The sequence below is a fragment of the Xenopus tropicalis genome, chromosome 1, assembly GCF_000004195.4.
Source record: "Xenopus tropicalis strain Nigerian chromosome 1, UCB_Xtro_10.0, whole genome shotgun sequence".
In the NCBI taxonomy this organism is placed as follows: domain Eukaryota; kingdom Metazoa; phylum Chordata; class Amphibia; order Anura; family Pipidae; genus Xenopus; species Xenopus tropicalis.
In genome coordinates, this window is record NC_030677.2 from 138,205,157 (window position 1) to 138,349,335 (window position 144,179).

Consider the following 144,179-nt stretch of genomic DNA (forward strand, 5'->3'; position numbering starts at 1 on the left):
GTCACAGGAGAGAACCTCCTTTCTCCCTCTGCTAAAATGACCTGTGCAGTACTCTGGCAAGGTCCTACCGCTGCTGTGACAAATAAAACTTAAAATATATTATCATATATCCACTATTTTGATCCAGAGGAAGGCAAAAAACCCAACCTGAAGCTAGTGCCAATTATGCCTCAAGAGGGAAAAAATTCCTTCCTGACCCCCTGGGCGATCGGAAACATTCCCTGGATCAAGAAATCGTTGTTAACATGAATTAAACACAAAGCTGACTCTCAAGTTTATATCATATAAAGATACAGAAAGCACAATATAAAATGCATTCAGGTAAAATTCCACATTCAGTTATTAATAGATAATATGAAAACCAAAAGAAGAGAAACTCCTGACATTTCTCAAAATATGCAAAAAGAGGGAGGGTGGGTGGGATGTTTCTACCTGCTCAGAAGATAAGGAAGTGAGTGCTTTTCTGACATCACATCCCTCTCTTTCTCCGCCCCTCCCCAGGCCAGCCTTCTCCTACCTTAACTCTTTCCTTCTTCCCTAATCACAGTTGCACCTGGTTCTGCCAATCTCTAAACATAAACCAGTGTAATCTGGCTGCTGGTTATTCGGATCCCTTGTCATGCAGCCCCTACGCTTATATCTCCAGGGCTTTCCTTTCTGATGGAAGGGGAAGTGAGTTCTTATGAATTCTTATGGGAGAGGGGAGCAGGAGAAGGGAGAGAGCTGCACAGACTCTAGCCCCGGGAATTAAGGATTTCTCTGAGAGAGGAAGTCTGATACTGAAGTACATGTGTACACAAAAAAGGCAATCTGAATCTGTGTATGCAGACTGTGTATGCTGACTGAAACTATGTGTTTTCTAGATTCTTGGAGAGGGAATAGCAATAGACCCAACAGAAGTAAGATAAAGAAACATGAAAATGTGCCAATATATAGTCTTATCTATTTACTGATCATGCTTACTGTTGATCTAATTAGCTCTCTACAGTATTAGTCCTAGAAATAGAATTACCTGGGTCTAAGGTTTGTAAAATACTTAGATTGTAAGCTCTATGGGGCAGGGACCTCCTTCCTACTGTGTCTCATACCACATGGCACTTATTCTCTGTGCATTTATATATATTTATTGTATTTATTTATTATAACACTTGTCCTTCCTGTGTGTAATTTTGTATATTGTAAGATTGTACATTGCTGCATACCCTTGTGACGCTTTATGAATAAAGTTGTACATACATACATACAAAAGACTAGCATAAAAAGAAAGTAGCTCTTGACTAGTTAGAACAATGAAGAAGAGAGGCCATTTAAGTTCTGCATTACAAACAGAAAATAAATTCTCTGGTTATGTCACCTATTGACCTAGTGGTGAACCACAAAGCCACAAAGAGAAATATGGCCGTCAGTTACCTTCACAAAAAAAAATCTATAAGAACAAAGAAACAGAAGGCTGAAGACTAGTTAATCTATGACCGAGCTACCTGATCCACTCAAATGCTTCAGGTGCTTTGTAAAAAGTATTTTTGAATGTGTGACACTAGCTATGATATACTGACATCCTTAGAACAATTCCAAATCTTCTTTGAACCAGACAGATCTTAAGAAATAAGATCTAAAACTATTACAGAGCTTATGAATATCATTAACAGGCTAAGCAACCGTTTGAAGTGACTCAGGGAAAGCCCATTAAAAGAAGCAGTGGTAAAACATATATAAAGATTTTAGGAAATACATTTGCTATCGTATTCATATCCCTATGTCCCCAGTCATATATTTTTTTCCATATGCCAAACAGTTTTTTTTCTACGCATATATGAAATACATAAATACATACCTACTGCCATGATAACAAGAATACACTGTTATGGTCAGAGCAATCACAATTAAAAATGTTTGCACCTGCCCATGAATATTAGTTGAGCAACAAAAGTTTGGGTGTTTGCTTAGTTTCACATGTCATTAGTTAATAGTTATGGCTTTCAACTGGTTGCTTAGTATGGTCAAGCTGGTGTTAAATTGGAGGTGCGTTCAGTCTGTTACCCTGTAGACCAGTGCTGCCCAACTTCTGCGGTGCCGAGGGCCGGAATTTCTCTCACATACTTGGTGGAGAGCCGCTAATGGAAGCCAGTTTTGGCCACTCCCCCATTTTAAACCACACCCACTTCAAACCACACCCATTTTATCACAATGGTCGCTGCAGGGATATCAACCATCATTCATATGTTAAAGAATTGTATTATGTCATATTAAGACCCACACCCTTAAATCCATATACCTCCTCCTCCCCTGTGGATAGCACAGCAACCCCCAGCATATAATTACACACCTTAGGGACCATTTAATGGCTATTTCCAACTGCTAACAAACTCCCAGAACAAACCCCTGCCAGGTTCACCTCCCACAGGCAGCATAGGGTAGGCAGAGTATGGCACACACAGGCAGCATAGGGTAGGCAGAGTATGGCACACACAGGCAGCATAGGGCAGGGAGAGTATGGCACACAAAGGCAGCATAGGGTAGGCAGAGTATGGCACACACAGGCAGCATAGGGTAGGCAGAGTATGGCACACACAGGCAGCATAGGGCAGGGAGAGTATGGCACACACAGGCAGCATAGGGTAGGCAGAGTATGGCACAAACAGGCAGCACTCTGCCTGTCCTATGCTGCCTGTGGGTGCCATACCCTCCCTGCCCTATGCTGCCTGTGTGTGCCATACTCTGCCTGCCCTATGCTGCCTGTGGGTGCCATACCCTCCCTGCAAAAATGCTGCCTATGTCCGATACTCTGCCTGCCCTATGCTGCCTATACACAGGCAGCATAGTCCAGGCAGTACATACAATGTCTGAGGTGTGAAGAGGTGAACAATGGGGGTGATTACAGCCTGAGCCTGAGGTGTGAACACTGCAGGGGGTGAACAATGCAGAGATTAAAAGGTGTGAACAACACAGGGGATTACATGTTTAAACAATACAGAGGGATTACAGCCTGAATCTGAGGTGATAACCATGCAGGGGGGGCAGTTAATCTCAGTACTGATACCATTTAAAGCTAACACAAAGTTAAGCCATCAAAGCAGCCAGACAGGTGGGGGGCCACACAGAGGGGGGTCGAGGGCCGCATGCGGCCCGTGGGCCGCCAGTTGGACAGCACTGCTGTAGACCATTTAAATAGGTCATGCCTGATTTGTCCATACATTAGAATTATTGTGCGTTACATGATGCAATCCACCAATGAGCAATCGGATTTCCCAGTACTTGTGGCACAGATTTGTGATTTTCTGATTGTGGAAATAGAAAGCAGTAACACACAGAATTTCCAACTTCTTTTATAACCATATTACATGATTTGCTTTGATAAATGTCCAACATAGCATGTGCCCAGAGCCCACCAGGCAGTGTGGCCCATAATCAGTCCTTTGGCAATGACCTTTGAATTAAGCATCTCCCAGCTAGAAAGAATCTACATTATCTTTTTCATTTTTTTTTTTTAATCTTTTTTATTGTTTTCTATTTTTGTTTTCACTTTTGCTTTCTACTGGAAAACACATATAAGTGGTACAAAAATGTTGTCATCTTTGCAGAAACATTTTTCATGTGGTGTGCCCTGTAGAGGTGAGATGTGAGCTTCTGCTTGCTCATTTACCAGCACTGAGAGCAAATTAATGAAGCCTGTGGGTTTCTTTCTTACCTGCCCCTGGTGTTGAAGATACAGATATTAGCAGGCATTCTATTCTGCAGCACCCTAGAACTTTTCTTAAATAAAAGGGGGTATCCTATACCTTGAATAGGATTGCATTGCAATCAGTTCTTGCAGTGGTGCAGGCATCTCACAGTACAAACTAAAAACAGGAATGGACCTGATTGAGCTGCATTATTCTCCCTGAGCTCACTGCTTCTGCAGAAAAACAAAGAGACAACAAATCTTTTGGCAGAGTACTCTTTATGTGACTGTGTATGGCTGCATTTACATAGACCTTTCCGATAAAGCTCACTTAGTTTTTACCTAAACAAAGTGAGTGAACAAAGAAGGAAAGAGTGAAGAGTGGGCCTGTGGTTTAAGGTTTTCTTTTGGTACCCCATTCCAACACTAAATATTACAAGTTAGTTATACCTAGAGTCTATGTCTATCAGTTGCTTTTTTATGAAACACAACATGTTTAGCTGCAACAGCAAGATCAAAATGGATTAAAGCAGTCCTGATTACTGTTACTTACAATATTTAACTAAGGGGCCAACATACTAAGCAATGGTTGGCTAATATGGTGAGAAAATAACTGAGTACTCCTTACGCAAGGTGGGTCATGAAAAGTCTCAAGTAAAGGTGGCCATGCATGGGCTGATCTGCTTATGTACCATGTACTGGCCAAATTCTGTAAACCTGCCCCAGTCCAGAACTCACTGATATCCATAGTTCATGGCTATTGGTTGGGATCAGCAGGCCACCATACACACACATACCAATAATCCTAAGAAACCCTGTTTGTACAATACTATTAGTACATCGTAAGGTATCATTATCACACTCTTTGGTGCAAAACACACCATGAACATTTGCTTCTCTTAAAAGACTGAGTAAAATGTTCCAGAAAGGAAATAAAAATAATATAGCCTCATTTTGTCCATCTGTTTGAAGCTGTAAACCTGGAGCAAACTTGGCATTGCACATGAAACAAACAAAAAGTTTTGGCATTTCACTACAAAGAGGGAGGAAAATATCAAAGTGTGTGGCTGGGGGGGGGGAACTCACCTGCAGTACTGATGTGGCTGATTTACTGTAGCATGAAATAAATTCTGTGTTAGAAAGCGAGCTACAAGTAAGGGGGAAAGCCAGTAACCTGACACCTGTAGAACAGGTAGTGTCTAACAGCTGTGTAATAAGTCATTGTCTTCCCATCTGAAATGTCCTGATCTTGACATGAAAGGATCCCTGTGTCTTTTTAACAAGTTCTTATTGTGCCTGAGTATACATGAGAGCTTTAAAACCTGCAGTCAAAGGGACTAATTGAGTATATTAATAGCCTGTCAGTTTATCAGTGCACATATTTTGGGGAAGAACTGTGGCACGGCATGGATAGGCACAATCGTATTATTTTGTGCAAAAGAGCAGGTCACTGTGACATGACTCTTACAGAAGCCTTTCCTGCCCTTGTTTGAGTAGAATATGTGACAACTTGGCAGGCTCAGGTAATCTTTTACTTGAATGGCACAGTTATTACAATTAAAAGTCAACACATTCACCAATGTCAGAGCATGCTGTGGCAGTTATAAATGGGATAAGTAATTGTAAAGTTTAAAAAGATTGTGCCTGCAGAAAAGGTATATTAGTGTTAAATAGTGATGAATGACATTTTTTCGTCAGGCATGGATTGGCGCCAAACTAAAAAGTTGTGCATGTCTAAAAAAGTTGCGCATGTCAAAAAATAACCCGTGTCAAAAATAGTTGCGGGGTCAACAAAGTTGCACAATAGCCACATTTCGCAACTTTTTCACTGTTTCACAATTTTTTTCACAGTTTTGCAAATTTTTCAGCAAAGCAAAACGGGACAGATTCGCTAATCACTAGTGTTAAAGCTTGTACCTAAGGGCCATGACAGACAGGGAGATTAGTCACCTGCAACAAATCTCCCTTGTCGCAGGCGACTAATCTCCCCGAAATGCCATAAGAATGTAAATCGCCGGTGGAATCACATACGCCGTGCCAAAATCGCCGAAGTTTCCTCTCAAGGCAACTTTGGTGATCGTGGCGCCGCGTATACCATCCCACCGGTGATTTACATTCTCGCCGGTGGGATGGCATATCAGGGAGATTAGTTGCCCGCCACAAGGGAAATTTGTCGCGGCTGACTAATCTCGCTGTGTGCCACTGATAATATCAGTGACACACTGATCAAGATAATATGGGAAATATGGGAAATTTAGCACCACAAGCACTTTTTCTAGCAGTTAGTTGCACGATAAACCCCATTTATTAAAGTTAATTGCCTTATTTACACCTTTGTATAATTGGACTCGGAGCCACTCAAACCTTCATGCCTTCTGTTCCGAATCGAGTGCTGCTGCACCTATTTAGGCTGGGAAACCCTGGAGCTATGGCCACCCCCAGACCATGTTTCACTTGCACCTAAAGAATCAGGCACAGATGTCACTCACAGCCCAAACATCGGAAACGACAGCAGCTGGACTTCCGGGCAATTGTGTCTGATTTGCAACGAAATGCTTATGCAGTTGTGTTATTCTGGAAATTTAGGGAAAAATGCAAGGATTAAAAGCAGATCCCCCTTGTGCTTACCAGTGCTGCATTGTGTGCATTATACCACACTTTTTAACCCAGGGGAGAAAACGGACTAAAGTCTGACACCCCCCTCCCAAGTGTCTAGTATACTCGTGCAACTATCACAGGGCACTGATTGCAAAACTCTGCACAGAATTGAGCCATTAAAAATGACCCAAATACTGGCAACTGCAGATGTTTAGCTATTTGTGTAATGTGCACTGCGGTCTGGGCACAAACCACTGGTGTAAGGGAGTTCTATTCCTTAGGTGGGCAGGAATTCTGTATGTTGCTCCTTTAGGCACTCTTATTTGTGTTCTAGTTGTGTTGTACCCAGTTACCATTATAGATTCTGGATGCTCAGAAACACTCAACATCATCATCAACTTGCATCTAATTTTCCAAAAGGCCATGTTTTTTGCACTCATACTAACAAATCAAGAGCAAGTTGCACCTCACACAATTTCTTTACGCAAGCACAATTTTGTTAGAATGCTGGAAAAGCTTTGATAAAAACATGGTGATTTGACCTAATATTTTGTACTATCTTTGTAAATAAGTCCTTATAAGATTTCTCATCCTATCCCTCTTAGACTGCTGCAACGGCTGCTTGCCCACTTTTCCCTACTTCACTCTTTGGCCTTTACAAATAATCTTTTAACTACTGCACATACAGTTTTTATACACTAAGAAGGCGAAGTACAGGTGTAGTTGTGTGCAAACATTCTGCTTACTTGAACTTCATAGAATAGAGTAACCCGGCGATAGTTTATCTGATATGGCAATTGTAAGCATTCTTTTCACTGGATTTCTTTTTCGAGGAATAAGAGGCTTGGAAAATCCTAGTAGTACCTTTCTATGGAGTCAGCACAAATATGTCAACAAATAGAGCTAGCATCTGTGTATTGGTGACAGCTGGCAGATGGTCTTGTGTAGCTAAGAAGTTTATGGGTGGCCTGCAGGAAGAAAAGGGAATCAGTTTTCAAGATATATGGCGTTTTATGTAGCCTTTTACCTGATTCTATTGTGCCTTGCAAAATGAATTCTACAGATGCAAAGGGGTGTTCAGAAAATAAATGTATATAGAGTGTTCTGCACACTTTTTTCCTTGGCTAGTAACTGTTAAAACACAGAAATCAGCAAAAGAAAGACTTGTGGAGCACATGGCATTTTTTCTCTACAACATTTCCAGATACAATTCCTAACACATCACTGTAATCAGCAAGAAATTCCCTTGTGGCGACCTCTGGTGAACTGTAATTTTACTCTAGTATAAGTAGGCCATAGTCAACTGTTCCATTCAATATTACTGTGCTGCTTCAACTGCACCTCTAATTAAGGTGCAGATTTATTAGGGCACACAGGGAGAATAATCACCCACAATTGCAGAGATTTAACTGTGGGCGGCTAACCTCCACATTTGCCACCACCTTCTGTACCTTAAGTGTCGTCACCAAATGCCAACTGCTTATACCTTCCCACTGGGGATTCACTTTATTGATGGTGGGACAGCATTTTGAGGAAATTATTCACCTGTGGTGGCTGAGAGCTAACCATGGGCAACTAATCTCACTGTGTGCCATTGTATTAGGTGCAACTCTGCGTTAGGGAAACCAATGAGATATTTTTGTACTGTACACTGTAACTGTACAAGCTAAATTCTGATTGGTTGAAAAAACACAAAGGGCAAAACACTCCAACTTTTTTGCCATTGCATCTAACATATATTTTGTTGTTATATATGAACCATATCTCCCCAGCATCCCATTTGTTTCAGTCTACAGGAGCAGGTGCTACAGGTTGGCAATCCTGATATTAGTTTACAGTGTATTCTATGTATTAACATCAGCCTCAGACACTTTGAAGATTCTTTTAAAGGGACAAATGTTTTCAACTTCAGTGAATGAAAATAAAATGATCTAAAGACTGAGCCCTAAGACATATACACTTTATAGTATTGGTCAGAAGCTGTCAAAGGATGGCAACTTTGATGTAGGAGAGATTAAACCTTAAACCAAGGAGAAATGTCACCTGATGTGCTGCATGACATACGAGTAGAGGGGTAGATACAATTGAATCCAAAACCCTCACTCATCGCAGATCAAACGGTAGTGTGACTGTGTATACGTTTGATCAAGATGCCCTTGAAAAAAATAAAACATTCTTGTTATTCTAATATAGTTTTCCTTTGCAGAACCCTGGTGCGAAAATACAAACACCCCCGTTCTACCTCTCTTATCTCTTGTTTGATCTGTGTTATTGCACTTGCATGGTGTATTTAACTTCACTATCCTTGATTCGGTATAAAAAAGAACTCTTCTTTAAAGATTAGGGATTGCTCACAAGAGAGTGAAATCATATTTTACTTTGCACTTAAGAGGGCTTACGTACATGAGGGTGCCGCTGAATAAGAGCAACTTTAATTTAGTGGTTATAAGAATTTAGAAATAGGGTCCCTCTATAAATACCATTAATCATTAGCGCCATATTAATATACAATCATTTACGTCTTCTTGCATGCAGGGGGTGGGTGAAACTTGTGCTAAACTCACTAATATACTCTGCTGCCTACACATTTCACCACTTGTAATCCTATAACCTCATTACTTTGACAACATTCACTTGTTCAGCTTGCAAGAGTAGCAGAAGGGAGTTGCAGCCCCTGTCACAATGGGGTCAGCCAATGACTGTTTCCTGAAGGACCCTTGCAAAGAATGATGGTTATAGCCAGTTTTTTTATGGCTTACCCCACAACAAGAAGAATTTTCAAATGACCCATCACCTTGAGTCCATACTGTTCAGCCTTAACCTAGTGTTGACCTTGTAAAGCTATACTGAAGGAAGCACAGCAATTTGTCACTGAAGCCAATGCAGGGGGAGGTGGGGAGGCGAGACATTGACCACCTAGGCACATTGACCACATTGGCTTCTCTGCAAAGAAAACCTTTATTATGGCTCCCTGTAGAGCGAAGGATACGTTACAATAAACATTCTGCTAATGTTCAATACTCTTTACTACTCTGCACCTCACATCTCTCTCTCACTGCCATAACCACCCTTAGACATTCCTTCTCTGCATAGTTGCATTACAATTGTATTAATTGTTGGCATACGTGCTCCTTAAAAATTCCACCCCTGAATTCCTCCATAACTAACTTTCCCTCACCTCTTCAAAAATAAACTCAAATGGCTGGCTACATATGGCAGATAAATCACAGGCAGATGCAGGGGCATACCAACAGACAAGCTCCTTCTATGTCACTTGGGAATAGCTCATAGTTATTGCCTGTCCAAGTCACCCTCTAATAACAGTATTGCTGAGCAGCCTATAGATAATCTGTGGGGTGAGATATGGATATTGCCAACTCAGTATTAACTTAAGATGGCCTTACACATTAAGATCTGCTTGCTTGGCGAGGTCGCCAAGTGAGCGGATCTTCTTCCGATATCCCCACCTACGGGTGGTGATATTGGGGGAATTTAGGCTAATTTGGTTGTTTGGCCCTGGGGCCAAATGATCGAATTAAAAAGACAGTAAAAAAGTTGGTTCGGGGACTGCATCAACGAGTCGATGCGGTCCCCGATCTAAATTTTTTAACCTGCCGGATCGATATCTGGCCGATTTTAGGCCAGATGTCGGTCAGGCAGGCCCATCGTTTGTGCCCCTACACGGGCCGGATAAGCTGCCAAATTGGTCTAAGGGACCGATATCGGCGGCTAGAATCGGCCGTGCATGGTCCCCTTTAGAAACACTGTTACTCAGTTACTGCAGCCACAGGGCTTTGTTCTTCATGTTGCAGCCACTTGGGAAAATCCAGGGCATTTTGGAAATGTTGTGAACTAGGCCTTTAGTAACTCCCTAATGTGGCCCCCAAGGTTAAGCACTGGTACATATAAATAATGCAGATATATTTCCCTTGCTTTGCTCCATTTTTGACCCAAGCAGTATATGCATTAGTGCCCATTATGGCTCATTAACTCATGCAAAGAACTAGTCTACAGAGACAGACTCTAGATGGAACTACATCTCCCAGCATTCCCATTTGAGCTTTACAGGATGTTATAGCATGCACTAGCTGGATGCTGGCATGTTTGCAGCCTTACTGTACTGCTAAGAAAATAAAAATAGCAGCTAAAAATAGATGGTTTCTGAGCACAGTCTTTTTGAGTTAAACAATGGGTTGGAAACATATGCCTGAGTTCTGTTTGTGACAGATTTAGTCTAGTTTTTAATTTCTTTGTGCAAGACTTCTATAAAAGGAGACAGTCATTGTGTTTAATACATTCTGGTTTCCAGGGTCACAATAGAATGATTAGCAATAGTAGTAGTTTTTTTCTTCTTTGAATTCAAACCGTGCCGCCGTGGGCTGCGACTATGGCGAGTTATTCCAATCCAAAGCCTACAGATAAAATTAGAATGCTTTTGATGTCGTTTATAGTGAAGATGCATAAGAATACCCACTTCAAGTCGCCTCCTTTCTTAAAATAGAAGCAACGCCCTGATGTAGAAGCTGCTTCCAATTTTATAGGAGGTTTAAAAGAACCAGTTTTGTGATTTAGGAATGTCCCTAGACCACATCACAAAAGGAAAGACACACATGCTTATTAATTATACACCCTTTGTAACTATGCTGAACTGGAGTCAGTGTTACGCCTAGTTTCTGCACTACCAGGACAGGAGCCAGGCTTGTTAGCTGGAATTAGGTGCAGATTTAACACTGAATGTCTGTTATAACCCATAATGCACTGGGCTGACAACATGCACATCCCATGCAGAGTCGGGGCTTTCCCTGACCTCATTTGCCCTGGGTCTTCAGATAAAAGTGGGTTCTGGAAGTTTTTGCACTGTATTACATTACTGCTGGATTCTTTTGAAATATTTTTTGTTTAAGTACATCTGCCAGAATAAGTCTATAAAAAGGGACTGGATTCTTCACCCCAGGCTTTTTATATCTCATCATGAACGCTGCTGTTGTGAACTGTATGACAATAAAATGCTAATGCAGGACTTAAAACAATAACAAAACCAGTAAAAAGATCATCAAAACAATTTTATTGGCATTAAGGATTTTTAATTAAAGGTATTTTTTAAGAAGTTTAAATTGCTTTCCAAGGTTTAACCCAGGAGAACTCACTAGCACTGGTGCAATATTGCTGTTATAAGTTTCTGCAGAGATGCTAGATTTAAAGTATTTGTAAATATATATTAACACAATGCAAAATACAATATAAAGCTGCTGGGCACACTGGCAGAGATATTTCATGCAGTGAGTTTCGAAATGGACCATGTGATTGGTACTGCATGTGTGGGCTTTCTGCAAAATGGGGGGGAGTATGGGTCCTGCACCCCCCAGTCCTACCCTGAGTTGTACCCTACAAACACTGACTGATAAGCAGTTTCAGTATATGTTATGACAAATAAAATACTGCATCAGAAGTCACCAATTAGATCACAGTGTGATCACAGTACCACTGTATATTTACTGTAATTCTGCATGTTACTTTGAAAAATAAGTGTTTATTGACATAATAATAGCAGAATAGTGTTTCAACTGAGCTGTCTGTAAGGGGGCACAAAAAGGGGCAATTAAGGGGCTCTTAATTATTTTGTTCTTACTCTGAATACAGTTTCTCTGTAGTGTGGGACTGGTCTGCAGATTTTCTGGATGAATTCTAGTAGTTTATGCTTGTACAGTGTGGTAAGGACAATTATTAAACCTTCATTTAGTGCTTTATATTAAGCAGTTAGCAAGGTGATCATATGGATGCTTTTAACCAAGTTTACTATTAACTTATACAGACTGAACTCTTCTGCTCCCTTGAACCTTGTAGAAAGAAAGAAAAAAAACATTTTAGTAATGCTCTCTCTCCTAAGGAAGATATCGCCCCCTGCTGGAATTTCTTGTTTTGCCTTTTCTTAGCTAATTCCCCTTCTGAAAATATGAAGGAGTTATTCTTATGAATTTCTGTTAATTTTTGTTTATGTCTAGAGGTGTTAGAGTACAAATGATATTGCTGTTTTAATGCCATAGTATTAACTGTATTTATAAATCTATATTAATGCTATTTATAAAGCTATAAACAGTTTTCATAACAACACTTCTCATGCACTCAGACACATAGCCAGTAGATTATGCAAGGTCTAAAGTTGTGTAAAGTAACTCTAGGGCCCCTACAAGCCCAGCGACCAGTGATTAAGTCAGAGAGAGTCTTTTTCACTATTATTGCAAAAAGTGCACCCAAGGGTACCTGCACCTGCTGCACCAGATACAAACAGTGCTCAAAACCAACCAATAATATATATATATAAAATAATATTTTCATCAAATATTGTTTTTACTTGATAATACTTCAGCCAGCCTATTCAATGCAAAGATGCACAATGCATATTAGGTATTAAAATTATAACATTCTACAAAGGCTAAACCTTTACCACGTCTATATATTAATACTTTACCTGACCTATCTCATGTTTCTCCTGCTCCTCTAAGCTCTGAAGGTCAAGGCCCTCCGTATCCTTGACCTTCAGAGCTTAGTGGAACAGAAGAAACATGAGATAAGTCAGGCAAAGTATTAATATATAGACATGGTAAAGTTTAGCCTTTGTAGCATTAGCAATGTACATTTTTTTTGTACAGCATGAGCAGTACCCATACACATACATTATGTACAGTAGGCTGTTAGTTATCAGCAATGTGTAAATGAATCGAATGAGGCCTACTACTCTGTAGTTAAAGGGCCATAGGTTGGCCTTGGTCTACTCATTTTTCCGTGATGTGTTTATAACACATGTCGATATTCACAGTGGTGTTGGTTTTTACATAATAGAGTCTTCAAATACGGACATTTCTGTTTCATTCCAAATCACCTTTTTGCTGAATTCTGTTCTGTCTTCCCTATTTACTTCATTAGATATACAGTGACTAATCTTCACTGAGAGCTTGACATGCAAAAATATTAACCAGTCACCATTCATGAAATATTATTATCTCTTTTTTTTGGCACATAAATTTTCCGGATAATAAAAAGGGTTTATATCCCTCCACTGTATGAAGCAAACCTAATTCAGCTTAAGCATGCATAATTCAGCAATTGATTATGCATTCTGACCCACAATGTGTATGCAATACCTTTTAACAGATCCAGTTTAGGGTTAAACTAGCACATTTTTTTTAAAGGTACAACATGTATTTTAGAGTACATTTATATACTGACCTAATGAACTACATAGATGTGGAACAAACAGATGAGGCTGAACTGCAAAGAGAAATCATTATACTTGGAATGTAGATTAGTAGGTCAGGAATATAGTAAAGCAATGTCAGCTGATTCATAGATATGTCACTATAGCATTTAATAAGAGCTGGGGAAGATGCTACCTGTTGAATTATGATCATAGTGTATAGTTTATAACTATGTCGAACTAAATTATTGATCTATGCCAGTTTAAAGCATAAAATAAGCAAAGTGTTGCTTGCCAATCCTTGCACACACCTATGCCATAGCATAACTCTTGCTTTGTTCAATGTATAGTAACACTGTATATGTATTAACTGAATTTACAAAGTTAAGGTACAAAAACTGACATATGTATGATAATATTAAAGTACAGGTTGCCATATGTAGAATAGTATAATACTGCATTTTTTAGGACTGTCACTCTTTTTTTACAAGGATAAACATTTCATTTAGGGTAGCAGACACCCTTAACATTATCAAGCAGTGCAACAAGTATCAAGAAAGTTGCAAGCCTCATTGCCAAACTGACAGGATATCTATAAAAATAATCAGGGGCCCCATAAGCCATCTTGCCCCTCCCTGCTTCAGCCACCACCTATGGCCTTGTATCAAGCTGCTAGGAGGTATTGTATGGTCCCACAGCTACTAAACTTGTTACTGAATCTAATCCTGAAGGAGCCATGCTCCGTTTACCTCCTGCAGGAGATTAAAAATTATACATACTGATAGAGCTGAACCTGGTATAGTAAACCCATATTACCCAATCAGCAAGAGCTTCATTGCTATAGGTTACTAGGCCTTGGTAAACACATCTCTCTAAAGGTAAACACATCTCTCTAAAGGCAATGGTACATGAGAAATCTGTGCTCCCTGCAGGCAAAAAAATCCTGAATATACATCTGGGAGAATCGTTGCATGTAAAACAGTTTACATGTGCTGATCCTAATCAATTGTGACAAACTGTCTTCTTTTGCAATGTCTGATTTACGTTGGAGACAAGTAATGGTTCCAGGACAGTCAGTGAAGTATTTCCTGTTTATGCAATTTCGAACCTATCTTATCCAGCATGCTACCTGCTTTGTGACAATATACAGTATGTGTAACCTACCCAAAAAGAAGGTATTTCCTCTTCCTTCTCTCAAAGCTAATACATTAGAATTCTGAGAGAAGGTGTAAAATTTATGTGGTGATTATTAAATAATAAGGCTTATTTACAAAGGAGGGGGGGGAAGTTGCAAATTGTCAAAAATAAGCCATGTTTTTTGCTCACAATGCCCCATGTCCCCTCTTCTTTACGCCCAGCACTGTGCAGCACAGCTGTTTGCATCTCTGATATGGAATGCAAAAATTTGTGTGTGATGGAGCATGGTGCTCTGGTGGGCCTGAGTTGCATGGTAGGAGCAACACATGGGTGCCCCTCACACTTTCCTTCACACATAAGGAAGGAGCAGCCAGAGCCCTATTGTCTGCTCAAAGTGGGTAGCTTGTAAGGGGCAGACAAAGTATCGTGATCATTTGACTGCACTTATGAAGGCCTGAGCTCTTCAATACTTATGAATTCCCTTTAGTAAATGAGCCCTAGTAATACTTAATAAAGATTATTACATATGCTTTCAAATAAAAAAATATACCTCTTGATCAAAAACCAGTGCATTGTGGGAAAAAATCATGCAATTGTGCCCCAAAATTGCACTTTGCTCACTGCACCTGGGTAAGTAAATATGTTCTATTATCTGGATAGCCCCTTAGTATACTTGTCATATACACTGGACAAAGGGGATTTCCAACCTCCCACGAGGCATGCCTACACCTGGTGGGTATCATCTTCCCTCATACTGCACAGATCCAGCCCCCTGTGTAGAGCTGCTGCCTAATGACAGTTAGTGAAGTACAAACTCCTACTTTTGATTAACAGCCATAACCTGTTAACATAAATCTCCATCTAAATCAGAATAATACGCAATGTTGGCTTCAGCTATATGTGCTTCTCCGCTAATTTTTACAGCTACTTGGCTTATTTGCATATTTCCGCACACATGATTTAACCGTGGCAAGAGCTCCAATAACACATCTCAGGGAATTATGCAACTCCATACAAAACAAAGAAACTGTTTGCCCTGTGGTGTGTAAGAACTCCACCCTCTCTTTAATTCATTGCACATTTCTTCCTTAGAAAAAAACCTTGTCTATTTTGTTTCTAGACATTTACGTAACTAAAAATACGTTTATCAATGGGGCTTTAGCAGGTAAAGGATCGCAAGGATCAAGCTGGCAGTTTAACCCCTTGCCAGTAATTGTACTGTGATAATGTATGTATTTTTTATTCATTCTGAATCAAAACATGGAAGCAATGATAGCTTTATACTATGCTTTATACTATTAAGCCCCATCTGAACAAATTAAATGAAGTTAAAATGGAAAAGAAACCTGCTATTCAGTTTCCATTACAGGACAGTTATTTGTGAGCACAAAGGGGGTAATTTGCAATGACCCTGTATGCAAGTGCCAGAGCACTAAGGGGCACAAGGGTCACTTGTGCCCAGGTTTTTTTTACGTTCTACGCCTTGTGCCAGATTAACTAATCTGATGTGAGATGTAGAGCACATCACCAACAATGCCTCATGCCCTCCACAAGGGCCTCTTTGCAGCCTGTGCCCACTAGTGCTCCCTAACTTGCACAACTGAATGACAGATTTTTGTGCTTCATTCAGGAGTACAATGAGCAGAATGCAAATGTGCAAAAAACAGGGAGGTTTGGCCTCTTTTTAACTTTGCATCATGTTGTGCACTTTGTTATTGCATATTCGCATTTATAAATATGGGATATATTGAGTTGCTTTCTTTTTCAGGTGGGACTCACCACAGACATGAGTGGGACATTAGAAGTGAAATTTCCCTGGTGCCGTTTATGGGAAATGCCTGTGCTGACATATTACTAAGAAGCAATGTGGTAGCTCCCTACATAGAAAAGCTTAACCTGCGCTTATTTGATAAAATGTGTTAAACTGTCACATTATAGGAAGATATAATGGCAAAGCCATAAGGCAGGAGAACACAGGGTAGGAGGTAACTGCACAGTCACAAGGCTAAGGTTTAACGGCAGGTTTAAAAGGCACAAGGTTTGGAACAGTCACACGTCAGGATGACATGACAGAGTCACAGGGCAGTAGGGTATTTCAGAGTCACAGGGTGGGAGTGTATTGGAGTGAGCAGGCAAAAGGTATGACAAAGTCACAGGGCAGTAGGAGATTGCTGAGTCACAGTGTGGGAGAATATGACAATCACATTGCAGAAGGGTTGTTGTTTTATGCTCTTGCACTATTTCTTTGCCTTGCCTTTTCTCCCTCGCATTCCTTCTACCCTGCATTATATCTGCACAAGGAGTGTGCTTTTGCATATTAAGCAAGCACTGTGTGATTTCTGTGCTGTTACATCATGTGTTTGAGACTATCAGGCTGGTTTTATAATGTGAGCACAGTGCTTCAAAGTCCAAGTATGGAAAGATCTGGAAGTGCTTCCTGCCCGTTTATGTGCTCACAGCAGACACAGATTGCATTCAAACCTCTGTCTAGTCTGGTCTGCAACTGCAGTCTCGACAATGCCTTATGTGTTTCCATGTATTTATTTAGTTGGTGATTTTTTTAAAGAAATCATCTTACCAACCAAGAAAGAATATTTTCAGGCTATAAATCCAGTATGTGTATTATTTATAGCTTTTAAATGTTTTACATGCAGTTATTACAAATGAGGTAGCTTATGTACATACAAAGTTGAATGTACAATGCATTAGGGCTCATTTATTAACTAACAAAATGTTGTGCATGCACAATGGTACAAGATTGTTTAGATGCAATAATTTAATATGTGGCATTCTGTGATTTAAGGTGACCATACATAGCTAATAATATCTTAGCCCCTACAGGCTATGGCAGCTTATTGGCTGTGTATGGATCCCTCCCTATTACCTTTCTAACAGATATACAAAAATCAGGGTAGGACTAGGGCTGCTACCCCTGGGGCCCCTGCCTGCTCACCCACCACAAGCCCCTTACCCCACCCATGTGTTCAAACTATACTTACTTTTGCTGCAACATTGGAGGGAGGGAACGACATGGGAGTGCAGGTGTGGGTCTGCGGAGCCCACCAGGTTTTTCTCCCGTGTGTCCTGCTAGCCCAGTCCAACCCTGAAAAGGAGCCCATCATTTCTTTGTACTGTACTTAGGGTGCATTTCCATAAAGTTGGTGTAGAAATCATAGAAACAGAATTTTCACATTTCTGTTTACATTCAAAACAAAAGTTTATAAAGTTTTTTTGTGGGATGTAGAACCTTGTGTGGAAACCAGCAAAGTCAGTAAATGCATGGGTTTTATAACGTGTTCCCATTTTAGGGGTCATTTCACATAAGCCTTTTTTTCAGCCGGTGAATATACGCCAGTGGACGTAACACCTCATGTGACATGTCCCTAATGTCTTGTTTACCACTTTGCAAAGTCCGTTGTGATTAAAATCACACTGTAAATCCGGTGCTTCAGTGCACCAGAGCTTTTACATATGGAATTCACATATTTTATGTAAATTACATGAGGATAGTCTATCAAAACAGCCCCTGCATGGTTGGACACTATGGTCCAAGTCAGCCAAACAGCCCAACCAAATCTGTTGGGTCATGACGCTTGTGTGTGGGGCAATGCTGCACTCTGCACATGCACCCAGATTAAAAAAATTGGCACAAGGGGTAGATCATAGAGCTGGTGTGGCCCCAAGTCACGCAGTAAGGATAGGGCTCATTTGCACTACATGGCTTTTAGCACTCCCATATTTGCACATCTAAATGACATACAAGTTAGGCGGCAGATAACGGACAGGATGGAGGACACCTACATGCCTCCCGCAGCTCCACAGGCAGAACTGCATACAAGGGGGAAACATAAGCCTTACCACTACACTGCTACTTTCAGGGTATTGTGCAAATGTCCAAAAACGGAGGAACTTTTTCTCTCCCGAGTAGTCAGAGCTGAAGCCTCACAACCAACCCTGGTATTTGCCTCTCTTCCGGTTCAGACACAGGCAAAGGGGGAATTTCTGGTGTAGAATGTGCAGTTGCATCATCCTACGCTAAAAAAAGCTGAATTTCCACTTACAAAAATTTTAAATTCTGCTCTGGATTATTTGAAAATAAACTGAACTGTCTCTGCTGTCTTACAGGCCCAGAACTGGCTGAACTCTTTTGTACTACTTGAGGAAAACAAATAAGAAGTCTGGAGAGTTTTACAAGAAACACAGTGTTATTTTATTGGGGTTTATTTGTTCTGTGCTTTGCACTCAGATATGCTGGTAAATAAGCTCAAGGCATTAGGTGACAGCAGAGGGGCATGAAGTGCATTTTGAATAACAGAAGTAGGCACTGTGTTTTTATAAATATTATGGCAGATACATAAACAAATCCAACTGTGGTAAAGGTCAGGAGAGGGAAGGAACTAAGGGAAAGTGCAAGGCTGAGCCCTTCTTTCTAAGCAGGATGTAGCTCATTGGCTAATTTGTGGCACACATTTGTAAATCAGAAACTTGAGCTTTAGAGAATGTATTGGATTAGAATTTTAAAGAAAATATTGTGTGTGTAAATTGACAAACAAATGCTCTTTTCATTCTGTTACAGATTTACAGAAATTTGTTAGGTACCCCTCAGTGATTCTAGTTGCTTACCTGCTATACAGGGCTGGTGCTCCTCTTCTTTAATAAATCCACCAGCCCGAGTTCATGTTTGATCAGTGTCACCATCTTTTTCCAGTGTCCCAGACATCCCTGTGGTGCTTTGGGAAAGTTTATCTGTTGTACAGAACCTCTGACAATTTCTATACTGCACATACACCTAGCTTCAATAAATGCAGGGGATGCCTGTAACACTATAATAAATTGTGGCGTGGTCCTTCTTAAATATTACCCCAGGCTGGTGCATTTTTTGAAGAAGAGGAGTGCCAGTTTGGGGTAGCAAGTAAGTGACTCAAATCTCTGGGTTTGCTAACAACTTGGTAAACCCCCAGTGATGTTACCTTTCCTTTACTTGCTGCAAATTAGATTCTACATTGGTTTCTGCAAATTTCCCGGGCCCATGTTTTATCAGTAATTCATTCTCTTTAAATGCTTACATTTCTTCCACAACTGATTATTGATTATCACATATGGTGGGCCTAGATATTAATCTCAGGTCTAATTTTATTCAGTCTGGCATCTACTAACCTGGTTGCATTTATACTTTCATACAAAGTAAAATAGGAGCATATTAGAGCATATTTATCAAAGTAAAATCTTAGAGCTCTGTATTCGCTTACATTGTATTTGTAAAAGCATATTTATCAAAGGGTAACATAGAGCAAACTGTATATGCGACTTTATCAATACAGGTGTGCCCCCAAAAATCCTATATATGCCATTATTGACACCACTTGCCATAAGTGATTCCATTAACATACACATGCAGTAAGGAAAACAAGCACCACCAATGACGCTGGAATTCTGTTAATATCAATGAGTAGTGTTCTGTATTGATCCTGGCTCAGATCTAAGGAAACTATAACTAAGCACAGCAAGTTGAAACAGAACAAATACTGCTTTATGAACCCTTTAAAGCACTGGAATCATCACATTGCTCTCACAGGCCAAGGAGTTTTAAATCAACATGATAATATGTTAACTAATTATTTGAAAAGCATGTTGATTAGTGGATGGATTACTGGACCCATGGACCATGCCTAGTAAACATTTACAGCTTAAAGCTTTAGATATCAAAGTTCCTACTAACAGTATAGCCGAGTAGTCTAAATCACCCCTAGGCATTACTCTCTATCCCAACACATAGGTCTCTAAAAGAACCAAAACATACAGTAAAATTCAAACTAGAAGGGTTGCAGTGGAGGTAGCATCTATTGTCCAGAAAGCTTGGGATCGGATAAGGGGTCTTTCTGTAATTTGGATCACTAGACCTTAAGTCTGCTAAAAATCATTTAAAAACTATATTAAACCAATATGATTGTTTAACCTCGAATATGGATTCATGTAGCTTAGTTACCATCAAGTACAAGCTACTGTTTTATTTCTACAGAGAAAAAGGAAACCACTTTTAAAGAATTAGAATTATTTGCTTACAATAGAGTCTATAGGATAAGGCCTTCCTGTAATTCAGAACTTTCTGGATAATGGGTTTCTGGATAACAGATCCTATACCTGTACTCTGTTGGCAGCTGCTTGCGTACAGTAAATATTATTGGATGCTGTGAATGAGATCAGAAACCCCTTGTTATGCATCACATTAATGCCAGCTATGATGCACATTGTGTGACCTGGGTGGCATTTTGGGGACAGTATTTCAGAGACACCTACCTCCACCCTTTTAAGTGTCATATAGTATGTCTAACAGCATTTTTTTACCTCTGGGCAGTAAACACAATAAATGTTATGGTTAAACTTTTACCTGTTTTATTTCTATTTTTTATTCTTCTCCTTCCCTGTTTTTACCATTGTGTTTACCTTAGAAATCCAAGATTTTGAAACAGTGTTTGGTCTGAACTCTGAATCCATTTAACTGTTGATTCCTGAGAAAAACATTAACAAGCAGGGGTGGTGTTGGATGTGATTGGGACCAATGGGAAACAAATAATAGGTGACAGGTTAAAGGCATAATGCAAATATCCGATAGTAGGCTGCATTATAGAACATAAATAATAAAGAAAGCTAAGCTGAGTCACTTAATTACAGTGCAAAGTATCAAGTTTCATAGATAGAAAAACTGTAATAGAATAATAGTAATATTGCAGTTGTTTGCATCATTCCCAACTTCTGTCATGTGATCCATATGGAGTACAAACCATAAGGAAACCATTTAGGAGTTTTAATCCTACATTTTCCAAGGTAAATCTTATATGAAAGTAAAATGTTGGCATTCTGTATGCATCAAATAAAGCAAGTAGAGGTATGGGCACACTAAGGACGGCTTTAACATTGTTTGCTACCTTAAAGGAGAATGCAAGTCAAAATTTAAAAAGCATACTGCCCTATAGTCCTCCTATTGTTTAGTAAAAACGCCACACTTTTGGCTCACCTAATCAAATATTTACTCAGTCACACTTACTTCACATTTTCTAGAACAGGCAGCCATCTCTAAAAAGGTATTCTCCCTTCCTTTCCCTCCTTGCTTCATACTGCACATGTGTTTCATTCCCTCCCCTCTGCCAGATCCGCTTCTGATTGGCTGGTGGGCATGTGTAGCTCAGAACAGGAGACAGGATCAAGTTACACACATGCTCAGAGAATAGGAAGGCTGTCGCTGGCACCTACAGGAAGGGGAGAGAGATTTCAGTGATGTCACTGTAGTCTTCACATTGCTGTAGGCTGCCAGCACCATATCTCAGAGAAGCAAGCAGGGATCTGGGAATTTAGATATGCAGTAAGTATACAGCTATAGGGTCCATTATCTGAAAACCCATTATCCAGAAATTGATTTCCTTTTTCTCTGTAATAATAAAACAGTACCTTGTACTTTTTGTACTTGATCCAAACTAAGATATAATTAATCCTTATTGGAGGTAAAACAATCTTATTGGGTTTAATTAATATTTAAATTATTCTTTAGTAGACTTTAGGCATGAAGAACCAATATTAAGGAAAGATTTCATATCCGGAAAACCCCAGATTCTGGATAACAGGTCCCATACCTGTATATGAACATACAATTCCCCCCCCACTAATGGAGTCTGATAATCGCACCACACCCTTAAAACTACTCAGTAAGCCTGCTGCCACCATTACAGAAGGGGGCGTCGCTAGGGGAATGTAAGCTAAAAAGGTACAGCATATACAAGAGGGGGTGTGCGCCACTTTTCCACTGTGAGAAATGTGCCAGGCTCAAAAAGACACTTGCACAATATCCTTATGGCAGCATTATACCAGAAAACCCAGAGCATCAGTGGTGTAACAACAGAGAAAGCAGATCCCTGGGGGCAGGGACAGGTGGGCCCGGACCTTGGGGTCTGCTTCCTCTATTTTTGCATAAAAATCCCCACTTCCCACTTGCTCTCAGGTAGGGTGCGAGCAGGATATATATGTGTGTGGGCAGAGGGAAGTGGGGGCTGGGTAGGGTTACTCTGCGATGGGCCCCCCTGAAGATTTGTTGGGGGGGGTCGGCACCATTGGACAGCGTTCCCTATTGTAGTAAATGGGAAGAAATATACTATTTGGGATAACAACACTGCATGTCCTGTAGTCCTAAGATTGCAGTCCTGTCATTTATCCCACAGCCAGGGTCGGACTGGGGGGAGCAGGGCCCACCGGGGCTCCCGCATGGATCCATGACAGCAGGTAGAACAGGGGGCTCAAACTCAATTTACCTGGGGGCCGCAGGAGGCAAAGTCAGGATGAGGCTGGGCCGCATAAGGGATTTCACAAAAAATTGGCTTTCAAGGGATAATGCAAGGCACGGCGGGCGGGAGCTGCTGATTGCGGAAATGACGTTATACCATCATAACAGTTATTATGGGAAGACGTTCTGTGTGCACAATTAGCTGCTAAGGAGCTAATTGTGCACACAGAACGTCTTCCTATAATAACTGTTATGGTGGCATAATGTCATTTCCGCAATCAGCAGCTCCCGCCCGCCGTGCCTTGCATTATCCCTTGAATCGCAATAAAAATCGCGACCCATTCATTGCTTTTGAGAAGGCGTTGGTGCGGGCCACAAAATACTGTACCGAGGGCCGCAAATGGCCCGCGGGCCGCGAGTTTGAGACCCCTGAGGTAGAATGACTGAATGGTCACAATGCAGCTTTTTGTCCCAGAATTCCTGGAATCGTGAACGTACACAAACTAATGTCAGTTTTGCTAAATTACTGGCAAATCGTGGCTCACAAAGTTCCACCCTGTATTTGTGTTGGAATGGCTCCACTTCTATTGTGCAGCCTGATAAGGATATTGCCAGGTGCTTTTCATTAGAACAGACTGTATGGATGTCACACGGCGCTCCTCGCAAGGTTCTAGTATCTATTGTGAATAGCGTCAATGCACGCTCAGTTTTTCTTAGGAGCCTTCTAAGAAAAATGACGGATACCTTGTATGGCACATCAGCCTGCACATTAATAGAAATATTCAAGTTAATTTACTCACTGCCTAACGTGCACAGGAAACTATATTAGTCTTCAGTGGGTGGGTGTGGGTACAATTTACATAAGTGGAAGAATGTCATTATTCGACTGTTCAAATGGATTCAGGAAGAAGATAAGAGTATTTTTTTTTTCCACTTTTGATTCAAGCGCTACTGCAAGATAAAATTAGCTATTTCCAGTGATGCACTTTACAAAATTAATGTTTATCTCAATTCTTATGAATGACACAAAACATATTTTTACCCCACAAGATATATACACTCTGACATCAGAAGCATTTATTTGAATATATGTTGTATATATAGTTTATGGTGACATATAACATTTTTATTATTAACCTACTTACTTTTGGATATTTGATCTTTTCCATGTTACAGTACTAAAACTCCCAGTGTGCTTCAGTGCTTTGGATTTGCCACCCAAGGGAAAGATACTTTACAGTGTAAAGCTGGCCATTCAGGTTAAGATTTTTCTCTACCTAGTGACCAATATCAGTGCGATCCAACAAATCTGTCAAATTATCGTAAGGTTAGTGGGCACCGAACAATCGTTGATCTAGTTATTTTTCCCTGACATCGGTCAGAAAATCGTTCAGGCAGGTCTGACAATTTTCGGCGTTAACAATGAAATTGCTTGAAATAGTCATTTTCATTGATGGATAAACTGTACGTTTAAATCACAGCGAGATTAAAATATGCATATGGATCCATGAAAGACATATAGCAATTGTTGGTATATGAGGATACTTTTGGACCAGCACACCAGCTGTGGGATTGGAAGCCAGCCACAAATACCATGGTTCATGGGAATTAAGGCATCAATGGCCCAATGGGCAAATGGTACACTAAGGGGCTGATTTACTAACCCACGAATTCGAATCCGAATTGGAAAAATTCCGATTGGAAAACGAACATTTTGCGACTTTTTCGTATTTTTTGCGATTTTTTCGGCGCCTTTACGACTTTTCGGAAATTATCGCGACTTTTTCGTTACCAATACGATTTGCGCGAAAAAAACGCGAGTTTTTCGTAGCCATTCCGAAAGTTGCGATTTTTTCGTAGCGTTAAAACTTGCGCGAAAAGTTGCGCTTTTTTCGTAGCGTTAAAACTTAAAAGGCGCGACGTTTTGCGCAAGTTTTAACACTATGAAAAAAATGCAACTTTTTGCGCAAGTTTTAACGCTACGAAAAAATCGCAACTTTCGGAATGGCTACGAAAAACTCGAGTTTTTCCGCAAAAATCATATTGGTAACGAAAAAGTCGCGATAATTTTCCGAAAAAATCGCAAAATACAGATCATTACGAAAAAAACGCAATCGGACGCATTCGGCCCGTTCGTGAGTAAGTAAATGGGCCCCTAAGGATGTTTTCTGATTCAGCTTTTTTAGGGCTAAAAATCACAGAAAAAAAAGTTGCGACTTTTTCAATATTTATTACGCAACAAAACAACTTAAAATTAGAATCCAACAGGTCACCAGCTAAAACTGGGCCTTATTTACTACTGAGTGCAAAGTGCTATGTCTTTGTAATTTTTAAACCAATGTACTTTTTAGGATTCCAGAGTAATTGTCACGCTTTGCTTGTGCTTCTTTAAATTTGCACTCCTCTTGGTCCCAGCAATGTAAGCAAGTATAGGCAAAAGTGTGATATGTATATTGTTTTGGTGTGGCAGATTGGTTGGTGACCTCATCACTTAACTAATAACAATAAGCTCTTTAAAGTTATTTGATCCTATGCTTTTTTATTTCAAATATCTGCCCTAATTGTAAAAAAAAATGTAACTTTACATTTTCAGTGTCTAGTCTTTTGGGGATCCCAGCAGGGCCCACCGGGTTTTTACCCTCCCTGTCTCGCCGGGTTTTTTGACCTGGGGGTGTAGTTCTCCTTTAAAAGTTCTTTATAATTGGCTTCCAATAATTATCAATATTTATTTAAGTACAGTGGATTTAATTTGACATTTGCTTTGTGATATTGTAGTAAATGGAAGACTTCATAGAGTGAACACTGAAAATGCTGAAATTCATACAGGTATAGAATTTATTATCTGGAATGTTTTCCTGATAAATGATCTTTCTGAAATTTGGATCTCAATACCTTAAGTCTACTAAAAAATAATTTAAACATGAAATAAACCCAACAGAATTGTTTTGCCTCCAATAAGGATTCATTATATCTTAGTTGGGATCAAGTATAAGTATTATTTTTACAGAGAAAAAGGAAATAATTTTTTAAAGATGGACCCATAATTTGAATTTTTCTGGATACAAAGTTTCCAGATAATGGATCCCATACCTGTACCTGTCTGGCCACATTGACAAAAATATGTTGGCTGTAATTGTTGCCACTTTGCCTGAGAACCTGACAGTACAATGGGGATATAATGTCCCCTTTTCTTCTAAAAGCTTTTTGTAAATGTTTTTCTTTAAATGCAGTTTTTAGACTTTTCCTTTTAAGCCTGCCGCTCTTATGATAATGATACACAAAGTACTTATCGCATTTGTTGTGAAATTTCAGTGTGTCGTTTTCTTTTCCACTGCTAATCTCTACAACATACATGTTGGACCAATCATTTTGGAAATTACAGATATGCCTTAAAGGTGAAGTAGACAAAAAAAACCCAAAACAAATACAATTAAAAAGCATGGAAATTCTGTGACTATAATAAGAAGATATTATTATGGGAAACAGTCAATCTAAAATCCCAGCAGCAGAGTGGCTTATTTCCAGAACGTGATTAGAAAGTCAGTAATTTGTATTTCCATTGTTTGACTGGAACATTTTTCCGCTTTAGTTGTAACAAGTTTCCAGCTGAGATATTAAATATTTATAGACCAAAATACATTTAGCCACATGAAGAGAGCACGCTTTTAGATTCACTGGCTGTACTCTTATATTACTAATTAAATGCTTTAAAAACAAGCATTAAGGGTAATGTTTAATGTGTATTATAGTATCTGAGAGATTATGTTTAAAACTTGAAAATGGAAGAGGGAAAAGAAATACTGCCCAACAGTAGGCAAGGTACAACTGAAACAAATCTCAAGTATTTATTGGATTACATCATTTCTTTGCTATAATAAAGTAAATCTTTAATGCAAGGTCAACAATCAGATCACATGGTAGCTTGATGCATTTCATAGTCATGGGACATGTGATCTGATCTTTGACCCCCCCTGAATAAGTGCGGTCTGCCTCCCATTGGTCGATGAAGAGCAGTCAGTGAGGTTGCCAGCACCTGTAAATAGCTAACCTGGTCATGTCTGTTTATGGTCTTGATTTTCCTTGGTAATAAGGTCTCTCCCAGATACTGTAGATCTCCTGTGCCAGCAGGTGAGAGCAACACTAGAGCCATCAGAAAGAGTATAATGCCATGTAACCCAGAATAAGGGTTTATTTGTGCACCCTTTTAGTGTCTGCTTTATGTTTACTTTAACATTGCAACATTGTATTTAGATATGCTTGTCATCCTACAACAGCAAATTAGAATGTTTATTAAAAGGGAACACCACCCAAACACAACTAAAGCTTTTTGAAAAGTAAACATAATTTCAAGCAACTTTACATTATACATCAATTAAAAATATGCAGTCTTTTCATGATTTTAATGTAATAATATGGCTTGGAACAGTTACCTAAGCCTAACCCCCCTGTTTTCCTGCTGATCTGGCTGACTACTTTGAGAATGTAACAGTAGTCAACTTTGTGCCCTCAGCCTGCATCCTCCAAATCCCAGAATCACCTGCACATGTGATGTTAATAAGGACAGTTATATTACAGTGCAATGCATTGTGGGTTATGTAGTTCCTGCATGCTGTTTGTAAGCTGTAGAAAATTAGTTGCAATTTGTAACATCAGTGTTTTTAGTCCCTTCTCCCCTGCCAGGGTTTCAAATGATGCAGAAAGAGAACTGTTTTGCAGCTGGATTTCAGAATATAAAAATGGTATTTATTCATACTTTTTTAAGAAACAGATTACAGTGATAGGTATATTACGGATTTCTGTGTTGTGATGGGCTCTTTAACAAATTTTGGGTTGGAAGCATGCATATATGTTTATTGACATTGCAAAACATTTGTTTAGTATACATTTTACTTTTTTTTAATGTTTTCTATTGGATATGGATACAGTTTCCAGCTAAGCATCCTATTTACCAATTAATTATAAATAATTATATACATTATTGAAAATGCAAGGATTGAATGAATTGTTAGTGAATGTACTTTGTATGCTTCTGCTTTACTGCATGAAGTCTCCACGTGCTGGTCACAGGTACAATGAGGAAAACATTTATCACACCCTTGTGTCAGTTTATCTGATTCTGAATGTCACCCTATTTTTTCTGCACATCTGTGCTTTATCATCTCATGGGTTTATCATCTCATGGGTTTACTTGGTAACTCTGATGAAGAGCATTCAGCTGAACAAGATCTGATAGAAGCTTTTTTCTTCTAGGAAGCTTGAAGCAGCTTGTTTTTCCTGTCAATATAGACATATAGATGCAGTTAATGTGTTGAACATGCCAGGAAATAGCAGTTTGAGGAAAATTACTGTGACTATGCCATATTGACTATAAATTACTTGGGATACTATCCATGCAAATTTCCTGTTAACTGAAGTTTATGCGTTCAACAAAACACAGACTAAAATAAATAAACAATACTGGTTAATTGCCATGTATGGGCTAAATTCCCAGTCCTGTTACACCTACTGGTGTCCCTTATATTACTTTTTCATCATTTTATTTATGAGCACTTTCTGTCCTTTAAGGTTATGTTATATAAAGTAGTTACTGAACCAGTTTTGTAATAGAATTAGATAATGAATTCTTTCTCTAGTATTCCATTGCATGCACCTGTGCAGGAAGTGTGAAGTTGATTCCAGTATGATCCAATCATTGTGTATATGTATGGCCACATGGATGACTAGACATCATCATTCATTTGGTCCCTTTGCCCAATAATAGAAGCATATGTTTATAGAGGAGGAGTGCAGCTCCCATTCATGTTCAGCTGAATATTCTGTAACCCCTATTTGGCTATAAAATAGACAAAACCCAGGCTAGTGTGGTTTAGAGCATGGGGGACATGCAACTCTCTTAAACAGGATGGGCATTCGCTACATGGAAGAGACCATGCGAAGCAAGGGTGTAGTGCAACTACAACTCACTGTAGCTGTGTGCAGTGCAATGTAGCAAAGATGGACGCCAGAAGGTTCTTACAGTTGAACTATAGCACAAGTTTACTCTCAGAGACAATTGAATACGCAGGGTTATACTCACACAGATGGTACAGATGTTAAATGATAGTACACTCTGAGGAAAGCAAAGAGAGGATGCACACCGGTTTATGCCACCTCTTTTGGGAGTCTGGGCAGGGTAAATGCACCTGGTCAGCTTGGCACCCCTTTGGAAGCAGTCAGGATAGATACCTCAGTCCTCAGGTTGATAACCCCTAGCTTGAGAGTCCTACAGCTGAGTTGAGATACTGCCTGTTTCCTACTGTATGTCTTAACCATGGCCCTATGCTGAGGCAACATTGCCTGTATGGAAGGGTACTTCCAGCTACTTTCCTTGATGGAGCCGAAAAGCTGCTCTTGCTTCCTTCCCTCTCTATCTCACTCTCCTAGAGAGTGCTCTTACAAGAGTAATTATCTAACTGGTCCTCGTTCACAGGGTCCCTGTCCCCGACTTCACCAGAGTAGGTATTAATCTCTGGGGCAATAAGGCTTTATTGGGGCCTAAGTTCTGATCCAAGGCTCAGTGGACCTTCGCCTGAGACACAGAGGCAGCCAAAGAGGAAGCCACACCTCCTTGCTAAACAATATAATGGGTTGCAAGGGGTGTGAACTAGATACATGGGACTTTGCCAGTAACAGCAGAAATAAGGAAATGGTGGGATTTAAAGCCATAGGGGCAGATTAACCCTATGGGTCCCTACATTTCCATATAAGCCAAAAAGGTCTTTACTAGCGGGACCTGATGCAGATTTCTGTGGGCCTTACAGAGTAATGTTTTGCTGTTTCATTCAAAAATATCCACTGTCAAAGCTGTCACTTACTTACTCACTTATTGGCTGTAAAGGAGTGATCACTGGCTGTATTGGGGGGTGCATCTTCGCTCCGTTTGTCATGACCCTGATCTGCCATTACCATACCCCTATTCTGCCCCAGCCCTACCCACTGGCCATACTTGGAGAATTTTTGGGTGATGTTTCTATACAGTGAAGGGAGGATTCAGGTGCAAATCACTAACATAGAGGGGTTAAATTAGGGTGAAATGATGTCCGCAGCAATGCATGAAAAATTACTTTTCCAGAGACAAAGGTAAATATAAAAATGATTTAAAAATGAAAACTATTGCATTTGTGCAAACCATATGCATTTCTTGTAACAGTAGGTTTGCAATTGCAAATTTTTTAGTTTAGTTTGCGCAAGAGCACAGCATATGTAACGAAACATAATCAAAAAGTCATCATTCTTGCATTCAAAATAATGCCTTTTCAAACATGTCTTAAACATCTGCAATTCGCAAATAAAATCGCAATGCAATAAAAGTCTAATGAAAAATATTACATTGCGAAATGCGATTTCTTTCTTTTTATTTAAGTGCAACTGTTTTCGTTAGTGAATTTTATTAAATTACCCCTTATAGGTTTTAAGTACAATTCTGTTTATAACAAATGTGCTAGTGACTTGTAAACTCTTTTTTTTTAACTAGTATAGTTGAGACATATTGCCCCATTGCTAGGGAATTACTGATATTGGTTGCTATATTTTTTTTAGTTTATTTTTGTCTTTAAATATTAATTTAACTTTTCTGAATTTAGCAAGTCACTACATTTTTATTTACCAGAAACGATCAATGCAGGAAAAATCTGCAGAGGATTTATATAGTGGAAACTGACACAATAAAGAACATGCATTTACGCCATTTAGAAAGGTACTTGCAACTGTACATGCACTTTGTGCCCAGGGCCATGTGCAGGCCCAGACTGGCAATCTGTGGATTCCAGCAAATGCCAGAGGGGCTGCTGTAAGATGCCATAGACAGTCACTATTAGTGGGATGGTGGGGGCTGTTTGGGCCTCTGTGTACTTGAAATGCCAGGGCCTATTTTGAATCCCATTCCAGATCTGACCCTGTGTCCACCTTGCATGCACCCACTTTTACAGCAAAATTGTGGGTAAAAATGCTACATTGTGGGTAAAAAATATGGCAATTCGCATCCAAATTTTGTACATTGTATCATGTGCTATGTGCATGAATAAGGATTCTGTTCTTTTTAGCAAGATATGAGTATTATATAAGTATGGGACCTGTTATCCAGAATGTTTGGGACCTTGGGTTTAATGGGTAATCTGTAATTTGGATCTCCATACTTTAAGCCACTAAAAAATCATTTAAACATAAAGTAAACCCAATAGATTTGTTGTGCTTCTGACAAGGATTAATTATATCTTAGTTGGGATCAAGGGATTGTTTTGTTATTACAGAGAAAAAGAAAATATGCTTTAAAATATTTTATTAAAATGGAATCTATGGGAGATGGCCTTCCTGTAATTGAGAGCTTTCTGGATAACATGTTTCCTGGATAAAGGATCCTGTAAATAGTTTGCCAGTAACTGGTGATTGCTCTCATATGAACACAATCGGAGATTTTCTGCATGATGAGGCCAAGCTGAACAGGTTTGAGCTAGTTATGTAATGAGGTAAGAGGTCTCATTTATCATTAGCAGGCACAGCAGTATGTTCATAATCGTGTGCAAGTTTTTTTGGCAGTGTCCAAATATGGCAAGTCACCATATGCCATGGCAGGAATCTGTACAAATTGCTGTATGTCAGCAGTGTTAGCCCAAGGATTCAGTGATCTGGGCATTAGATCAGCCCTGTAGCAGTAGGAAGAAACCTGATGTAAGTAGGCCAGATCCCATACAAGAAAGAATTATTTCCATGAGAGATTCAAGACCTAGTACTTGTGCTACTAAAGTAGAAACCCTTTTGTTGTTGTTATTTGTCTGTGAAACCCCAGCTTGGAAAAGAATTGATAGGATCCCCTTTTTTAAAACTGAAAATGAAAGCAAATGGGGAAAGCACCTGCAAAATGAGAGATGTTTGTGTCTCTATCTGAAAGTACAGAGCAAAATCCCCCACAGTCTTTCATTATCTAGAACTTTCAGTTTCCAGCTTTCCTAATAGAACTCATGTTTACCTGCCGATTCCTTCTAAAAGCTTTGAGTACTTTCTGGAAGTGTGTTGCTGAGGGAGTGTCCTTAAGCTACAGCATATATCTCATGTTATTCTTAAAATTGTTTGGAGGTCAGCATTCTCAAGTCATCGTGTTTTCATTATCTAATTGAAAATGCCTTTCCAAACTTAAACACTTGCGATATATTCCACTGTGTGTCCTGTCATGTGAGGATCATACAGTACGGTATGTTTCTTCACTGCTTGGAGAGAAGCCAGAATAAAGTCCAGCACATGGCATTCCGGTGAGGTAACGGGAAAACTCTGAACAGTCTGACTGCATACCATGTTAAATATAATTTAAAAGAGCAATTTCACTGCTTGACTGTCATGCAGACACTCGGGCATTGCAAACAGGGTTATAATATTTTACCAAGATGAAACATGTCTGGATTAGGCTAAATGTTTTTCCCCTACAGTTATAACAAGTTATGATATAAAGTGAGTTGTATTGTACATATGCACCTGTGTAGATGATAAATAGGTTTTTTAAATGCAAATATTGGTGAGGTCAATCTCTACTTACTTCAGCACTGTGTCCTCCAATAAAAATGAATACTTGACTTACTAGTTGTACTTGGTCTGGCCATATGTGCCACTGACTGACCTTTCCCATATTAGTACAAGTATTAGAAATATCGAATAATCTGACAGATATTTGGATTAAGGCACCTTTTCATATAAGATAAATGCATGTTTCTATCTCAAAGGCAACTAGAAGTTGCTGCAAGCAATCCACCAGGATCCAACAAGAGTTGCTGTTAGTTTACAGTCTCAAGTAACTTTGCTATAGGAGATGTTGTTGAGAACTGGTTCTTTTGCTTAAGGCAAATGTCCCACTGGGCGATTAGTTGCCCACAATAAATCTCTGCTACTGTGGGTTGGTGACTTATCTCCCCGAAAAGCCTTTCCACCTGCAATAAAGGGAATCGCCAGTAGTAAGGCCTATGCATCACTTTGGGTTTTTGAATTTGTGCATTGCCTGCAGGACGTGATGCATAGGCCTTTATGCCAGTGATTTCCTTTATTGCAGGTGGAAAGGCTTTTTGGGGAGATTAGTCGCCCATGGTAGCAGAGATTCATCTGGGATATTAGCCTTAGAGAAGTAACATTTACTTGTTTCTTCATGCAGTTTGGAGCTTATCTGTGATAGAGAAGAGGTAGGTCTTGAAAATATTTAGCTACGAGAATATATTAGATGAAAATATTTATTTAAAAACAAAACATGAATAGCAGACTGGTGCAAGTACATACTGTGCCTGTTAAAATAACACTGCTTTATCTAGATAGAGCTTCTTTGGCCTAAAGGCAATGTAGAATAAACACACGACTTAAATAACATGCTGGAATCTGATTTGGATTTGCAAACAGCCTATTCAGTTTTTATTTAGTTATCAACCCTAAATTGACCAGTGGGACATTTTGAGACACAGACATTTACTGAACAAACTTTGGTCTGGGTCTCTTCCAATAATGCTGTTTGTTGGCCTACACTAATTGCAAACTGGCTACATAGTAACATAGTAACTTAGGTTGAAAAAAATACATGTCCATTGAGTTCAACCGTTGATGCTTAAATATAACCTGCCTAACCGCTAACTGATCCTGAGAAAGTAAAAAAAACCCATCTAAAGCCTCTCCAATTTGCCTTAGAGGGGGCAAAAATTCCTTCACTCCAAAATGGCAGTCAGACCAGTCTCTGGATTAAATTTGTACAATGGGTTTTTTAATTTAGCCAGTATTTTCTCAATTGCTAAAAAACCATCCAATCCGTTCTTGAAACTGTCTGGTTGCTTTTCAATGAATGTTTTCAGGGCCAGGTGGTTTTTGCACTTCATAACGATAGAGAGAACTTAAGATTTTTGTTGCCACAGCATTTTTAGCGCCATGGAAGGGTGACAAAATACTTAAAATCGCCCTCAAAGGTTGGGTCCTGTCAAGGGATAGGCACGTATTGCTGCAAAAGGCAGTACCCTGTCCTGCAATGCTTCAGAACATTTGTGACAAAACTGTATGCCATTACCTTTATGAACAAAAGTACAAACTACTAAACTGGACAAAAAAATTGTGCATTCTTTGACACTATACACACAAAGGTACTTTGCATCACAACATACTACTTACAATCTGAGCATAACCACCCAGCACATAATGCTATATGCACTATTTAGATGCAACTTGCCATGTTTTTTCACTAACAATGGAACTACTTCCACATCCATGCTGTGCCAGTACGTGGCACGTAATTCATCAGAGAAGGTGTAGCAGGTAGATTGGTAATAGCCATGAGTTGCTAGGAACATGTATAGGGGCAAATACAGTTGTCAACAAGGCTGTAGCAGTAGTGGCAGAAACCTGTGTGTAAGCAGGCCAGATCCCTTACAAGAGAGGACTGAGCCTTCACTTAGGTTAAATGGCAATTTTACTTCAGCAACGATTCCCTAGGGGTATTTAAGTTTATCTAGGAAAACTAAATAAATAGTATAAATGTAGTATACATATGCCAAGTTTGGATGGGCGGGGGCTGCACTGGCAGGATCCAGATGCAAGAATAACAACAGGTGTGGGTTCTATGTGTCTCTGTTGTCCTAGGCCAATGGATTGACCATGCGCCCAGGGATGCTTAGGGGCAGAAAATGAATAAGAAGGTTACCAAAAATTTCCAAATTACAGAAAGGCCATCTCCCATAGACTCCATTTAAGGAAATAATTGTAATGATAAAAAACAAGCTCCTTTTTCTCTATAATGATAAATATACCTTGTACTCGATCCTAACTAAGATATAATTAGTCCTTATTAGTGACAAAAACAATCCTGTTGGGTTTATTGAATGCTTAAATAATTTTTTAGCAGACTAAAGGTATGGATATCCAAGTTTCGGAAAGATCCCTCATCCGGAAAACCCCAGGTCCTGAGTATTCTGGATAACAGGTTCCATACCTGTAGTAGTATTATTTGTTATAAACATAGTTCCTGACACATTTACTGTGCTTTACATAGATTATGCATCAGCAAATGTCACTGATCTGTAAAAAGTTGGTTCCTTTATCGTAGATACTTCAGTCTGTGGTTCTTAAAGGGTTACATACAATCAGTGCAGTCCTTCTAGTTTGATTTTCTAGAAGTGTACCCAATTTTTTATATAATCTGATAGGGATGAATACAATTTGTATATGCTGCTATCCAACTGCATCATTTAAAACCCTGGCAGGGGAGGAGGGACTAAAACACTGATGTTACAAATTGTAACAACTACTCAACAGCTTACATACAGCATGCAGAAACTACATACATACACAATAGATTGCACTGTGATGTTCCTTTCCTTACTGACATCACATGTGCAGGTAATATAAAGGATGCCGGCTAAAGGCAGGCTGAGGACAGTCGATTACTCTTACATTTTATTTTGAGTCTCAAAGAAGTCAGCCAGATTAGCAGGAGAGCAGGGGGTTAGGCTTCGGTAACTGTTCCAAACCATATTATTACATTATAAAGCATGAAAAGGCTGCATATTTTTTATTTTATGTACAGTATATTGCAAAGTGGCTTGAAATTGTTTATTTTTAAAAAAGCTTAAGTTGTGTTTGGATGAAGTTCCCCTTTAATAATGAAATTAGCAAGCTCTCAGCTCAAATCTGCAAACAAGAACAAGGACTTGGCCCACAAAGTGTTTGCGACTTAGTATCTAGAACAGAATGCAACGGAATATGGAGCATTTGTGCTGAGTGCTCAGTATTCATGCATGGGTTCAGGTGGATTCAAAATACAAGTATCCATGTGCACAGATCATAATAACAACACCTTTTCAGAAGCCAAAAGTTTTACGCAGAGCTGTACACAAGCACAGTAAGCACTTGTTCTGTACAGGTTAGAATTTAGGTTTCAGTCACTAAGGCACATAGACGCAACAAACTAATCCCTGGCTACACTCTAGCAGATTTCCTGAGACTGGTGCCTATTATTGCCATCTGCTGCTTTCTGACTTTTTATAAAATACTGAGCAAGTGGCATGGTTTGTAAACTTCAAAGCTGGCTGTTATATGGAAGGGGTCATTGTATCCATCTGTAGTTCAGCAACGTAACACTCTTACCATGACCAAGTTAAACCGGACAGCACTTTACCTAATATGCCTGGGTGATATCAGGTTGATACAGTTCTAATTCAAAATAGGCTCTGGTATTTCAATTACACAGAGGCCCAAACAGCCCCCACCAGCCTACTAAATAGTGACTGTCTATGATATCGCCCTGCTGCCCCTCTGGCATTTGCCAGAATCCTCAGATTGGCAGATTGGATTATACGATAATTTTGGTCTTGGTCTTTTGGCCAAACAATCATATCACATGAACATATCACATATACAAATTCAGCCCATATGGGCAAGGACTACATCAATGAGTGAATGCTGTCCTCACCCCAACAGAATTTTTAAGCCTGCCCAATTTTTTGCCCAGATATCAGTCTTGCAGGCTTGTCAAGTGGCCCATGTATTTACACCACTCTGTATGCTGTATTTTATGTGTTATACTTCATTAATTCATTTTTGTCTTGAATTTCTCATTTCATAGACTAATTTTCTTGGTGGTGACATAGTGATCTGTAAGAACACCCTAAAACAGTAATATTGAAGTTAAGATCTACAATATTGGCATGTACAGCCTCATCTTGTCTTTAGGTGCTAATCCTGGTCTCCAAGGACTCAAACTGAGCTGAAAGGAAAATACAGAACCCAGCAGCACAGTCAAATGGTTATTTTGTAACCTTTAGTGCAGCCCTAAGCAAACAGCGTGTTTTGTTTTTCTTTAAACAGGCAACCAAGGGATGATGTTTATTAGGACTAATCAGCATTAAAGGGAAAGTTCATCTTAATTGTAATATTTGTATTCTTTACACAATTACATTCTAACAACATTTGCATACTGATTTTTTTTTTCCACAAATGCATCTACTTGTAAGCATTTTGAATTTAAAAAAGCAAATAATACAAATACAGGTATAGGACCCATTATCCAGAATGCTCGGGACCAGGGGTATTCCGGATAAGGGGTCTTTCCATAATTTGGATCTCCAAACCTTAAGTCTACTACAAAATTAATAAAACATTAATTAAACCCAATAGGATTTTTGGATCCAATAAGGATTATTTACATCTTAGTTGGGATCAATTACAAGGTTCTGTTTTATTTCTACACAAAAAAAGGAAATCAGTTTTAAAATTCTGAATTATTTGCTTATAATGGAGTCTATGGGAGACGGGCTTTCCGTAATTCGGAGCTTTCTGGATAATGGGTTTCCGGATAAGGGGTCCGATACCTGTACAGGAATATAATTACTCTGCATTTGTTGTGAACTAATGTGCTATAACACTACAACATTCACTTTTACCCACTAACTCTCTGTTGTATTTTTATTTGGTACAAATACTAACTGGAAAACACTATGTAAATAGTGTGAAATGTACCAAAGCAAGCAGGCTAAAACCTGATATATTAAATGGGAGTAAGGGTCTAAACTCTAGCACCCTCACATAACTCCAGTTCAGCCTGTTCATACTAAATTCATTTTGATTTGTTGATTGTTTTTCCTCTGAACAGGCTTAAACAGGGGCAGGTACCATGACTGCCGCTGGTGCACATTAATATTTGTATACACAACAGGTAGTTCTGTAGGTGAAGTTGCCATAACACAGATTTGTTGTTAAGTATCGACTGTTCTTCTTTCTAGTGATCGCTCTGCACATTTGCATTCTTCAGATATTTTGCATGTTTAAAATCTAGAATACTGTACTACTGTATTGGGTATTCTGTGTACACTATGGTGAAAGTACCAATGTACCAAACTGCCAAATAATGTGATGGAATGTAGGAGGCTTAAAGGAACAGTAACACCAAAAATGAAAGAGCTTTAAAGTAATAAAAATATAATGCACTGTTGCCCTGCACCGGTACAGCTGGTGTGTTTGCTACAGTAACACTACTATAATTTATATAATAAGCTGCTGTGTAGCCAAGGGGGCAGCCATTCATGCTGGAAAAAAGGAGAAAAGGCACAGGTTACATAGCACTGATAAGCTCTGTAGAATACAATAGTGTTTTATCTGTTATCTGCTATGTGCCTGTGCCTTTTCTCCTTTGAATGGCTGCCTCCATGGCTACATAGCAGCTTATTTATATAAATTATAGTAGACTTTCTGAAGTAAACACACAACTTTTACCAGTGCAGGGCAGCAGCACATTATATTTTAGTTACTTTTATACACTTTCATTTTTTGGTGTTACTGTTCCTTTAAAATACCCCTAATTCACCAAGACCCAAAATACTGGCTTGGCAGATGACAGAATAAACATTTTGCAAATGTGCAGAAGCAGGGCTGGTATAATGGCAGAGTAGAGGGCAAAGGCAATGGGTGTAGGTCCTAGATCCAGCCTTGGTATTAGAATGTCTACTTTAATATCTTGCATTTATTAAACTGAGACGTCTGGACCACTGGTGAACCATGTGGGAGGCAGATATAACTGGGTTAGACAAAGGGTTATGGTATGATGGCAGTTTGAGGGCTTTCATCCTTAATGACAAGGAGTTATATAGGAAATGCATCCACATCAAGTGATTTTATATGACCTGGATTAAATTAAAACAAGCATTATTTCGGCTGTATATAATTTACATATTAATGCAATTCTGACACCTGCCTCTCTAAAGTTGCCTCTATGTTGTGCCAGATGCCCCATAACAGTAATGGTTAGTAATAGAAACAATGCCTGCTATAGTATGCTCATGTTAATGCTAAGCAAGATCACTTACTATGAATTTTTCATAAGTGTCCCTAAAAATTGCACCTCATGGTCTCATTAAACAATTTCCTTATGGGTCCTTGCACACAATGTTTTGCCAGCATTTCTATGTGGGGGATTTTATTCTGTGTCCCACTACACGGCAACACAGGAGTTAAGTTATCTGAGTCTGACGACATTGGAACTGCCTTCTCAAGTGACAGCAGCCCCAGACTGCCACTGGTGACCCCATCCCATTAGGGGGAAGAATAATTAACTATAATCATGGTTAACACTACCTGTTGTTAAAATCAAAGAAAAACAATTTTAGTCAATACCTGTTTTCAAGGGATGTAAACCAATAAGTGAAAAATATATTGCAACATTATATTGCTACTATGCAGCATCAGTCCAAATAGATGTGATTGTGTACAAAAATAACAGATGTAATAATTTGGGTATTTAAAATGTGGAATTTACACTTTTCAGCAGGTTGATGCCTTTCCCAAGTTTCTATCAGTGTTTCATTATCAACCCAGGATGTATAATTTGTCTGCATTATTGAATTCAGGTGGAATTCACCTTAGTGCCAGCAAACAGTTGCAATAAGTACACAGAGGGTAAATACAAGGGCACCAGCTCATCTACAGGGCTCTACTAGGGTGACTGTTTTTAAATAGCAGGTTCTACCAAGGCTTCTAATTATAAGGAGCTCAGTTTAAGAAGCAAAAGTTAAGGGCAGTCAAAAACAATTTCATGAACAGCAGTAAAGCACTTTACTCAAGATATATTTTATTTTACATACTTTACTTTTCATGAAAGTACTTATCCATAGTTGATCTCCTACACAGAAAAACACTTAAAGCTATTTTCTTTTCACAACTGCCAGTCTACCATACCATGCCTTCACAATCAGACCCCTATAACACACGTTCTGCAGCAAGGATCACAGCATAGGTACAAAGTGATGTTTCTGTTTGGGAGGGGCAGTACCACAGATTGGGATGGGGAAATAGGGAAATGTACAGATGGAAAGATAGGAAAGATTAAAACCTGACAAATAAAAATTACAAATAACAGTTTCAGCAAATGTTTCTGAGTGCAGCAATTAATTTATTTTTATCGATCACCGTTAATCATAAAAGGACATATATATTACAGCTCTCAGGAATAAAAAGTGATCAGCATCATTTCCACCTGACATTACTGCGAATGTGGCAGCTGAATGATATACATAAACTGGTGAAAGTTTGGAACCCCAGCACCCCTTACCATGATCCCCTTTGAGTTAAATATATGGAAGGATTTTAATAGGAGCTTAATGTGTCTCTGTTATAGTGGGTATACATGTAACTGTGGTTCCAGGCTAACAAAGCATTACTTTCTAGTTTGTGCCATTAGCACCAGTGTACATCATTATGGCCCAAAATGCTGCATTACTTTAGTCTTTATCTTATGATTATGGTTTGACTCAGAACTCTAAATCCAGATTTTCTTCTTTGTGAAAAGAGACTGGCACGTTTATTTTCAGAAAATTATTCATAATTTTACCTACTGACAGTATAGAATGAAGCCATGCTTAGCTGGAATCTGTTCATAAACACAAGCTCATTCTTGGATTAGATCAGTGGACTGTTACTTTCTTAGGGTCAGGCTTCTTACACAAAGTGTAAGTACCTGTGCAACCTTTCTAAACAAGAGCACTAAAAGTGCCCTGGGAGACTTAGCCTCAGGCAAATCAATGGCCCTGCTTAGTTCCTGAGATTATACAACTGAGCACTAAAGTGATCGTTATAGCTAATTTTCCTCATCAACAACCTTCGAGATGCCAAATATAAAGGTCAAAGGTCCATATGGAGCTTTTAAACTGTACCATTGAATGGCCGTTAACCATTTCTATTGATAAGTACATGAATAATGAATCTGGTAAAGCACAATTACTCTTTCTATCATTACTAACTACACATTTTCAAAAAGGATATATTCAATGAGGAAAGTAATGCTAACAGAAAGAAAAAACTTGACAGCTTTTTTAAATTAGATCATATATTCATAATTATCAGCAACATTTGTTAAAAATGATTTTTCATAACGTCCTATTTAAACAATTTGTCATTATTGTGCTTTTTCGAAACAATCCTATTGGGGTTTTTAATGTGCTTCATATTATAGAAAAGACTAGGTCCCAAGCATTCCCAAAGATTCTGTATAAAACTTCCCATAGTTATATATACCGGAACTCATAAAATAGTAATATGCAAAAGAAAATAAATATGAAATCTATAGTATCAGAATAAATACTTAACTAATAGGTAATTTATATCTTAGTGACTAGTGATGGGCGAAATAATTCAGCAGGCATGGATTTGCAGCGAATTTCTGCGTTTCGCCGTTTGCAGATTATTTCGCAAAACAGGTGACAAAATGTGCCGCAGGACAAAAAATTGTCACCCGCGTCAAAAATTTTTAAATAAATTATTAGTGACCCATAATAATAATCTTACCATATCAGAATATATTACATCCATTCAAATTGAGTCAACTTTTTGTGATGTCTTGTGTGTCACTTACTGATTACTTGACTTTAACAGAAATGAGTATGAGAGTTAAAAATTCTCGATTCTTTCTTTGACTGACCAATGAAGAATAACCCAGCGTGTATATGTGACCTTGGCATGTCAGCACAGTGCCCCATACAAGCCAAAAGACAGAACTTTAGTACTTAAATGAAAAAGCTGTTTTATGACTTTATGTTTTTAGGTTACTCAAATCACACCATGAAGCTAGTTCAGCTGTCCTGGCCATGCACTTGTGAGGAACAGTAGGAGGCCCAACACTGATTGCAGAATTATCTGCTTCTGGACTCCTCCAGCAATATGGAGGCCCTACCACCTCTTACTTGCCATTGGTTCTTATGTACCTGCATATAAAAGTATTTTCCTGGTAACATTTAAAGCTTCTTCTGTGTTCAAAATACTAAAAGATGCATTTATACATGTGTTCCTAAAATAGAGCTAATTGCAATATTGTCTGGGCTATTGTGCTTCTGCTACATTTGGACTTTGCTCACAGATTTTGTCAGTGGTGTAACCATATAGGAAGCAGACCCCATGGATGCAGCGAGGCCTAGACCGTGGGGTCTGCTTGCTCAATAGCTGTTAAGAAATATTCCCTCCGTGTCCCCTCTCCTACCTGAGAGTGAGTGGTGGGTTGCCAAGGACATGATCTAGCAGGAGGGTGGACAAATGGGGAAGAGTGGTAGCGGTGGAAATGCGTGTCGGGCCCCTCTAAAAAATTTAGCTGCTGGGGGGTCTGGTGTAGCACTGAATTTTGCTTTATCTTACCTTTTCCATTGTTCTAATTCCTTGTTCCCATACACTTCCCTACTCCCGCGGCTAATTCTATTCCCCTTGGTAGGCTCACTTGCTCCCTACTTCCCTCCCTCCCAGTCCCTCCACTCACTCACTCACTCACATTCTATGTTGTCACACACATATATTATAATATATTTTGACCATGTGCACATTTGTTTAAATTTTGTCAGATGCATTAAAGGAAGTTAAAATTCCTAGTAAAAAAATGCCCTATGATACATAAATCATTAAGCACAATAAGTGTTTCCATTAACTCAAAATTATACAGTGAATAATTACAATGAAAAACAAATAATTAAAACCCTCCAGTTATTAGATATCCATAAAATTTTAATTTTAAAGTTTCTTTAAAGGCTACATCACTGGGGGGTGCCAAAATCGTAGGCACCCCCGAGTGACTTTAATCGCTTACCGGAAACCCCCAGCCGGTGCTCCTGTTAGGAGAAAACCGCACCGGCCATGGTGTATGCAGGCGAGCATTCCTCTTCCTCCTCCTTTCTTCAGAATCCAAGGGCCAACGCATGCACAGTTGAACAAAAAAGCCGGATTTTTGTTTAAGTCAGCTTTTCACTCTACTGCACATGAAGATTGAAGAAGGAACGTTTGCCTGCATATACCCTGGGCGGTGCGGTTTTCCCCTAACAGGAGCACCGGCCGGGGGTTTCAGGTAAGTGATTAAAGTCACTGGGGGGTGCCTAACATTTTTGCACCCCCCAGTTATGTAGCCTTTCCTTCTCCTTTAAAGACAGGCCTCTCCTTTACCTCTGTACTGACCCACTAACCTATTTCAAGACAAGGGGAATAACAGCTGCTACCCTGAGAGGATGAAATTTCCCTGGACCATATTACCAGGTGACCTTGTTATAGTGCAGATCTTTATAAATATGTATTGTTTTCACATATTTTTCATTTGTATTTAAGGAGACTGAGAGCAATGTAAGAAAAAATCTTTCTGTGCTTTTTGTATTTATTTCTTACAGATTTTGGCATTGCTATTTAATATGCCAGGTAATAACAAAAACTAAATAGGAAACCGTATCTAATTCATTACAAGTACCTCAGAGCCTGGTGTGCTTGAGATAAAAGTCTTATAAAATCATACTGATGAAATGAATGTGTTATTCAGGAAATTCATCTCGGCTCAACAAGAAGCAGTTTCCTGTAAATAGCCTCATTTTGATTCTAAAGCAGAAAGTCACACTAACTCCTGTTTTACTTTAATTGATGGCTGAATGAGGTTCCAAGTGTGAAAGGATGGAATGAATAAATATTTCACAGAATGCATTAGCATTTTCTGCCTAAATCTCCCCTTTTCTGAAACAGGTGCAGATCAATGTGGGTGATGTGCGGAGCTTCCCATGTGAGTCAGTGGCTGACCTACATGATACACCAGCATCTCTCTGCCAGAAACAGGTGATAGATTAATCATCCCCAGCACTTATGTGATCATGCCTTTCCCATCTGCTAGGCAGACTTATAATGCTGTTTGCAGTCCATGTGTCTGAGCTGGGATGAGACAGCTGAAGGAAAAGAAATAAACACTGTGGTGCCTTGAATTTGAAACAACTTGTTTTTTTCTAAATGAAGTTATTCTGTGTGAGGTGTATGATAAATTCAATTAGAAATATGCACTGCGAATCTATACAGATAATGATGAATTTAAAGGAAAACTATACCCCCGAACAATATATTGCATAAAATGGCTCATATTTAAAACCTTGCTTCATTTAACTAAACCATTTTCTTAAAAATATCCCTTTTTTATAGTATGTGCCTTTGGGTAATCCTAAACAGATATTTGACATTTAATTACTAAAGGCCGCCCAGTGACCCATACGATTCATGGTGCACACAAACATAGAAAAGACAAACATGCGTTAGGTCACATCAGCAGGTCAATGGACAAAATTCTGCCTTTTAATCCCACACTTCTTCCTGTTGCAGTTAAAGTTGCATTATTTCCTGTCAGGTGATCTCTGAGGGAGCACACAGACCATCAAAAAAAGATGTTTTATATATATATATATATATATATATATTTCAGATTGGTAAAATTCTTAAATAGGCCACTTAATATGATATAAACCAGTGCTGTCCAACTTCTGTGGGACTGAAGGCCAGAATTTTTCTGGCCTATGTGGTGGAGAACCAATAATGAAAGCCAGTTTTGCCGGCTCCCCTTTTTTAAACCACACCACACACTTCAAAATACCCCATGTTATCATAAGAGCTTTTAAGACCATACCCACATTAAAGGTGGTAGCACACCTCCCCCCCCCAAAAAAAATGAATAATTCTTGCTTACTGGAGGAAAATCTCCAGAAAATCTCCCTTCACTCATATATGGAAGTAGTTAATTATGTCATATTAAGACACACCCTTAATTTCATATGGCTCTTCCTCCCCTGTGGTTGGCACAGCAAACCCCAGCACATAATTAAACATCTTAAAGACCCCCTAACAATTATTTCCAAATGCTAACAAACTCCCAGAACAAACACCTGTCAGGTTCACATCCTACATGCAGCATAGGGCAGGCAGAGTATGGCACACAAAGGCAGCATAGGGCAAACAGAGTATGGCACACACAGGTAGCATAGGGCAGGCAGAATATGGCACACACAGGCAGTGTAGAGCAGGGCAGGCAGAGTATGGCACACACAGGAAGCATAGGGCAGGCAGAGTATGGCACACACAGGCAGAATAGGGCAGGCAGAGTATGGCACACACAGGCAGCATAGGGCAGGCAGAGTATGGTACACACAGGCAGCATAGGCCAGGCAGAGTATGGCACACACAGGCAGCATAGGGCAGGCAGAATATGGCACACAAAGGCAGTGAAGAGCAGGGCAGGCAGAGTAGGGAAAGACACAGGGAAACCTATCATGTCTATATACTGTAAGTAACTGATCATGATCACTCCAAGATTGACACTGTATATACTGCAGTACAAACTGTTAGTAAACAGTATGTATGAGGTGTGAACAATGTAGGTGCCTACAGTCTGGGGTCTTACAGGTGTTAACAATACAGGACCTTACATGTGTAAACAATGCAAGACCTTACAGATGTGAACAGCGCATGGCCGTTTAGGTGTTAACAATGCAGGGGCTTACAGTCCAAATCTGAGGTGTAAATAATGCAGGGGCCAGTTGATCTCAGTACTGATCCCATTTAAAGAGGACCTGTCACCCACACATAAATAGCTGTATAACAAAAGTCCTTTTCAAATTAAACATGTTCCAAATTCCTTAAACATGTTCCAAATTCCTTTTTTATTAATACATCCATACCCCTTATAAAGTCTTTTAAAAATCCCAAAATCATATATTGCATTTTCCACCTCTATGCCTTAAGCAAAGAGGCGGGCTGACAATTACTTTCGCTTTCCATTCAGCACTCACTTTCCCTCTCCTTCCTCACCATCTAATTGTGTAACCAGTGCATGGGCATGTATATCAGATCCCCCATTCTGGCATATAAACAAGATATTGGCATGATGCAAAGTTTGCCTTAATACCACTGCCCACAAAATGGCACCTGCCTGCTTGCTCTGATTGTATAATTCCAAGACTGAAGGAAATAAGATTTATATGATTTATATTTCCATTTGGAAAGTTTGTAAACAACAAAGGAACAATTAAATTGAATGTCAAGTAACTTTTATTCATAAAACATGTTATCATAAATAATTGTTCCCGCAGATGTTACAAGAGAACACAGCACAAGGTGCCACCCTGAGGCTTAGCACCATGGTCTTCCCTTCTTCAAAGGTCATCCTGGCCTATTGGTGTATCCAGTACAAACTGGTATATAAGGGGTTCATGTGGTTTATAAGGAGCTTATTAGCCCAGACCTTGCCTCTTTGGCCTTTACTAACAGAGTGCCCTTTGGGTGCTGACAACACTAAACCCCTAGCCAGTCAACTTCCTATAAGGCAGGTTTCCTTAGGTCCCTAATTTCTAGAATTGCCCTCAAAAATCAGCCAAAGACTCCCGGGGCTATTCTTCCCTGGTTTTATCTCTTTCATGAGGCAATCCCCTCTCTTTGATACAGGGATTCCCTGGATATACTAGTATTTAGTGACCAAAATGAATAGTTACAGCAAAGTACAGTAAACCCTTAACAGCATGTTTAACACAGTAATGTCCTCATTGCTAACCTTATAAACACACAATCCCTTAACTCATCTTACAGTAGGCCTCAGTCTACAGGGCACTCAGGGAAAAGCCATACTTTTTTGAGATCGGTACATAGCTGGGCCCCAGTACAAGCAAGACTTTTGTGTAAGTTGTCTTAGTCTCTATGGCACTTAGCTCTTAATATTTAATGTATCTGTACTTTGTAATTATTTATATTTATTATTGTATTGACCCCTGTTTGTTCTGTTGATTTACTGTTCTGCTATACAGCGCTGCATACATACGTAGTGCTATATTAATAAAAAAATATATACCCACATACATAAACTTTCGGACAACAGACAAGATCCATTGAGGTGAGAAGTCACTTTCAATTGATCCATCAATGTCTTGTGAGTACATTCTTTGGATGAGCAATATATTACATCTAACGGATGTGCCAGTGCTGGGTGCGCCAAGGACATAAAGTAGGATGTTCCAGTTGAGTCAGGTATACTTGTAGTCAATGTGTGCAAGGATGTAACATACAGCTATTAAATGAGCTCTGTATACCTTGCATCCACTCCATTTTGCTGTCTGGCCCTTTGCAGCTGTTTCCCATTTAGATAAACTTGTTGTTATTAGTGATGATATCCCTACTGCCGGTGTGGTGGACCTTAGACAATGAGCTTTTTGCATATATATTTAGGCAACTTTAGTATGATCTAGGTATAGATTGTCAGTTGAAAATAATAATAATTATTTGGTTGCTGACCCCTGTCTTAAGTTGCTTTGGCCTGCTAGCTATAGGGAGCAGCAAAGCAGCCTTATACTAGAAGAATAGTTATAGGAGAACTAAGGCTTAACTAAGAAATAGGCTAATGCAGAAATGTTGTACATTATGTTTTGGGCTTCTCTACCAGCCTCATTTTCTGCTTGATAATATGCATTGACCCTTAAGCTTTGCTAAGAGCACACTTAGCATGTTGCAGACACTTTCCAAGATTGGGAGCTCCCGTGACAACTGTATCAAGACCTGGATCATTTCTCCTATTGAGATGCTGAAACTTTAGGCAGGTGCAATAAATAAGTATAAGTTCATTATTTTCTTCAGTTTACATTTAAAAGAGTGGATTTTTTTCACTTGGGTCCTGAGGAATAGCATTGGATGGTGTTAAGATCTAGTGAGCAAGCAGCTCTGCTTAGCACATAATGTGCATTTGTTATTATGTCATTGTTAAATCACAGCAGGGCTATACAGGGTTGCCACCTGTTTGGTTTTAACCCAAACAGCTTGATTTTTCTTAGGGCTGTTTGGGTCACAACTTGGGGTGACCAGATCACTTAGAAATTCAGGGACATGTCTAAAAATCCAGCTAGCAGGGCTTAACAGATTGTAGTTTAATTTAAATGCAATCAGTGCTGCCCTGCAACATGTATTTATTAGACATGTCCTGAATTTACAAGTGACCTGATCAGACAATAATCTGGCAAATAAGCACTTCTGGTGTCATGGTCCCACCCCACCACAAAGCACAAACAAGCCCCAAATGTCATGACCCCACCCAATATATCACTGTTCTGCCCACAATATCATCATCCTGCCCTCTTTTTCAGTTTTTGCCAAGGTCAAAGTTGGGAACCCTAGGACTATGGAATAGTCCAACTAACAACAATAATTTATCAAATATCCCAACAATCCGCATATCTCAGCAGCACCAAAATATGATACTCTAACCTTTAAATAAATTGCTTGCTTAATATCACAGGTGGTTTAGGATTATGAGAGTTGTAGTTCAGCAATTGGTTGCAGGGTAGCTGCAGGTTTACTACTGCCATCTTATAATAAGTAAATATTAAACAAGTCTTGGGGACTTTTTAGTTCCTTGTTTGTTTCCATGAAAGTGCTGCCTTATTTAAGCAGATTCAATGGATTAGCATTTTTCTTGGAAAGAATAAAAGAGCTGGCAGGGCAGAGCACTTCTCGTGTCAGGGTGACCTTCCAGTGTGTGAGCTTGGAGTGCTGGACACGCATGATGTGCCGTTACTGACTGAGACACAGAATGTTTCCTGCTGCCACGCCTGGGGTTTTAGAAGGAGTCTAAATAGGAGTTAATGCATGAAGTAGATCAGCTCCTTATGCAAACTTAAAATACAGAATTCAGAGCTCATTGCCATTTGCATTCATACTTGCATGAAAATAATTTTCCAGGAAATATTTATTTCTGTTGGCTGGGGCTACAGAATATGTTATCACATCATGGTGATGCACAGCAGCACCTAGTAAATACATAGCTGCCTATGAACAGTGAAAATGTATGTATTGTATACTGCCTTGTGAAGTTGCACACACCACAATTGCAAGAGCTGAAACACATTTTCTTTCCAGTGGGAATTGCATTTGCACATTATTTATTAGAACAGGGTGAGCAAATGCACTGATGCTCAATACAAGCACATGGAGGCACAAAGAGCATGTCTGGGAGCAAGTCAGTAGTGTAACTCCCTACAGTTAAGTTTGCCAGGCCCCCACTGATCTGAATATGTGTTGGCATCCCACTGGATAATAGAACAGGGGGCAGTGTGCAAAATGGTGATTGCATTAAGGTGACAAGTGAGGGAATAATGTACACAGAGTCTATTTAAACTAGAAATGTACAAAATCCGTACATTTGTATTAGGTTATACTGAATCCTCTATAAAAAGTTTGGCTGAGTACCAAAAATATCTGAATCCTTATACAGGTATGGGACCTGTTATCCAGAGTGCTTGGGACCTATGGTTTTGCAGATAAGGGGTATTTCCGTAATTTGGACCTCCATAATATAGGTCTACTAATGATTAATAGGAATGCATTGGCTCCAAAAAGGATTAATGGAATCTTACATAGGAGCAAGTACAAGGTACTGTTTTATAATTACAGACAAAAATTAAATATGTTTTCATATTTGAAATTATTTGATTAAAATGGAGTCTATGGAAGATGGCTTTCCTGTAATTCAGTTATTTCTGCATAGGGGATCGCATACCTGTATACCTATTATAAGTTTGCATCATCTGTTTACAAAGAATTCTCACTCCCAGAACTAAAATTGACATGACTTAAAGGGTCTAAATTTGCATTGACTGCTCATTAAAGGAGAAGGAAAGTTATTATATGTGGGGGCTGCCAATTTGTTAGGCACCCCTCGTTATTATATATTTCCCTTTAAGCTTTTGTCCATATATGAGTTCTGCAAAACTGATGGGATTCAAAGGATGGGGTACCACAGTTTCACAAGAAAATCATCTTTAAAGCACAGTGGCAGAAGTGGGCAGAGAGCTCCAGGCCTGCTCTGGAAAAGATACATGCATGGGTAACATATACATTGTACTCTGCTGCCCTCTGCTGGTGATTGGGGATATGAAATCAGAACTGAACCTTCGTATTAAATAATTCAACAGTCGACATGCACAGCAGGTATTATAACTCTTTCCCTCTGAAACTCTGCCACAATCTTCTCTGTCCCTTGGGCATAAGGGCAGTGGCACACGTGGAGATTAGTCGCCCCATGACAAATTTTCCTTACCGCGGGCGACTGATCTCCCCCGCATCGCCATCCCACCGGCAAGAATGTAAATGCATCATGCATCAGTTTAATCAGAAAGCTCACAAAACGTGTCTTGTACCCATATTGATATAGTGCCTCTTCAATGTGCATAATACCTCTAGCATGTAGGATGCAAGCGTAAAGGAACTGGATATCAACTGTGCATAGATAGATGCAAATATCTAATTCCAACATAGTAGCTTTAATCCATTGTACCTCTCACACAATACTTTATCTCCTGTACCAAAGGTTACAAGTACTTGTATACATACAGTATATACTTAAAGGAACAGTAACACCAAAAAATTAAACAGTTTTAAAGGAAATTAAATATAATGTACTGTTGCCCTGCACTGGTTAAAGTTGTGTGTTTGCTACAGTAACTCTACTATAGTTTATATAAATAAGCTGCTATGTAGCCATGGGGGCAGCCATTCAAGCTGGAAAAGAGGAGAAAAGGCACATGTTACATAGCAGATAACAGATAAGCTCTGTAGAATACAATAGAGTTTTATCTGTTATCTGCTAAGTGCCTGTGCCTTTTCTCCTTTGAATAGCTGCCCCCATGGCTACACAGCTGCATTTGTTATATAAACCATAGTAGTGTTTCTGAGGCAAACACACCATTTGTACCAGTGCAGGGCAGCAGTACATTATATTGGAATTTCTTTTATACACTTGAATTTTTTGGTGTTACTGTTCCTTTAAAGGGGACCTGTCACCCAGATATAAAATGCTTTATAGTAAAAGTCCTTTTTTAAATTAAACATAAAACCCAAATTCCTTTTTTTATGAACACATTCATACTCATTATAAAGGCATTTCAAAATCCCAGCTGTCAATCATATATTGCCTGCCCTGACTTAGGCATAAAGGCGGGGCAGACAAATACTTTTACTTTACATTCAGCACTCACTTTCCACCTCCCTCCTCACCATCTAATTGTGTAGCCAGTGCATGGGACTGGGCATCACATGCGCATAAACAAGATTTTGGGGTGATACAAAGCTTGACTTAATAACAGTGCCCACAAAATGGCCCCTGCCTGCTTGCTGTGATTGTAAGTTCTAAGACTAAAGGAAACATGATTTAATAAATTTTAACAGTTCTCAATAAATTTTAAAAACTAATGTTTTTAACTAATGCTAGACTGTAGTTTTGTGTAGTTTTTTATAGGTAGCAGGTTGCATTAATGTCACATTTCTTCACACCATTAAAAAAAAATCTCTTTTTTGTTTTGGCTTGTGTAGTAGTGATGTGCAGGCCAGCCCAATACCTGCGGGTTAACCAGTGGGTCGGGCGGGTCCGGGCCGACCTCCGCACTGCATTTTTGGTTAGTGGGTGGGTTTGGGTTGAGCTCCTCTGCTAGCCCTCCCCGCCCGTGACCTTACACTACCCACTTCCGAGTTCCAGCTCTCTAATTTATAGGCACATGCCCACCCTGCCCCTTTTGTGACGTCAGTGGTGGGCGGGTCACAGGGTTCTGGCTGGGAGCGGGTGAGTTAGGGTTGGGTGCAGGTCAATAAAAACTCGACCTGCACATCACTATTGTGTAGATTTTAATATCAGTCCCTTATGTTCCCTAACCTCAACACCCTGCAGACACAAGTTATGGGTAGGATGGAATCAGCTTGATTCATTAACTCTGTACAATACATTAAAGGGATGCTGTCATGATTTTTATGGTGTACTTTTTATTTCTAAATTACACTGTTCACATAGCAAATAATTCAGTCTGCCATTTAAAATGTTACCATTGAACCAAATGTAACAAATGTATTTTTTTAATGCCATATTGCTGTGGATACCATTGTAGTTCTCTAGTTTGAAGACTGTATATCATAAAAGGCAGGTTAGGAAAAACTGTGGAACCTAGGTCAGGTAGGGGCCTAGTTAGTGTCAGGCTTTACTCTTTAATAGGTCACATTAGATTTGATAGACAGATAAGTCTAGCTAATGAGCAGCCTTTAGCTCCAATGAGGAGAGTTTGGCATGATTGATATCCCAGGTTTACTATTGCCCAGAAGAAAAGAACAAGTGTACAGACTTAAGGCTAGATAGTTCCACCTGGAGGAAGATTTCTGAAAGCTGGGGGTTACCAATTGTTCTTGTGCTGAAATTGTGTCGCAGGCCCCCTGCTCTGCTTAGGGATGGTTTTTCCAAGCTGGCATAAATGGCCTCTTTCACACCTCTTTCAAACGTTCTGTCCTCTCGGCCCAAAATAAGCATGTTACTGTCCTCAAAAGAGTGTCCTTTTTTCTTTGAGGTGTAGATAGACTGCTGAGTCTTGTCCTGAGGAGTTTGCCCTCCTGTGAGAGGTTGTTGTGTCTCCCCAATGTATAAGTCAGAGCACTCTTCACTACACTGGACAGAATAGATCACATTACTTTTCATGTGCTTGGGTGTAGGGTCTTTAGGGTGCACCAGCTTTTGTCTCAGGGTGTTGCTGGGTTTAAAAAACACAGGAATGCGATGTTTGTTGAAAATTCTCCCAAGTTTTTCTGATGTATATCATGACCTGGATGAATGAGAATCTTCATAGACAAATATATTTGTGTTTGAGAACCATTGTGTGTCAACCTAAAGTTACACAACACCTTAGTCTCATCCAGGAAATATTTTGTAAGGTGCTTGTTTTGTGGGTAAATCGGGTGGCCCTAATATACCATGTAACAGGGGTCATTATCTTTAAAACCTTAAAATAACAATGACAAACATATATGTAAACCAGTATCCAATGAAGGCTGCAAATAGCAACAGATTGACCTAGTCTACAATAAATGAATACATTTTTAAGGGTCCTCTACCTACCTTGCATTCTAGCCCCCAAGCCTAGCCCCAAGTCAGCCAAGTCAGTGAAGTAATTACCCCATGTCATAGTTTCTACAACTATAGAGGAAGCAGACCCCACGGTCTGGGCCCCCCTTCCCCTCCCCTGTGATCGTGGGGTCTGCTTTCTCTATAGTTACGGCACTACCCCACGTCTACTCATTATAAAATATACCATATTCACTGCTAAACCAGTAAAATCCCCACCCTTATTTCTGGGGATACCTGCTTACCCCTTCAGTAATATTTTCACCTTATGGTGTTAAATATGGCAATCTGGCAGTGCAAAAGTAAATACGTACCTTTAGTTAAGCACCATTTATTTAGTCACTTTTTTTTACTGTTTTCCTGTGTAAATCATTTTAGCATGCTAGATTGGCTCTTTAATGTTCTTTTCATCAACTAATAGCAATATTTTGCTAGCCATAACAACCTTATTTTGCTGCTTAGTAACTGAAGTAAGACTATTTGTACTGTCCACAACGTTTTTTCTTGAAGCAGGCAAACCACAAAGCTACTTTTAACTACTAGAAAGAAATTATGCCAAAATGTGCTTGTCCCTCACTGTTTCTTCATGTTCTTTCTGCTGAAAAGCCTTTAATCACATCATTCTCTTTTCTGAGCAGAGAAGCACAATATACAATGAGATCTTAGACTTTTCTTGAGAAAAACGTGGTGTCCTCAGAAATGATAGCTTTTGGCAATAAAATACATGCAGAGACAAAAGGGAATTGGTTGTAATATTCTATAATATTATACTTCAATCCCAGAGGAAAGAATGGGCAGAAGCCCAACTGCTTGCATTGCTGGTCCCTGTGTAGTGACTTTCCTGGGGTAAAGCCCTGAAACTATAATGATCTGGCTAATAAAAATGACCACCTGCAAGATATGATGACAATAGACCAAGTGAAAATAGACATACTAGAAAATCCAAAGGATTTTAAAATGATTAAGAGGATAACATGATTACATTTAATTTAAATGCAATTTGTTGATCCCAGCAACCTGCCTTTTTTTAAGTGTGATTTTTCAAATGACTGATCTGCAAGTAGTTTGTTTGTTCTCCCCTTGTCTGTGGGGGTTTCTTTTTGGTAAGTTCCACATAACAATATCATACAGGCAGGTATACTGTCACCCTGATTAAAAATATTGCCCATAGTGCATGAAAATGTGACAGGGACCTTAGATTGTAAGCTCCACTGGGTCAGGGATTAATGTGAATCATACTCTACTCTTTTCATATTATAGGATACATTTAGAAGTCCTATTGGGAATCATTACACCATTACACCCAAACTTATTCAGATCTACATGAAGATCCAACCTGTGAAGTCCCACTTACTTCGAATTACCCCAAATCTCACCTTAATTGAGCATTAAGCATTCATGGTTGCATTAGTTTCACATGAGGCAATCACTGAATAGGCATGCCTCAGAGATGTCAGGCCCACCATGGCAAGGACCAGCACACACCCACACCAGAGCTTTGGCAGGACTTTCCAGATCTGATGCCAGCACTCCCAAGTGCCATGAAAAAGCTCCAGTGGGTCCAATGTATCTTGACAGGTCATTGGTGAACCTTGGTGACTATGCCTGAGGCATGTACTCTTGTTAACCTTGTATCTTAATTTGAAATCTGTTATAATAATATATAATATAATATAATCTGTTTCTGACCCCTACCTGTATGATGACTTCTGTAGCCCATTCTCTGGACATTGGAATTTAAGCCTTGTTAACCCTTGTTGTACCATAGACTTTTCTTTTCCCTGTTTGCCTGTCTGTTACTTGATATGTGCCAGTCTATGCACAAACCTTGCCTTATTACCAGTGGTGCAATTCAGTGTGTACCTTGTTTTGCCTGCCAGTGACTACCTACTGCCTTGCTTTTTATATTTTGTTTTAATAAACCACCTATCCTTTCTGGTTCTTCCTCCTTGGTCCTCACTTTAAACCCCTAAAAAGGGCCAGGGACCAGTAGTAGTCCATAGTAGCCCCTTTGTTTCCTGACAGAAGCTAGGATTTTACTATTATTACTTGCACATTTATTATAATTGGCTATGCTTACAGTAAAGGCTAGTGATGAGGTTTTACACACAACACATTTTTTGCCTGATACCATACCCTTTAAGTAACGTGTTTGATTCTGGCAACCAGTGGATGACCCAACAGTAGTGATGAGCGAATTTTGTCACCCGTTTCGCAAAATAATCCGCCAATAGTGAACCGCTGAAATTCACCGCAAATCCATGCCTGGCGAATTATTTCATCACTACCCCACAGCTGTGTAAAAGAAGGAGTCTTGCATCTGTCTCTCAGGTGGTTTTATCTTTTGCTACAAGAAGGTCATTCTTACCCCCAACTGGCCATCAGGCTTAGCTGCCCCCGTCACTACTCCTAGTCCCCTGGACAGTATGAAACTGGGGAGGCAGACCCACTGGAAAACCAAGGGTTTACCATTTCAGCCATGTTTGGCACACTGTCCCCACCTCCCCAGCTAAATTACATTGCAGCAGTATGGTTACTTATAGCAACCAATCTGATCTTTTCTTTCATTTTTCAGCTCTCTCAATTTTCTGAATCTGTGATTTTCTAATTCACAGATCAGATTGGGGCAAACCATTAGGGAAATAGTCAATGCCTTGGCTGATCAGACATAGGCATTTTAGTGGTTTGCCTTGGATTACTCAGGTATAATCTAGCAGACAGGAGGCAGGCCAAAATGTATGACTTTCATTTTTTCATTTATTCAAGTATGGACACCTATAAAATTGTAAGAACCAAAGAGGTGTATCTTGGGGGGAGAAACGTACCCTTTTAATTGTGAGTTCTAATGCATCATCAACATTCTGGGGCGGACTTACCCTCCCTTCTATGAGTGGCTAACAAGGTCACAAACCCTTTAGTTGGTGGAGGTCTGATCTGTTAGTTGAAATGGACTGTTACTGTTAAGTGGAACCAATTATTTTCCATACAGGGAGACAGTGAGTTTATTTTAAAGGAACAGAGATGGAAATTATGTGAGAGTTGACATAGACGTGTTATTTTTAAGTTAACTATTTATAACTGTTCCTCAGTTTTAGCAGATTAAATGTCTGCAGAGGCCTGAGTGATTTACAGTATTCAGTATAAGCCTGGCCTGGCATTTCCTATTAACACTGCAGCACAAGAATGTATGACATAATTATATACGTATTAACTGTAAACTGAATAGGCATGTAACCTCTTTAAAATGGACATCTCTGTTAAAGTGACATTTCTCTTTTGACAACCTACTGGGCATTTGAATTCCAGAACAAGAGCATTTTGTGCAGATTTGAACATAAAAACTATTTTTGTCTCCCCGACGAGCAGCACTTTAAAGGAACACTATACTCCCCAACAATGTACAGGTATGGGACCTGTTATCCTGAATGCTCGGGACCTGGGGTTTTTCAGATAAGGGGTCTTTTCTGTAATTAGGATCCCCATAACTTAAGTCTGCTGAAAAATAATTTAAACATTAAATAAACCCAATGGGATTGTTTTGCCTCCAATTACAATTAATTATATCTTAGTTGGGATCAAGTACAAGCTACTGTTTTATTATTATAATGTGAATTATTTGCTTATAATGGAGTCTATAAGAAATGGCTTTTCCATAATTTGGAACTTTCTGGATGATGAGTTGACGGATAAGGATTCCATACCTGTAGGTCTCCATAAAAATGCTGATGAGCTGATGGGTAGGTGTATGCTCGATCACTTGACACATGTCACTATGCCACATTGCAACTAAGGTGAAAATACCACCATTCTTCTTCTTGAACATGGGAGTTCACTTACACATGAGAAAGAGTGGGGTAAATCCATGTACCTGAATGTTGTGCTGTGTAAAGGTCCATGAACACTGATTCACATTTTTGCACTGAAGCTACGTGGGAGAGCATTATTTTTGTTCTTATAAGGATGCATGTGCCAGATGTGTTTAGGTTCTCCATTTGTTTAAGATTGCAGCTGCCATTTTAGCTGGGTCTTCGTAGCTTCCTACTGCAGCTCTAGAGTCTGGTAGCTCAGATTACACATTCATAAGGGAGAAGGAAGTGAATTTTATGAATTCCTATGGGAGGGGGGAGCAGAACTGTGCAGACTCTGACCCTGGAATGAAGGATTTTTCTGAGAGAGGAAGTCTTATACCAAAGAACATGTTTACAAAAAAGGAGACAAGAAATCCTGTGTTTCTTTAGACAGAGTACTCAGTGCACCTTTTATGTGAGTGTTTGGCTGTGTTTACATAGACCTTTCTGATAAAGCTGACTTAGTCTTTACCTTTCCTTCTCCTTTAACCCCCTTGTAAAATAAAAGGCACTAAGTTAGCCCAGTAGCAGTAACTCATAGCAACCAATAAAATGTCTGCTTTTATATTGGAATACTTTAATGCTAGAAATAATCACCTCTTACACAAGTACCACGCAAAATGGGATTTATGGAACAACAGCAAGTATGCAGGGGAAAACCCAACTAGTAATTTTACTTGAAAAATGTTTCCACTGTTAGGCCCTGAATGTAGCTAAATAATTTAAAAGCTAATTGTCGGTATGCTTTTTTCATATGCCGTGATAACCTCTTTCTTCCTCTCCCTTTCACTTTCTTTCTCACCTTTTTTTTCCTTTTTTATTTCTTTTCTGTTATCTACCTGTTAGAGCTTTTTAGTTGTAGATAGTTATAAAACTGGTGAAACCACAACTATTGTCAATTTACTTGCCCTAGGAATGATCCAACAATGTTTCTCCATATGCTAGTGCTTTTGGCACTTATTGTATCTTTTTTTTTGTTTCCCTTATATTACATATGGTACAATGTAAGACTATTGTAACATTATTGATGTTAATTTCATTTTATTCACCAATAAAAACAAATGTAGTGCCTTATATTACATAACCACAAAAGACGACAAAGAATGAATTGCTGGCACATCAATAATAGGAAAGAATAGGGATTCTCTGCATTGAGTATCCCACAGTCACACATAGATACAAATTGCACTGATGAGCTAGTGCATCAGATCATGAAAGTGCAATTTCATCTTGACCAGTTACCAGATACGTCTGTGCGCTAAACCTGGCCATTGGTTGACCTGATTTTACATTTTGCCCGATCACCCTGACATGAGATGTCAAGTTTTGGTTAGCAGGTAACACAAAATCTAATAATTATATAGTAAATTATATAGCAAATTGTATGTATAAATGTATCAATTTATTGCCAGGTTAAGCCTCCAACCAGTTATTGTGCCTTCCTTCTCCACTCTCTCATTTGTAAGTCAAGAAAGGCATGTGTTGTATGAATTGGCTCAATTCCTGAACTGCTTCACCTTACTGTGAGTACCTTGCCCTAATCTGTGCTCATAGTTTGCACATCTGTATGTATAGCTTTGGCAGTCCAATAAAGGTAACATTACAGTATGCAGAACTTCAGCTGACAGTGGTTGGTAAGTTTGCAGGACATGCACACCTTCTTTAAACTACTCTATGGACTTCAGGGGAAGCATACCCTAGCTTTCGGCCAACACATCTCTCACAAGCGGACATTTGTTTGACAAGAATAGGGTTAGAAATAGGTTTGCTGACACAAACATCACTTCATCCTTTACTGCCTTCGAATCTATTTGTATAAACTGAAACAATAACAAAAAGAAGTCTAGTCATCAGAAAAATGCCAAGAGGGATTGTCTTGAAAAATACCTTCCAGACCTTTAGTCCAGCTCCTCCCAAATTTTGCGCCTGACTAGGAGGCATTTCTGTAAACTCATGTAGAGTATTGCTAAAAGCGGCTTACATTTTTGGTATCCAACTGAGAAAAAATGCAAATTAGAAACATCACGTTTATTGGTATGTCTCTTTTTACTTAAAAAAAATCTGTTGTAGTCATGCATGAGTTTAGCTAAAGTTAGAGATTATGTTATCCTATATATTCTGTGGTATCATTGTCCAATATAAACAAAGAAAATATATTCTGTGAAACACTGTAATATTTTCCAATCACAAATATATAAATGTATGAGGGTATATGTATATAATATACAGTGTGGTCATTTTCCTATGGGACCAAACTGTAAATTATATCATTATAAATGGTGCTTAGTGATGTCATCAGTTATAATCAGAGCTAATTGATGTAATTTCTGTCACATGACTAAAAATTGTATAATATAATAAATAAAGTACCCCCTTGTAAAATATAAGGATTTTAAAAGTCACCTTGGAATTTTATGACCTGTATAAAAGCACTTGGCCTTCGGCTTTGCTCTTTGTATGGTCATGGATAGTTATGAGCGAATCTGTCCCGTTTTGGTTTGCCAAAAAATTTGTGAAACTGTTGTTTTTTCATACATAATCTAGCAATCAACTACCACTTTGACTGTCATGTCACTGTGTGTGGATAGCTTTTTGATGTGCATGTGAATGTTCATGACATAGTGACATCATGGCCATCATGAAAACCATGAGGTTAAGCCATACTTTTAAGATGCTAAAATCCCAGACAAACATCATTGTATGGCTGTAGCACTTGCCTTTAAACATTTCAGAATCATCCAATATGTCGTACTATAACAGTAAGAAATAAATCAATACTACATTCAGTTGCAATGATATCTACAAATAACTTTAAAAACACAGAAAATGTTTAATACATGCATTTTGGAAATTTGGGGAGGGGGAATACCCCTCTGCTCTGGATCATAACAATGTAATTTTAGTAGAGCTGAAGCCCCTATTTTAGAAAATACATTAATATTTTTAAATACAAATATTTAAATATATATGCTGCTGGTTTGCAGTAAGACGACATTGTGATTTTTAAAAGTTTGAAGTAGGTTACATACAAGGAACTGACACTAAAGTAACTGATAGGTGCTGCAGAGGAACTCTTATAGTATGTAGGTTAATCAGGTATTAACCTACAACAGTGTCTTTGGAAGCAAATATAGAAAAGGTCATACTCTCTGTTTAATATTGGGGTCATTAGCATTTGAATGTACAGACAGTGAATTAGTCTTCAGCTTGAACTTGAATATCATATAAGCTTTCAGAAATTATATTTATTTATTTATTATATTATATCAAATACCTTGCATCATAAGGCAGGTTATTGCATATGTACCCTGGGCAAAGAGATGAAAGTTAAGTGATAGTAGCTGAAAATCTGACACATAAGATGCATATAGCCACTGTCTATACGAAGCAGCATATTGTACCAATGGTTTTGTGAAAACTAAAAGCCATAACTTGGTTCAGTCTTTAGTTGTACTTAAGCTTTCACTGAGATATGGCTGTGAACACATAGAATCAATAGTGAAAGGCACAAAAGGACCATTTGCTGATAAACACTTATTTAATCATGGCCTGCCCATGATTTTTGGGCAGTTTAGTGAAAAAATTTGCAAATGCGGAATTTCGCAGTGATTCCATGCCTGGCAAAAAATTTTGCTCATCACTTAATATAATTTAAAATTAAATAAACCCAAAGGGACTGTTTTGCTGCAAATATGGATTCATGGACATTCAAAATAAGCCCTGACATTTCAAGTCAAACAATCCCCCACAAGCCCAATAAATAGTGACTGTCTATCAATAAAGGCGGGCCAAGTCGGCCAGGCGCCATAGGCGACCCCCAGTGCTTCCCCACCCCACTGCGCGCATGCACATAAAGGGATGCCATAGAGGAGGGAGCGCAGATGCCGTGCAGGGATCCCGGACTAGGGATGGCAACAGAGGTACCTGCCTAGTGCCCCCTCACTGTTGTGCCCTGGGCAGGTGCCTCTTCTACCTACCCCTAGTTCCGGCCCTGCTGTCTATGGCATCTTACAGGAGCCCCTCTGGGATTTGCCAGATCCCACAGATTGGGCCCATTAGGATCAAGTACAAGGTACTGATTTATTATTACAGAGAGAAAGGAATTTAATTGTTGCCAAAGGGGTTGACTTGACACCATAGTGCCATCATGTTTTATGTTTAATGGGTGCATGAAATTTAGAATGTCTATTTGTGGTATCATATTGGTGTTCTCTAACAGCAACCCCATTCTCCTGTGGGAGTTGGGCCCAGATGTACTTACACCCCTACCCCCACACCAGAAGTTACCCCACTGGATTTTTTTTGCTAGAACTGTTTGAGCTCAACTCCATTATATGCAAGGAGTTTGTAAGTTTTCCCTGGGTTTCTTATAAACATACAGGCAGATTGTCTTGATGAATATGATCTAGTATTTGTGAATGTTTGTGAATAGGGTGTTTACATTGTATGCTCTACTAGGTCTGTAAAGACCTGTGTTAACACTATATAAATACAATAATAATAAATAAACACATTTCCCCTGATTATTTGCATGAAACCTTTACCATTATTGTAAACATTTTGCCACAGTATATTGTGTGCGGATATCATTCTCTCTCTTATAGAACAAACAAGGGAAGCGGGAGTGATCCTATTAAGATGACCTTTTACCAGGGAACCTACAGTGCCACTGTATCTGTCCATGTGCTGTCACTTTGAGTGCAACAGCATGCAGCAAAACATGTTTTGGAACAATACAGATGAGGCTAAACAACGTGTGATCACAGGGCTGAGGCGAGCAGCATGCAACCTTATTCTTTCTGCTGGCTGTTTGTTCTAAATAAAAGGTTTTTCCAGGAATGAAAAAACACAGAGGAAATCCCACTGCTATTTCCTCACAGGTCAATGCTCTTGTAAACACTCAGTAAGTCTCCTCCTCTGCTACACAAACTAGAAGTTAATGCTGAGCAAACAAACAATATGAACAGTGCATATATGTTTATATACAATTTACATTCTTATTACCCAGAAATTCAGGGAAGCGATTCAATTTAAAAATGTATAGTCAATATTTGTTTCCTTTATTTTTATACTACTGTAGGAGAAGTCATCAAAATTTCTCTCATTTTGATCAGCATTAATTTAAGGGTTAACCAAACCTTATACTACACCAATAATGTATTGCAAATATGTATTGCCAACCTCCCCACCCTGCTGTGTTTTAGGCAGCTGCCTCTGTCTCCTACCCCAATTTCTGGCCCTGAATGGCTGTGAGTTAATAGCAAGGAGATGTCAGCTAGCAGCAATGATTGAAGAAGTGGCTCTATAAATGGGCTCCACCTTTTAGCAAGTGATCAGCCACTGTAATTTGTGTGACTCTGTAGGCAGGGGTTAGCTAGCCACCATTTTAGATGGGTAAGTAAACAGAAAGGTCTCCATTCACTCTTCCTAAGAGAAAGAGGGGTTGTTTAGCTGCTTTAGTTTTTTCTAGATGTCACACATGTGGCCTTACAGGGTACACTAGTTCTGGTTCTTTAAGCAGGGGTTTGTAGGTGAAGTAGGTTAGCGTGAATAGGTTTGATAAGGGGGGCTCTTGCCCTTTTAGTTTGCCAGAAGGACCTGAAATAGCATGTGAGAGCATGTCAGTGTGGTGGGTGACTATTAATGTGGCTCGATTACTGCAACATATGCTCTGATGGGCCCTGATAAAATTGGTGTTATAACAGATGAACTAGCAGAACTTTGGCTAGTGGATATTGTTGATTAGTTACGGCAGGGCACACTGACAGGGGCCATGGACTAAAGCGAGTTTGTTTAACTAGGTGCATGTCTCATGATGACCATCGATGTAACGCTTGTAGGGTAATGCTCCCCTCATAGACCTTTATTGGGAGTAATAGTAATAGGGAAATATCATATATCTTTTTATGCAAATTGTAGCACTAATTTTGTGGGCTTTCTTGCTACATGCAAGTGTGCAGGGAAGACCTATTAGGAAATGTATAGGAAAATAGATAAGCATAGCTAAAGGTGACACCCAATTGGCCGTAGGCAAGCATCTTATTGATTATCATGACAAGAGCTTGAGTGTCAGGTTTCAAGTCATAGATGGAGTAAACCCTGGAGTGAGGGAAAGTGATCTCAACATCTCCCTCCTTAGAAAGGGAGCTTTCTGGATTTTTAACCTGGGAACAGTTGCTCACAGTGGTTTGAATAGAGAATGCGATTTAAATAGTTTTATTGTTTTTAAAAACTTTATGAATAATATATCTGATATTGAATATGAAATATTATGTAAAAACAGCTTTTGGTTCGTTTGATGCATATGTGGAAGTACCCTCTGTAACAGAGTTATTTTTTTATAAACAAAATAATTATTTGATTTATTAATTTGACTAATTCATTTTTACAGGTAGATTGGTCTTTCTCCCCTTTTTATATTATTTATATAGATTGCTGTAGCTCCTAGGTATAATGTAGCATCATTTCTTTTCTTTCTTGGGGATAGACATGTAGGGTCCCATAGGGTTAACATGCCCTATGGCTTTAAACCCTACCACTTCCTAGTTTATGCTGTTACTGAGCAAAGACCCATGTATCCAGTTTATAGTTTTGCATATGTGACTTATTGGTTTACAGGTTGACTCCACCCTTTGCACTCCAGTATAGTGTTTAGCAAAGGAGTGGGTCTTCCACTTTGGCTGCCTCTGGTGTCTCAGGTGGAAGGTTCACTGAGCCTGGGATCAACAGGGCCCCAGTAAAGCCAAAGCCTACCCTAGAGTACCCATCTATACTCTAGAGAAGTCGGGGACAGGGACCCCGTGAATAAGGACCAGTTATACAGTTACACACTGTAGAGCACTTTCTAGGAAAGTGAGGTAGTTAGGAAAGGAAACAAGATCAGTTTCTGGCTCCAACCAGGAGGTTAGCTGGAAGTATCCTTCCATACAGGCACTGTTGCCTTAGCATAGGGCCACGGTTAAGACACAGTATACAGGCTAGCACCTAAACCCTGATCCATAGTCGGCTGTAGGGATCCTTAAAGCTAAAGGTACAGACACATAGTAACTAGTTCATTGTTCTACCATTATTTGTGTTAATATACACAATGGTATGGTATATCTTATATGTGTATGTATATTGTGGGAATCGACTCAAATTGTGCGAAACAATGCACATGCACCAAACACCGGACCAGACAGCCACAGGCAAATCCTAACACTTTGTTATTCTCCACATATACTGGGTCTCATAGAGCATTCTGGGAGATTGTAAATGATCATTTTTGGTTGTTGAAAGGGTAAGTCTAAAATGTCAAAAATGATTGCAAATAAGAAAAGCTTTGTTTTCCTGCATGCATGTGCAAAGGAACCAGTTTAACCCATGCACTGTTTATAGTATAACCAACACATGCAGAGCCAGAAAGCAGGCATAGAAAAAGGCATTAGAAGGAAGACTATTTGGAGGATATAATTCAGAAGGATTTCAGCAGAAATGGTTGTTGCTGCTGGAGTACCATTGTTCTTGTGTCCCTTCGAATAATAACAAGGGGTAGTGTGTAAGGGCAAGAAGGACAGATGGACACACCAGTGCTGATGCTAGGTTCCTATATTTTTATATACGAGCCAGGTGGCAACCCTAGCTTATGATGAAGCTCCATGATGGGGAAGATGTGTTCTGTTTGGACCTCTTTGCTACTTTACTTTCCTATTAGTGAAGTGTGGGTCAGGAATAACTCAACCCACATCAGGCCCTAACCCGCAAAACCTTAAAGGTACTATACCCTACGGGCTATAAAAGCCCCCTTAACTAGCACTGCCTTGACCCCCCCCCCCCACCTCTCCCTTATCGCATAGTTTCTAACTTTAAAAACTGTCCCTATCACTAACCCCAAACTAAAAGAGCAGATGCGTACCTGGCCGAAATCTTCCCTGCAAGCAAATAGTCTTGTGGTCTCTCCGCTGATACAAACCCTGCTTGCGCATGCGCAGTTGGGGTTAGCAGGAAATATGTTTCCTCCCTTAACCCACACCTAAGCTGCAAATTTTTGCCTTTGTAGGACCTTCACCCAACCCATACCTGAATTTCCCTGCTCCATATGCTGCTTCTGCACGTGCCCCTGGTCCCAATCAGGGGCAAAGGAGGAGTGTACTTCCCCAGTCTGACCCACTCCGAACCTTAAATGGTCACCCAAATTTTTAATCTAACCCACCAAACCCAAGGGTCCCACAGATTTTGTGTCAACCTGCACACCGCTATTCCTATTCTATTCCATCTTTAAAAAACAGGAAGCTTGTAGGTTTAAATCAATAAACCTCATGTACGAAGTGCAGGGCAGGGTTTAAAATGCAAAATAAAAATTAGATTTGGGCCCCTGAGTGCTCCAGCACTTGTGTCCTGAGCATTGATAAATGACTCATAAGATGTGTTCTCCCATTACATCAAAGGCCTGCTGTGCTAATAACAATGTAGATTTATTTTACTGTAAGTGTTAGATCAGCTAGAGCTTTTATGTCATGCCCTGTTTGCTTCAGGGACTGACATATCCCCAGCACATGATGTACATCTTGCCTCACAGCTCATACAAGGTCAGGAACACATGACACTGATGTCTATTTTCTGTTTGTGACTTATGACACATTCTTTCCCATCAACCCTTTGGAGCACTAGTCAATAATTTGTTGTCACTGATTCATGTTTACTTCATAGGCCCAAATGCAAGGTTAACACGTTGAATCAAAAAAAATATATTGTACAGGGGACTCACACCTCCAGTTATGGCAGGCTGAGTAAGTGACTTCTAGGGTCATCTAATCTAATATTTTCATGTGACATTTCGATTTTGGGGCTGATTTACTGATGAGAGCTGAATGAAAAACAGAGCAATTTGTAATGATTTCTTCCTATAATGCAGCATTTCTACTAATTCCAGTGTAATTTTCTTTGCAAAACTTTTTGATAGAAGGCAGACTTTTTTTAAGAAAAGCTATTAAAGGGAAAGGAAAGGTAAAATCCCTAAGGGGTGTCAAATGTTAGGCAACCCCCTAGTGATCATTTCCCTAAAACCCCAGGCTGGCGGTTCTGTTATGAGAAAGTTGCACCGGCCGGGGTTAATGCAGACGAGCAATCCTCTTTCTGCCTTCTCCTTTTGATGAGATCCCAGGGCCCATGCATGCACAGTTGAGCGAAAAGTCGGCTTTATTTGTTTAATATCGGCCTTTCATTCCACTGTGCACGCACAAAGACTGAAGCAACTGGTGGTGCAGGTTTCTCCAAAAAGGAGCACCGGCTGGGGGTTTCAGGTAAGCTATTACAATCACTGGGGGGTGCCTAACATTTTGGCACCCCCTTCCCCACCGTAATTGTAACTTTCCTTCTCCTTAAAAGGAGAAGAAAAGGTTGAATCACTGGAGGTTGCAGAAATGTTAGGCACCCCCCAGTGATTTAGTTCACTTACTAGATGCTCCTATTAGCAGAAAATCGCATCAGTCTGGGGTACATACAGGTGAGTGATCCTCTTCCTTACTTCTCCTTTTGCTGTGATCCTGGAGACCAAAAGCTGACTTTTTTGTAAAATTTTGGCACCAGCCCAGGGTGACTGTGGAGACTTGTTCCCTCCCTTCCCAATCTTATCCCGATGTACCTAGTTGACAAAAAAGGAAAACACTGACACAGTTATGTGGGTGGAGTTCGGCCACAGCTTTATTATAGAATACAACCGCAAAAAATAGTCCTTGCCATGTATTTCAACTTTTCCAGCAGTGGGCATGTAGAAGCCATCAAACAACACCAGCGATTAAATGGCCAAGGAGTATCACCCGCCATTTGCTGTGACAAACTAAAGGTATATACTTATACTGTTCGCCGGCGAACTAATTCGCGTGAACATCGGGTGTTCGCGTTTGCGCAAATTCGCAGACTTTTGCCGATGTTCGCCACTTTGGGTTCGCCGCGTTTTTTTTTTTGCGCCGCGTTTTTTCGCCTTGGTTTTTCCGCCGCGTTTTATCGCCTATGCATATACATAGGAATAGCTTGCGGGTTTTTTTGGCGTTATTTTTTGGCGGTTTTTTTTTTTTTGGCGGTTTTTTTTGGCGTTATTTTTTTGCGTTTTTTTTTGCGTTTTTTTTACAAAGTATTTTTCAGAGAAATTTTTGCTTGATCCCCCTCCTGCATGCCACTGTCCAGGTCGTGGCACCCTTTAAACAACTTTAAAATCAGTTTTCTGGCCAGAAATGGCTTTTCTAGGTTTTAAAGTTCGCCTTCCCATTGAAGTCTATGGGGTTCGCAAAGTTCGCGAATATTCGTGAGTTTTGGCGAAAGTCCGCGAACGGGTTCGCGAACATTTTCGGCGATGTTCGCTACATCACTATATACTTATATAAATAATTTTTTTTTAACAATCAGCATAAACAGTGCTTGCAATAAAAACATACTTCACGTAGCTGACAGAACTTACGTAGTTAAGGGTCATAAAATGAATGTGCTTAAACAGGGAGGGGAGGAGGGAGATGCAGCTCCGTATGAGGCAGGGGGCGGGGATGAGACGCTGCATGGGAGATGACAGGTGCAAAGGAGAGGGGTAAGCGAGCGAGGAGGCTGCTCTTTTCCCATCTGAACTACTGGCTCCACAGTCCTTTTGCGCTTTCATTAATTATTTCAGTGCTCTCTAATCAGGTAAGTGAATATAATCACCAGGGGTGCCTAATATTTTGGCACCCCCCTAGTGATTCCACCTTTTCTTCTCCTTTAAAGGCCAAAATTGAAAAATTTTGGTCTGTTTTTAGATTTAACACAAAATGAATGAAAATACAGAAGAAAGATAAAGAAGGGTCCTCAATGTGTCCAAAGGGGTCCAAATGTCTGAAATAACCCACATTTTAATTATTTTGCAACCAGATATTTTATTGGTAACAAGTACTACATATATGGATCCATTATCCAGAATCCCATTATCAAGAAAGCTCCAAATTATAGGAAGGACATTTCCCATAGACTCAATTTTAAGTAAATAATTCTCATTTTTTTTCTTTTTTTTCTGTAATAATAAAATGGGGCCTTGTACTTGATCCCAACTAAGATATAATTAATCCTTATTGGAAGCAAAACAATCCTATTAAATATTTAATTGATTTTTTGGTATACTTAGGGGCAGAATTATCAAAATGTGAGAGCTCACCATAGAAAAACCACCTGGCTTGGCCTAATGGATTGGTTGCTGTTTTGAACATTGAACATGCGCTCTACAAATGATGCAACCCACGTTCTGAAAATGCAAGAAGCAAATTGCACTTGGTTTGCATAAAAAAAGTAAATGCACTTGCTTCTGCTTTGAAACATTGAGCATGACTAAAATTATCCTGGGATAAAGGGGAAATTCCTGCATTATGGGTTAAAAATATGGTATTTGAATCCAAAATTACACTTTGCACATTGCACTTGCATTTGTAAATGATCTCTAATGTGTTTTTATCCTGATATGACCCATGATATGTTTTGCATTTGCAAATGACCCCTGATATGTGTATGGAAAATGGCACAATAAACCTCAAAGCACAAAGACCTGCCTCCACCCACATGAATACAGAATTGGCTGTAGAGGCCCTGAATTCAGGAGGGTGGGAACACAGGCGCCCCCCCCCACCTGTCCTATATTTGCGCCTTCATTCAGACATGCAAATTAGAATGCTGCAGTAGACACAGGCCACAACAGGGCTCCTTACTTACTGCTTGCCCTATGGCAAATATACCTACAAGTTCTATTCCAAGAGATCCCTGACCAGGAGCACATGCTGTTAAAGCTAGCTCCAGATTGCCTTCAAATGCGTATATTCCTGGTGCAAGTTCACTTGTAATAGATCAACCTTTGCAAGCTGGGACCACCAACCCCACTGCTCTACTCTGTTTTTTTCTGGACTGTGGAGACTTGTTCCCTCCCATTATCACTCTACCCGTTGCACCTAGCTGACAAAAGACGCAAAGACACCGTTGTGTGGGTGGAGTTCGGCCACAGCTTTATTATATACCAAAATTAGTCCTTGCCATGTATATTGAATTTTTCCAAACCTCTTAAACCATTTTGTTAACGAATGCCGGCCACTGTGAACGCAGTGGGCATGTAGAAGCCATAAGACAACATCAGAACTTAAATGGCCAAGGACTACCCCACGCCATTTGCTGTGACTAACCACAAATTTATATTGATATGATGATTTTTTTTTTTTTTATTTTATAAACAGAGTGTGCTTAAACAGGGAGGGTGGGAGGGGGATGCCGCTCGGTGTAATCCGGAAGCAGAGTGGCAGCAGTAGCGCGGGAATGCAGGCACAGAGGAGGGAGGAGGAGTGAGCAAGGGGGGGCTGCCCTTTCCTGACTGCACTAGCTGGTGAGTTTACCCCTTACAAGCACGGAGGGAACTGGGCCACAGCTGGCTCCACAGTCCCTCCGCGCTTTCATTATTTATTTCAGCGCTAAGCTAAGGCAAATGAGGCAGTGCTACATTTTGGGATGGGGGAGTGAGGCCTTTCAGGGGTACTAAGTCATATAAATGCTTTTTTTTTCTCCTTTTAGAACAATAAATAAAAATGTAAATATGTATATTACAAGCATACAAATCACATATATACACATATATACTGTACAAAAGCGAACTACATTTTGTTAGAGGTCATAAAATGCTGTTGATATAAAGATTGGAGCTCCAATATTTCACTAATAACTAAGTACGTACGCAGTTTCCCATATAAAACAGCCACAATGACGTGTGCTATCTATACTTGCATTGTTTTGTATGTTCCAGGATATGGTTTATTCAGCTGCGGCCCATAGAAATAGTTTCCTAAGAAAATCAAACACTGGGTTATATTTGCTATTTGTGACAGGAAAGTGTTTAAATAAAAGTTGGGATTGTATGTTAAATATTGACAGAGTACTGGGAAAAGTTTTCTAAATGATTATTGGTTACATTGTTTTGCTATCAAGGCTATCCTGGTCTTATTCATTTTCCAATTAAAGTCCGATAAAAATATAGCTTATTAAAAGAGGCCATTTCAAAATAAGTTAATATATGAAGCAGCATAAGAGAAAACAGAGTAAGAAGTCTTTTTTGGTTTTAATGCTATCTGACTTTGAAGAAAATAAATAACGAGAAATGACAAACCTGGGCCTAGCAGCTGCTGCTGAAACTCAGCTCCCAGCATTCTCACTTCCGTCTGAAAGTGACTGCCGTAACAGAATACTTAGGGGCACATTTACTAACCCACGAACGGGCCGAATGCGTCCGATTGCGTTTTTTTCGTAATGATCGGTAATTTTGCGATTTTTTTCGGCGTCTTTACGATTTTTGCGTAAAAACGCGAGTTTTTCGGCGTCTTTACGAAAGTTGTGTAGCGTTAAAACTTGCACGAAACGTTGCGCCTTTTAAGTTTTAACGCTACGAAAAAGGCGCGACTTTGCGCGCAAGTGTTAACGCTACGAAAAAATCGCGACTTTGCGCAACTTTCGTAATGGCTACGAAAAACTTGCGTTTTTACGCAAAAATCGTAAAGACGCCGAAAAACTCGCGTTTTTACGCAAAAAACGTAAAGACGCCGAAAAAATCGCAAAAAATACGAAAAAGTCGCAAAATGTTCGTTTCCAATCGGAATTTTTCCAATTCGGATTCGAAATCGTGTCTTAGTAAATCAGCCCCTTAGTCTGTAAGCTCTACGGGGCAGGGACCTCCTTCCTACTGTGTCTCATACTACATGGCACTTATATATATATACATATATGTATTTATTGTATTTATTTATTATATCAATTTTGTATTCTGTAAGACTGTACAGCGCTGCGTACCCTTGTGGCGCTTTATAAATAAAGTTATACATACATACATACATACATACAATACAATGAGAAATCAGTAATCATAAACTCACTTGTAGGTTTTACACAAAGTTAGATTTTGAAGACAGATATTAGCACCTAAAGCTTGTTCCTTTCCCAGTGTTAGCAGAAGGAATCATGTAAAGCTATACTAGCTCTGTGGGAAAAAACATTTTTTGCTGAATTTTATCCAAAATTGTTCTCTGCCACTGAACTTGCACTATAAATTTACTAACAATACCAGAAAACTGTGGACCACACAGTAACACATAGTAACATAGTAAGTTAGTTGAAGGGTTGAAAGAAGACAGAAGTCCATCAAGTTCAATGCTTCCAAATGAACTCAGCGCACACAGGCCTAAACTGGCCTATCTATACACTCACATACATAAACCATATATACCAACATCAATACTAATTGTATATTTAGTATCACAATAGCCTTGGATTTTATGCTTGTTCAAGAAATCATCCAAGCCCCTAAGCCAAGGCATTAACGGAATCTGCCATTACAACATCACTAGGAAGGGCATTCCCCAACCTCACTGCCCTGTGAAAAACCACCTACGCTGCTTCAAATGGAAGCTCCATTCCTCTAATCTAAAGTAGCGGCCTCTGCTGCGCTGGTCGTTTTTATGGGAAAAGAGAACATCCCCTATCTGTCGATAATCCCCTCTATCCAATATTTAGATATAAGGCACTCAAACTTGGGTGCTGTAAGTGCGTGAAATTGACTAGACCAAAAGTGACTGAGACTCAGCTACATTTATCCAGCAAATAGAGGGAGGAAGAGTTGATTAAAAAAACTGTTGGGTTAGGTGGTGTTGTACTGGGCGACGTTATCAAGATGGTGAAATTAGGTACCTAAGAAGAAGGTGCAGTAATGATATTTTGTTAAGTAAAAAAATCTTCACTTTGTCTGTAGCCATTTGGGGGTAGGACAAAAAAGTTTGTAGCAGGTCTATTAACCCATGACAACCAATCACATGTTTGCATTCAAAGAGGTAACCAGTAAATGAAACCTGCTCATTTGTTAATGAGGACTACTACAACTGGTGCAAACTCTTGCAATATTTTTTACAATATGCAATTGTCCCAATTCTGCCTAAAAAATTCACAGTGAATCGGTTTAAATTTCTTTTATAATTGATTTTAATGCGATCATTCCAGCTTTTCCTTTGTGGAGAGAATAAAAGAAATGGCCTAGAATGTAGATTCTAGATATAAATAAACTATTTTTAACAGTCTGGTGTATTTGTTTTTACCTTGTTTTATTGTCTTTTATTCCTTTGTTTTACATTCCTCTTCTTAAGCTGAACCCCCTTATAACATGCCTTAATAATGAAGATTTTCATTCATCCAGGACATGCTATAGATCATACATGTCAAACACAAGGCCCGCGGGCCAAATCCGGCCCGCCAGGCCTTGCAATGTGGCCCGCACCGCGCTGTCATCACTGCACGCACGCGCAAAAACATACCTTCTTCGTCAGCGCCAGCGGCTCCTTCTCTCTTATGCCGCGGCAACAGGCCCTTTTATAAGGTTGCACCCGTGCGTATGACGTCACACGTCAGCGACGAGGCGCAACCTTATAGTAGTGCCTGTTGCCGCGGCATAAGAGAGAAGGAGCCGCCGACATCACTGGTCTGTTGGGGGTACTTTCTGTGGGGGCTCTGTGTGTGCGGGCTGGCTACTGTCTATGGGGGGTACTGTGTATGATGAGGCAATTGGGGGTACTTATTTTTGGGGGCACTGTTTATGGGGGCAATTGGGGGTACTTTGTATGGGGGTTCAGTAAACCATTCGGCCCGCGATTTAGGCTGGATTTTAGATTTTGGCCCCTTCTCTGATTGAGTTCGACACCCCTGCTATAGATTATCAAGTAAAATTAAGTGTAAAGTAACTTGACGTTTCTGAGTGGATCATCCGAGTGGATTCTTGAGTTTAACTGAGTAGTGGAGGATTCCCCAGTATTTAAACCCTTAAGGCTAATGTCCCATAGAGACAATCTCTGCTACCACAGGCAACTAATCTCTAAAATGCCTTTCAACAGGTAATAAAGGGAATCACCGGTGGAAAGCCCTACGCATTGTTGTGGCTTTCCAAAGTTGCACAAAGTTGCCTGCCAGAGGAAACGTCACTTGAGTTCAGAAGTCATAGTGATGCGTTGGAATTTCCACTGGTGTTTCCCTTTGTTGCCAGTGGAAATGTATTTTGGAGAGATTAGTCGCCCCCAGTAGCAGAGATTTATCGCTCGCAACTAATTTTTCCGTGGGGCATTAGCTTATGAGTAGTACAGTCACAGAAATCCAATCACAATGTTTCCATTGTTAGGTTTTAGCTAAAAGTCACAGAGATGTGAAAGTGTGATCCAGTCACAATGGTACAGGTATGGGATCCCTTATCCAGAAACCCATTATCCAGAAAGCTCCGAATTACGGAAAGCCTGTCTCCCATAGACTCCATTTTAATCAAATAATTCAGAATTTTAAAACTGATTACCTGTAGTAATAACACAGAACCTTGTAATTGATCCCAACTAATATATAAATAATCCTTTTTGGATGCAAAACAATCCTAATGGATTTAATTCATGTTTTATTGATTTTTTAGTAGACTTAAGGTATGGAGATCCAAATTACGGAAAGACGCCGGAATACTCTTGGTCCCGAGCATTCTGGATAACGGGTCCTATACCTGTACCATGTTTCTTATTAAAGTAGGTGTTTTTCAATGCACTTGACTGCAAGTGTGAATAGTTCTGAAACCATCCGTGTAATGATGTCAAAGCGGCATTGTATGTTGCTAAAAACTGTGTCACAGGCCCCTCCCTCTGTTCAGGGATATTTTTTTCAGTTTGGCATAAATGGCCTCCTTTATGCCTCATTTAAGCCATCTTCTTGGTCCAAAATATGGATGTTGATGTTGTCTTCAAAGGAGTATGCTTTTTCCTTAAGATATAGATAGATTGCTGAGTCTTGTCCTGAGGAGTTCGCCCTCCTGTGTTGGGCCATTCTCTTACTGAGTGGTTGTTTTGTCTCCCCAGTGTATAGATCATAGCACTCTTTACTAAACTGAATTACATAGACTACATTACTTTTTATGTGCTTTGGTGTTGGGTCTTTTTGGGATCAGTTTCTGTCTCAAGGTGTTTCTTAGTTTCAAAAACCCAGGAATATGAAATTTGTTGAAAATTCTCCTATGTTTTTTTGATGTTCCAGTTCCATATGGAATGACTATGTTTTTGTTCACAGAGTTTATGTGTTTAGTGAAGACTTAAACCCAATGACCCAAGAGTCTTCCACATATCTGAACCAATGACTTGGTGTTTAGGGATTGCTTTTCCACGTCTTCCATGTAAAGGTTTGCTATGATGGGAGACATGGGCAAACCATGTTTTTTGTCTAAAAAAAAACTTCCTTATGCTTCAATACCACTTGCGTGGAATTAAGACATAGGTCCAATTGGGCATAAACTTGTTCTGGGTTCAGCTTTGTTCTGCTGCAGAGGGTGATGACCTGTTGTAGGTGTTTCCTCATTGTTTCATTGCCTTGGTCATGGGTATGCATGTAAATAGTGATGTTACATCATAGGACACCATTGTCTTATTGTCTCCATTTTTAATTCATACACTTTAATGACAAGTCCATGGAGTTTTGAATGTGATGTTCTTTGTTACCAACTAAGAGAGCTGAGATGTTGGTCACATATTTTGAGATGTTTTAAATTACAAATTTGATGCTGCTGACAATTGGCCTAAGAAGAATTCCTCCCTAATATATTTTTGGGAGTCCATATAGACATGGAGTGGCTTCCCCTGGATAAATGATGACCTTGTCTTCTCAAGCTGCTGCAAGCAGTCCATAACCCTCTTCTTAATGCTGCTGATAGGATCCCTCTTGAGTTGTTCATATGTATCTGAATCACTGTATTGTAATTCCTACAGACATTAAAGGAGAAGAAAAGGTAAAAACTAAGTAGGCTTTATCAGAAAGGTCTATGTAAATACAGCCATACGCACTCACAGAAATGCTGCTCTGTGACCTCTATCAAAGGAAACACAGGATTCCTTGTCTTCCTTTGTGTAAACATGTTCTTTGGTATCGGACCTCCTCTCTCATAAAAATCCCTTCTCCTGCTCCCCCTCCCAGGGCCCAGGAGGCCAATCAGATAAGAATTAAATGAGATTCAATGCATAAAACTTGCTTACTCTATTTGCCTTTTTGCATTGTAGTATAGAGTATGGCAAGTATTTTAATAGACAGTACAGCATTATAATGTTTTATGCTATATTGTTTTATACTGTTTTGACATAATCCCAATCCTTGCACTTTCTTTCACCTACTAATAATAGCTTGGGTCATTTCAGCAAGATAAACACTGTGTATAAACAGTCACATACCAACCGGATAGTGTAAACATTTGTTTCTATAAATTTCCTCCTTCGTTTACGTCTAAAAAATAATTTGCTTTGAACTGATGCCTATAATATATAGGTATGCTGACGAAAACTACAGTAAAATGTCACTTGCTTGCTGCCGAATAAGCTACGATGTCATACTGAGAGAATGCGAATGCTATGCTTAGTTCAGATAAATGCACATACTGTAAGAGCACCTGTCTGTGAATTCATTCCACAGCTGTTGTGCTAGTTGACAGACTAAATTTAAGCCGTGCAAGTGTTCACTTTCTAAAGCAAACTGTTCACTTCCTATTCAGGAGGGAGGCTGTTGCTCAGGCAAAGTTTGGGATTCTTTCCAAAAAGCAGGACACAAAGCAAACTGGTAGTTTGGTAAGACAAGTGAAACCACTAATAGCAAAAAAATACTAAGAAGTTGCACCTAACTTTTCTTTGCCTCGCTCCAGTGTACTTATTTTACCTTATAATGTGAATAAGGGAACTGCACACAACATGCACTGCACAAAGGTCCAAGGCAAGGTTCCCTCTAATTCCTATCTGTACAAAGAAAATCTGTTGTGTGCACATTTTAAACCTGTGTGCTCAGATCGGAATAAATGCAAATTTCTTGTTTTCACACAAAATTCTTGGTGTGCACTTCAATTTGTTGTGTTTGCTGGCCTCAAAAAATTTGTGTGAGTGCACAAGCTTGGTCCAAGGGTGCACTGAATTTTACAGCTACCGTTGGCCAGATGTTTCCTTTTTGGATTGGTTATGCCCAAAGAAATAAGCTGCAACTGAGGGTCATTTAAACTGAAAAAATTCCATTTTGGACATGAGTTGTTCTTGTAACATTGGTACCCGTAATTGGAATACTCCCAACCTGGGACCAATGTAACCTTTACTGTGGGGAGTAGGCATTACACAATAAAATATTTTGAACCACAGCAAACTTTATTGAGGCTTCCAAACAGGTGGTACAGGAGCAGACTGAAGCCAATTGACCAACACCAGCAAAGAAAACCATAACTCTTATTCTTAGGGACCATTTACTCACATGCAACATATTACACTGTGGATTCTGGGACTTGAAGTCCCTCTGCTTTTTAGTGGATTGTGCATAGATCCCTTGGATAGAGAGCCAAGAGTGTTTGGAAAATGGTTCTCATTAGTCAAAGATAGACTATCAATATTCCTTTCAATTCGTCAAATCATTATTTGGTAACAAAAAATATATGATTATATATCTTTCTTGCATAAACCCAACTGAATAAGCTCATGTCTAAAAGATCATATTTTTCCTTTTTAATATATGTCAAGCCTGCATCGCAGCCATTGTTCATGGGAAAATGCTGCAAAAATCATGGTGGTTTTTGCTCCCTCTTTGCAATTTAAAAATGACCCCTCACGTCCATTAATGTATAATATTTACAACAGCATCACCTTTATTGTTTAGTTTCACTTTGGAAATAACTGGATTTCTTAAAACCCAATGCCCTGCAGCTTGCATAGAGAAGCAGGCACCCTCCAGTGGCGTAACTAGATATACAGCAGACCCTGTAGTTGCAGGGGGGCCCAAGTGACAGGGCTATGCTGTATGATAGTCCCCCCCTCCCCAGCCTTTCACCAACCTTAAACTGGGCTGGGAAGGGGGTGAGGGAGGAGGGACTGGTCCGGCCGGGCCCTGCTAAAGGTTTTTTTGTGAGGGGGGGTAGGCCGGTGCTGTCAACGTCTGTGGCTGGAACTTCCCCATCCCTTTTTCTAGATCTATGCTGGGTGAGATTGGCTAGGGGAGGGCTAAGCTAAGCATTACAGAGTTAACAGTAATTGGTCACTATCAGCGGGGGCTGATATTCAGTCTAGCTTGGGCAGTCCTGGCAGCATCCCTCCACCCTCTTGTAGTGAGCATGAATGCGTCTCTGTGGGACCATGATTGGGCATAGTAAGCAGGGGAAAGTTCCATGGAACTTGGGGGCAGATATGGTAACTTTGTTAGGTGGAATGGGGTTAAAACTCAAGAGGAGGCAGGCATGGTTGGAGCAACAAGAGTAATTAGCTTGGGGAGTGGAAAAGTGTTTGGCCTGGTTGGTTGTTTGTTAGACAAGCTGGTTCAGTTATAATGTTATATACCATATGCAGTTTGGAACAATGTTATGCATATGTAGGTTATGGTTTTTTGTTTAAAAAACAGTCTGCAGTCTTTTCATCCCAAAAGTGTGTCCTAGTGTTTAATTGCTGGGGGGCTTGACATTGCCCTGGTCATGGGGAATTCTGGATTTATACCAAATTGAATTTCACTTTGGGAATATTAATCAAATGATATTGGTATTTCAAAAAGGCAGAGACTGATCAGTTTCAGAAGCATTGTTACTGTATATCTATTCTAGGGATATTGTACCTGTAGTTCTCCAACTGTTTTTATACATCCCTAACCTAGTCAGACTCCATATTATAACAATCACATTTCCTGTAAGTGCATCCATTTATTCGCATTTAACATTATGTAAGTGTTTTTTACACGATTCACTTCTGGGATTCCCCTCACCTCCCCATTCCTTTCAGGTTAAGATACAGAGCATAGAATGTATCAGCTTCCATTCCTCCCCTGACTTTGGGTGGGAGAGCAAAAGGGACAACTTATCCCTCTCACATATTTTAAGTATCTGTAACAACTGCTAAATGTGGCATATTAATCACTGCTGAACCAGATAGATTGTGGATCTAGTCCACATGCCTATGCTTTGACTTCTTGACAGCCCTACCAAAACATAATTTGCATTTCTCAAGTGCTCAGGAGGAGGCTCATCTTACCCTAGAAAATAGCAGTGTTACATTGCTAGCGTTCTGCCCATTAAATGTAGACTTAAAATTGCTGTTTTAAAAACATATGGCATTGGGACAGTGCTATAATATTTGGGGCCCAGGCATCCCACAAAATTTTTCTCCAGGCCCCAACACCCCTGCTGAAATAGCAGTTTACTTGTTATCTGGAAATGATTGCAGCTTGTAACTTTTGTGTGTGTCATGGGCCCGGCCCCACTATTAGGCTATATAGGCCCTCCTGTGCCCATGGGGTCTGCTTCCTTTGTAGTTATGCCACTGCATGTGGACAACAAAACCTTCCAATCAGAGTATGTACATGTGCATTTAAATATGCATATAAATATTTATATATAATGTCATTCCTTTCAGAATGAGCCTTTACAGGATGCTAGAAGAGTGCTAAGGGAAAGTAAACATCTTGTAAACCTATCAATACTCAACTCTCTCAAAGAAAAAATAAGGAGAAATAAGGGGAACATTTTCTGACAAGGAAGTAATGTCACTGCGCATGTACACAACTACATGTATACACATTACTCCAGTGACTCCAGTGACTTCCCTGAATATTTCTATGCACGCTTGCATTGAATTTCGCCTGGAGAAACTAGAAAACTAGGGGAATGTGGTATAGTGATGGGAGACTTGGGGAGGGAGTCCAAAGTAAACTAACTAAATTTAATAGAACAGATTTATTGTAAAATTGCATATAAAGTTAATTTGTAAGGACTACCTTGTTAATATAGGTGGTAGTAATTACAAAACATTGATGCTTAAGTGGCCATACACTGCCAGATCTGCTTGTTGAACAAGGCCCTAAAGCCAACGTCTGGATCGTCTAAGGAGAACCACCGGATAGGCTGTTCTATCCTATACCCACTGCTACTTTAAATAACACCTATTGTGTGACTATAGTGCTGAAACATTATAACACATTACTATTTTGATTTTCAATTCATAATGTTTATAATGATTTTCTATACATTAAAAAAATACTATGTCATTTTTTTCTTCACTGCAGAGTAGGTAAGCAACTATAGAAGCCTAATGAGTTTATAAATATAATGCCATTGTAATTCCATTTCTTAGCAAGACAAAGCTGTGAGTTGTTAATTGTTGGTAGATGCATCTGTCCTCTGGATTTTGATTTACATGTCAAATTTCTAAATATGATGTTGTTAAGAGAGCAGATCATTAAAATCTTACACCAACCTGACAGGGACACATCTACTGACACTGCATCTGCTTGACTTTGCAATGAATAACATCCTATAAATGCTGTGCTCATGCCAACTGTTGGTTTAAGAATCTGACTATATAAACCATTGCCAAGATGGATTCCATATTAAGTATAGAACTGTTCATGACTAACCAATAGTTATACAGTTACATATTTACAGAAGACAGTGGTGTTATTTGACAGAGCTGCCCTCCCCAATAAAAATCATCTGGGGGATCCATCTTACACCCTCAGCTGCCTGTGCCCTCTCTCCTAGTCCCCCACCCCCACTGCTCTCTTGTCTGCTTAGATGTGGCAGGTGGGGAATTTAAAGCAGCAGAGCCAGGTCCAGAGTGGGATTCAAAACGGGCCATGGCATTATAAGTACACAGAGGCCCAAGAAGCTACCAGGCCATTAACTATTGGATCTTCATATGTATTGCCAGCTTTGGGTGCTTCTTTGCTACTATGGGCAACTAATTTCCTGCAAATGCTTTCCTACTAGCAATAATATGTATCGCTGCTGTGAAAACATATGTTTTTTTTAAGTTTCCCAAAGTTTCCTCGCGAGGCAACTTTGGCTACTTCGATAAAACAAAGCACCCTATACATATTCCCACCAGCATTAGTCGCTCACAATAAACCTAATGTCCCTGAAATGCTTTCACACCATCAATAATGTAAATCGCTGGTAGGAAAACATACAAAGCGCTTTGTTTTTCTGGACTTGCCCTAAGTTGCCTCGTGGGCAACTAATCTCCCCATTACCAGTACCCTAGAAGTGTTGTTTACAGAAGTAACGATTGTTACAGTAAATTTTTTAGCAGTGCAGTTATTGTTTGGTAAAGCTGATAAATGCAACTAACAAGGGGCCGGTCTGTGTGTGCTTACAATCTACAGATAACACAAATTTTGTGAGAAGCCATGGTAAATAATGCACCTACGAGCACATCTCCCGCACACATTTATCTGATCATTCAGAGCTCTTTATGTACGCTGACAATCTGCGTCACTTTTACATAAAAAAAAACATCCATCTTTGCAGCAAAATGTCAAGTGCTAATTGCTATAGACTGGAGATCACTAATTCCCCACGTGCCAAGTCATAGCAGCAAATGAAGCACATATACAAGTTGTACTTTAAGACGATCCAGTTTTCCATTGTTCAGCGGAATGAATGTTATTGAACAGCTACAGCTGGTGCAGTGAACAAGGCACAGTAACTGCCAAGCATACCTCCAACAATAGGACAAAGAGGCGTCTTTGCACATCACTCTGAGTCAGGGCGCATAAGAACATCCAAGTATGAACTGTCATATTTACTTCAAGTAGGCACAGTTCGCTTGGATTAAAGAAAATATCAACAAAACACAAGCTTTTGCCTTCTGCCAGTATCGTAAGAGTCTGTTCAATCTGTGGCTGCTTTGCAATTATTTGTGACGTCTTTATCTGCACTACCACCCCCCTCAAGCAATTTATTAGAAATCATCCCCTCCTACTGCCTCATTGAGCCCTGCATGAAAGCGCCTCTTTGTTATAAACCACACTTGTTTCACTATATTTGCGTAAAGCAGGTTCTCTACCCGGCAGTAAGCTTAATTAAACAAGAAGAGAAAGGTTTTGTGTACAGTAAGTTACTTGGTCTTGTCAGAAAAATGTAAAATCTTCTTATTTTTTTAAATTATTACCCTGCAGTATCAAATGACATACAAAGTTTTGTGTTGGAGATGAGAGGTTAAAAAAATGGGCAGGCAGAGGTACTCAGGTCAGATCTTCATATTTCTGGGTATAACCGACTGTAAATTTTCACTCTGCCTTTTGCAAATAAAACTTAGGTGACGAGTTCAGTGAATTATTCCCTTTCTATTGACCATTGAACCTACTCCCTTTCTACACACTTACTATATTTATATATTAGCAATAGAGTCTGCTGATGACCTCCATTTATTGCTAAAAAATATAGATTCCTGATGAGCGAATTAAACACTCAATTTTTGCCAACGCAAATCCGCCAATGGCGAACCGCAGAAATTTGCCGCATTAGCTCATACAAATAATATCCTTTAGAGCTTATTGTTTTCACTATCATGAAAATTCCATTGAACTGTAGTGAACTTTTAATACTTCTGTTTCACAAGCAGTTTTTGTTAGGGTTGTTTATATAAATAACAATTTTTTTGGAGAGCTCCTAAAGCCAACATGTTTTAACGTAAAAGTAATGTTAAAAAAATCATCCTTATTTTAGAATAAAGGGCAGTGTGAACGGCACCTGTTAACTTCACTACTTCACTGCTTTATGGATTGATCATAGGCAGAAATCTTTCTCCATCTATACTCCTTATCTCTAACTTCGTTGACATCACCTCATTTCCAGTTATCTATCATTTTCCTTTTCTCCAGGTAAGCGCATGTGCAGCCAAGATATTTTAAGTTCCTGTGCCTGTTTAAAACCCCCTCTTTTCTGCAGAGAAGCATTACTTCTGGAATTAAGCGGGTCCTAAAATTCATTGCGCATGTGCACAGCGGTTAATTTGCTGGGGGATACTGATGTCATAATTATAATAGTTTCTATTGCAGGCTATTGCACTGAAATCCATTTTTTTAAATATTTTATATTTAATTTTCAAATTTGACATGGGGTTAGCCATTTCATTTCCCAGGTGCCCCCAGCCATGCCACCTGTGCTCTGATAAGCTTCAGTTACACTTTACTGCTGAGCTGCAAGTTCAGGTGATATCACCAGGGTCGGACTGGGCTGCCGGGACACTGGGAAAAGACCCAGTGGGCCCCGGCCCAGACCCAACCCTTGCCAACGGTGTTTCTCCCCTTATTTGGTAAACTTACGCATGCTCAGGGGAGGGCATCGGGAGGAGACCCTTGCGGGGGGAGGTTAGGGAGGCTCAGTGGGGGCCCTGCGGGGGTTTAGGTGGTGCACAGGGGCTTCATTATAGCATGTATGTATATTAAAATAAAGTAATTATGATTTTATTTCAATTTTGAGCTTCTACTCTACTATTTTGGACCTCCGGAGTGCCTGCTTTTCCTATTGTTTTGTGCACAGGGGCCCCTAGGGGGTGCGGGGGACATGGCCGTCGGGAACACCTGCAGGGCCCCTGGGGCAGCAGCCTCAGTGGGCCCTGCACCCCCAGTCCGACCTGGATATCACCCCCCTCCCTTTCCCCCCCAGCAGCCAATCAGCAGAACAGTGGGAAGGTAGCTAGATAGAGGGTAAACAGGCAAAACTGCCTATACTGCCTCTTAGTAATTTAGGGTGGCTTCAAGCATTTCTCTGTGGAAAAACTGCTATTAGGCTCAATTAACTGGTACAGTAAAGGAGATATAGACACACACACAGTGTGCACTTGTAAATAATGGTACATTGACTTCTATAAACAATAACTCCAGAGCCTAATACATTATACAGTGAGGGACAGAAGTAGTGGCACCACAAATACATTAAATACAGTGAGAGACAAAGGTTAGTGGCACCAAAAAAATGCATTAAATACAGTTAGAAGCAGTGAGAACCTTATCCGCAAATACATTACATACAATAATTACAATGAGATGAAATGATTTCCAACAACCCAGACCCCCATAACCAGGGTCGGACTGGGCCGCCAGGACACCGGGAAAAATCCCAGTGGGCCCCGGCTCTAGTGGGATCCAGCGGCCCAGACCTGACCCTTGCGACGCTCCCCCTGCCTGACCACTCCGGCCCAGACGCGTTGAATTTACACGCTCGGGGAAAGACTTCGGGTGGGGGCCCTGCGAGGGGGGTTAGGGGGGCCCCTGGGGGGGGGGAGGCTATATGGGCGGGCTATGGGCGCAGGCCCCGGTGGGCCCTTCACCCCCCAGTCCGACCCTGCCCCTAGCCTTCCAAAAAGCAGGTTTCCTGAAGGCTGGCAAAGTTTTCAGCATTGCAGAGATCAAAACATCAGAAATCGTTGCATAGCAAAATGTATTCACATGCCCCATCTAGTGGTAAATATGATAATAGCACCCAAGAAGGAGAAACTGTTTTGCTATTATGCAACTTGGGTTGTATTAACAGTTCATTGAGTAGGAAAAACAATAGGTTATCTGAAAGCAGTTCTAATGTGTAGCACAGACTTTTTCTGAAAGCTCAGACTCAGGCACAATGCACTGAGGTGGCTGCCTACTCACCAATATTACAGCTAAAAAAATACCAAACCAAAAATTTGCTGGTTGAAGAATAATATTTTTAATGGTAGAGTGAATTATTTGTAATGTAAACTGGAAATGAAAAGTACAACATACAAATAATGAGAGTATCCCATTAAAACAATGTAACAGGAGTCAGTTCTCTTCACAGGTCTGCCAGACCAATATCTAGGCAAAAATTAAGCGAAAATCTGGATGAAGACTGTATGATTGTTGACACGGTAAGTGCCCTGATGACCTGCATTCCCGGCGCATGCTTGTGGTGATTTTGCCAAATGATCTAACCTTCAGTGTACAAGCAGCTTTAAAAAAAAAAATCACTTTGCTTTTAACAGCTTCTAAACAGTGCAAACCTGATACTATTTTCATGACTGGCTTACATTTGCTCTCTTACCTACAGAGATTGTGCAGATACCATGGATATTCATAATTATTGTGATGGCTCCATCTGCTGGTTATTTATATGCTTACCAAAATGCCAAGCCTAATAAATTTACCAGGTAAATAATGTTGGGCTGGCCTGTCACAGTACCAGAAGATCTCCCCATGGACCCAAGTACAATTCCTATCAGGAATATATATATATATATATATATATAAACATATTGTAATTATCTGAAGGGTCTCTGTTTGCAGCATCAATATATGTTTCCTGAAGCATGGACTCTTTTTAGCCCTAATTCTGCACTTACATAAAAAAGAGAAGTAACAATCAATGCACATTCCAGACCTCCCCACATTTGTTAGTAATTCAGTATTTATGCAAGTGCATATATCTGTTACAAAGTTATAACCATAAAATTGTCACACCGCCATACCACCAATGCTGGAAGTTATAGTCTAGCAATTTGTAGAGAACCACAATTTCAGGATTCCAGTCAGTGTGTACCATTATATAGGCAACAGCGGTGTGACTTCCAGAAAATAATCTGCCAAGGGACAGATTCCAGTTACCTCCAACTGCCAGGGAAGAAACTCCTAATTTGCAGAAATGAACTCACATATTGTTATGGACCTGCTGGGTGTTTCGGATCACAGCTTAAACAACGTGTGCTGATAAAATTGCACATGACTCAGGTTTCTTGAGCTAGCAGCTTTTCCCAGCAGGAGCAATTACATTTACAGTCACTGCATTGGGAGAGCAGAATAGAAGGACAAGCTTCCTCTGTACATGAAATCATTTTATGTTTTATTCAGATGTTTGGTAAAGCATCTTACAGCTTGAAATGCACTACTTGGAGATGGCTTTTATCTGCGCATTGCCCAGCAGTGCAAAATAATTACAGGATCTCACGTGATTTTCTAGGCTGCGGAACATGACATTCTGTTTTACTGAAAATGAGATCAGATGCGCACAGTCATTCAGTGCTCATTTCACTGTACGTAAGCCTCAGCCAATACTGATTGTGCCTCCTGCTGCTGCGTTGGTACCATTATTATAAAGGAGCAGCTTGACAATTTCTATAGTCTTCAAAACAGTATTTAAAGTTGATATAAAAATCTGTTTATAACTAGAAAAATTAACAATATATACATGGATGGATGGATGTAAATGTTTATTTATATAGTACTACTTATGCACACAGCACTGCACAGAAAAACAACGACTTAATACAGGGATCCACATGGGCCCCCCAAGGTAATTTACCTGGCCCCCGCTGTGTCCTCACCCCGGCTACTACCTGTCTGCAGATGCAGCGGGGAGAAGGGAGCCAGAGGGCGCAGCAGGGAGCCAGAGGGCACAGCCGGGAGAAGGGAGCCAGAGGGCGCAGCGGGGAGAAGGGAGCCAGAGGGCGCAGCAGGGAGCCAGAGGGCACAGCCGGGAGAAGGGAGCCAGAGGGCGCAGCGGGGAGAAGGGAGCCAGAGGGCGCAGCAGGGAGCCAGAGGGCACAGCGGGGAGAAGGGAGCCAGAGGGCGCAGCAGGGAGCCAGAGGGCACAGCGGGGAGAAGGGAGCCGGAGGGCGCAGCAGGGAGCCAGAGGGCGCAGCGGGGAGAAGGGAGCCGGAGGGCGCAGCGGGGAGAAGGGAGCCGGAGGGCGCAGCGGGGAGAAGGGAGCCGGAGGACACAGTGGGGAGCGGGTGAGCAGGGAGTCAAAAGATGCAGCGTGGGTGGGGTAGCAGGGAGTTGGAGGACACAGCGGGGAGCAGGGGAACCGGGTGCGGGAGGACGCAGCAGGGAGCAGAAGGACGCAGCAGGGAGCGGGCCGTAGTTTGAGGACTTGGGGGCGTGTTAGTTAGAGGACTACAGTCCGGCTTCCCAAAAGTCAGAGGGACCATGAAATGGCCCCATGTTTAAAAAGTTTGAGGACCCCTGGCTAAATAGAACAAACAGGGTTCAATAATATACAATAATTAATACATGGAGCCCCAGCATGCAAATAATAAAACAGCTAGACTGAAGGTAGCCATACATTATACAATTATTATAAGATTGGCTTGTTTGGTTAGATTGCCAAACAAGTGGATCTTTTCCCGATAAGCCCACCTAAGTTGGGCAATATTGGGCTAATTTGATCATTTGGCCCTATGGTCAAATTAAAACGATGGAGATGGGAGCATCAATGAGCTGATGCGGTCTGACTAAAAAATTAAACCTGCCTAATTGACACCTGGGCGATTTTCAGCCAGATATCGGTTGGATAGGGCTGGCGGGTCCCCATAAAAGTGCAGATAAGCTGGCGAATCAGTCTAAAGGACTCAAACCTGCAGCTTAAATCTGCCCGTGTAGGCCCACCTTTAAAAAGGAATAGCAAAACTACAGAAAATTTGCTCCGGAGGCATAGCCCAAAGTAAACAGCCATCTGTTAACTCTTATTGGTCAGCTGAAAAAAAGCAGGGCAAACCTGTGAGAGGAGCATGACTGCTTCCAAGGTCAGGGTCCTATCTGTAGGTCAGTTTGCTGTCCCCCCTCGCCCCTCTTTGCTTACTTTTTAAGCATCGGAGCAGATCGAGAGGGGGGTGGGGTGCATCACTACTGCACTTGAAGAACTAGAATTCTAATTTAAAAATTTGGAATTGGGGGCTACTGGGGGCGGCAAAAAACTCGCTTCATGGCAGCAACACCAGACAGTGAGACACAGGGTTGCCACCTGTCCAGCTTTGACCTGGACAGCATCGTTTTTAGAAGGGCTGTCTGGGTCAAAACTGCCTGTCCGAAATAGAAATTTTCCAAATTAGGAAAATTGGGCAGGACTCTAAGCAACTGACAAGGCAATTAGCCAATCGCCAATCACCACCTCACAGCCCCACCTCCCCATGATGTCACTGCCCTGTCATTACCACCAAGTGACGCCACAGCTCGCTCCCCTGCCCCATTCTTGCAGCGGGGAAAGGTGGCAACCCTAGAGTTACAGATGTTGTTTGACTGAGATCTTTTAAAATTTAGTGTTGCCTTATATCCTATGAGCGCATACCACTTGCAGGCCAGGTATAGTTAGTAGAGTAGAAGGTTCAGTTTTCAAAAGAAATAATGATTTTTTAAGACCCAGGAGAGGGATTCAAGATTCTAATAAATGAATAATAATATAGTCAGACCTGTCAATGATGATTAATATAATTGAGGGGTTGTTGTTTTTGACTCCACAGTTTGGTGGTGGTAGCAGAAGCTGAGCAATTGAGCAATTACTACAATGTACAACTACATTTTTATGAATCTGTAGCCCCTGTTAATTGGTAGTGAGACCACAAAGAGGGACTTGAACAAAAAAGCCTGAAAACCTTGAGGTAAGACCTCTGTGAATCCAAGTTTGTACTGGCAGCCTCTAATGAATGTCCCGTTGGTACTTCAAAACTTTATTGCAGAGTTTGAAAGAGGAGGAAAAATTGTTGTGTAAATGCTAGCACCGAAACAAACTTAAATATAAATTAAATAACATTTACTGGAAATATCCTGTAGGTGTATTTTAACACTACCTACTATACACTATAACACTACCAATCATAATCACAACTGATTGTATCTTATTCTTTCAAATCTCCTCTTTAGATACTGTATAAAACCTTTGCTGCCCCCTGGTGTTTTGTTTGTGATAACGCCCATAAATTTTTTTAGTTATCTATGAACTTTATTACAGTAATAACAAAATAACTTTTTATTACGTAGTCATTGAAAATTTACATTTAATGGGGTTGTTAACCTTTAAAATACATTTTAATATGATGTAGACACCGATATTCCAAGACAATTTGCAGTTAGTTTTCATATTTTTTATATTGTGTGGTTTTTCAGTTATGTAGCTTTGTGTTTAGCAGCTCTTCAGTTTGGAATTTCAGCAGTTATCTGGTTGCTAGGGTCTTGTTTACCTAAGCAACCAGGCAGTTGTTTAAATATAAGACTATAATATGAATAGGAGAGGGACTGAATAGAAAAATAAGGAATAAAGAGTAACAATAATAATAAAATTGTTAGATCACAGAGCAATAGTTTTTGGCTGCCGGGGTCGGTGACCCCCTATTCGAAAGCTGGAAAGATGTAGAAGGCAAATCATTTAAAAACTATACAAAATAAATAATGAAGACCAATTGCAAAGTTGCTAGGAATGGGAGATTCTATGACATACTAAAAGTTAATGTAAAGGTGAACCACTCCTTTAGTGAAAAAAGGACACAAGAGACACAACTTGATATTTCAGTGGTTTATACTTTGAATAAAAACTGGCAGACATGCAGCCCAAAGTTTTCCGGTTTTAATGCTGAGTTACTATTTACAGAAACATGTACCCCTATTTTCAAAAAGTAATTTACAATAAAAACAAAAGATCCTTCATACCCATCACAGTCACACCTGTAGTTAAGTAAGTCCCCCTCCCTAGCTGCTACTCTATGCAAGCTGCCAGCACTGGCGGGAGGGTTTGCTGTGCACCGGGCCCCTCCAAGCATAGGGGGGCCTGACACCTTATAGTTACACCATTGCTCCCCATGCATTTATTTTTGTTTATTTATTAGCTGTATTTACTGTATATAGCACCATACATTTTTGCAGTGCTTTACAGAGATTATACATCATTCACTGCCCCAGTGAAGCTTACAATCTAAGGTCCCTATCACATTGTGTCTTTTTTTGACGCGACCTTGCCTATTTTGACGCGACCATGACTTTTTTTGACACACAACAAATTTTTCTGTGGCAGATTTTCACTGAAGTTTCATAAAACAAATCTCCAATGGCGAAATACAGAAATTCACCGTGAATCCATGTCTGGCAAAAAAATTCGCTCATCACTTATGCTAAGCAGTTTCAACTTCGACCTACTGCTTTATCACCTCCTTATCTCTCACCCAGCACCAAGCCAACCTCCCTATCATTTCTGACCATACCATCATAAAAACACCCAAAAATAAGGGCTAAGTTTTGTTGACGTCCCTCCAAGTTTTGTGGATGTCCCAAGTCCTCCTGCCCCATAAACCCAATGTCATTTCCACCTGCATGTTTTACCAGTGCCTGAGGATGCACTTCTGATGCTGCCAAATTCACAGGTCTGTCAAACAAACTTGGCCACACGAGCCCTTGCTCTCAAAATCACTTAAACAACACCTGCTATTTGGAAATACCCAGGTATTTTGCCTTTGAACTATGGTTTTCCATTGGCTGACTATCCAAACCATTATGGGACCACCTTAAACAGAAATAACAACCAGCAACTACAACATAAAAAGTGATAGATAAAACTCCCGCATACAGTGCCCAACTACCCTGTGTCATCACAACAACATCTGCCTGATATAACTGCGGAAGCTCCTGGATTCCCAATGCCCAATCCACTTCACCACCTCCTCTTCCAAACCCAGTCTAGCTACCTCTGTCTTAGCTCCTATCTAAAGTCAGTGCCACCCAAAGTCTGCCAGGTTCTCACCCAATTTTCCAAACTGATCTTGAAAACCTTAAAGAGATTCTGTCACAGGAAAACTTTTTTTTAAATGCATCAGCTAATAGTTCTGTTCTGCAGAATTCTTTAAATTCTTTTTTAAAATAGATTTTAATATTTATTTTTTAAATTTAACAAGGGGCTAGACATATTCATAGTTTCCCAGGAGCCCCCATCCATGTGACTTGTGCCTATACTGGGCTTCAGGCATTTCTCTGCCAGCTAAAATACACTGTAGAAAAACTGCCTCATGTGCCATTACCCTCAATTAGCTTGTACAGTATAGAATATATATATATATATAGATATATACAGTAAGTACATTGAGTAGAAGAAACAATTTCCTATCTGAACCCAGTTCTATTGTGTAGTGCTAAGAAAATATATTTGCCAGAGTAAAACCTTATCATACTCCCACCTGTCCAAACCTCCATATACACTGAATGCCTCTCAAAATCCATCCAAATAACAGAGCATCTCTCTGGATGCTTCTCGTCAATTACACTTGACAAAATACCTCTTCCGGACGCCTCCTGCTCCTCCTTTTTCCCATCTTTCTTATTGTCCTCTTTCAACTCCACTGTTTCCTCTAATGGCGGCAGGGAAAACAACTTTTTAACAGGGGTAGACAGAAAAGGGCACGTGCCTAGGGTGCAATGGTGGGGAGGTGCTAGGCTAATTTTTCTTCTGTTGTCTACCCCTAGTCCAGACCCTTATCCCCTCACCACACCCTCATACTTTCCCTAGACAATTCACACTAGAGCACACTCGCTTATGCATGCATGATCAATCATTGGCACATAAACACACAGGGAGGGGCGACAGGATGGCTGGGTTACCGACACTTTGCTTCCAAACCTTATCCTTTACCTCTGCCTTAACATGCTCTGCTAATAATAAGAACCAGCTGAAGATGAAATGTTTTCTGAAAGAGGCCAAAATTTTAATTTTGATCAAAGTCGAGTCAGTATTATAAAAAAATATCAAGCAGAATATAAGACTCCATACTACTAGATATGCAAAGTTTCTAAATCATGATTTATGAGTTCCTACTCCTCACAAATCACAATTGTTTGGAAATTAATATCTGAGCGGAGGAACCATCTGTTTTAACGGACAGGTTGGGGGTGCATTGTAATCCTGACAGGCCAATCTGCTCTGCTGAGGATACAGATGACCTCCAGTCAGCTTCATTTGAGAATTATATTTCAAGAATATGGTCTCAGGGGGCATTTTCTGAATTTGCACAAAAGGAAATCAGTCAGCCCAAAAGTGAATGCTACTTGTTCAGTTATTTGTCTGTACGTTAAGAATAACATATCTAAAGGACTGACTTTGAAACAAATACTGTATATAATTTACAACATGCATAAACTGGCACTGAGCTTTTTATGCTTAAGGAGCAGAGTTTCCCTGTTTTATAGCTATCTCCTCTTACCAACTGCCCAAAGCTTGCCTGTGTTAGTAGAGAGCAAAGGTTTATTCCAATTCAATGCAAGAAGATAATGTATATAGCACAATGTTGTTAGAGCACTACAGCAACATATTTATAGGGAGGGAAAATATCCATCAATTCTCTTTAACCAAGCTGTATAATATAAGACGAGCTTATTGTGTGCTAAGCATTTGTATTCAGCAGATGCTTGCTTAACTAAATAAACTGCAACAGCCCTAGTTATTTTGTTGTATCAAAAGAACTGGGATTTAGTAACATACCTGCACCAACCTATTTACAGACAACTGTTATTATTATTTTATTCAGACATTAGAAAACATGGTAGGGGGTACTAAATAAATCATAGAGAACAGCCCCTGTGGTCATAACCAGATTCTTTTTATGCTTTAGACAAGACATAAAATATTTCCCAACCAACAGGCATATAAATGCAAGTAAAAACACATTGCTATTTTTGTTGCTTTCACCAAATTTAATTCAAGATAATCCAGAACGATTAACAGGGTATGACTTCTCCCAGTGCCCCCAAAGCAGGTGCTTATTTTTGAGTTCCTGGCATGAAGTCAATTAATTAGGATTCGGTTCGGTATTTGTTCAAAGCTCTTGTGATGGATTCGGGGGTTCGGCTGAACCCGAAAAGCCCGAACCTGAAAAACTGGGTTCGGTGCATCCCTAATAAAAACTATATGTTCTGCCAAACAGAGCCTCCCATAGGCTGAAAGTCAACATACGGGATACCAGTATCCAATCACAACACATATTTGGCACCCACAGGAACTTTTTGCATGCCTGTGTTGTGCTCCAACTTTTTTTACATTTGAATGTGGCTCATGGGTGAAAAAGGTTGGGGCCCCTGCTTTAGAAGAAGATACAAACTGAGGTCCCTACAAACAACTGAGAGTTCGGACTAATCCACTAATCTCTAAAGAAATATGGGTGCAAGTTTACATTTCACCCAAACCTCTCACCTGCTGAACATTTGCAGGTAACGCTCTTACGGAAGATGCAGATTTGGTAATCCAGATGGTAGATGTGATGGGAGCTTTTTAGTGAAGATCCAAATTCTCAAAATGTTGTGGAAATTTTGCCAAATGCTTTAGAGTCAATAAGCATTTTTCTGCATATTTTCCTTGTGCTAGATGCGCTGGAGTCAATTGGCATTTTTCTGTCTTGTGTTGTTTTCCCACGTGAAAAAAACAACATGCATGTAAAATTATATCACAGATTCTCAAAAGTTTTCACCACTCATAATAATGCAAATTCCACTGCAAGTGGTTCCCTGTACCAACCTGTTGCCATTTATATTGATTCATTTCTGCACCCACTGGTCAAAGTGACCCCCTGCAGGACTCTACACATGATTAAGATACTCAAAGGGCTTAATAATCTCCCCAGTCTCTCCTGGCTAACATGGATGTAAAATGTTTTTACACCATCATTCCCCATGACATGGGCATTGCAGCCAGCAGTCAAGCTCCTTAAAAATATCTGATTAAGGATACACCTACTGAATTTGTGCTAGATCTTGAGATGACCCTGGCACACAATTACTTTAGATTGCAGGCTGTTTTCTATCTGCAGACATTAGGAACAGCAATGGGAAGTACTTACACTATATTCGTGACTGATGACCTGCCAGCCACCACCTGCCTTCCATCATATGGGGTATCCCCTACTCACAGTTTCATTAGAACCATCAGAAATAATAGTTATTCTGCAACAGCACAACAGCAATTACAGGAAACCAAAAATAGGTTCCTATCAAGAGGTTACACTTACAATACCAGGCTATTAAATAAGAAAAACGCAAAAACGAGGGGAAAGAAAAAGTTATTTCCCAGGTTTGGCATACACAAGGTGTTTTCCACCTAAATTCCTGAAATCGCAACACACAGAAAGGTTTTGTGTTTCTGCCATTAAGATTTAACTTTTATTTTAATTCCATTAAAAATAGCCATCATAAATACTCAAAATAACAGTTAATTATAAATTAGTTAAGAAACCACTTGGCCAACAAAGGTCATAGTAGAAATGATTTCATAATATGTACATTGTAACAATCGGACTAATCAGCAAGTGTATCCTAATTCCTATTGGTGTTTATACTATCAAAATCATTAATTATTACTTTAGTAAATGCTAATTAATCCTAAAGAGAAGGTGCAAATATGGGGAGAATGGGGGAAAACGAGAGAATCACCCAGGGGAGAAAAAGACGTCATAAACACTCACCCACAAGAATTGTCCCAACCTATTGACTCATTCTTAGTGGGAGTGGAGAGAGTTAAAAACTGTATATTTTATTAGTAATATTCTGATACTGGGTAGCGACTCCCATAAGTACAACACATATGCACAGAGTATATATAGCGCGCTCACTGCCGGCACCCTCACTGGTTGTGCTCAGCTCCCAAAACTATGTCCACAATGAATATTTGGTAACCGCCGCCATCATTGGCTGACATGCTCGAGTACCTCACGCTACCACATTCACAATGTTTAGAACAGGTGCGCCCGAACCATTAGCCCCACAGACCCAACAGCGTTCATCATGTAAGGCCCGTACCGGCGCCCCCCCGCTCATATGCAAAGCCCTGTGCATAGGCTGAGCGCTCCATTTAATTACGGGACAGTCACTCCTTGCCTCGCACTCCCGCCACCCAGTCTGTTAAAAGAACAGTCCTCCCCCAGAAACACAAAACCTTTCTGTGTGCGATATTAAATAAGAAACCCTATGGGCAGACCACTTCTCGCAGGAGGGTTTATTAGGGGGCAAGCCCATATATGATAAAGTCCAGTCCCCTCTGGTTTTCTCTAGCATGTAGTCTATAAACTGTAATCTTTTATAACAGTATGTACTGCATCCCTGGGCAACCCATCAACCCTCACTATGGATGATATGAGTTTCCTAATAAATAAGAAGAAATGCATTGATTCAGGTTTCTGATGGCATTCTGTTCTGCTACAGTCTTGGTATGCGTCATTATGCTTCTCTTTCTCTGCAGGCTACAACGTTAACGACATTAATTATATTAATTACAGTTCATGTAAATACATTGTAAGCATCAGACTAAGTAATTACCCTGCAGTCAAGTGAGTTTGAGTTTTAAACTGTATTGGCCATTTGTAAAGTTTTATATGTGTATCTGGTACATCGGGCACTTTTATTTTTCATTTTATGTTTGTTGAAGCCAATATCCATATTATCTGGCTGAGTGCTGGTTATTATCAGTCTTGATTTTAAGACCATGTAGTGACTAGGAGTTTAATTGGGTACTCTTACCATACAATGTATTCTTACCAATACTGCTGACTCCAGTAAACAGCTGCATGTTGTTAATTTTGACTTCTGACCATAGTGTCTACCCACAGATCCCAGTTGCCACAGGGGCATTGCCTAGCAACTGGGGTTAACTGAAGCTTGGTGCACTGACCACAGCAGAATATATGTATGTATTGGGTATATACTGGTGATCTTTACCACTTTAGGATGCATTCACTTAAGTAGACCCAATGCTCAAAGTGCAATTTTGAGCACAATCAGCCTGTTTTTCTGGCATTATTGCTGACCCAAACAGTGATTCTCTTGATGGAATTTCTCTGCTTCTACCATGGCATTCGATTCACAAAAATGGATGCAATTGTGCATGCACTGTATTGGAAAATTGGTGCTGTTTCGCCTAATATTCTCTAAGTCTGCTTGGCGGTGTTTCTTGGTCTCATTTCTGCCCCCCCCTTCTTTAGGTGCAAGTGTTCTGCACCTTTTGATGCTGGGCACTGTGGAATACCTACCGCATGGTCAGGAGGGGGCAGTAGTGCCAGGGTTCCCCTGCATTAATAGGCACAACTGATTCAGAACAGAAGGCAGGAAGGACTGAGCAGCGCCGAGAGCTGTTATAGGCAAGTGCAAAGAACCTGTTTTGACGCAAGTGTCTTTAATGAAGGAGGTCAAATTACACACTGTGCCTGTCCTTTTGAATCACACAGGTGATCTACTTGAGTGCACTTAAACAGCAGGCTACACAACTCACACTACCTGCATAGACTCCACTATCATATATATATATATACAACCTTTGGACTAGGCACCCAAGTTATAGACCTTTGTCATGCGCACTGATGTTACTATACAAAGACACGCACACACACGGACAGATGTTTGTTTTCATTGTTCCACCTGCTGCTACATTTATTGATTTCTATAGATTACTGCCCAGTGTTTATAAATGAGTTCCAATCCATATAAAAATGTGTAGCTTAACATTAAATGAAATGGCAATTTCATCAGGATCATGAAGCTCTATAGACTAGCACATATTATGCCACATATAAGGATTCATTTAGCCTAATGCATTTCATTTAACAGTTTTTGCACATTTGGCTATTATTTACAGACCTTTTGCCAAATAAACTGCTACTGTACATTCCCCTAAAGAGTAAATGATTTTATAATATAAGATAGTTTAGCATTAAGCTGTGTAATTCAGCAATCTTGTTTCACTTGTGTAATTTTCTACTTGGTCACTGGGTGGCAGTGGTAATCCTTACTTCTGTATAAATCTATAAAATATGTTGGGACCATGGTGTCTTTTTAATAAAATACTGTAAACGTTTTACCTAAAGTTGTGTAGTCAGATTTTGTAGATTATGAATCCGCAATCACTTCTCTAACTGTGACTTTGCTGCACTTCTACAGAAAGATGCAGTCATACTGATAACTTCATAGGGAAAAAGTCATACTAACAGCACTGCACAAAACAAATTTTTTTCCCAAAAGTCAGCTGTTGCTAGGTTGGAGAGAACTCTAGTGCCCTGAAGATATGGTACAACTGGAGCGTTGTTTGCCCCCCATCCAGTGATCACAGTGTAACTTGTAGGTTGATAAGGGGTATAAATGCAGCTACATCTCTACATAAAACATAAGGAAATACATAAATATGATTGTTTTTATCGCTCTTCATGAATCAAGACCAATAAAAACAGGCCAGATCTGTGGATTCTGGCAAATGCCAGAGGGGCTGCTGTAAGATGCCACAGACAGTCACTATTAGTGGGATGGTAGGGGGGCTGTTTAGGCCTCTGTGTACTTCATATGCCAGGGCCTATCTTGTATCCCAGTCTGACCTGAGCTTTCATATAGTTGTCAATATTATTATTCTTCAATAATATGTCTCCTGCAATACTTGATTTAGTTTACAATAAATTATGCTAAGATTGTCCTGGGTATCCTGGGTATATGCATTTTAAAACTTTTAAGTGAAGTCATTGGTTGTAATTATTACTTAATGCTATCTTTTGTATTACTTTACATGTATTAAAAGCATTGGTTATGATTTTGGAACTCATTAGCAACACAGATGCAATTCAGTCAAAAATAAAGAATTGTATGTTTAATTAGAACACTATAAAAAATTTGCAAGGTAGATGGATCCCTGCTGGATTTCCTTAGTTGTCTGTATAACAGAGAAATAATAGGAGAGACCTAGAAAGCAGTATTATGCTGCCATGAGTACACTTTTACATGCACAGTAAATAAACCAATAGACTTGGGGGGATGGAGGGGTGCATGTTTACTGGTTGGCTTTCAAATATGATGTGTAATGAAGGTACTGTACACTAATTAAAGGGCAAGTGGGTACATACCCTAGCATATTACATAGTTTACATTTTAGTGCTACGAGAGGGGCTGTCTGGGTGAATTATTCAGAGCCAGGACTGGTACAATAGCATCCTTGAAAACGAATGGCAGTACTATGGAATATACTGTACAGTGTACATTCATAGTAATTGCCTGGCTTCTTTAGCAGAATGGGTGCTCCAACAGAGTGAACTATAGGAATTAAGCTGTGAGATCAGTAATATCTAATTTGGTGTTTAATCAAGTTACTGCATGTGTCCTAATTCACAACAACATCTTGATCATAAAGAATAATATATGAAAGGAATGCTCCAGGCATCAAATACCAGCTTTTGTTTGTAGACTTTGCTTGGTAATGAATAAGAGTTTGCTATAATTAGGCTGCTCTAGTTGTTACTTAATATATTTTTGTTTAAAAATGGGAAATAACGGTACATTTATAAATTTAAATATCCTATGTAGTTATTATGTTGTGAAATGACAAAACTAATTATCAGAAGACCTGAGGACTATTGTGGACTATCTGGGAAAGCCTTCAGGTTGGGGGGGTGGGCGGTGACATCACTTGGGGGGTGGGGCAATGGCATAACAGGGTGGGGAAATGGGTGGGCTGCGCCATGAAAATGGGTGGGGCATATATTGGCCTGTCCTTATACAATAATCTGGTAGCAGAGTGGGTCAAGGAAGGAATGGCTTTATAGGTTATTACTGATTTATAGGAAATTACATTAGTAATTAGTATACAATTACAATTATTATAGATATAAAAGAAGAAATGATGGAAGCACTCACAGTGTTATAAATAGAAAAGTCTTTATTTCATCAAAGGGCAAATTGTGCAGATATCGAATTTTGATTTTTAAGGGACCATTGTCAGGATGGGAAACAGGAAGTGATCACTCAACTTCAAAATCCTTCAATCAAATCATCACGCTTACAGGTAAAACCAACAAACCTTAATTAGTGTATAAAATTCTGAAGTGCATCATGCATAAAAAACTGCATCCAAATACATAATGAGTGGTGAACATTAAACGTATATTAGTGCAGCAGTGTTTAATCACAAAATATCCTTGTCAATTGTGTCTCAAAATTCAAGTGCAGTTCAATAGTGTATGTTATATGTAAATATAAAGTTAAAAAAAATTAGCAACAAATAAGGTGACATTGTTCAACCATACATGGTAATAAGATGTGATACTTGTGAACACATAAAACAAGTTAAAACCTTGTACTCTCACCCCATCTATAGGCCATTATTATTATAGCAATTCATAAAGCATTCTTAATCAGTCCCTACCATTTCCCCATGTACAAAGCAGTTCTTATGTGTGGATCGTTTGTTATTTATCTGAATGAGGTCACACACTTACAAACACCTTAAGGACAGGCGATATAATATACAATATAATCTGATCATCAGGAAGTCATGTCAAGTCACGTGTAGCTGTGCATGCCGTCACTTTTGCAATCTGGGGGGCATGTTTAGGCCTGGTGCCTAGGGTGGCATGGAGTACAGTATTGCAATCAGTTTCCTCATGAAAAAGAGAGAGGTCTCCACTCTGTTACCTGTACAAAAAATCCTGATAACTAAAAAATCCACAGACTGCACATCAAATGATAACTTAAACTTCACAGTAATAGGCAGTGAATTTAATCTTTCAACAAACAATTGGATTCCAGTGTGGTCCCATGCCAAGTAAAAAAAAATGTTGTTGATATCTACAATAGAAAATCAGAATCAGAAAACTCAAGATAAATAGATTCCATTTCAAACTGATCCATAAATAAATTGGCATAAGAGGGGGCCACATTGGAAACCATTGCCCCACACCAATGCATTGCAGGAAAAAGGTTTCATCAAAGCGAAAATAATTATGAGTCAAGGTCATTTTCAACAGTGTACACAGAAATTCAACCGGTGGCGATACCTGTTGTGCCTTCAATAGAGCTCTCCTACACGCTTCAATCTCTGCATCATGAAGAATTATTGAAAATAGGCTAGAGGCATCTAGTGTAAGCAGAAGGCTATTCTTCAGTAGTGTTTTTATCTCTCACAATTTATGCAACAATGCAGGAGTATCAGCAATGTAGGAATATTAGTATAGATATTGGTATGTATAGTTTATATATGTGAGTGTATAGATATTTAGGTATGCGTGTATATATATATATATATATATATATATACTGTATGTGCACTGGGGTTTGTTTGGAGGGGTTGAACTTGATGGACTTTGGTCTTTTATCAACCCATCTTAACTATGTAACTATATAATTCTGACCCCAGCCCTAGCTGGTGGTGGTGATTTACCAGCTTGGTCGGTCAAATACCAGCCAAGTGACAACACTAATTCTGGTACTGAGTATGCTGTGTTGTTATATCCATTATTGTTTTAATTGCTGTGCTCTTTCTTCATGTTTCTTGTTCAGTATTATGCATTGATAACATTGATTGAATTAATTTTTTAAGTAGTAGGAAGAGGTTTCCTCCAATGTCCACCATTTTCGAAAAAGTTTGAACTGAAAAAGTTCTTGTGGGAAAAAGTTGCAGAAATGTTTGGAAAACAGTGTCAAAAATCCAAAACCTCTAAAGTTTCAAAGACAAAAAAGCATCTTCCAGGAAAGGGAAAGGACTTCTGTTATTGACTTCTACATGATATCCTCAGTTCTAACGGGTGAATTGTCAGATTTGGATTTTTAGCCATTTTTACACACAGTAAATCATGAAAAATTTGTGTTTTTTTCCTGCAACCTTTAGCGCTAAAAAATCTAAGAGCTAAAAAGAAAAAAATTGAGCAATAGCAAATAAGAGTGCTGGCTGTGTTCTCCTTTTTTTTTATGTATGTATATTTTTATTTGTAAGGTGCTACTCTTTTCAACTTTGATTTCCTTCTTTTTTTTTTTAAACATTTTATTGAAGTTTTGCAATAAACATGTAGGATGAATAATGACAAATTATTTAAATATAGGTTGTACAACAATAGTCACATTCGACAGTTTGTCCTTCAAAAAGATAAGAAATGAAGAAAATAGAATACTTACAGAGAAACAAAATAAAATGTTTAAATAGAGAAAAACAAAACAAATTAACTAACTTTGCCCAGTGGATAAACTAAAAAAAAGAAAAGTTTCCTAGAGAGCAAAATCAAGGATAATTTTCTTATATGTTCGTGAATTATTGAAATAAATCTATATATGCAGCATTTTATAAATCTGATCCTTATTACTTATATCTATAGCATTAAAGAAAAATGACCATGTATTTTTAAAAGGAATCCTGGATTTAGGTTCATTTGTTTTTGCTTTGATGGCCTCTTGCCAGCTAAGCTGATTTAGATAAGAAATAATTTCTGTTATAGGAGGAGTTTCCTCTTTTACCCTATAATAAAATAATGCTTTTTTATAGGCAGCCATAAACAAAAATAATAATTTTTTGTGCTAAGGAGACTGGTAAAATGCTTGTTTCGTTACATTTGGGGCAAAAAGAGTTTGTTTTAAAGCACTTATGAACAAAACATTTTCCATATCCTAGATGGACAAGTTTGAATTGCTGAATCCTCCAGATTTCAGCAAAAATCAGATTGTTGAATTAATGCATAGACTTAACCAATTGCGAAGGGGATATAGAGTGTTGTAGATAAACAGACCACTTAGCAGACACATTCTCTAAGGGATGATTATCTTGGGTAAAAACATCCCAGAATGTACCAGAAAGTATGTTGATTTTTATATTATGTGGTTTGTCTTTAAATTCGGCTGTGTTCTCCTAATAAAAACCTGCATACATGTCACCTACCTGCTGTTATAGAAACACAGCCAATGTATTTTTCCTTTCCTCTCCTTGTAAGCTGTTTTCAAGTGCCAAAGGTTGCATCAAAAATGATTGTATATCCATGTGTTAATCTATTTTGCATTGCTAGTGCAAACCTTTTCTTGTGGTCTCTTGCATGGCAATTTACTTTACAAGGACTGTGTCTGCACCTTGACCAACCCCTCTGGTGTGGATGATGATGTCCTTGCACCTGCCCATCATGCCGCTGTAGAAGATTAGGTGGACACAGGGGTCTAAAGATTTGTACAGGCTGAAGTCAGTGCCAGTGGAGAGAAGGGGACACCTTGAATATAGGCTTCTTTTTCAGCAGTGGACGTGGTAATTGAAATTTATTTGTTGACTTTACATTTCCTTCAACATACACATAGATGTAATTTGAAATGTATAGGGAGGCAGAGTATGTTTCAGTCATTATTAACAGTTCAGCAGAACAGACAGAAGAGCCACACGCAGATGTACTTCTTATCGTAAGCGTATTGCTTCAGAATGGATAGCATTATTTTGCATAATATACAGTTGCACACCTTTAGTCATCTCTTTAGAACTCATGGGTGCCACTCCACAGTCTTCCCATACACCTGGATTCTCACAACAGAAATCCCATAATTAAAATGCCTGTTTTTTCGGCACATTATGCAATGTTTTAAGCCTTTATGGCTCTTCTACAAAAAGCCTTAATCAGGGAGACCTTAGACTTTAATATTAATTATGTTTTATTATATTTATTAAGCAAGAAAACAGGCAAAAATATATTTGTGCACCCTCACTCGACAACCGTTTGTGATTAGACACAGAGAATGTTGTACGAAAAAAAAATCCCACTGTTTAATACTTTATTGGTCACCCAACCTGTCTGCCCACAAAGTTCTCTACAAGTGCACACAAAAGATCATTTTTACATGCAAAGTCTAAAAAATAAGGGGAACATTGTTCCATAAAATATATCCTGCAAATCAGGGATCTCCTTGAAAATAGCTGTGACACATTAGAATTGATTTTTCTATATGTAAACTAACCACCAACGTTGGGTAAAAAATAAGTGGCCTAGATTTATTATACACTAGTGCACACAGGGATTTGTTTAGCAGCAATGAATTATTTATGGTTTCCATCTTTCTGTGGCTTATTTATAAAAATGTTTTTTTTTACCCAAAGGATCTAAAGTCAATTGATTTTCATATCACGCTTCTCTGTTTTAACACAATTTTTCTCAAACACAAGAACAATAATTAAATAACCTTTTCTTATCTTTTCAGGCATTCAGAGAGAGTTTTGTCATTATAATAGATAATACAAAAATTCATGTTAGCAAAAATAGAACAAAAGCTTTGTATGTGTGCTCTGCCAACTGGTATGAATCGCCTTTTCTGACAATTCATTTTTCCATATCTTTGTATCTTCTTTAAAACCTGGATTCATCCACGTACTGGACATGACATCAATAAGTTGCAATACAATAAATAGTGTATCCAAATCAGTGACCGCAGAATGATTTTTTGGGTAAAAGTTACCAAACATTGCACATTGTACAATACTTTCTCTTCTAAGCGGATACTTCCTCAGAGTTCCTCTTGGCCTTTTTCCTCCAGCACACACACTGGGTCCAAACTACAAAGTAGTTTATAAAGATTATACTAACCCAAGTCTACTACTGCAGTCTCTGTGGTGGCAGGATTCCCACTAGGGTACTTACCCTACTAATCTCCACAGTGATGCAAAGGCTGTCCATTTAGCTAGTCTACCTCTGGCACTTATTCTATAAGCTATATGGTGGGACATGCCTACAATCCCCTAGGCAAAGTATGAATTGCCAGACTCTCAACTGCAGTCACACTTATTCTCTGTTTACACAAAGAGGCCAAACAGGTCCTTTCTCTCATCTGACCATCTCCCACCAGACGTCTCATTTCCAGATCCTTCATAATTAATCTTGGCCCACATGAGACACCACTTTCTATTGCTCAGGACAACTAGGCTCTCACCCATATTGAGGAATTGTAGGGACCGATAGGGTTAATGTGCCCCTATGGTGTTAAACCCTACCTTTCCTTTTATTCCTTGTCACTAGGCAAGGCTGAATGTATCTAGTTGGTATTTACATATACCGTATTATTGGCCCAACGCTAGACCACACCCTACCACACTTTAATATAGTGTTAGGAAAGGGGGGGGGGGATCTATCTTCTTGGGTTACAGCAACTGTTTTGTGTGGATGCTCCTTGAAGCCTGGGATCCCCACCGGCCCAGAAGAAATTACCCTTAGTGAAGTCAGGGACAGGGACCTGTGAACGAGGTAAAGCTAGAACAGGTTAAATCAACTCATAGCACATTCTAGGAAAGTGAGAAAGTCAGAACTTATATAGAAAGCTCATTTGCTCCATCCAGGAGAGGAGAGTAAAGGAGTAGTTCCTACAGGCTTACTTGCCTTAGATTAGGAACACAGAAGTGCCAGGGACATAAGCCAGTGTTTAACCCTGCCCGACCTCTTGATGAGAAGGGATAAACCTGTGGACTTGCCTCCTGTCACTCTGTTGGCTGTCTTGCCCTGCCCAAATTCTTTATGAGAAGGGATAAACTGGAAGACGCCATACTTTAATTGCTTAATCTGTATTACCATCAATTGTACTGCTGAATGCCTGTCTACCTCATAGGAGTGTGAGTATTGATTAACCCTGCATTATCACCCTTTGTCTTAGACAAATAAACCGTTATCTTTGTTTTGCAAGAGCTCCTGGCGTCCATTCCATCATTTGCACTACACATTGGCAGTGGGAGGTGTAGTTCTACAACACCCTCCATAAGCACCTTCCATTTAGCAAAGGCCCATCCTGTTGAATCAGAGTCGCATGTAGCCCATGCTCTATTACTAGCTGGATAATTTGATTTAGGGGCCAAATAGGGGTTACAGAATCTTCTGGTAATCACCTAAACTGTGTATGTTATCCCGCTTACACAAATTTCTGTTGTTATTCCTGACTTTGGAATTGGATGGAATCAGTAGTCACTAAATTACAAATCAGGAGGGCAGTGATATCTAGGAAGAGCAAATTTAAAAGTGAAAGCGATTGCAATGCCTGAGGCATGGAGGCGGGGCTGGCAATATATGATTGACAGCTGAGATTTTTAAATGCGTTAATAACAGGGACGTATGTTTTAATAATGCCTAAGGTGACTGGTCTTCTTTTGATCCCTAGTCTGGGGCTGTCAATTTTATCCAACAATTTTATTATTAAATATACTTAAAGTGAATGTGTACACTCTCCCGTATTGAAATATTTTCTTTACAGTCATTAATATTAATGTAAGCCTGTGTCCAAATAGTTAATAGATATGGCTATGTTGGAGCATATTATGCTTCATATTCAGGGCATCCAGCATTAGGTAACTTTCAGAAAGCTGCCAGCTAAGCATTATTTTCCCATGTGATGAGCTAACAAGCAATGAAGGAATGTGTTTATTAAAAGGGAATGAAAACATCAGACTGAGGCTGAAAACTTTGCCTCTCAATCCCACAGTAAAAGCAGACATAGCTCAGACTTAGCTAAATTTAGCAATTTTAAACACTTTTACTGCTAACTTATTTATTCACTTTCCTCTGAGTCTGGATTCTAATTAAAACATTTATCTCTCCACAAAAATGTAAGTATTTTTATGTCACCCACATAAATTCACAGAGAAAAAGCCCTCAAGAAAAATTGCTGGGTTGCCATAGCAACACTTTCCCTGAAATCTCATACAGCTATTCCTATTTCTTTCTCATTTTTTATTTTTGCCAGTTGGAAATGCCATTTCTTTCTGCTGTAGAACCACCAAAAAAAACTTTCGTACAAATAACTCTCTTAGTGAAGCTGTTTATGAAGGTTTGCAATTAAATGACTTTAAAGGGCTGTCCCAGATTTGAACATAGAGGTCAGCAATTCCTGGTCCTAAGGGCAGCGACTGACCACATTAGCCCTAAATATTAGCAGTAAAATGAGCCATTAAGGATTCAAGCAAGGATATGTTGGCCTTTAATACCCCCAAAGGCCTGTAGTTGCATACATCTGATCTGACACTCTCTAAAGGTCACTGGGTTCCTGTAGATTTAAATTAATTAGAACGCTATGCACAATATTAAGCAATGGGTGTAAATGTTGCATTTTCCTGTTGTCTCTCTACCAGATGCTATCAGGTAGATATACACAAAAAGGCCTCCCAATTATATTAATGTTTATTAATAATACTGGTATCAAGAATCTGTTTTACAAGACAGGTGATAACCCAATCCCCATCATCCTTTGTACTTCCTGTGCTGACTTCATTCTTTTCATTAGTTATATAATTCAATAAAACCTATGCTGGTAACAGTTTCCATCTCCCTGTGATGAACCCTTTAGCTGATGGTTGATCCTGTATTTTGCAAAAACTCTCAAGGACATTTTTCCACCCCACACATATAGTCAGAGACCCACATTTCTCAGATGTCCCACATTAAGCTGGTCATACATGGGCAGATTCTGACAGAGTTTGAATTTTTTTTTTATCTTGCCATGTTATGTACTGATAGCTTCTAAAACGCTTTTAAAAAAAATCCCACGGTCCAGCTGGTCCTCACCTTGTGAATCTAAGTCCCACGACGCCGCCATCTTCTTTCTTCTCTTCCGGGTTCCTGGAGTGCTGCCCCTGCAATAAAAAGAAACGCTTACCTTTCCACCAATCGGCGACGGGTCCTGCGCTGCCGTCCTTGTTTCAGTGCGCGATGACGTCATTGCGCACACGTCGGCGCTCAGAAAAGGAGACAGTCGGGTTTGTCTCACAGTCGTGTCCAGGATCTTAAGAAGCGTTTATTTAAAAAACAAGCGCTTTCTGGAGAAAACGGTAGTAGGTACTTTTGGAGGTATAATCATATAATGAAATGTATTATTTTGCAGTCAGTATCACTTTAAGATTTGTCTGTTTTACACAGGGTCAACAGCTGCTTTGCCCATGTACGGGGCCTTCCAATAATTTTGCTATACAAGCAAGTATTTATGTGTTTAAAGGCTTTCTTCACCTTCAATGTCCAAATCTTATTAAACCACCAATGGTGTCAGTATGTAAAAAGTAAAAAGTAAAATGGCCTTCTCACTGATCAGTTTTATGAAGGGGAGGGGTGCGGCCTATTTTGAACCTGCCACACTGAGAACTTCCTATATGCTTACATTATCACATCCAGCCTTTGCCCTTACTTGTTTCCTATTGGACCGATTTATTGGTGCTTGTGCACTCTAACCAGTTTCATACATTGCAAGGTCACTGTTTAAGTTCTCCCTTGCAATGGCATAGGCCAGTGATTCCCAACCAGTGGCTCTGGAGCAACATGTTGCTCACCAACCCTTTGGATGTTGCTCCCAGTGGCCTCAACACAGGTGCCTATTTTTGAATTTCTGGTTGCATAAAACCCAGTGTAAAGCCAAACAGAGCCTTGTAAAGGCTGCCAGTCCACATACTGTAGGGGCTACCAAATAGCCAATTATTGCTCTTATTTGCACCCCCCAGGAACCTTTTTTATGCTTGTATTGCTCCCCAACACTTTTTCCATTTGAATGTGGCTCGCTGGTATAAAAGGTTGGGGATTCCTGGCATAGGCCAACAAACTCAGCATATCACATATCTAGCATACTGTTCTGTTACCTGTGCAGCACTGACTGACAAGAGACACAGCCAATAGGAGTTAAGTCTGCTGCCAGTGCTATGTGTGACATCATATAAGGAAGTAAAAAAACAAGTGTATTTATAGGGGTCACTGACCTGGGTGCAAAAGTTAAGGATCAGCAGAGGGATGATTCTGAGGTGAATATTTCTTCAGCTGCACATACACACTATGTATGTGGCAAAGATTGTTCTGTAAATGTGAATTGTTAGATTTGTGAATGTTGTACAAAGGTGAACAACCCTCTTTAGGTTGTGTTTTGTAAGATATGGAGCAACATTTTACAATGTGATGTAGATTGTTCTGTATGTGGCACATTTTGTTTCTAATTTCAGATTAGACTGTACTTATGTATAGTGCTATTGGAAATCCAAAACAAAGACAAAAAGGCTCATTTACCATGTATGGAGAAGCATGAGAAATTAAACAGTAAGTGCAAATAGCCTGTTTATACATTTCCTTGAGGTGTAGAACGTTTGTGCTCCTAGAATGTGCTGTACCTTGCGATGCATTTTTCAAGCAGAGTTGAACTGAGAAAGGGCTAGTGGCCGCAGGCAAGTGGGCATCCCATGGAACACCCTAGCTGCAAGTCATTGAGTTACCCTTGAGTTACAAGTGCCAAACCTGGGGATGATACAAAAGGATAAAATAGCTTTGAAATGGAGGAAAAAGGAAAGATGAAAAGGAAGCAAAACATTCATAAAGGATTTGTGTCCGATATTATAATCACTTGTTCTTTGGATTATAATATGGGATCAGATCAGTAGGTTCCCATTAAACAATTAATTCCTAACCTAGTGTTTTGGTGCTGTAATAACAGAACAGGACAAGTCCTTGCTCAATCAGGATACCCAATAAGGTTGTTCTAGTACACAACTATTGTTATGAGAATGCTGGTTATTGTTTATTATTATTGTTCATCGTGCCACTGTTTTGTTGTTCAAAAAGTTTATAAAGCCTATAGGGAGGAAGAGAAGGTGCTCAAAGCGGTTGTTCAGTTAACATTTAGTATGAAGTTGAGAGTAATATTCTGAGACAATTTGCAATTGGTCTTAATTTTTTATTACTAGTTTTTTAATTATTTCAACAAATTTTCAGCAACTCTCCAGTTTGGAGTTATAAAAGCTATCTGGTTGCTTAGGCAATGAATAGAAAAAAGGCCTGAATAGAAATATATAAAAAGTAACAATAACAATAAAACTGTAGTTTCACAAAGCAAAAGTTTGTGGCTGCTGTGGTCAGTGACCCCCATTTGAAAGCTACAAAGAGTTTGAAGAAGAAGGCAAATCATTCAAAAACTATAAGAAAAAAATAATGACCAATTGCAAAGTTGCTTAGAATTGTAGATTCCATAATATACTAAAAGTTAAATTCAAGGTGAACCTTTAATAAAGAAGCACTATTTTACATACCCTTCGGAGGCTTGTTCTACTTAGTTTGCTGTCTCTCTGCTTGTAATCATTAGTAGAGTTTTTTAGTTACACCACAACTACAAACATGATATTTAAGTTGAGGGGGAGAGAAAAGATAGGTACAAATCTGAGGGATCATTTAGGAATGCAGCGCAAAAACAATGTAAATGTTGAGATGATTTGGTGCTGTTCAATAAAGGTACTTGCATCCAAAACTCGATCCTTGAATTTCCGTATAATTGAGCCAAACTTCTGCTTAGTTGCTAACAAGTGCACCTATTGACACAGTGGAACCATAGAGCTACTGTATTTCCACCCTGCATGTGGCAGTAATTCCAAAAGAAAATGTAAGGATTAGCTTGCATCTGAATTCATACTAAATACACAACTGAAAAAGGTGGAACCCTAAGTTACACAGGAATTATTTGGCAAACCCCCTTCACTGTGGTTCAAAAACATGGCAATTTGCACCCACAATTTGCATACTGCACTTGCATAAGTAAATTAGCCTTTAGACTTGATTTTATGAAACACTATGTCATAATGACAATGGCAATGTTTCATAAGGCTTGACAGGTGTGGTGCATGCTGGCCTGCCTATAGTTCTAAGTGGGGTTAAAGTGAATTGGCAGAGAGTATAGTGTAGGTTCATATTGGGTCATAGATATGTAAAGCTTGTTATGCTGTTATATAAACAGTGCATCGGTGAAACTAACTCTGATTAGGAACCTGCAAAGCCAATAATGGGAGTTTGACTACTGTTGACATTCCAGACACGTGCTGCAAAGGTGCAGTCAATGCTGCTATGTTTACTGTCCATTAATAACTATATTGACAATTTGGCAGAAAAAAAGATGGTGTTCACTGAGTGACTAGTCAGTGTAGCTGATGAAATACTACCTGTGGTGGACTCTTATGTATCTGGCATCATAGCTACAGGTATTAGGGGAGACCGCAAACAATAAAAAGAGGCCTGGTGACTCGTAAGGTCCCCATACACGGGGTTATTCTACAGTAGCTGCCGATATCGGTCCCTTAGACTGATTCAGCAGCTAATCGGCCCGTGTATGGGCATTACTGACGGGACTGCCCGACTGATATCTGGCCTGAAATCGGGCAGGTTTAAAAATTTAGTCGGATCGGGGGCTGCATCAGCTCGTTGATGTGGTCCCCAAACCAACTGCCCCATTGCCGCCAATATAATTCGATCGTTTGGCCCCACGTTCCCCAATATCGCCCACCCTGTAAGTGGGGATATCGGGTGAAGATCAGCTCGCTTGGTGATCTCACCAAGCGAGCGAATCTTCACGTGTATGGGGACCTTTACTCAATTTTATTATACTGTGATTTCAAATAGAAATCTGAAGAAAATGTAATTAAAGGCCCCTATACATTAACATAGTATACAAAGGGATTTTTAAGCTGTTCCAGAAATCCCATACAGTATCTGTGTTTGTGGCACATTAAGAATATTATAGTATCAAATAGTATTAAATATACTGTCCAGCTTTTTTTCACTAAAGTGGGATGTGTTGTCTGCCTCACACTTGATCACTTTTCTTTAGGTTCCAATGAGAATCATCCAGAGAACCTTGAGGTACTATAGGTTTACTGTGCCCGGCGTTTGTTGCGTTCGTCCCCAGAAATTGTGCCCCCTCCGCTCTTATGCCCTAGACCAGTGCTGTCCAACTGGCGGCCCGCGGGCTGCATGCGGCCCGCGACCCCCCTCTGTGTGGCCCCCCACCCCTGTCTGGCTGCTTTGATGGCTTACTCTTATGTAAGTGTAAGAGTATCAGTATTGAGATTAACTGACTCCCTACATGGTTCACACCTCAGATTCAGGCTGTAAACCCCCTGTATTGTTTAAACATGTAATCCCCTGTGTTGTTCACACCTTTTAATCTCTGCATTGTTCACCCCCTGCAGTGTTCACACCTCAGGCTCAGGCTGTAATCACCCACATTGTTCACCTCTTCACACCTCAGAGCAGTAGAAACCCACAAATAAACCTTGCACACTACAAAAAGAATATATACTGAGGTGGTACTGCAATTAAAAAGTTTTTTTAATATATAGTTATTGTGCAGACTGTAAGAGCAGTGCCAGCATTGTGTCACTGTATGCTGCCCGTGTGTGCCATCACTGGGCAGGGTAGGGCAGGCAGAGTATGGCACACACAGGCAGGATAGGGCAGGCAGAGTATGGCACACACAGGCAGGGTAGGGCAGGCTGAGTATGGCACACGCAGGCAGCATAGGGCAGGCAGAGTATGGCACACACAGGCAGCATAGGGCAGGCAGCGTATGGCACACACAGGCAGGGTACGGAAGGCAGAGTATGGCACACACAGGCAGGGTAGGGCAGGCTGAGTATGGCACACGCAGGCAGCATAGGGCAGGCACAGTATGGCACACACAGGCAACATAGGGCAGACAGAGTATGGCACACACAGGCAGGGTAGGGCAGGCTGAGTATAGCACACACAGGCAGCATAGGGCAGGTAGAGTATGGCACACACAGGCAACATAGGGCAGACAGAGTATGGCACACACAGGCAGGGTAGGGCAGGCTGAGTATAGCACACACAGGCAGCATAGGGCAGGTAGAGTATGGCACAGACAGGGAGCAAAGAGCAGGCAGAGTATGGCACACACAGGCAGGGTAGAGGAGGCAGAGTATGGCACACACAGGCAGGGTAGGGCAGGCAGAGTATGGCACACACAGGCAGGGTAGGGCAGGCAGAGTATGGCACACACAGGCAGCATAGGGCAGGCAGCGTATGGCACACACAGGCAGGGTACGGAAGGCAGAGTATGACACACACAGGCAGGGTAGGGAAGGCAGAGTATGGCATACACAGGCAGGGTAGGGAAGGCAGAGTTTGGCACACACAGGCAGGGTAGGAAAGGCAGAGTATGGCAGGCTTTTGCTGTACCGTTGCGTATGGTCATGTGAAAACATGGGTGTGGTTTCAAGTGGGTGTGGTTTAAAAAGGGGAGTGGTCAAAACTGGCTTCCATTATCGGCCCTCCACCACGTAGGCCGGAAAAATTCCGGCCCTCGGTACCACAGAAGTTGGACAGCACTGCCCTAGACAGATGCCTCTGCTGCCTTCTCCTAGTTGCGACACTGTAACACTATATGTGGAGAATGGTATAATTAAAATATATTACTCTACTGCACATGCAGGGCTGCTAGTATGGCACTCTGTGACACAATAGGTAGGAAATAAAGGAGAGGAGATCATTAAATCATTTTTATGTTTTGTAGCTCTCTGCTTTGGCATTTACACTGCTATACAGTATGTTTGCTAGGAAGGACAAGTAAAAAAAATGCTTTGATCTTTGATGCTTTAGTCCAAACTCCCAACCAGCCTGCTCTATAGTTCCTGGGATCCTTCCCAAACTCAAGAAACGGAAAGGAAAGCCCTGGAGATATATCCCAGGGGCTGCATGCAAGGGATCTGAATGACCAGCAGCCAGATTACACTGGTTTATGTTTAAATGGGAAAAACCCTAATTTTGTAGCCAATTATGAATAATATATGGTGCGGTTTCACTTTGGGATAATAATGAATCCTACCTCTAAAAATGGCGCCTTCATTGGAGCTCCCTATAGATCCTATCAGTTTTCTGTCTGTGTTTTAAATGAAAGGTGGCATATGTGTGCAGGGTAGAGGTAGATTTATTATATATATTTAAGCTGATCACTTAGCTCCATGGCACAATGCTAGCCTTTAATTTATAAAGCTTAGTTTTGATTTTCTGGGCAGAAAGCTGTTCTCCGTTGTCAGTATATCATTTGATGATCACCTGGGGGGAGGAGAGCGATCAAGGAGTAAGGGTACAAGCAAGGGAGAATCTAATAGCCCCCATTCATGACAACGTTATCAGTTTTATTTCTGTGGCTAGTTATCACTACAGTGACCATAATATCAAAGCTTAAGAAAAAGTAGTTGGTTGACCTTTACCCTGAGCTGAGCCCTTATGAGCTAGGCTTGCATGGTTGGAGGGAGGTGTCTACACAAAGGGATGGGCTGTGGTGAAAGCAGCATAGTAGAATGTACGTTTAGCCTTACCCTTGGAGCTGGGTCTCCACAGCATGGAAGGGCTGCTACGGAAGCAGCATAGCAGAGTGGTTGGTTGGCCTTACCCTCAGAGCTGGGTCTTCACAGCGTGAAAGGGCAGCTACGGAAGCAGCATGGTAAAGTGTCCTTTACATTTAAACAGAGCTGTGAGGGCACTGAAGATGGAATACCTATTTCAACATGGCGGCGGCGTTTGGGTAAATGAGCTGAAACTTTGAAATCTAAATAACTACTTAGACTTTCTTTTTGGTGAGCCCTAACTGTAGCGATCTACTTTTACTCAGAAAGAACTAATAAGGGGTATAGCGTGTTAATTTTGACTTTCGTTCACCTTTAAGGCTTCAGGCAAAGTTGCTTAGATTTCAATTTTTTATGACATAACATTTTTTTTGAAGTTGAACTTCACATTAAATAAGTAGTGAGTGTTTGTGATCTCTGCAAACATTTTCTACCAGAAGAGTAGGAACTTCATTCAAAATATGCGGGACACATTTATTGCTAAAAAGAAGCCGAAATAAAACAAAAGTGTTTGAAAGTGTCTCCAACAAAATTCCAACCCCCGTAAAAGTTTCTTAAAATGTGCTTTATTAGATAAGCAACTCTATTTCCTCCTATTATTAAATATGCAACCACACACTGAACCACAATACCATAAGGGCAACAGCATACTAGGGGGCACATTTACTAACCCACGAATGGGCCGAATGCGTCCGATTGAGTTTTTTTCGTAATGATCGGTCATTTTGCGATTTTTTCGGCGTCTTTACGATTTTTGCGTAAAAACGCGAGTTTTTCGGCGTCTTTACGATTTTTGCGTAAAAACGCGAGTTTTTCTGCGTCTTTACGATTTTTGCGTAAAAACGCGAGTTTTTCGTAGCCATTACGAAAGTTGCGCAAAGTCGCGATTTTTTCGTAGCGTTAAAACTTGCGCGAAACGTCGCGGCTTTTAAGTTTTAACGCTACGAAAAAGGTGCGACTTTGCGCGCAAGTGTTAACGCTACGAAAAAATCGCGACTTTGCGCAACTTTTGTAATGGCTACGAAAAACTCGCGTTTTTACGCAAAAATCGTAAAGACGCTGAAAAAATCGAGTTTTTACGCAAAAATCGTAAAGACACCGAAAAAATCGCAAAAAATACGAAAAAATCGCAAAATGTTCGTTTCCAATCGGAATTTTTCCAATTCGGATTCGAAATCGTGTCTTAGTAAATCAGCCCCTAGGCGTATGCCCTCTTCTCTCTATCTGTGTTTCGGAGGCCAACAGAGAGAAGCAGATGCACTCCAATATCCTTCTGTGTTTATCCACATCTGAGTGCAGCTACAAGAAAGCGTATAGGAGTGCATCTGCTTCTCCAACACACAGACACATACCTCCCACCATTTGCAAAATGAGAAAGAGGGACAAAATACTTTGATGCGTGTAGCAAAGCAAACATTTTTGACCACACCCACTATGTGGCCACACCCCCAAAAATGTCCCATTTTTCCACACCATCCCACTGTCCCAGATACTTACCAATATGTCCCACGGTGCTTTTAATGTCCCTCTCGTCTTCAGGCTTTCTCAGCTTCCTTTGGGTTTTCTCTGCTCCTTCTGTCATCTCTGTCTTTGGAACTTCACAGCTTCTTCCTGCGTGTTTGTCTTCAGCTCTTTCCAACACCTTCAGGTCATCTCAGTTTTTTTTTGTTGTGGGTGTTGGTGCTGTTTAGGCTGTGGGTCACAAAACTTACACAGGTGCTGCTGTGCCTTTATCTACTACTCTACAAGCTCTACTTACTGCTCCATTTAAAAAAAAAAAAAAAAAACAAGCTTGGTGTTATAAAAAACACCTTTGTTACAGTCAGGGACTCACCAAGCTTGGTTTTTTAAAAAAATGGAGCAGTAAGTAGAGCTTGTAGAGTAGTAGATAACGGCACAGCAGCGCCAGCATAACTTTTGTGAGCCACAGCGTGAGCAGCACCAACATCCACCCTGTTCATTCTGAATTTGAACTGAAATTACTTGCTATGACATACCCACATCTCACGAGACTTGCAGACATTCAGAAAGCGTCGAAAAAGACCAATATGACCCGAAGCACCTGAAGGAGCTGGAAAGAGCCAAAGACAAACGTGCAGGAAGAAGCCGTGAAGATCTGAAGACAGCAGGGACATATGCACTCGCTCCTTAGTGCAGTACAATTACTTAAAAAGTAAAACACAAATGCCAATCTTATTGGGTGTTATTGGTTACGGCTCCTGGGCAAACTTAGTGCCTTTTATTACATATGCGGGTAAGTTTCTCTTTGCTTTGCACCTTGACTTTATTTGAGCCCTATAGTGAACAATACCAGAAACAGACTAGATGCCGTCAAAAACTTGTTCATAGTTCATAGAAATTTCTTATTTTATGCTTTCTTCAATGCGTCACTTTAATAGGTACCAAGAAACCACTTACCCTTCACAGCAGCCAAGATATGTAATTATAAAAAAAAATAGCTCCGTATATAAAGATTTGAGGAATGTGTGTTCAGCTAATAGGTTTTGAATGGATTTACTATAAGTGCTGCTGGACAGAGAATCTAATTTGTTTTCCAGGACTGCGAGCTTTCTTATGGTGTAATAGGTTACTCAGCATGCTGGGCAGCGTGGTGCCACACTTACACGGCTGGACGTCCGCTGCTAGCGCACTTTGTACTTTCACATGGATTTCAAGAGTGCAATTTCAGGCTTAATTTAACCTTTGTCTGTTTCTAAAGCATTTACTCTCAGATACTAGAATCTGAAACTTTTCTTTGGAAATAGATGATCTGATAACAGGCTGTTCATGTTCATGTACATGTTCATGTTCATGTACAAAAAATCCAGATTTATTAAAGAATAATATCAGAACAAGACTGTAATCTGGTAAATTAATAGAAATTCCTCATTTTATATACCTTTGTAATAGTCAAATGTCAACTGAGATGAATGGATAATTATTTTTTGTTGTTATGCTTTCTCTCACTTTTTGAAAGATGGTATTAATTTGCCTTTTTGTCTAGTCCAACCCTCCATTGTCTGAACACAGGCTTCTTTATTGTCTTCGATTATCTTTGTTATTTTTTTTATTATCTTCCTTATACGTACTATTGAAAAGCTGAATGAGGCATGGTCTAGTCGCCACAGAACATGACATCACATGGGCCATTGAAATTTGAACAAGACTATAGCTGAAATTTATCAGGTTAAGCATTATCAGAAAAAAAATCTTAGGTTTGCTCAAATATTTAATTCAAAATGTATACTGCAAGCAGTAAAATTGCATGTTGTGCCTTGGCATATGAAATGCTTTCAAATCTTGGTCGCAGCTGATATTGTGTTACTGTTAACTAAGATTTATTGTTTGTTATAAACTGGGCCATTTTCCTGATCATGTAGGGGTAATCCTGGTAATCTGACTTCTGTGAAAGGTCTATAGAATGCTCTGCTAGGTAAAAGCATTGAACTCCAGCCATACAAAGAGAGAGGTGCTATTGGATGCCTTTAGAACTGTGAGTGATCCATTTGAGGAAAGGTATTGGAAGACTCCAGTGTGTGTGATCTTCTATGTAACAAGTGTTGATCTACCTGGGGTACTAAAGAGCTCTTGGGGAAGGGACTTAGCAAGGCACTGAACTGAGCAGATCAGCTTTGTCCATCCAGAGTGGAGTGTGGGACTGTGGCACCTTAAGAGACTGTTCCAGGGGTTGATAGACCACACGGGTTTCCCAGGGCAGGATATCTGTTTTAAATAATAGAAAAGATAAATGAAGCATGTACAGTATTTAAGTTAATCTTTGTTTCTGCAAACATGTATGATTTATTTTCCTGGTGGAATTCCCCTTAGATGTACTCCTCAGTGTGCAGTAGGTGGAGGCACTGCACTTTATCCCTGTTCTCCAGAATCTTGCAGATAAGCAAAGAGATTTTTAGGGTCTACTGAATTGCAGATAAGTAACAGCCATGGAAAGAGAGTGTGATCCGATTCTACGGGAGTGCGGTAAGAAAAGGAATACAATCATGTTTCTTTTGCATCATTTTGTCAAACTGTACACTTGTGATTGTGTTTATATATGTGTTGTTTGTTATACCTGTACTGCTATTTTTGAGAACGGATTCCATGAAAGGTGTCTTTTGGATAAAGTCTTAAATATAGAGAGTTAAATTACTCTGCAGTGTGCTGATCTAGATAGAAAGATAAATAGATAGATATATAGACACAATAATAGAGTAGAGTAATTCAATGCATACAAATAAAGGTTCCATACATACTGTGTTTGCCGAGATGAGACTGGAACAACTTACATAGCTAGCAAAAGACCTGTTTAAACAAAATACCAGTGGAATGAATGTTGGGAATTTTATTCCCAACATCAATGCCCAACCTCCTGTGTCTGAACAGATGCAAATCACACCCAGTGTGTTCCTTCCCAGAAGAGCAGAGGCTGGAGGGAGGACCTACTTCATTACTTTTGGTTTGGAATTGAGATACTGGACAGGCTGTGTCCACATATATTTGGCCAAAGAACCTTGGAGATACTTTGTAGACAATTTCAGACACTTTTGGTGTGGAAATATGCAGCAGGAAAAACAACTGAAGTTGATTGGCCTGAAATTGATGTGCCATAGGCCTAAAGAACCTAAAGCTGAAAAGGGAGGAAGAGTCTTTAACAGTCACACTGCTCTTACAAAAACTCCATAGATTCCTTGTTATAGTTTTATACAAGTAGCCAAGGTAAAACTTCTGATGAGTAGCACACTAATTTGGAGATTTTTGGTTAGCAGGTTTTCAAATAAGGGATCCCTACCTATCTTTATTTTTTAATATTAAGGACACATGACACTACTAAATACATTATTGTTAATGAGAAAAAAAGAGTAGCCAGAGTAGTATTAATGACTGCATAATTTGCATATTTACAGCAATATAGTTATATGGGCTATAAGATAATACTTTATTTAAAGAGGTTAGACTGCCTAATGGCAAGAATTTTTTTTCCTCTCTGGAAACGAATTGATTATAGTGTTTTTTTCACAGATTCTGCTATTGCTATTAAAGACAGAATTGGATAGGACACATATTAAATAATGAATTTCCTAAAGAAGAAATTTATAGTAATATGTAGGGCACTAAGAAACATCTGACTTGGGTTTGACTTGGTAGATGACTGGAGTTTCATCACACCAAAGCCCAACAGTACAGTATGTGAGTTGATGCTAAGCCACTTAAACCTTACAGCACTGTACATCTGTTTGGATAAAACACAAGACAAGATTTTCCAAATGCTCTGCAGCAAAACATAATAATATATACTATTGAATACTTATTGAAACATTTCTAGTTTAAGTGAAGCTGTGAAAAAGTGTCATTAAAATAAAACTTACACTGCAACCCACCATGGAATACCATGTAAAATCACATTTATTTTTAAAACTGTGTATTTAAATTAAGCAAATATCAATTCCTGGTGTCAAAAGAGGTGTTATCTTGAAATAAGCTATGTAAAAACTGGTGTAAAGGGCCACCACTTTTTACATCAATATTTCTTAGTTGCTTGTCCCATTGACTTCAGTAGGTTATACCAGGCCCAGAGTGATGCAAAATAAAATAAAGGTGTTATTTTAGGTGTTACTTTGTTGTAAAAGTGAATAAACATCTTTGTCATATATGAGTTGTGTGATTCAAAAGCACAAGTACATTAGAGGGGATTATCGACAGATAGGGGATGTTCTTTTTTCCCATAAAAACAAACAGCGCACCAGAGCCCCCCCCCCCCCCCTTTAGATTAGAGGAACGGAGCTTCCATTTGAAGCAGCGTAGGTGGTTTTTCACGGTGAGGGCAGTGAGGTTGGGGAATGCCCTTTCTAGTGATGTTGTAATGGCAGATTCTGTTAATGCCTATAAAAGGGGCCTGGGTGATTTCTTGACCAAGCAGAATATCTAAGGATATTATGATACTAAAATCTACAGCTAGGGGGTATATATATCATGCTATGTAAAAAGTGGAGTGAAGAATTACTGGTGATGGTGCACTTGTAGGCAAAGTCACATTTTTGAAGCCTCTATTTGTGGAGAACCAGAATGCTTAACATAATATAAATCCACAGCACATCATTCTTAGGGGTGTCTCCACAAGGATGCAATAAATATATATATATAAGAAGAACATCACCTGTATTAATTAAACTTCAAGACAGAAAACACTATTTATCGCAGCTAAACCTTTTCATTTCCCAGGAGCACCGTAAAGGCTGATATATTCCGAGAGAATAGTACAGACTGGTCTGTGAGTGTAACTAAGTTAAGGAAGCTCAAAAAATGTAAGAGATTTATTTCTTACAGATTTGAAGCCCTAAAGGGTAGAATGAAGCACTGGGTGTTATTTTAATAATCAGAAGGCTGTATATACAAGAAAACAAGATATGCTTGAGAGCACCATCTGTTCCAATGAAACTGATATATAAGATTCTATTCTGTTGGAATTTTCTTTGGATACATAATTCATTAGAGCAGCCTTACGGAAAGTAGTGCATATTCTTAGTTATTTTAAAATAAAATAACAGGCTCTTTATCCACATACAGTCATAATGAATCAGCCATTGGATGGCATCAATGTCTGGTTTGGAGTCCCCTGTGGAGTCACAATACATATTACAATGGTTGCTTATCCTGACTTACATCTAGAACTCTTTTAGTTTAGGTGCGTCGTGCTGCACAAAACTTCCCAAAAGCTAATGTGCAGGGGGGCTTCTGCCATTAGGCGAGTTGAGAAACTCGCCTCAGGCGGCAGAAGCGCCCCAGTTACCAGGGGCGGCAAAAAGCCGCTCCTGGTACCTTTAAGAGCTGAATTTCCGGTTTTTAAAACTGAAATTCGGCTCTTCTAGTGCAGAGAGTGCAATTGCGCTCTCTGCACTAGCAATCTCACCGCCCCCGGACCCGCTCCTGCGCTCAGAAGGTAAGCGCTGGGGAGCGCGCGGGGGGGGGGGGGCGGCATAATGTGACTTCTGCAACCAGACTGTGATAGATTTAATTTATATATATCCCATGTAGAATTTGTTGCAGGAGTGAAATCCCAAGTCATGAAGAACAGAAAAGGTTGTTAATTTATTTATACCCTGTCAGGACTGGCCTCTGAGTGACCAGCAGGTAAGAGCCTATGTGCAAAGTAACCCCCTTTAATGGCTGGATAGTTAGCAAGGCCAAGTTAGGCGAAACAAAGATATTTAATGAAAACCAAACAGAACAAATATAAAAGAGTTAAGATGCAGGCCTGTGATGAGGCAAGATAAACAGAGTCCGGTAACAGACAAGTAGGTCAGGGCTGGCAGAATACTGGCAAGGTCCGAAAGGCAGGCTGAGGTCAGTGGCAGGCAGCAGGCAAACAAGGTCAAGTAAACAAGCCGAAGGTCACACCAGGGGAATCCACAAAAGACAGGGTACCAGGTGGGGATAGGAGAACGGACGCAAGGAACCAGGCAGGGTGCGCAGGAATCACGGATCACAGGATGTCACAAATCAGGATGCGGCTAGATCCAAATCAGGATGCGGCTAGATCGGGAACAATGATTGAGCACTGGGAGTTGCCAGGAGCAGGATTATAAAGGCCACTAATTACATGACTAGCAACACATGCAATTAACAAGGTGGGTGGAGCCAAGAGTGAAGCAGGTAGCGTTGCTAAACGCACATCAGGGCAACTGACCCCACATAGCTCAAAAAGCCTCCTGTGGCTCAGTAAGTAAGTGCAATTGTAGATTAGCACAAAGTTCAGGGTTCGATTGCCCACAGTTCCTGACATACCCCAAACCATTCCTTGCATGATATAAAATATTACAGGAGTCTATTATTTCAGACCATGTATCTGCACAGTGGTTTATCAGAGTAACATGGCTTCCTTTCATTTGTGGAATCAGGTATGTCTGTGTAAAATAAACATTTATTTCTGGAAGTTCAGATATAGTGTTAATGCACCATTTCTACATATATTCTATGTATACACATATACTTTTTTGATGTCAATAATTTTTGCACACAGCAATTAGCTCTGTTCCTTTAATCATGGAATGTATGTAGCTGTTTATCTATGATTAAAAAAAACACACACATAAGGTATTTGCCATTATGCTTTCATTTGCTCCTAAGAATATCTACATAGTCATGAGCCTTGCTGTCAGTAATGATTGTGAAACTCATTACTCTCCTAGGTTTCAGATGGACTCGTATAGATGGAAACGATGCTGACATCTTGTTTGCCTGATATTTTAAGAAGTCAATCTAAGCTGGGCTTCCTAATGTTGCACACAGGGATACATAAATAAAATAGAGATTGGGCTTTATCTTTTACTCCAAAGTGAATAATGAGTTCATTTATCAACATGATGTCTCTAATGCAACATCATTTCCTGTACTGTTATGTCAACTAGCTGGAATTAATCTTACTGCGCATATGCAGTTGTCTCTACATTTTGTAATTCCTCTTAGTAAGACAGCTAAAACTTGTAAACCTTAAGGCTGTATTAATAAATACCACGACTTTTGATTAAACTCATCTATGCTCATTTGTCATAAATGGAATAGTCCTTCACCTGTTTTGAATACCCATTTTCCCATATACTGGAGCAGAGGGACAACAAATTTTGCTGCCTTCGAATGTGCCTGTTTATTTTTTTCCAAGATGTATAATAGAGTTCAGATAAGGGCCCCTGGGGCATGTGTAGGCTGTAGTGCTATTGCTTGTCTTTGCACCTTTGAGCCTTCAGTGAAGTGATGAGAAAACATTATTATCAAATCAGAGTTGTATCCATATACAAATCTATTTGCCTTTTCCCTGCATATCCTGTAGCCAAGATCCAAAAAGTAAGCATTCTACATTGTGTCTATGAAGATTTTCATTCATCCAGGTCATGGTATATCTAGTATAAATAAATTTGAAGCAACTGGACTTGTTTGGTAATCATTGAAGACGTTTCACTACTCATCCGAGCAGCTTCTTCAGTTCAACTACAGTTTTTGGTTTGTTTTCAGTTCTGAAATGAATACTTTAAAACTTTCCTTTGTAAACAAAACCGAATCCTTGTTTAAAGAATAATTGACTTCCTAGATTCTGGCCTATAGTTTTGCCTTGACATACCTATCAACATGTCTACCAAATCTGATTTTAAAACATCAGTTTTATATTACATTCTAAGACAAACAGAAAGACCTACAGAACATTTTACACTGAAATTGCACCAAAATAATTGCAGAAACAAGTCCCTACCAGGTATCCTTTTAGTTTTAATATATTTTTCATATTATTTCATTCATAGCTACAAATAAAAAAGGTGCACAATTGAAAATTGCTTTGCATATTCTCTACATCAGATTTTAGAAGCTGCCCCAAAAGGAAGATATGTCAGTATATTATTATAGTCAAAATAATGCAATTTGTTTATCAGTCGACCAGTCTCAAAAATTGGTCTCTTTTAATACAGGTATGATCCGTTACCTGGAAACCCATTAACAAGAAAGTTACAAATTACAGGAAGGTCATCTCCCATAGACTCCATTTTAATCAAATAATTCACACTTTAAGTATTCCCCTTTTCTCTGTAAAAATAAAACAGTATCTTCTATTTGATCCCAACTAAGATATATTTGTATCCTTACTGGAGGAAAAACAATCCTATAGGGTTTTTTTTAATGGATATTCAGTAGACTTATGGTATGGAGATCCAAATTATGGAAAGATCACTTATGAGAAAAACACAAGGTCCCAAGCATTCTGGATAACAGGTCACATGCCTGTAGTTGCAAAACATCTTGAACCAGAGATTGCAGGAATGTCCGTGTTCTGGGGTCTACAGAGAAGTTGCAAACAGAGTACAATTTTATATCACTAAAAGCAACAATTGCAAAGCAGACGGTCTTAGTTTGGCAAATGTTTTAGAGCAGTGTTCCCCAACCAGTGGCCCAGGAGCAACATGTTGCTTCCAGTGGCCTCAAAGCAGGTGCTCATTTTTGAATTTCTGGTAAGGGGGCAAGTTTTGGCTGCAAAAAAACCCAGTGTAATGCCAAACAGAGCCTTCTGTAGGCTGCCAGTCCACATAGGCGCTATTAAGTAGCCAATCACAGCTCATATTCTTAACCCCAGGAACCTTTTTTATGCTTGTGTTGCTCCCCAACACTTTTACCATTTAAATGTGGCTCACAGGTATAAAAGGTTGGGGATTCCTGTTTTAGAGCATGACCTGAAAAATGATCTGTATGTTGTAATACAGATTAAATATTGCAATTTGTCTGCAAGCAGGATTTTGCACATTACCCTGATTTTTCGTATTGTTCTGCTACTAATTTGTCCTACAGAGAGTAAGCACTTTCATTCAAAGGATTTCACCTAGAGCTCTTTAAAGAGCTTAATCAGCATATATAATTCCTGAACTCTGACTTACAGTGGCTTGCAAAAGTATTCGGCCCCCTTGAACTTTTCCACATTTTGTCACATTACAGCCACAAACATGAATCAATTTTATTGGAATTCCACGTGAAAGACCAATACAAAGTGGTGTACACGTGAGAAGTGGAACGAAAATCATACATGATTCCACACATTTTTTACAAATAAATAACTGCAAAGTGGGGTGTGCGTAATTATTCAGCCCCCTTTGGTCTGAGTGCAGTCAGTTGCCCATAAACATTGCCTGATGAGTGCTAATGACTAAATAGAGTGCACCTGTGTGTAATCTAATGTCAGTACAAATACAGCTGCTCTGTGACTGCCTCAGAGGTTGTCTAAGAGAATATTGGGAGCAACAACACCATGAAGTCCAAAGAACACACCAGACAGGTCAGGGATAAAGTTATTGAGAAATTTAAAGCAGGCTTAGGCTACAAAAAGATTTCCAAAGCCTTGAACATCCCACGGAGCACTGTTCAAGCGATCATTCAGAAATGGAAGGAGTATGGCACAACTGTAAACCTACCAAGACAAGGCCGTCCACCTAAACTCACAGGCCGAACAAGGAGAGCGCTGATCAGAAATGCAGCCAAGAGGCCCATGGTGACTCTGGACGAGCTGCAGAGATCTACAGCTCAGGTGGGGGAATCTGTCTATAGGACAACTATTAGTCGTGCACTGCACAAAGTTGGCCTTTATGGAAGAGTGGCAAGAAGAAAGCCATTGTTAACAGAAAACCATAAGAAGTCCCGTTTGCAGTTTGCCACAAGCCATGTGGGGGACACAGCAAACATGTGGAAGAAGGTGCTCTGGTCAGATGAGACCAAAATGGAACTTTTTGGACAAAATGCAAAACGCTATGTGTGGCGGAAAACTAACACTGCAAATCACTCTGAACACACCATCCCCACTGTCAAATATGATGGTAGCAGCATCATGCTCTGGGGGTGCTTCTCTTCAGCAGGGACAGGGAAGCTGGTCAGAGTTGATGGGAAGATGGATGGAGCCAAATACAGGGCAATCTTGGAAGAAAACCTCTTGGAGTCTGCAAAAGACTTGAGACTGGGGCGGAGGTTCACTTCCAGCAGGACAACGACCCTAAACATAAAGCCAGGGCAACAATGGAATGGTTTAAAACAAAACATATCCATGTGTTAGAATGGCCCAGTCAAAGTCCAGATCTAAATCCAATCGAGAATCTGTGGCAAGATCTGAAAACTGCTGTTCACATACGCTGTCCATCTAATCTGACTGAGCTGGGGCTGTTTTGCAAAGAAGAATGGGCAAGGATTTCAGTCTGTAGATGTGCAAAGCTGGTAGAGACATACCCTAAAAGACTGGCAGCTGGAATTGCAGCAAAAGGTGGTTCTACAAAGTATTGACTCAGGGGGCTGAATAATTACGCACACCCCACTTTGCAGTTATATATTTGTAAAAAAAATTTGGAATCATGTATGATTTTTGTTCCACTTCTCACGTGTACACCACTTTGTATTGATCTTTCACGTGGAATTCCAATAAAATTGATTCATGTTTGTAGCTGTAATGTGAAAAAATGTGGAAAAGTTCAAGGGGGCCGAATACTTTTGCAAGCCACTGTATGTTAACTCTCAAAGATTCAGTTGCACCTCTGCCTTATTACCACAGGATTAGAGTATTCTGCTGCAATTTATTGAGTTATTTGATGGGTTTTTAGGAATGTTACAAGGTCTGTACACTTTAGATGTTCCCTGAAATCTTTTTTTTGTGTTAAATATAAATGATTTAGCAGTTATACTACATTATTTAGGCGAGCCGTTCTTTGGAGTATTACTAAGCATATGCTACCAAATGACAAACTGTGCAAGTCAGCACAGACATAACTTCAAGCAGTAACACAGATGAATTATTCAGTTTGTTCCTTTTCGCTTATTTGAAGAGCTTCATAAATTGCTGAAAGAGAAAACATTTGTAAACACGGCTACAGGACTTTTAAACAAGTAGCCAAGGCAAAACAGGTACTATAATAATGAGTAGCATGCTAAAGGATATTTAACCACAGAGTTACTAAAATGTGTACTAGGGATTTCTTTTACTATACTAAGCAAACTACAGTAAATCAGGCCTTAGTCTTTTGTATAGGATACAACTAAAATAACACTATAGACTATTCTAGACTACTCAATTTTGCTCTTCACCGTCTGTTTAAATAAACAAAAACTTTTAACACTTGCCTTATTTGCTGTTGCTTCATAAATATAACACAATGGCTTGTAAATATTTGATTGTATTGTGTTGATTGATTGATATAGCATGGCAAGTGTACATAGTGCTCTACAAAGCAGTTAATATGAATTAAACAACAAGTAGAGATGCCAGAGTGCTAGAATAAAATAAGGTCAATATTGAATTGATGGTAAAACATATCACCGTTTTTACTGCTGTTTTAGTTGACCCTTAGAGCCCCAGGACAAAAGCATTCTGGGTAAGCCTGTTCTTGATTTATAATTACAGTACATGAACCCTGTAAAAAAAAAAAAAAAAAAAAGATTCAAAGAACAAAAGCAACTAGGGCCATTCCTGCCATGATGCAAGTTGAGAACCTGTGCAGCTGGTAACTTTAAAAAACAGATTTTCTAAAATGGAAATTTGGCTCTTCTAGGGCAGAGCGTAATAAGATTCTTTGAACTAGCAATGCGGCCACTCCTTGACCCGCTCTGATGCCAAAAAGGTAAGTATGGAGTGGGTAAGGGGCAGCATTGAGTATTACTGCTTTTTGCAAAAAAAATACTGCCTTTCTTATATCAGTTATATTTCTTCCCTATCAATAATATTGTCATAAGATTGTATCACAATATTGCCCAGGTGCTAACCTTAGCAGTATTATAAAAGTAATTATTTTAAAAAATGTAAAAAACATAATTTTAAGATATTCAAGAAGTCATACAAATCGTTATCACTTATATAGTGTTGATTAGGTTTTGCTCTGTTTAATTAACATGGTATCACTTACATTCAGGTGATGGAACTAAATGAAGAAGATTTGAATTCATGTTCTTAAAATAGAACCATTAACAACCAGAGAATTTCAGTGCATTTTCCTATTAGGTGCTATTTTTTAGCAGAGTGAGGTGAGATTTGCAAGTTTCTTAAAAACGTATTTCTGTTTGAAGAATTGCCATTTTGGTAAATGATGTAAGTAATAAGTTGTGCCATTTATAAAGAGTGCCTCAAGAAATGTGGGAGTTTTACTGCAATAAATTTGTACTTTTATAAATATCTACTAGGCAATAATTCCTAGATCCTCTCTGAACCATGCATTTGGTGTTTGTAATTACATATAGCACTTATAATCTAATAGAAGCTGGTGGTCCTGCGTAATTCTAATTATTCATTAGCTCTTTTTGGGTTTGCAAAGGACCACAGAGCTAGGGGCACATTCATTAAAGTATGAAAGGTCCGATTACAAAACTATTTGTATTTTTTCTAAAGTTTACAACAAAATCTTATTTGTCACAATGAGTACAAAAGTTTTGGATTAATTCAAGCTTCGGTATCATGACTTTTCTTGGGCCAGGTTGGAGCTGCAGAGTGCCATTGAGCCCTATGGGAGACTTTCCTTGGGCCAGGTTGGAGCTGCAGAGTGCCATTGAGCCCTATGGAAGGCTTTCCTTGGGCCAGGTTGGAGCTGCAGAGTGCCATTGAGCCCTATGGGAGACTTTCCTTGGGCCAGGTTGGAGCTGCAGAGTGCCATTGAGCCCTATGGGAGGCTTTCCTTGGGCCAGGTTGGAGCTGCAGAGTGCCATTGAGCCCTATGGGAGGCTTTCCTTGGGCCAGGTTGGAGCTGCAGAGTGCCATTGAGCCCTATGGGAGACTTTCCGTGGGCCAGGTTGGAGCTGCAGAGTGCCATTGAGCCCTATGGGAGACTTTCCTTGGGCCAGGTTGGAGCTGCAGAGTGCCATTGAGCCCTATGGGAGGCTTTCCTTGGGCCAGGTTGGAGCTGCAGAGTGCCATTGAGCCCTATGGGAGACTTTCCTTGGGCCAGGTTGGAGCTGCAGAGTGCCATTGAGTCCTATGGGAGGCTTCCAAAATCATGCACTAAAGGTTCAAAGTCAGAAAGGTTTTCCCACCGTTTACTATCGTTCGGATACGAAAATTTTGTGACTATTTTATCACCATTCGTAAGCGATCATTTCAATACGAAAATTTCGGAACTTTCGGATCATAAGTACAAAATCTTCGTATTCAAATGAACGGAATTTCTCGTGACTTTTGCAATCATCAGAAATTATTGTATTTCATGATTCGGATTTGTTCTTTAATGAATGTGCCCCTAAGTATTGGTAGAGGTTTTAATAATTCGTTGTGGAGGTCTCTATGGACCTCTTGCTGTGGACCTCCCCGCTTACCTTTGTTGCTTGTGGTCTGGGTGTGCTAAATTAAAAAGTCAATTTCCTAAACCCCCAGGACTGTAACCTCTGAAATTCACACTCAAAGGGAGGCTTTTTTTACCTTAATTATTAAGCCCTTACTTTGGCAAGCATGCAGGAGCATATTGTGATTCAAAGCTGTGCAGAAAGAAGGCTGGTCATGATGACATCATGTGGCCAACTTATTGGCGTTGATGTCATTCTTTAAAATGATCTCAACAAAGAAGCTACTCTTGCATGAAGGTGATTTTCTAGCCTCCTTCCTATATACAGTATTTTCTTGCTTTGAATAGTGCCTGGTCAAGATTCTAAATCACGTTTTAATGCTCCAGCCTATTTGCCCACTTTGGCTTTTCCATAAGCTAGTTAGGGTTTGCTAAAGTGACAGTTAAGACTTGTGTGCACAGATGACTTGGTCAGGATTTATTGGTGTTTCAGATGGTAATATTTAATTACATCAGAGGGACCCTTCATGTGTAAATAATTTATTTAGTGGGTATAAGAAATGCTACTTCGTTGCAATTTATAATGTGACAAAACTGAGACAATTCCTAATGCCAAAACACACATGCTAAATTTTGGCAACATCATGTAAAAGTCAATGGCAGATGTCACTTTAACAATTGGATGGAAGATATTTATTTGCTTTGTGGTTTTAGAGGTTTTTGGGTTTTGTTGACACTGGCTTTTGTGTGACAATACAATAAAGTTGGGGTTTTAGTCATGGTTTTTTAAAAAGAATACGAAAATATGAAATTTAACTAATCACTTCCTTAATTTCATTATTCCAAGTCAAACCTTATTTACAACTCTAGATTGAGTATAGACAGAACTAAATTATGGTTTTATTGAAATTTGTGTATCATAATCATAAAAACAATATTTTGCGGTACCTGATCTTACATACAGTGGTTATCTTTGTTATTTTCAAATAAATAAAGGGGAATAATAACATCCAGGGTTGTGCAAAAACAGCGTAGCCAAACATTCTATGGCTTTCCTTGTGGTATCCTGGTTCTGTGTCCAACAATGAAGCTTTATAAAGATATAATTTATTTAATACCAACTTTAGCACCTTTTTTGGTGTAAAATGTGTCCCTTTGTGTTTCTAGACATCTATTTTCTAAATAAAGTTCAGTATAATGGAGTTTCTCCATTATATAGGCTCCATTTTAGCACGAATTTGGTTGAAACGTGTATGCAATTTATGGATGATTCAGTAGCATGAGATTTATTAATGGAGGGGGATATGATTATGTTTATGATTAAATTTCATATGATGAATTGTCAGTGTGAAGAATTTTGTACGTAGATCAATTTTGGTAATTTGTTTTGTCTATTATATTGTAGCACTTCATAAAGTGCAGGGTCTCCAAGGGGGATTTTATTGATATTTTTTTATTAGAGGACTTTTGTTTGATTGCTTTTTCTGACACTGAAGCTCAGTCTACGGCTTGTTTTAGAAATCTGCCCAAATGGGCACACTGTGCTGTTTACATCTGTAAAGGTAGAGTGGATGTAAAAACAGCCATTTAAATAAGAAGTGCATTAAAAATAGTGCTGGTCTATCTGAAGATTATATGTGCCAGGGTGTGTTAAGAATGCAAACAATTTGCCCAATTTAGTCTAGGAAAAGCTGCAGCCCAATAGCCCAACTACTGTATGTATATTAAGCCATTTGTCCAGAAATTTTTGTCTTTCAAGTTAGATTGAGAAAAAGGAATGTGTATGGAAAATTTTCACAAACTCTTGAAAGCCTTTGAATGTGGTAACAGGGAGCTTACCCACACAGTTACTGGCCACCAGGCAAATCTTGGCTCTGGCTACCAGAGACAAACTCAACTCAAAAACTGGCAAAAGATGGGAGAATCCCTGTTCAATGGTGGGTGGAGAGTGACTGGCTTAATGTGTTTTGTAGCTTAGACTAGTCATTTCCTCAGAAGCCTATAGCACCTCTTCACACAAATCATAATGGGGCCCATTCATTAAAGCACACATTTTCACCAATTAAAAGCACGACTGGAAAAAATTCGGAGTAACCACTATAATTTTCTGAAAAACTCTTTTCTTGGTTGTACGAAAATATTGTGGTTGCGATCCGAAAGTCACAAAATTTTCGTATCCAAACGATCGTAAACGGCACAGAAACCTTTCTGGCATTGACACTTCAACGCATGATTTTGGAAGCCTTCCATAGGACTCAATAGCACTCTACAGCTCCAACCTGACCAAAAGAAAGTCACAATACCAAAGCTTGAATGAATTCCAAAATGGTTGTAGTCTTTGCAAAAAATACAACTTTTTCGTGGAGTTTAACGAAAACCCCAAAAAAGCTGTACTATTTTAACAATATTATTGTGGTCAATACTAAAAGTTATAACAATTGGAAAAAATACGGATTTTTCTCATTTGTGGTCAAACGTGCTTTAATGAATGGGCCCCTTCAACTACTATTACTCCTCACAAAAACCTTAGAAGGAGATACAAATCTACAAGTCTTACAATAACTTAGCCATTCTTTTTTTGGAATGTGATTCCAAGTTGATGTAAGGCTTGTAGATTTGTATTCTTCTATATATTCTTCTTTATATTCTTATAAAACATTTGTAGGGAGTAATAAAAACAATAAATATCATATATTGTGTTATGCTAATTGTAGTACCAGTTTTGTTATTTATCATGGCAAGTGTGTCTGAACTCACAAGTACTTTGGGAAAATATAATATTGTGGCTATAGCCAAGCACCTTATTGAATGAAATGGTAATAATTTTAATATGTCTTTTCAGGTTACTGATCAAGATGTGTGTAATGTTAGGAAAGGTGATTATATATATATATTTTCTTTCTTGAAAAAGAAGCTTTCTGTATATTTACCTTGCAGAACTTTATTCCTAGGGGTCTAAATAGGGAATGGGAGTGGAACAGTTTTATTGATTGAATTAAATTGATCATATATTATTCCTGACCTGTTTAAGTGTTTTTGTTTTTTTCTATTTTGTTATTATCAAATAACATTTATACATTATGTATCAGTGTTGATATGAATGTATCCAATGAAGCATTAACTTTGTGCACAAGGATGTGCTTTAACTGCATTATGCTTAGCATGTTTTTAAATATTTACATATGACTTTGTAATTGCTTATGCAGTTATAAAGGCCGTTTGTGTAAGGGAACACTATTGGCTTCTGAGGAAATGGCTAGTGTTTGCCACTGAACGTGTTAAGCCAGCCAGTACCCTGCCCACTATTGAACTGTTTATTTTTTGTAATAAAGCTGATTGAGTTTTGATTATACATGGATTCTCCCATCATTTGCCGACCACATGAGTGCTTCCTATTTGCCAGTTTTTGAGACAAGTCAATAAATCTGAGAACCTGCAATAGTACAATGTGGATGGACAATCTTGGCCTGGTCTTTAAAAGACTTTCTAGCCTCCTGCATCTGTATAATAGTGTGAGCCTTTAGTTTGGTTACAGGGCAGCTTGACTGTGGCGGTCAACAATTTGTCAACATTAATTTTGGAAAATGTGTGTAGGGGAATAATTTTTTCTAATAACTCCCTTTCTATTTTCTGTTTAAAGGAACAGTAACACCTAAAAACTGGGGTGTTTGCTTCAGGAACACTACTATAGTTTATATAAATAAGCTGCTGTGTGGCCATGGGGGCAGCCATTCAAGCTGGAAAAAAGGAGAAAAGGCACAGGATACATAGCAGATAACAGATAAGACACCATTGTATTCTACAGGGTTTATCTGTTAGCTGCTATATAACCTGTGCCTTTTCTTCTTTAGAATGGCTGCCCTCATGGCTACACACCAGGGTTTATATAAACTCTAATAATGTTTCTGAAGCAAACACAAAACTTTTACCAGTGCAGGGCAGCAGTACATTATAGTTTAATTTCTTTGAAATATATACATTTTTTGGTGTTACTGTTCCTTTAATTACTGAGAGGCCCTGGCAGTGAAAGGGCATGGTTTAAAATCATTATTATATTTTGTAGCCAAAATTAGGTCAGCCCTAACACCTTTTCAGGAAAAATCCTTGGCATCCCCTCAGTAGATGTCAAATTTAATCCTAACAAGCATGTCACTCTGTTTTTTAAGATTTTACTTCACTAGACAAAAAACTTTTTAGTCATTTTAACTCTATGGAGGCCAAGGTTCAAGTTAGCATTGACATATATTTAATTTATTCCTTATTTTCATAAATAATCCCTTGATATATTGTTTTGGATTTTTCCTCCTCTAGATTGTCAGCTTGAACAGAAAATCTCTTGCTTTCTTTAAACATACCTGTGTGCTCAGCTAAGAACTGCAATATTACATAATATCTCTACTAGCAATAACCTGCAACAATAACATTTGGAGTGATGTATGTCACAATAAGCACAGAATATCAAATAATTCAAAGTTTTATAAAAGTTTCCCTTTTCTCTGTAAAAAAAAAAGAAGATAAATGCAAAACAATCCTGTTAGGTTTAATTAATGTGTGGGTGATTTTTGAGTAGACTTAAAGGAACAGTAACACCACAAAATGAAAGTGTATAAAAATAATTGCAGTATAATGTACTGTTGCCCTGCACTGGTACAACTGGTGTGTTTGCTTCAAATAGACTACTATAGTTTATATAAATAAGCTGCTGTGTAGCCATGGGGGCAGCCATTCAAATGAGAAAAGGCACAGGTTACATAGCAGAAACAGATAAAACACTATTATAGTCTTCATAGCTTATCTCTTACCTGCTATGAAAACTGTGCCTTTTATCTAGCCTTATGGCTGCCCCTGTGGCTAAACAGCAGATTATTTATATAAACTATAGTAGTCTTTCTGTAGCAAACACGCCAGTTTTACCAGTGCATTATATTGTAATTACTTTAAAACACCACTTTCCTTTTTTGGTGTTACTGTTCCTTTACAGCAGTGCTGTCCAACTGGCGGCCCGCGACCCCCCTATGTGTGGCCCCCACCTGTCTTGCTGCTTTGATGGCTTACTCTTGTGTAAGCTTTAAATGGTATCAGTACCGAGATTAACTGCCCCCCTGCATCACCTCAGATTCAGGCTGTAATCAGGCTGTATTGTTTAAATATGTAATCCCCTGTGTTGTTCACACCTTTTAATCTCTGCATTGTTCACCCCCTGCAGTGTTCACACCTCAGGCTCAGGCTGTAATCACCCCCATTGTTCCCTTGTTCACACCTCAGGAGCAGTAGAAACCCACAAATAATCCCTGCACACTACAAAAAGAACATATACTGAGGTGGTACTGCAATTAAAAAGTTTTTTAATATATAGTTAGTGCAGACTGTAGGAGCAGTGCCAGCATTGTGTTACTGTATGCTGCCTGTGTGTGCCATACACATAGGGCAAGCAGAGTATGGCACACACAGGCAGCGTAGGGCAGGCAGAGTATGGCACACACAGGCAGGGTAGGGCAGGCAGAGTATGGCACACACAGGCAGGGTAGGGCAGGCAGAGTATGGCACACACAGGCAGGGTAGGGCAGGCAGAGTATGGCACACACAGGCAGGGTAGGGAAGGCAGAGTATGGCAGGTTTTTGCTGTACAACAACCATTAATATGGGTATGGTCATGTGATAACATGGGTGTGGTTTCAAGTGGGTGTGGTTTAAAAAGGGGAGTGGTCTAAACTGGCTTCCATTATCAGCCCTCCACCACGTAGGTCGGAAAAATTCCGGCCCTCGGTACCACAGAAGTTGGACAGCACTGCTTTACAGTATGGAAGTCCACATTACTGAGACCCCTTGGAAAACCCCAGGTCCCAAATATTTTGGATAACAGGTCCCATGCCTGTAGTACATTTTTAACTACCGTAGACTGTCTTCCTGTCTCTTTTCTGCTTCCCTACTCAAAGGGGTTATAAAACACCTTTTAAAACAAGCCAGAAGCAAAATTATTTCTCGCCTTCCACTTGGTTGGTTAAGGGTCATGGGGATAGTTCAGCTGCTCAGTGTATTGTTCCTGCAGTATGTGTGGGTAAGATATATTCAAAATACAAGTTTTAGTAAATTTGATTTATTAATGGCTAGTAAATGAGTGATTACATGTGCAAATGAGACAAACCTACTGAAGACCATACAGCGATGCCAGGTCCACATCGTGCCTGATGTAAAATCTCTTTGTTGCTTCAAAAGTAAAAAGAAAATCCTGGTACTATTGTAAGTGGGCACTAGCTAAGCAATAAAATCTTTCTTTATTAGCAGTGGCTTTGATTCAGTAGCGTTTTACAAAAAGCTTTATTGTTCCTTGGCAATGGGAAGAGCAGAGGAGGAAACTGAGGGATGAAGATAACATTCATAAACTGGATATAACTAACAAAACACAATAACAAATGATGCAAGTTACACAAACACACAAATAAAGTCTTTATATACATTCAAATGAGCAACAGTCCCATTACATTGTCACATGTTCCATCCTACAAATATGTACAGCCATGACCAACATTTGCTTTATTTGTCACTATTTATTTGCTGAAAAACTATAAAAATTGAAAAAAGTAGAATAAAACAAATACATCACTTATAAAAGTGCACTGTGTAAATAGATTTTAGCTAAATGTTGCTTGAAAGAATTTTTTCTCATTCATTTTTTTTGCAATGTAACATTGCATTGCCAGAGGTTTTCATTTCAGTAAAAGCCATTTACAACATCCGTGCAATTAAAATTAGTAGCCAGTAAACATTGTGTATGTATAGCAAAAAAAACAGTAGTAAGGGACCCTTACATTTTTTTAATCAATATAGTACACTTGCACTGTGTTGGGGTTAATCATATACAGGAATCACATTCCCTTTGCTGTATATTGGCAGCAGGGGTTAGTCAGTGGCAGGCCTACTCTTGAGGATGCTCAAGTCATGCCCCTTTGCCTTATCATTCCACCCTGGGCACACAACTCCAGTTGCACATTATCTTCCTACCCCCTGAAGTACACCAATTTCCCCCCTGCAGGGAGCCAACAGTACATGGTTAAACCTAGGGGAAGGCAGGCAGAAGAGGTACATGCCCAGCACCATCCTCCATCGTTGCACCCTAGGAACTTGCTTTTTTTGCTACCCCTAGTTCCAACACTGGGGTTATTGGATCCCTTTTTATTTAAGGATAATTGTTTATGTCACATAATGCTATAAAAGTCTTTATTGGGTATAATCAGTTTATGAGAAAGCATTTTTGGTAACTTCTTCTATTTTCATGTGAGCCATGCATCTCCTTTCTGCTAGAAGTATCTGCAATAATCTTTCTCCCAATATCGGATGATTAAATATCACAGCCTGCTGCCTCATTTTTCATCAACATGAAATTGCCCTGAAGTCTTGAGGGCTGATTTGGAAGCAGCTCACACACACAGTCAACCTATGGGTAGATTATTTTCTTGTAGATATTATATCTTCCAGTTGTTTACCTAGGGGAATCCTATACATATGATCCTTCTGCTTAATAAGTTACTGTGTTCTACAAGCATAACACTTACTGAATTGGACTAAAAATGTGTAATATACACTAATAGAGTGTCAAAAGCCAGCTTTTAGCATTGAGTGCTTCAGGGCACAAGTGTCATGTTCTTGCAAAGGCTGAGGTTCTTGTGTGACTGCAGTGTGTGTGTCTGAACTGCTATCTGCTCGAAAAATAATGTGTTGCTTTTTCCCACATACAGTATGGAAAATCAGCTTCCTTTGCTACAATAATTAGCACTTAAGCATACAACTTAGTTGTACAATTTGTGACAACACTTCAAATCTTTTTTTAGTTACAGTCACCTTTATATGTTTCTAGAAATCCTAGGGATGTGCCTCTCCTACATAAAATCTGTTTTGTGCAATGAAATGCACTGATTGTATATTACTAGAATGTAATTGTTTCAGTTATAAATGAAGGGATGCATCTGTTTAATGCCTTAGAGACATACTCACAAATGGAGTCACAGGTAGTCCTCTGACTCTCTAGCTAGAGATTAATCAAGGTTAAGGGAGCTTCAGTCTCCCCAAAAAAGAGACCAACAGCCACACATAAGTACAACACTATATAGTTATAAGCTCTCCTATGTAAAGCAATCTATTGGTAGCCTCACTAAACAAAAATGTTACCCTCCATCCCTGGACCCAACATCATTTTTATGAGGAGCTGTTCTGGAAAAGATCAGACCAATATGTAATGCCTGAGACATTGCTGGACTGACTCACTGAGAAACCCATGATAACTTCATGGCTGCCTAGTATAAAAATACACTAGGGCCATTTTGTGCAAAATGCACAAACAGGCAGCATCTGGCATTTTTTGCACTTAGCAAAGTGTGTTCTGCTGTTCTTGTGTTACAGAAATGGAGTACAAAGATCTGCCACTTGCCCCACAAATACAGAGCTGATGTTAGTAAGCTGCAGACAATAAGGACAGGGCTGGCCTGCACCCCCATGCTGCTTATTTGCACTGAGCTTTAGCTATTTTATCCGATGATTGATGCCGAGTGTGCCTTAGGGATACATAATTGACTCCTACTGCCTTTAACGTACAATGCAAATTTGTATTCCTAGTTATGCCTATACAGTTTAGGGATGCCTTATCATGAAACAGTTATCCAAAGCTCTGAATTATGGGAAGGCCATCTACTATAGAGCCCATTTTAAGCAAATCATTTTAATTTTTAAAAATCGGATATTTATTCACAAAGTTCATGTATATACTAAGCTTTATCCCCCTAGCAGGAATCAGTAGTCACTTTTATCAGCCCTGAGCAGATAATATCTGCTCTGTTTGTATTTCAGAGTCTGTACAAAACATTCCTGCTCAGATTCACAGGCTTTGCTGTAAAAGACAATACTGTTGTATGAAAACATCTTATTTACAGAAAATGAAAATATGCTGCTAGCAGTGTTTATATGCATGACCCACGCATCATCCTACACTCGCTCACCTCACTCACCAATAAAAACTGTGTGACGATATCATTGTTGGAAATGATAATGGCCAGAGCTTTATTTAATAATACAAACAGTGCAAAATAATTGAATACAATACAAAATGGTAAACATGTATAAACATAACAATATATCAATATATAACCATAAGTGCAATGTTACCATGCTCAAAACACTGACCCCGAGCCCCTTGCCAGTCTGCCCTTCCACAACCAACCTGAGCCGTGCTATCCTCCAGCCGCCCAATCCCTAGCTCGGAGGATACCCGCCGCCAATCCGGGACCCATTCGGTCCCCTTTTCTACTTATCCATGTTAGTACCCACCCAGCGCTTTATAGCGCACCATTTGTATTCCATCCACCAATGGTCACCCACCTTAGGGGTTAAACCATCCACTATACCTGATCTGGCATACCAATAAAACTTCCCCCCCCCCCCCCCTGCCGGGGGGGCAGATTGACAAGGACCCGCCAAAGCTGTGACAACTACCAGGACGCTGATCATCCGCGCCACTTTACCTAGTCTCCCCAATTTTTTTCCCCCCACTAGCTAACTAAATCCTTGTACCCCTCAAGCCTCCAAGGCCACATGTGACAACTAGAAAAACAATAAATTAAAACAAAAAAGAACCAACCCCCAGCTAAGGGAGGGTGGGGACCTTTCCTCTGCTGCTTCCACAAAATGGTGGATAGCCAGCCCTCACTACACTATACCTATATACCCTTTCTCCGCCCCACCTTTTAACTCCCCCTTTTATTTAAATCTGCTCTAACTCCCACTCGTGATGCTAGGCTGGGTCATGCAGCCCCATCCTCTGACCCTGCTGCTCCAGGGCTAACATTATTATCATAGTAATATAGTATGGTAAAATGCATTTTAAAGTGATAGTGACACCAGAAAGTAAATTTTTTTTACATCTATCATAACATTGTCTTTGCAAGAACTTTATAATTTTGCCATAAAAATATTTGCCTGAGGCATTTACATAACCTGTCTGATCCCCCGTGTTCCTCTATGAGGGGGCTGCCATATTTGTCTGTTAGCATTAGAAGCTATAACTGACAGGCTCAGAAGGGACAGTCAGGTTGGCAAAACAGTCAGGTTTAAGAACTTCAAGTAACAATTACTTACAAAACCAAACCTGTCAGTGAAAAAACGTCAACATGACCTATAGGTAGCTTTTTATATATATTCATATTTTGAAAAGTAGTTTTTTCGTGTCAGTATCACTTTAACAGGGATTAGTAATATGAGGACTTATGAAAAACAAAGTTTTCAATATCCCAGTAACTTTTAGTAACCAAATAATTTCTTCCATTGTTCTAATGATACTCAAGCAAGAGAAAAGTAAATTAATCAGCACTGTAGAAATACAAGTCTTTTTTCTCGATCATAGTGCTGCGTATAAAGAATCACAGTGATTTTTCTTTCCCTGTAGATTTCCATTGTATTAAAATGAATCCAATGCTCACTCTTTTCTTGGGACTTAAAAAATGGATTTGATTGATCTTAAGAGTCAAATTAATTATGAATTGGCACATTAAAAAAAAGGCAAAAATGTTAAACTGCTTTCCTGGGTGTAAGGAAAATGTTCCTTCTGTTAGATAATTTTTAATATCTCTGATAATATTTAAACTGCTGGTAATCCATTTGGAACTCACAGTTTAACCTGTAATAAATCCACTCCTGAATCTTTCCCTAGAAATCCAGAATTGACGCAAAGTACGAAAAAGTTGCGGAAAGTAACGAAAAAAATCACAGAAAATACGCACAGTTCTAATACTAAATACTAATTTTTCCCATTCGGACCTAATCATACTTTGATAAATCAGCCCCATAATGTTCTTTATATGGTAAATATTCACAAAACGGTAAACACAACTACAATGCATAATATACATAGCACCAATTGTACAAAATGTAATAAAACAGAAAAAGCAGACAAGTGTGGATTGAGAAAACCCCAACCTTTTGGAACACAGTCCTTTGTCAAGAATCCCCTTATTTACCATAAAGAGCATACCATACCATAAGAGCATTAGATGTTAAACATACCATTTGCTGCCTGTTTTGTGGCTAGTAGATGTGCATTGAGTAATTGTTTCATGACCAAGTGGCCCGAGTGACTGACACAACCACTAAGGGGCCGCAGCAGGGGCCAGTTGTCTTAGTGTTTAGAGAAAAGATCAAGGAGGAGGCTGGCTGGAAAAAACAGGCAGGAAGTCAGGCAAACAGGCACTAACAATGAAAATAGATGTTATTTAGCAGCATAAACATAAAGGCGGCATAAAGTGTAAAGTACATACAAGGTCAGGGCTGGCTGAGTTCAAGCAACATGTAAGACAGGCAAGGGGTAATACAGGAACAGGAAAGGAGCACCTTGAAGAGAATGACCAGCAGTGAAAAGAATCAAGAAAATGGTGCCAATTATTGGTGTGAGTAAGCCTTAAAACTTTGATTTCCACGCCGTCCTGTGCAGCACACCACATTTCCAATATCAGCATAGTAACATCATTGCCCAGGCCCTAAGGAAAGATAGAGATGCCACTGTGGCACACTAAAAAGGCATGATCACAACCTAGGTACTGTCATAATAATAAATGTGCTCACTACCATGCTAAGAGTACTGTTTGAGGACCCTGTAGCACATCCTATACTAATAATATAAATTATATGGCTCTCTCAGTCCAGATCAATGGGGTCAATAGTGAATTGAAGTGTTGGTTCTCACAATGAGAGCTATCCAGTGCAGAATTATAGCAACAGGAGTAATGTGGCCTGAGCAGGACTAATTTGTATCACTGCATGGTTCTTCTCCACCTGCAAGCACTTAAGTTCATTTTCTGAAACTTTCAGAATAAGATTATTATCCGAAATAAATTGTTTGATAAGCGAAATACGTTGTAACCTTGTACCTTTACAAGTTCACATTGTTTTCCAACACATTCATGAGCCAAGATTAATCTTTCACTGCTCTGATTTTCAATGAGATTTCAGTGTGAAGAGGATAAATACCGCCCGCAGCCCAACACTGATTAGGAGCAGCTACGGAGGAGACAACAAATTCAAGTTTCAAAAAATGATCATAATGAAATGAATGGCACATTTAGAGATAGGGATTTGACCAAAATGTGAGCTTTAACAGAATTATTCACAAGAACCTGTCTTATTTAGTTTTTGCTTGCTGTAAGGTGATTTTTGGGATGTTACCAAATTTCCCTTATTAAAAGTGCCCACAAAATGGCGCCTGCCTGCTTGCTGTGATTGTGAATTCCAAGACTAAAGGAAACAAGATTTAAATTGTTTAAATAATGTAAGTAATGTTTGTTTGACAAACACAATAAAAAAGGATCTGAAATTATTTCTTAAGGTGACAGGTTCCCTTTAAGAACATAGTTAAATATATAAAGCTAGAGGCTGCTAAAATGAAAAAGAATGTACAGTTTTTTTTTCTGAAGTAACGAATTAGATATAATATGACACTGCATGAGTCAAATTAGTCATAACTTTATGGGATTACCTTTGTGATACCTCATCACACAAGCGAGCGGATCTTCCCCCGATATCCCCACCTACGGGTGGGCGATATCGGGGACCATTTAGGTAAAAAAAATAATAATCCGATCGTTTGGCCCTGGGGCCAGACGATCAGATTATGTGGGCGGCAATGGGGCAGTCGGATCGGGGACCGCATCAACGAGCCGATGCGGTCCCCGATCCGACCAGATTTTCTAACCTGGCCGATCGAGATCTGGCCAATTTCAGGCCAGATATCGGTCGGCCAGGCCGCTCTGCTCTCCCCATACACGGGCCGATTAGCTGCCGAATCGGTCCAAGGGACCGATATCGGCAGCTAAAGTCGGCCCGTGTATGGCCACCTTAAGAGGAATTGTTTTTCTTCTATTCCAAAGCATGCTGGGAACTGTAGCCTGGACTGATTCCACAATGTCTTTCTATCCATCTCCCTCTAATCTTTATGTACAATTACTTAGTTCTTTGGCTTTTTCTGATACTTTATATGCAATTTTTGTATCATTACATATTTTGATCGTCTATCTTAAATTGCTTTGTGAGGGCAACAAAATACTTGGAATCAACGCATTGTTTTAATGACAACTGCCTGGTCTCCTAGGTGCACCTCCTGGTTCAGGAAAATGCAGTTTTAAAGAATGAATCTTGCTTCCCAGTATTTTATTGACAGCCCACTTAAAGTTGCTTGGGCAACAGAATGGCCTTAATCAATTGATACACCATTGTATGTGCTAAAGAAAAAACTTCCTCCGAACTAAAAAAAAACATACAGTTCATCATCATCCTTTATATAGTACCAGCAAGTTACACAGACCTTTACATTAATTTATAACAAAAAAGGGGTCTTACAATAGGATCAGAGGGCTCTACTTTCAAGAGCTTACAGTCTTAAGCAGTGATCCCCAACCAGTTGCTCCGGAGCAACATGCTGCTCACCAACCCCTTGGATGTTGCTCCCAGAGGCCTTAAAGCAGGTGCTTATTTTTTAATTCTTGGCTTGGAAGCATACAAACCCGGTGTACTGCCAAAAAGACCCTCCTCTAGGCTGCCAGGCCATACAGGGGCTACCAAATAGCCAATCACAGCCCTTATTTGGCACCCCCAGGAACGTGTTTTATGCTTGTGTTGCTCCGAGTCTTTTTACAGTTGAATGTGGCTCATGGGTAAAAAAGGTTGGAGATTCCTGATCTAAAGGGTAAGAGTACATATGAAACATAAGGAATATGGAAACAATTGATGATTTATGATCAGAATAAGCTTCCCTTAACAGGCGGGTCTTTAGGGAGCATTGGAAAGTTTGAGAGGAAGAGGAGAGTCTAATAGCTGAAGGCAAACCCCCATATGTAATAAGTCACTAAGTTTGCCCAGGAGCAGTAGCCTATAGCAGCCAATAAGATGTTTGCTTTTAAACAGGTGACCAGTAAATTTCTACCTGCTTACTGGTTGCCATGGGTTACTACTCCTGTGCAAACTTAGTGCCTTTTATTACATAACCCCCAAAGTGTTTAAGAGACAGACAGACAGAAGTCAGAGAGTCCCAGGAGTTGTTCTGCAGGAGGACTTTTTGAAATACCAAATTAAAATACAGTAGGAAGGAAATTTAAACTTAAACCCAAAATATTTAAAAAATATTCTCAAGCCCACCAGTCTAAGATAAGGTAAGTCTAAGGTAAATTATATATCTTTATATTTAACTCACCTTCTACTTCTGTATGTCAAATAAAAAAAATAACTCTTACAAAACCTTCCCTTTATCTGTCTCCTGTTTTTCTGCCATGATCAGCTTTAGTAGAATTCAAATGTTTCATTCCAAATCGGGAAGGTATTTAATGGAATTGAAACAATAAACGTTTTTATTTCTCTCTTTTACAATGCAAGAGTGCCACTTCCTTATAGCATTAAATGTCGGACCCATTGTTCAGGATGAAAGATATCTCCAACATATTTGTTTAGGAAAAATGATAAACATTTTTAAAAGAAACCATTATCAAAACAGATATCATCGATCATGATGAAATGTAGTTTAGAATGCATTATTTAGCGAAAATAGTATCAGAACAACCTGTGACTGAGAAAGGAGTGTCCCAAACCACTGTTCTTCCTCCAGTATTAATTTACCTTAAGAACAGCCTTGGCTATATGTTAGCTGATCTATAAACCAAGAGTGCTCGTGGGATATTCTGTAGATTACATAAAGCAATTCAGTATTATCAGAGGTCATGTTTGACATAGAAGTGATTTGCTTTTGTACATGCCTCAGAAAATGTCCAATTATATAGTGATGTACGTGACAGTGATTGCAGTGATGTATTATTTAGTTAAGAGCATTGGATAAGTACACATAGTTGTGACATGTATGGAGATACACATATATATATAAAAAAAAAATAGTCCATAGGGTGCACACCATTTGCAGCAACAAAACCTGGGTGCTAGTACAAAAAAAATGCACTGGAACAAGGACAGCACTCCTAGGATTTAAAGAATTGTGAGCAAAATGTAAATGCAAAAATAGAAAGGTTTATCAGAAACACTGTACCTGGGTACGGTCCACATAAAGCAGATGTCCATGTAAAGAAGGAAATCCTTACTCACAGACCTTATCTTCGTCCAAAATTTTTGGACCAGAATAAAAACCTGTGAGTGTGGATTTTCATCAAAACATCTATCTTCGTACCAGTTATATACAATGGTAGTATAGCATTGCTTGGTACATTACTGTATTCATGTGGACTGAATAGAAAGATAAGAAATAGTAAGTAACAAAAATAATGCAATTGTACCCTCACAAAGCAAAAGTTTCTTCATTTTCACTCTTTCACACACCGACACACACACACACACAAATGAAATGGTTACTTCTCCCCTTTCTTTTCAGGCTGGAAATTACAGTGATCAAGTAAAGCAACTTGATTACAGGTTAGGCTTGTAAACTTGTGATAATAATGTAATTAAGTTAATGATGGTTATTTGTATCTTCTGGGAAAATAATGTATTTAATTTGCATTATTTACATTAGCAATGGTATTGTACAGACTATTAATTGGGAAGACACACAAAAACACATAACATATTTTACTAGTGCAGTAAGTAAAAATGCTGTTGTTTTCTCCAAGCTTAAAAAATGGAGAGTTTGCCAAAAAAAATGTACATTGTGACATGAAGTAACAAAGTTTGCCAATTCTAAATATTGCATGTTTCCCTTAAGGGAATAAAGCAAAATATTTTCCAAAACATTTTAGTTTTGAAGGTGCAACCGGAGCAATAAGGGTTCTGAGAAAAAAAAAAAAACATCTCAGCGGTTACCAAACATCTTGGCACCCAATGCTGAAAGCACAATGACTTGTGGTGGCAGTGAGTTGCAACAGGGTTGGGGCATGGGCATCCAATTTAATGTCCTTACTTACTTGCTTCACTAGGTACAATACTAAATGCCTACAGGCAGAAAGCACAATTGGAGCTTTTACTTACAGCCTGCTCCTGGCTTGTGTTAACAAAATGTTTTCATTGTGCCTTGTAACTAATGTGCCAAGGTATGTGGTACCAGCATAATGAAGCAGAATATACACATAACAGAAGCTATAGATATTTCATGATTAAAACAATAGGCAAAAAGTATGTTCAGCACAAACTTTATCCATGGAGCTCATGTTTATACTGGCTCTGTTAATGATTTTTCTTTCTGCAATAGATACAGTAGACGGATAACTACATTTTATTTTGGTCCCCTAAGAACAAGATTAAACAGCACTGTGCTAGGTGGATAGCATTTTAATTGGTGCCATTCTGACTTCATAATTAAACCTAGCTCCTTTTCTCCTCTTTTGATAAATGAGCCATGTTATGTATTCACACAGTAAAATTATAAAGTGATCAATGAAAATTAGTTTAAATAAAGCACTTCCTGTCATAATGGAGAAGTATTATTTTTGCTAATCTTCTTCGAGCGCCATCATCCAATACAGCATGCTTTTATCAACAGAAACAACTGCAAATCCCAACGGAAACAAATTATGTATATACATATATCAAATATATCTGAGAGCAAACTGGAAATCTGAATGCAAATAAACAGAAAATAAGAATATTTTTTAATTACGCCTTCATTTATTTGCATTTTTTCAACATGAAAGACAGTTTTTTGGGGGGTTGATAGGAATCACTGCGGCCAAGGGCACCTGGAAGAGCACAGCTGTGGGATTTAAAAGAGAGTGATTGACCTGTCAGGCTAGCTTGATATAGATCTCTGTGCTGAAATCTAAAATAATACATCAGAGGGGAACACCATGAATCAATCTTGCCTCTTTTTAAACATCACAGACTTTTTTTTCTGTTGATCAAACATTCAGTTCTCTGCACTCTGTGGCGACTTCAAAACCATTGTGATAATATAAATCACAGATACTTCTGCAAGTGGGAAGACACTGATATAGCCTATACGCAGCTCCGGATAAGTCATTTTGTGAGAGAAATGGTCGCATGATTAGTTTGTTGCAAAGCAGTAAACAATTTTATGGGCTATACAATATGAAGTAATTTATGTTATGCAGGCAGTTAAATGGAACATCCTTGGCTGGAATAATCATAAGAAAGTGAAATAGGTAGTAAAATAGGAAGTTAATAAATAGGTTTAAAAGACAAACATTTAGAGAGGTTGATAAAAATATCAACACTGACAGACAGATATAGACAACAAATCTTTATTTAAAATAGGTGAAATAATGTTGCTAATGCCTTTTCATTTGGCTAATGTATATTTAAGTGTAAATATAAAATATAAGCATTTATTTCTTCATCTTCATTTTAGCACTTTGTTGTGCCAAGAGAAAAACCATTTCATTTAATTGCTTTTCGCTTGCTGCTTTTCATCGCACCCAGCTCTTTTCTCCCTGCTAAATCATGCCGTCTCCATTCTTTGTAATTAATGTTAACACTTTTTATGGAAAAAATCCTTTCAATCACATTTTTATTATTCTCCCAATTAATTACAGTACATTTACTTCAAGGGTTATTTTTCTGTGTTAGATTGCAAACCTATATTCTGTCTTTTACTGTATAGTATGTCTATATCAGTGATCCCCAACCAGTGGCTCGGGGGCAACATGTTGCTCACCAACCCCTTGGATGTTGCTCTCCAACCAGGGAGTTATTTTTTAATTCCTGACTTGGGGGCAAGTTTTGGTTGAATAAAAACAAGATTTACTACCAAATAAAGCCTCCTGAAAGCTGATAGGGTGCATAGAGGCTGCCTAATAGCCAATCTTTGCCCTCATTTGGCTCCTCCATGAACTTTTATGGCGCTTGTGTTGCTTTCCAAGTCATTTTACATTTGACTGTGGCTCACGAGTAAGAAAGGTTGGGGAACCCTGGTCTATATAGTCCTTCGCTCTCTCTGGCTATTGCCAGTCTGTGTATATGCAGCAATTTGGTAATATGTAATGGTCAAAATATTGCTTCTTCAACTGACAAAGAAATAAATTAATGGCCACTAAATTTCCTAACCTGTCTGTAGTTTGGTTGAATGAGAAACAAAACAAGCTTAGTGGGTTATTTGAGAAACTGGGCTAAAATTATTTTAAGCTGATAATATTGGTTTAAAAACACATTATATAATACTTTGATGTGTATCGCAGAATGCAGGACATTGCATGAATCAGATATTATGCAACTGGTATTTGAAACATATTTCTATGAATCAAGCTGCTTATGGATTTATCAAATGTCTGATTAGACTTTACTGCTTTGAGTCACTGACTGAGATGAAAGGGTAGCATTATTATACTGTACAGTATGCGTGGTTGAGTCATGGTCAAAGCAGCTTAATGAAAAAAGAACCTTATTGGAGATTTTTTGGCAGATATAATATATTTTCTACAGATTGGGCAGGGATCTCTTTACCTATTGTATCAATAATCAGTTGTATTTTTGTATCAGAATGTTGTTGTTTGTACTTATAAAGTGCAATTAGGGTAAAAGATAAGCAGGTATTTATTAGAAATAGTCAGTAG